The sequence below is a fragment of the Anomaloglossus baeobatrachus genome, chromosome 7 (assembly GCF_048569485.1).
Source record: "Anomaloglossus baeobatrachus isolate aAnoBae1 chromosome 7, aAnoBae1.hap1, whole genome shotgun sequence".
Taxonomy (NCBI): Eukaryota; Metazoa; Chordata; class Amphibia; order Anura; family Aromobatidae; genus Anomaloglossus; species Anomaloglossus baeobatrachus.
The window spans coordinates 246,119,068-246,251,567 of record NC_134359.1 but is presented as its reverse complement, the minus strand read 5'-3'; the positions used below and the strand labels follow the sequence as shown (position 1 = coordinate 246,251,567).

The following is a 132,500-nucleotide window of genomic DNA, read 5'->3' as shown; positions in this document are numbered from 1 at the left end:
CGAGTGCTGGTCCCAGAACCCGAGGCCACCTCTGGAGGTCCAGAACCTACAGCTCACCCCAGCAGGCTCTTTTAAGCCATCTATGTTGTATTTAATAAAGATGTAAAAAAAATGTTTTCAATATATTTACTCCCTCTTTCCTTTGTAGGTTATATGAATGAGAGGCAGAAAGAGCCTAGGCTACTCCTAGTGGTGGCTACACTCAGGAATAATATTTAAAGGGATTGTTCACTACTACGACAACATGTTCTGATTCCACGTTTCCCTCTGGTAAAATAAAAAAGCTTATACTCACCTCCGTTGCCGGCGCCTGTGTCGGGACTCGTGTTCTCGGTGCTCACATGACGTTGTGTCCAATCACCACCAACTTCTGTCTCCCCGCCTTTGGATGCAGGAGTAATGAACAGGAGTGAGTGGCAGCCGCAGCGGTCACTTCCTGTTGATTAACTCATTTGTACGAAGATGGGGAGACAGAAGCCGGCACTGATTGGGCTCGGAGCTTGCAATGTCATGTGAGCCCTGAGAATGCGAGTCCCGATACCAATGGAATGGTGCCAGCAGTGGAGGTAAGTATGGTGTCAGGCTACCACCAGGGGGAGCTGGAGCCCTGCAGGAAAAGACACTACGCAGAGCTGAATCAGCATGGGGGTGGACACACAGTGTGTGCTGGAGCACTGCCCTGCAGAGTCAGCCATAATACAGAGGCCACGGGGCGTGCGAGGGATGGTCAGGCAGGCCAGATCATACACAGTACGGTGAGAAAGAAGACTGGAGGAACGAGCAAAAGCGGGGTCGAGGTCAGGCCAAGGTCAGTACCAGAAGAAGCAACCGAGTTGGGAGGTAGGAGAAGGGGGAACGGCTGTGGGAGGGAAGGAGGTGGGACAGAACACAGACAGAGCACAGGGGAAGGACGGATCAGGAAACACTTACAGGGACCAGCAATCACAGGCAAAGCATTGCTAAGCTAATAGCCGGCACTGGATCACCAGAGATGACAGAATTTAAAGCATCCAGGCTCCGGAAGTGAGGCCCGAGAAAAGGCTTCGCCCCCCAGCCATGTGGACGGGGAGGTGGAACCATGACAGATGGGCTTTTTTTACTATCTCCAGGGGAAACGTGGAATCAGAAAGGGTTTCCTACTAGTGGACAGCCGGTTTCATTTTTTGACTACACAAGCCACAATTATTCAGCACAGAATATAAGACCTATATGAATAAATAAAAAAAAGCAAAATGGAGTGAAAGGTGGACGATGACTGATCGAGGCATCAAATGATGAACACAAGTGTAATATGGATCCAAAGAAATGATGTGTGCCACTAGAGGGGCCATGCATAGTCCATCTCTCTAGTGGAAAGTGGGGCTCCATTGATTGTGACTGTGCCCCGTAGGCATACAGAATCATTACAAAATCTTAACTATGGCAAACCTAAAGTAGTTTTCCACTCGGTTGAACAGCACAGCTTCATACTGTGGAGATCTGCAGCTCGACTAGTACTTAGCTGAATAGTAGAAACGGCCACTATGTGGGATATGGGGTGGTGATGTTCTGCTTAGTTCACATCCAGCCATAGCCAGAGCTGGTAACAGCTGATTGGTGGGAGTGCCCGGTGTCAGACCACCACAAATCTAATACTGATAACTTATTCTTAAAACAACCCCTCTATGCCAGTTCCTTACACCTATTGGTTAATGGGTCTCTGGTTACCTTGCTTAGGATGCTTTCTTGCTGTGTCGGGGTAAAATATGCCGCATGCTGGGAAAGTCCACTTTTTAGTGCCATAAAGAGATCCAGGGAATTCATCTCATAAAAGGAATCTGCACTGACTCCTGACACCAGTTCTCCCAGTTGACTTACATTTGAATATGTTAAAACCTGTATATATAAAATTAAAACAGATGATGAAAGAAGACGGATGTGCAGAAGACGGATGTGCAGAAGACGGATGTGCAGAAGAAGGATGTGCAGAAGACGGATGTGCAGAAGACGGATGTGCAGAAGAAGGATGTGCAGAAGACGGATGTGCAGAAGAAGGATGTGCAGAAGACGGATGTGCAGAAGAAGGATGTGCAGAAGAAGGATGTGCAGAAGACGGATGTGCAGAAGACGGATGTGCAGAAGAAGGATGTGCAGAAGACGGATGTGCAGAAGAAGGATGTGCAGAAGACGGATGTGCAGAAGACGGATGTGCAGAAGACGGATGTGCAGAAGACGGATGTGCAGAAGAAGGATGTGCAGAAGAAGGATGTGCAGAAGACGGATGTGCAGAAGACGGATGTGCAGAAGACGGATGTGCAGAAGACGGATGTGCAGAAGAAGGATGTGCAGAAGAAGGATGTGCAGAAGAAGGATGTGCAGAAGACGGATGTGCAGAAGAAGGATGTGCAAAAGAAGGATGTGCAGAAGAAGGATGTGCAGAAGACGGATCTGCAGAAGAAGGATGTGCAGAAGGCGAATGTGCAGAAAACGGATGTGCAGAAGACAGATGTGCAGAAGACGGATGTGCAGAAGACGGATGTGCAGAAGACGGATGTGCAGAAGACGGATGTGCAGAAGAAGGATGTGCAGAAGACGGATGTGCAGAAGACGGATGTGCAGAAGAAGGATGTGCAGAAGACGGATGTGCAGAAGACGGATGTGCAGAAGACGGATGTGCAGAAGACGGATGTGCAGAAGAAGGATGTGAAGAAGAAGAATGTGCAGAAGACGGATGTGCAGAAGACGGATGTGCAGAAGAAGGATGTGAAGAAGAAGAATGTGCAGAAGATGGATGTGCAGAAGACGGATGTGCAGAAGGCGGATGTGCAGAAGACGGATGTGCAGAAGACAGATGTGCAGAAGACGGATGTGCAGAAGAAGAATGTGCAGAAGACGGATGTGCAGAAGAAGGATGTGCAGAAGACGGATGTGCAGAAGACAGATGTGCAGAAGACGGATGTGCAGAAGAAGAATGTGCAGAAGACGGATGTGCAGAAGGATGTGCAGAAGAAGAATGTGCAGAAGACGGATGTGCAGAAGACGGATGTGCAGAAGAAGAATGTGCAGAAGACGGATGTGCAGAAGAAGGATGTGCAGAAGACGGATGTGCAGAAGACGGATGTGCAGAAGAAGGATGTGCAGAAGACGGATGTGCAGAAGAAGAATGTGCAGAAGACGGATGTGCAGAAGAAGAATGTGCAGAAGACGGATGTGCAGAAGACGGATGTGCAGAAGACGGATGTGCAGAAGACGGATGTGCAGAAGACGGATGTGCAGAAGACGGATGTGCAGAAGAAGAATGTGCAGAAGACGGATGTGCAGAAGAAGAATGTGCAGAAGACGGATGTGCAGAAGACGGATGTGCAGAAGACGGATGTGCAGAAGACAGATGTGCAGAAGACGGATGTGCAGAAGAAGAATGTGCAGAAGACGGATGTGCAGAAGAAGGATGTGCAGAAGGCGGATGTGCAGAAGAAGGATGTGCAGAAGACGGATGTGCAGAAGACGGATGTGCAGAAGGCGGATGTGCAGAAGACGGATGTGCAGAAGAAGGATGTGCAGAAGACGGATGTGCAGAAGAAGGATGTGCAGAAGAATGTGCAGAAGACGGATGTGCAGAAGACGGATGTGGAGAAGAAGGATGTGCAGAAGAAGAATGTGCAGAAGACGGATGTGCAGAAGACGGATGTGCAGAAGAAGAATGTGCAGAAGACGGATGTGCAGAAGAAGGATGTGCAGAAGACGGATGTGCAGAAGACGGATGTGCAGAAGAAGGATGTGCAGAAGACGGATGTGCAGAAGGCGGATGTGCAGAAGACGGATGTGCAGAAGAAGGATGTGCAGAAGACGGATGTGCAGAAGAAGGATGTGCAGAAGAAGAATGTGCAGAAGACGGATGTGCAGAAGACGGATGTGCAGAAGAAGGATGTGCAGAAGAAGAATGTGCAGAAGACGGATGTGCAGAAGAAGGATGTGCAGAAGAAAAATGTGCAGAAGACGGATGTGCAGAAGACGGATGTGCAGAAGACAGATGTGCAGAAGAAGAATGTGCAGAAGAAGAATGTGCAGAAGACGGATGTGCAGAAGGCGGATGTGCAGAAGAAGGATGTGCAGAAGAAGGATGTGCAGAAGAAGGATGTGCAGAAGAAGGATGTGCAGAAGACGGATGTGCAGAAGACGGATGTGCAGAAGGCGGATGTGCAGAAGAAGGATGTGCAGAAGAAGGATGTGCAGAAGACGGATGTGCAGAAGAAGGATGTGCAGAAGAAGGATGTGCAGAAGAAGGATGTGCAGAAGACGGATGTGCAGAAGAAGGATATGCAGAAGAAGGATGTGCAGAAGACGGATGTGCAGAAGACGGATGTGCAGAAGGCAGATGTGCAGAAGACGGATGTGCAGAAGACGGATGTGCAGAAGACGGATGTGCAGAAGACGGATGTGCAGAAGCAGAATGTGCAGAAGAAGGATGTGCAGAAGAAGGATGTGCAGAAGAAAAATGTGCAGAAGACGGATGTGCAGAAGACGGATGTGCAGAAGACGGATGTGCAGAAGACGGATGTGCAGAAGACGGATGTGCAGAAGACGGATGTGCAGAAGACGGATGTGCAGAAGAAGAATGTGCAGAAGAAGAATGTGCAGAAGAAGAATGTGCAGAAGAAGAATGTGCAGAAGAAGAATGTGCAGAAGACGGATGTGCAGAAGGCGAATGTGCAGAAGAAGGATGTGCAGAAGAAGGATGTGCAGAACACGGATGTGCAGAAGAAGGATGTGCAGAAGAAGGATGTGCAGAAGAAGGATGTGCAGAAGAAGGATATGCAGAAGAAGGATGTGCAGAAGACGGATGTGCAGAAAAAGGATGTGCAGAAGAAGGATGTGCAGAAGAAGGATGTGCAGAAGACGGATGTGCAGAAGGCGGATGTGCAGAATGCGGATGTGCAGAAGGCGGATGTGCAGAAGGCGGATGTGCAGAAGGCGGATGTGCAGAAGACGGATGTGCAGAAAACGGATGTGCAGAAGACGGATGTGCAGAAGGCGGATGTGCAGAAGACGGATGTGCAGAAGACGGATGTGCAGAAGACGGATGTGCAGAAGACGGATGTGCAGAAGCAGAATGTGCAGAAGAAGGATGTGCAGAAGACGGATGTGCAGAAGACGGATGTGCAGAAGACGGATGTGCAGAAGAAGGATGTGCAGAAGACGGATGTGCAGAAGACGGATGTGCAGAAGGCGGATGTGCAGAAGACGGATGTGCAGAAGACGGATGGGCAGAAGGCGGATGTGCAGAAGGCGGATGTGCAGAAGACGGATGTGCAGAAGACGGATGTGCAGAAGAAGGATGTGCAGAAGGCGGATGTGCAGCAAAAGGATGTGCAGAAGAAGGATGTGCAGAAGAAGGATGTGCAGAATGCGGATGTTCAGAAGACGGATGTGCAGAAGACGGATGTGCAGAAGACGGATGTGCAGAAGACGGATGTGCAGAAGACGGATGTGCAGAAGACGGATGTGCAGAAGACGGATGTGCAGAAGAAGGATGTGCAGAAGAAGGATGTGCAGAAGAAGGATGTGCAGAAGACGGATGTGCAGAAGGCGGATGTGCAGAAGGCGGATGTGCAGAAGGCGGATGTGCAGAAGGCGGATGTGCAGAAGGCGGATGTGCAGAAGACGGATGTGCAGAAGACCGATGTGCAGAAGAAGGATGTGCAGAAGAAGGATGTGCAGAAGACGGATGTGCAGAAGAAGGATGTGCAGAAGAAGAAAGTACAGAAGAAGAATTTGCAGAAGACAGATGTGCAGAAGACGGATGTGCAGAAGGCGGATGTGCAGAAGGCGGATGTGCAGAAGGCGGATGTGCAGAAGGCGGATGTGCAGAAGACGGATGTGCAGAAGACGGATGTGCAGAAGACGGATGTGCAGAAGACGGATGTGCAGAAGAAGGATGTGCAGAAGACGGATGTGCAGAAGGCGGATGTGCAGAAGACGGATGTGCAGAAGAAGGATGTGCAGAAGACGGATGTGCAGAAGACGGATGTGCAGAAGACGGATGTGCAGAAGACGGATGTGCAGAAGACGGATGTGCAGAAGACGGATGTGCAGAAGACGGATGTGCAGAAGAAGGATGTGCAGAAGACGGATGTGCAGAAGACGGATGTGCAGAAGACGGATGTGCAGAAGACGGATGTGCAGAAGACGGATGTGCAGAAGAAGGATGTGCAGAAGACGGATGTGCAGAAGAAGGATGTGCAGAAGACGGATGTGCAGAAGAAGAAAGTGCAGAAGACGGATGTGCAGAAGAAGAATTTGCAGAGGAAGCTTCAAGTAACACCCTTAATTACAATCTTTTATAATTATTATAACTTGGCAAATTCGAAGTTATTTGTCTATTTTGTATTGATGTTTCAAAATGTTGTGTTTATGTCATCTGTATTCTCTATTATTTCACACTAGGATGCTCATTACAAGGCATAGTAAAGCTCAGAGAGATGTAACGTGCACTCAACCGCAGCAGGAAAGCCTGTCTGGCCATACTGTAATGTCTTTCCACAATCGTATCACCTTCTCAGAGTGGAGAAACTTCTTTGTCAGGACTGTAATTTGGCTCCTGGTCCATCCTGAGACTTGCTGGAGTGTGAGGATGGCGTGCTGCACAGCTTCTGGAGATAAGGATTCAAGCTGCGATATGGTCAGGCCAACCACGGCGTCTGACAGAGAGCCCAGGCTTTCGTTCAGGGTCTGGTTTAGTACGGCTATTTGAAGGAACTGAGACTTCAACTGTAAAATAGAATTTTAGTTTAGAATATAAATTGATTTTAAGAAAAGATGAAATTAGGCAAAGTGATGATTGGGACAAGTATTTATTCTCTATTTGACATGTAGCAGGAAAGTCAGAAAAATCCTTAATGCACTTTATGCAGTCATTTCATGGCACAAACAACCTTTAACTGAATTGTCATCTTTTATCATCATTTTGTTTTTCTGATACAGAGCTCTAAATCCCACGCACAAAGATTACAAAGATAACATTCCAGTTATCTACAGCAGCCACTAGAGGGAGCCGAGAAGCTAACTGCATACTGTTAAAGCCCTTGAGCTCCCTCTAGTGGCTGCTGAAGATAACTAGCACTGTATGTCTGTGAATGGGATTTGAAGCTCTATATCAGAAATAAAGAACATTGTTTTTATTTCAATAAAGCTGCATTTACAAGACCAAAGCTTGCTGTCTGTGAATTGAATCATTCATTAAAAAACTATGATGGGATCTATCAAATTAAAGCTTTCACTCCAAGAATTAAAGCACCCCTTTAAAGGCACTGCATAGGCTCTTGGGTTGCACTCAGTGAGGAGTAGCTGCTGGTAGAGCTACTTGAAATATTCTGGGTAAGATCCAGAGAGGTGGGGACATTTGCAAATGGCATTGTGTTCTTTTAGCCAGTGTCAGGTCCACTGGGGGCCAAGAAGAAGAGGCATGAAGGCAAAAAATTATCAAACAGATCAGGGTCAAGTCCAACAAAGCTCCCAAGGAGTAACAAGCAGATATAGTGTTCAAAGCCATAATCCGGAGGATCAATCAGAATGCCACGACATAGGTACAGATGCTCAGCGTGCGGCGCAACACAAGGGTAACAAGGAGGATGGCATAGAAGGAAGGGCCTGGCGATAGGGAGAGGGGAGCAGGGACACCTCCTGCAACTCACCTGAGCCTGTACCCTGCACTCCCTAATGTCCCTATACAGGTCCTTTCCCTCGTCACCGTCACGTGCCCAGGCCCTCACTTGCCCAGAACTCACCCTAGCTAGTGATAAGGCCAGTAAGAGCACTAGTCTCACCACTGCAATAATCAACACAAGGTAAGGGAAACAGACAGGGGGAAATAAACACAAAATGGAAAACACTCTCAGCTCCTTCAATACATCTAAACACCACTGCTGCAATAGTCCTGACTCCTGAGCTTCTTCCAAAGACAGGCTCCTTCCAAAGTGGTCAGCAATAAAATGAGAATCTATAATTCTAATTAAACAACAAGCAGGATTCAGATTTCTTCAGTAAAGGTATCAATTGAATCTATATAAGACTATTATGGCCATGTCTTTACTGTGACATATATGACTATGTATTATGGAAACACTTCATTGTACTGCTACTACTTTACCAGTGCATTGTGGAATATGACTCTGTACAGATCTGTGTCTTGGCTTCCTTTAATAAGAGAAGCTATGTGTAAGATGGCTGACATGTAGTTGATGGGGGTATGCATCACAGAGGTGGTTATCCTCTGTGGTGTAAGCTGATGAGACTGGTGTATTTTCTTAGAAAACCCATACCAGAGTAGCTGTAAAATTCTCAGTGTACCTGTGACGCCCCTGGACTATCAGGTCGTCACAGGGTATTGCACAATCTGCCCTCCCGTGCAGTATCCACCTCCTTCTAGGTTTAAGGTCCCTAACTACATGGTGTTGCCTACATCAGCCAATTAAATCCTAGATACACCCTGCACCACACCCACCAAACGCACCAGTGGACGGCTTGAGTGGAATAGAGTCACCCACCTGTGGGGTTAGGGAGGGAAGGTGAGGAGTGAGTAGTCAGTTAAGAGTTGGAGTAGAGGTGTGAGGAAGGAACCCTCAAGCTGTGAGGAGCTTAGAGGAGGTCAGGAGCGCAGCTCCTGGAAAACTGTCTAGGTTGCAGACGATGGTCTGGGCCTAGAGGAGTTGGACCCCCCGGTCGCAGGGGATCCTGGCAAGGGGCACTGACCTGTCGAGGAGGACAGCGGGCGGCCTTGCACCATCACCAGGCTGGGACCAAGGCACGAAGGGGTACGTGGACCCTAGGACGAGGAGTAGCTTCAGGCAACCCGATAATTTACCCGTGGAGAACGGAGCCTTCAATATTTGTTCTCAACCGCTCCAAAATCGGGGTACTAGCGCAACGAGGGGGATAGGACTTTCCACTCAAAACCGTACAGAAAATCCCAAGCGTGAACCCTGAGAGCAAGCTCCCACACTTAGCTATAGTGCAGAGCGGGACACGGCAAGTTTCACACTACCAGGACCACCAAAGAAGTAAACTGAGTGCCAGGAGGCAGGTTACGGATCACCCAGCAACACCATTGAGGACGGGACCCAGACTAAGCTCCCCTCAGCGTCAGCGGTGTCCAGAACTTTGTTTTATCCAGTTGTCAGTATCAGCTTAATGGACTGAGTACGCAAGTGACCCCCTTGCATCCAATGGCACTCCCCCCCGAGTGCCGGGGTATCCCCCCTACCCGTGGAGGGTCACAACATCTGGCTACCCCACTCCATTATCCCCGGGTACTCCCAACCGCAGCGGTGGTACTCCTAATTACCACACACCACGAGTGGCGTCACGAACTCTATAATCCCCTGTAAATATCCCCCTTCATTTGAGCGGCCGCACGACCCCTGGGTCCGGAGACCCTCGAGCCACTGAGAACCCGGATCCGAGCAGCTCGGCTGCTGGCACGGGGGCGGCACATACCTCTTCTCCCTGCTGAGAGCTCACACTGCTCAGTACAAACTGCAGCTGTCAGCCAGGTTTGGGGGAGACTGAATACACTTGGACTCACATATACAATGTTCATTTTAATAAATCGATTTATACATTCCTCCTTACATGGATTTCCATGGTAAGTACACCAGCAACATCAGGTTAAGAGATCTATTTAGTAAAATATGCAGTTTCTAATGTGAATTTGAGAGACAGATTCGCTTTAAGTAAAACAAAGAGAAGAAACTGATGATACTGTGATGCCCTGGCCTATCAGGTCGTCACAGGGTGCCGTGCAATCTTCCTTTCTGCATGATACCCGCTCCTCCTTGGTTACGGGTCCTGTCCCTTTGGTGTTGCTAAGAACAGGTATACACAAATTCTGAGGAACACTCTGCACCACACCCATCAACCACCCATTGGGCGGCCTGAGGGGAATAGGGCCACCCAGATGGGGGGATGATAGAAGGAGGGCCAGAAGTGTCAGGAGAGAGAGAGGAGTAGAGAGAGAGAAATGCCAGCGAGCGGTGACAGGAAGGTCTCGCTGCGGAGCTGGGCTCCTGTACCCGTCCCAGGTGCCGGACGTTGGCCTGGCCTGGAAGGAGCTAAAACCCCAGTTGCAGGGGGATAGTGACAGGGGGCACGGTACTGCCACGGAGGACAGATCGGCGGCCTTGTACTAAAACCGGGCAGGGGCCAGGGCACGACGGGGTACGCGGACCCTAGACTGGGAAGTAGCTTCATGCAGCCCAGTAATTCACCTGACGAGGACGGAATCTTCATGAAGCGCTCTCCACCCGCTCCAAAATCGGGGTACTAGCGCGCTGAGAGGGATAGAACTTCCCAAAATTGTCCAGAAAATCCCAAGCGTTTACCCTGAGAGCAAGCTCACTCTGCTAGCCACGCAGGTGAGCGGGACCTGAGTAGTTTTAGGCGAAAGGGATCCACCAAGTGTAAACACAGTGCCAAGGGACAAGGCTTCAGACCAACCAGCAACGCCAAAAGGGCACGTACCCAACATGTTCAGACTAAGGCTGCAGGACGTTCAAGACTTTGGTTTACCCAGTGTCAGTATCTCTGGACTGTGTGAGTACGTGGTGCCCCTTTGCTCCCAACGGGTCCCCAGCCTGCCATCACCGAGCCCCGGAACATCTTCTCCTGCCCACGGAGGGGTTAACATCAGTAGCTGCCATTCCATCGCTCCCGGGTGCTCTCCTCTCCCCTAAACGCAGCAGCGGTGGTATCCCAATTTTTACCACGGACTGTGGGTGGTGTCACAAACACTATCCAATCCTTCCCTTTTCCCCCCTTTTATTTTCGAGAGTCCGCGCGACCCCCGCCTCGGGTCCGGAGACCCCTCGAGCCACGCGGGGCGGCACAATACTGTGTATTTATACACTTTTATCACCCTTATGTTGTCAATTCATTTTGGATTTGCCCACCTTTCGTACGTCCACTCGGAAGCCCCTCAGCTGGTTGCACTTAATCATCTGATGCAGTAAAGCTTTTGCCATCACAGGATCTAGCTCTTGTATATCATCATAGAAGCAGATGAGTAATCCCAGCCTAAAATGTACAGAGGAATAATGTGTTAATACAGCCATGATGTGCTCCGCTCCACAGTCTGCTCAGTGATGGACACACAGGAGGACAACATGGGACGGACTATTTAAAGGAGCTGCAAAAATAAATGGTCTCAACGTCAATTCTATTCTGAAACTCAGCCAAAAGGACTGTTTGTCAAGCCAGATGCAAGAGGACACCTGGCGAGGAGCACCACACAAAGGGAAAACCATGGAACGTAAGACCCTGGCAATAGGTAGAGAGAAGGGGGTCACCTCCTGACACTCACCTGAGTCTGATTCCTGCACTCCTTAATGTCCCTAGACAGGTCCTTCCCCCATGCGCCATCACGTGCCTAGGCCCTCGCTGGACCTGAACTCACCCTGACTACTGTGATGGCCAGCAAGACACTAGTCTCACTACTGCAATAAAACAACACGAGGAAGGTAAGACAAATGGGTGGGGAAAGACACTACAAATAGCACTCCTACGTTTCTCCAGCCGGAAACTTCACAGCTGCAACTGAAACGAACACCTCAGCAGGAAACTTTCGCAAAATACAAAACAGCTAATTTGACATTGAATTTCAAAGTAAGTATAACAGTATCTTCAGGTCTAAGAGATGTATAATAATGTAGGCAGTAAGTACAGTAACATCTGGTGACAGATCTGGTTAAATAATTATAGAAGTGCTGCGTATAAGTATGAATTAAGGCTCCTAAGCACAATACAAAATCTGTAACATCTCCGTAATCCAGGGGCCGACCTATCATTGGTGCAACCGCACAGGGGCCCAAAAGGTAAGGGGGCCACTACTACCTCCAATGTAAGTGGAATTGTTTATTTTCATGAGTTGTTGGGCTGAAAAGCGCCCATATATTGTTTTTGCACCGGGGCAGCTTCTGTCTGTGTCCGCCAGTGCCATAATCCATATTAAGGAATTTGTAACCTTAATCTCAAATGTGCCTAGGAACACTCAAAATCCACTAGAAACACCTTTTTATTTGCTTGGTTTTTTTTCAATAACATTTTACACGACAGTCCAGCAAATTATTGGTCTTTTGACTGATTTTCTTACCTATATAGAGTGGAAATGTTTCTCAAATCAAACCCAGATGAATTTATTAACTCCAGAAATGCTTTTGCTAGATCTTGTGTGATATCATATACCGTATCAAGTTGCTTTGTGGCATTGTCATAGCTTATAAATATTCGAATCTGAGGGCACAAGTAAAAATCCAGCAAAATATTATAACTACGGTATAACATTTTTGTAGTGCACTTAAAGGGACTCTGTCAGCAGGTTTCTGCAATATAATCTGAAGACAGCATGCTGCAAGAGTTAAAACAGAGAATTCAGCCCTGTATTTGTTATCTCACAGTCTTTTATTGTTTACCTGCTATGTTAGTTTAAGCCTCTTATCTTTATCATTAGTGGATCTCAGCAGCCTGATTCTGAGTTGTAGTCTGATTCCGCTCCCTTCTGTGATTAGCAGCTTCTGTCTATGAAATTGTATACTGAAAGCCTGGTGTGGGCAGGGACAGCTTTCCCAGCACTGCTACATACAAAATATTAAATCTTTCACTGTATCAGAATGGCTGCACACAGTAATCTAAGTGATACATCATTGAACTCAGGATCTCTGCCTACATTATGCTGCTCTCAGATGAGGTAGCAAAAACCTGCTGACAGATTCCCTTTAAAGAGAATTTACACCCGAATAGTAAAATCTTCCATAAAAAAAACAACAGTTACTGTCATTAAAGAGGTTTTCCACTGAACAAAGTTCATTTTAAAAATAAAATAAATAATAAAAAAGACAGAATTACTATAAAAAAATCTATAAACCAAAATCAGAAGTGACGTTTAATCTGACTCAACTCGCTGTTAAGGAATTCATGGAGTCAAGGAAAATAAGGCAGAATTTCCTAATTTAAAGTAGTTTTCTCACAAACAAAGTTAATTTTAACCAATAGATCTTATAATAATAATAATAATAATAATAATAATAATTTCCAAACCTGGATGTGTTTAAAAAATAATGTTCTTGTGCTGAAATAATCTTATATATGTGTCCCTGCCATGTACTGTTTAATGGCCATGTGTGACTGTACAGGGACATGGTCTGATCATACCACAGCTCCTGAGGCGGGGAGGACGTAATAAAGTATACAGAAATTACAGCTGGGATCATAGATGATTCTTTTTGTGAGGTAAAACATTTACATACCTGTTTTTAAAAATTGTTTTACCTCAAAGAAAGAACTATTTGTTATCCTGGGCTGTAATGTGTGTATACTTTCTTACTTCCTCCCCTGCCCAGGAAATGTGGTATGATTAGACCATGTCCCTATTCGGTCAGACACAGCCATTACACAGTACACAGCAGGGACACATATATAACATTATCTCAGCACAGGAATATTTTTTTTAAACACATCCAATTGTGGAGATCATTATTATTCCAAGATCTATTGATTAAAACGAACTTTGTTTCGGTGGCAACCCCCTTTAAATTAGGAAATTCTGCCTTATTTTTCTTAATTCCATCAATTCCTTAATAACAATGAGTAGAGTCAGAGTGGATGTTACTTCTGATTTTGCTTCACAGATTATTTTTATAGTAATTCTGTCTTTTTATTGTTTATATGTTAATAGAGTGTTGGCTACTGTTGGTTTTTATCCTGAAAAATTAAAAAAGTTGTCTAATTTAAAAACAAACAAACAATAGTTATAAAATGAAGAGAATTTGGAAATTCCGCCACCTAGCAAAAGAAGAGAACAACTACAGAGTGTTTCACTATGGAGGACCCAGCATTACATGGACAGCGCATCAATCTCAATGTTAGGTCCCCTTCACATGTTTGTGATAAAAACGCACTTTTTTCATGGTCCGTGTTGAAGGTGCACATGGCCATCAATGAGACGTGATTTTGGCACATGTATATTCTCTGTGTGCTATCCGTGACAGCACACAGAGATCAGGAACTTTTTACTCACCTGTTCCCGATTCTGCTGTCTCCGGCGCTGCTGCTGCTTCTAGGTCTGCAGTGCAGTGAATATTCATGAGCATAACGAGCGGGCCCGGAAGAAGCACTGAAGACAGCAAGACAGAAGACAGGGGAGTATATAAAATAATTTTATTTCAAAGACACGTGTTTTCTCTGGTACGTGTCACACAGATCACACCACTATGTGGTCCGTGTGACATCCGTGCTGCCGGAGAACACACGGACGCGTGTGCGCCACATGGACACACGTCCATAAGAACACAGGGATGTGATCTGCGTATGTCCGTGTCTCCGGTACGTATGAAAACGGACGTCATACATACCGGAAGCACGGACGTGTGAAGGAGGCCCAATACTTATCTGCCCTTGTGGTGGCGCTGAGGAAATTCATTGTTGGTTTTGCCACACAGCAATCACATGTTCAATAATAAAAATAATAACTGGTATGACAAAAATATAACTTACTTCATTGATACTAATTTTTCTGATTTCATCCAGTGGTAGATGCACCATGAAACGTCCTAAAATCCACAGGACTTCAGCGGTCACCCATGATATGGAAGAATTGGCCTCTGTGTACAGGTAATTCATATTTATTGAGTGCGTATGATGTAATGAAGTATTATAATGATGTTAGAAAAGGTAAAAGAATCACATAATTATCAGTATTTATTATAATAGCGCCATCTAATTTATATATACTGTATATATATATATATATATATATATAAATATATTTAGTTATCACGGATGTCTTTACTCCACTTTTCTGAGTCTTCAGGATAAATTGCACAATTTTTCAGACAGACATAAATTGTTAAGTAAAGTAAGTGGGGCTTCAGTGTTGCAGAAACTCATTTAAAAGGATTCTGTCAGCAGGTTTTTACTATTTAATCTGAGAAAAGCACAATTTTAATTTTGTTTTTAGCAATGTAACACTTACTAGGCTATGTGTTGTTGTTTCTGTAAAATTATTGTGTTATCGGCAGGAGATTATCACTAGAGGACTAGGTGTCTCCTGCCATGTCGTCCTCCTACTGTCACAAGGAGATTATTGCAGGAATCACTAACTTCCATGGTGGCGTCAGGATCTGTGGAAACTACAGATTCTGGCACTCTGCCTGCTAATTTCTCTGAGGTCTGTGATCAGTACAGGGAGAGGCTGGTGTCGATCCACAAGCTTAGGCAGGCTAGCAAGAGTTAATCTTTGCTGGTCTGATTGTTAGTCTCCTTTGATCACATGCTGTGGGGGAGCCAGTCATATTCGCTCCCCTCCTATATATGCTGGCTAGACTATTTCATTAATGCCAGCTAGGTATAGTCTACCTATACTGGTTTGGTGAGGTGTTGTGATCTAGACTTACTGGTTGATGTACATTATTGCTGTGAGCGGTTGTGGTGTTAACCCTAGTTGTCTTTTGTTGCTACTTTTCTGCTCTTGCTTTTCTCCTCAGTCTCTTACTGTTTGTTCCTGTGTGCTTGCAGTGTGTTTGAGTTTTGTTTTTTCCACTGTCTGTATTAATTTGTATTAATTGGTGTTACCATCACACTCCTGCACCTTTCTTCCTTTGGGGGGATATCAGATTAGACCTGGACAGGGTAATAGCCAGGAAAAGGACTCAGGCATCTCCACCATTAGGGGTAACCCTAATGTTAGGGATATCCTAGCGTCCCCTAGCATTATGGACAGCAGAGGCCTCTGTCCCACAGATTTGCAGCTTTTTGCCTATGCACAGTGTACACAGAAAGTTACCAATCAGTGGGGTGGGTGGGGCTATATAGTGCTCAGCATTCAGAGAACAGCTAGATCTGCAGAAGAGAAAACAGGGATTTTATCAAATCTGCACCAAGCAGACCAGTAAGTGTCACACCACTAAAATCAGGGTCTCAGCCCCTACATTATGCTGCTGTTTTAAGATTACATAGCAAAAACCTGGTGACAGATTTCCTTTAAGACATTTGCCCTGGCATATATCAGATTCGCCATATGACTTGCCCAATATGCAATGAAGGTGGACCAAGCAACTAGAAGTTCCCATAGAATATTTACCGCTGAATGTTTGGCAAGCGTTCCCTTAGCAGAAGTGTAATTTGTACTTCTTGGGACCCTATTCACATTACGTAACAGCTGCCTCAACCTTTCACAAATCATTTTTAATGTTGGCCTCTGGGAGCAGAGGGACAATTTGGGCCACCTAATGCCCGAATGTCAAGGAGTAACCCCAAATTCTACACCATCCAATAGCAAATGCATATAAGGTATCACCACTACTCATAGTCAGAAAAACGTAACGGTATACTTTGTATAGTGAGGCCAATAGGCTGACAAATTATTACACCCCTGTGGGCATGATAACATGACGTCCACCAGCCGGCATCATTGACAGCTCCTGGAAATCTTGTGCATGCATGCAGCTCATTTCAGCAGCGTCAGTGCACCTCTGAAGCAGGGTGTATACACACGCCCCGACTTCTAAGAGGCATACTGCGCATGATCGGAGAAATAGCGTCTGCATTTCTGATCATGGGATGCATACACCCAGCTTCAGAGGCACACTGACACTGCTGAAATGAGCTGCGCGCATGCGCAAGAATTGCAGGAGCTGAGATGATGCCGGCTCGTGAAAATCATGTTATCACGCCCACAGGGGCATAATAACATGGATGTAAGAAAAAGACTGATGCCACATCCTACCTTTCTAATATGAACGAGTGCAAACTGAACATGAAATATAGCAACAAAAAGGAGACAGTTGTACTCTAATCCAAAGAAAGGCATTAGTTTCACAGGGACCCAACAAAAAGAGTTGCCGTTGACTGTTGGGCTCACATAAAACTGGCCATTTTTGTGTGCTAAGTATCTCAATTTTTACATTTTTTTCATAGCAGTAATGCATGTCTATAGTCCCATATTCATTGTTACACATGTATAAGCACTGTAGAGTGCCGTTGTCTCCTTTTTGTTACTATGTTTCATGTTCAGTTTGCACCTGTTCACATTAGAAAGGTAGGATGTGCCATCAGTCTTTTTCTTAGATTACAGGGTCAAGCCTTCTGCTCTTTAGCGTTAGGTTATTTTAATTCTCCATTTGTAGGTTCCTGTCCACCCATAAATTGTAGGTTTTTAACCCAAAGAGAGGCATTAGAGTAGGCAGGAACCCAAGAAAAAGAGGTCACTTTGCCGTTGGCTGTTGGGCTCACATAAAACTGGCCATTTTTGTGTGCTAAGTATCTCAATTTTTACATGTTTTTCATAGCAGTAATGAATATCTATATTCCCATATTCATTGTTACACATATCTTAGCACTGTAGAGTGCCACTGTCTCCTTTGTGTTACTATGTTTCATATTCAGTTTGCACCTGTTCACATTAAAAAGGTAGGATGTGCCATCAGTCTTTTTATTAGATTATAGGGTCCAGCCTTCTCAAGCTCTTCAGCCTCAGGCAATTTTAATTCTCCATTTGCATTTTCCTGTCCACCCATAAATTGTAGGTTTTTTAACCCAAAGAGAGACACTAGTTTGTTAGGGACCCAACAAAAAGAGATCACCTTGCTTCTGGCTGTTGGGCTCACTGGCCATTTTTGTGTTCTAAGTATCTCAATTTTTACATGTTTTTATTAGCAGTAATGCATGTGTATATTCCCATATTCATTGTTACACATATCTTATCTTTTTGTTTCCTTTTTGCTAGGCCTCTGCCACACTTCCGCAAAAAACATGTGTGTGTCTCACGTTCCGTTTCTCGGGTCCGTGTTCCGTTTTTTATGTCCATTTCGCCGGTGCGTGTGACATCCGTGTGATGGCGTAAGCTCGCCGTGTGTGCGTGTGGAATGTCCGTGTATGCGTGAGATACGTACGTGTCATGTCCGTGTGCTATCCGTTTGAAATGATCAATTTTTGATTAAAAATGATGTAGAAAAAACATCATCATGAGATATTGGTGTGTCTAATTGGACCTTAGTGATCTGCAGGATTGGTAACAGGTGTAGGTGTTTTTTCGATTAAAAATGCACACGGACGGTACGTGTAGCACACGGACATGCTACGTGTCACGTACGTGCAGGCACAGACCTATTGACTTTAGCGGGTCCGTGTCTTCGTGATGCCGGAGAAAAACGGACATGTTGTATGTGAGGAAAAATGCACACACGTACAAACGACACGGACACACGTTCCGTGTAGTTTTACGTGTGTGTGCCTGTTACCATAGGGTAACATTGGTGTACGTGTCTCCGTGCTGCCGCTACGTGTAAAAACGTACCCCAAACACATACCGGCGGCACGGATGTGTGTTGGAGGCCTTAATAACATGGATGGAGGGCCGACTAGTCCGAGGATATAACGCCCCATCGACTAGTCAAAGGCTTAATTAGCATAAGGAAAATGTTTTTTTAAAACATTATATGAGGGTGGTTAGGCAGGGAATGTAGTCATACAAATGCGAATGCTGCTTGGTTGGAGGGCATGATTAACCCTACACATTCTCTTTAAAAAAAAATCTTCCATTTGTTATCATTTGGTTCCAAAAGTGGGACTAGACTTAATTGTGATTTTTTTTTTCTCCTTAAGGCAATTGGACTGTGCACAAAAAGACACCCAAAATCAACAAAAAGGCTGTCAAGTCTCAATTATGAAAGACTGAATCAGTGGATGGTCGCCCTATTGATTCCCACACTAAAAAGTTAATTTGTGTGAACAAACCCCAGACAGAAAGACAATCCTCTTCTTTATATGACCTTATGAACCCACATACTGGCACGCCTTGTATAGTCACACGTCTTATTACCAAGTATCAGGAAAAAAAGCTCAAATTAACAATTTAAAGAAAAAAAATCTACCCTTGAACAGGTGGATACGTCCCTCATTGTAATCTGATGTCCCCAATTCCTCCAGGTTATATATTGGACATTGTCAGGCGCACAGACGTGTCCTTAGATGCTCTTTCCTAACTCTGAGGTCGTCTGATTTTGGCTTCTTATTCGGAGGTGGCTATCGTATTACCGGCCATTGTGATGGCCATCGCAAGTGGTTGTGGAATACAAATGTTCTTGTCTGTGACACTAATCATGTAGTAGGACAACCAGGTAAATACCGTACTCACCACTGGACGCATAGGACTTTTGTAGAACTTGAGTCATCCAGTCGTATAGGGCTCTCCTGTCGTTGGCCTTTAGCTTATCATACAGGTTCCTAAATACGGATGAACTGCAAGAAGAATTACACAGAGGATCTTTTTCAATTACCATAAGATATTCAGTAGTAAGTTGCAAAGTATTTACAATATACAACAATATTTTCTGAATATAACTGTATCTGCCTAAATACAATTCCCTATGGCAAAGGATCCCACCATAGATTAGCAGCTTTTCTGACTATGCACAGCACACACAGGGTGTGGGTAGGGTTTAACAGGCCTCACTATTCTGAACATTACAGAGAAAACAAGGATTGTATCAAAATGATAGTTATAAGCGACACATTGCTGGAATCAGGGTCTCTTCCCCTACATTATGCTGCTTTCTGTCATGCGGTGTTCTGCTCTGCACTTGCTAGGTGTCATGCCAGTGTTGGACTCTGTTCACACTGCAGAGTCTGACAGGCACTCTGGTGTCTCTAAATTGTTCAGCCAGAGCCAGGCGTCGGCTGTTTCTTGTTCACAGCTAATCAGTCCAGCAGGAGTTAATTTATGTTTGCTTGTGAACTGCTGCTAGTAGCTCAGGTTGGTACTGACCACCCTTTGTAAGGTGCTGGATCCGGTTCCTCATCAAAGATTATAGCTCCAGAGTAGCTCCAGCAATTCCAGTCTTTAGTGTATGATCCAGTTTCTGGTGGTCAGTTGCATGATATCTTGTGTGGTGTGGAAATATCCCTGTTGTCAGTTTATTTCCTCCCTGTATCTTAATTCTTCCTGTGCCCGTGTAGTCTCTCCTCTGTGTCTGTTTGCAGTGTGTTTATGTTTTGGTTCTCCCCTGTGTGCATTGTTTGTGGGGTTTGTTAATTCGGTCCCAGCCCACCCAAGGGGTGTGGGAGGGGGGGTGTTAGACTAGAGTACGGACAGGAGTTAGGGTCATGCTAGCGGTCCAGACCTAGCCACTATAGGGTGTACCTCTGGGATAAGGGAAAGCACAGGGTCCCCAGTCTGAGGGCCAGTCTAGGTGCCCTTGATTACTTACTAATCACTCCTGTGACACTCTCAGATTACATACCAAAAACCTGGTGACAGATTCCCTTTAAGTACAGGGAGCCATTAAGCTCAATTCTCATTGACTGGTTTTCTCTGCAGAGCCACTGCAGGAGAAATGAAAAGTTACATTGCGCTCACTAAAATCAATAAGCCAATAGTCACTCGTAGCTCCCCTTATAAGCCATATGGAAAACACTAACTATGGAATTTCCCCATTTTTTGGTCAGCAATATTGTATGTATTAGAAGGGGTAAAAATGTGGACAACATTTTTATAGTCTCTTTGTGAAACTGCATAGGTACATAGTGGTAAGCTGCAGGTAAATAGCATTTAAAGCATGTCTGGCAGGCTTATTGGAGCAGCAGCTGAAGGAAGAAAATGAACATATATCCTCCCTGCAGCCACTTGCTTATAGTCATCAAATGTATGGCCACCTTTTTTTTTTTACAGATGTCCTCTGGATACCAAGCAGTATATTACAATACTGGGCCAGAACAGATGTTTTATATACATGTATTAAACTTACAGGTTTCTGAACGGCTCATCTGGAATCTCAGTTGGCAATCTGGAGATCACATTTGTTTCTAGGTAAGTTGCGCCATACAAACGTGTGACCAGACCCAGTATTTTCACACACTCGGATGAATACAGCGCTGGGAGGCATTTCTGGAGGGTGGCATTAAATAAACTGCGATTTCCAACTGGAGACTGGAAGATTTCATCCCTCATGGTCTCAAAGTCCACATCGATCCCGGCCATTTCCTTGGCAAAATGCATCAATAAAAAAAGAGAATCAATTAACGTCACAAAAACTCTGCCCAACGTTTGTCTCTGACTAAAAGCTTGGCTAGTGTCACAATGAGTTTTGCACTGACTTCGCTGACTGCCATGTTCAGATTACAGATTCTGACTCCGCCCGATGGTTTCCCTGGTGTCTGGGATCAACACAGGCAGACTCGGGCATCAACCTGCTGTGTGTTACTTCCTAAGCAACATAGCAAGAGTTAAACTCTAAACTCTACTGGTCTACTTGCTCCTTTGGTCATATGTTGTGGGAGGCCTATCACATTTGCTCCCCTCCTATTTATGCTGGTTGAAACCTTCCACCCATGCCAGCTATAGTTTATTCTATGTTGGTCTGTGAGGTGTGGTGTCCCAGACTTAAGCCCGCTTTACACGCTACAATATATCTTACAATGTGTCGGCGGGGTCACGTCGTAAGTGACGCACATCCGGCATCGTAAGGTACCTTGTACTGTGTAACAGCTACGTGCGATTGCGATTGAACGGTAAAACGTTCATCGCATACATGTCGTTCATTCCTCATGAATTGAACATCAGGTTGTTCATCGTACCCGGGGTAGCGCACATCGCAGTGTGTGACACCCCGGGAACGATGAACAGATCTTACCTGCGTCCTGCGGCTCCCGGCCAGAAATGCGGAAGGATGGAGGTGGGCGGGATGTTTATGTCCCGCTCATCTCCACCCCTCCGCTTCTATTGGCCGGCTGCCGCGTGACATCGATGTGACACCGAACGTCCCTCCCACTCCAGGAAGTGGACGTTCGCCGCCCACAGCGAGGTCGTATGGACGGGTAAGTACATGTGACGGGGGTTAATCGTTTGTGCGGCACATTCAACAAAATTGAACGTGCCACACATACGATGGGGGCGGGTACCGTATGCGAAATCGTAACATGTAAAGCAGGCTTTACTGTGAAAGTTGTGCTCTTTGCTTGGTGTGGTCGTGAAGTTTACCCTGTTGTTTTATAGCTTCCTTCCATGTTTTTCCTTCTGAATCTCTTATCATCTTTACCCTCGGTGTGCGTGCTGTGTGACACAGTTTTGGTTTTACCTTGTCTGTTTTTATCTGTGGGTTTCATCACACTCCTGTCCCGTCCCTCCCTTCCCTGGGGGTAGGTGGAGGGGAAACCAGATCAGGACTGGTCAGCAACAGGGCTAGGAAGGAGACTCAGACCTCTCCACCATCATGCGCACCCCTGAGATTAGGAATAGCATGAGGGACAATCCCATAGACATCGTTACATCTAGTTATTAAAAGTAATTTTCAGTTAGGAAATTTTGAGAGCACATCTAGCAACTTTTTGGAGGACCAAGCAAGTTCTTCTGTTGTGCTGTTTCACGAATATTGAACAGTGGCTGCGAAGTTCCTCTATAGATTATACCTTGTCACTTTGTGTCCCAGTATTTGTACTGTCTGTTATTAGTGTGTTATCAGGTCATAAGAAGGGATTTTGACAAGTGGAGAACCCCATTAAGGTTTATATTTACTTCTAACAATTTTTTTCTATGTACTTGAGAAATGTTAGAAGATGAAGATCCAAGAGCGCTGTGGCCTCTTGACTTATGATTGTCAGGGCCTTAGCTTATGGACCCCCAGTGTTATCCCCACCAGTGTTATCTCTGGTACAATGGATAATCCAATTGTCAAAAATTAATCAAATACATACGAAAATTATCCATTGGGCAAAGCAAACCGGATCTGGTTGGAGCACCAGAATACAAATAGATGTTTTTAATGGAATCTGTCAGTAGGATCAACCCTCCTAAGCCATCTAAATGAGATCATACTGATGGTAATGGAGAGTGGAATAAAATGAAACCTTGATATCTGTGATCTGATGTCTTATTCCATATTAATCCACGTTTCTCCTAATATGTAAATGAGCTGTTAAGATCTATGGGCAGTACATAGATCTCCCTGAAAATAAAAGTGGTTGTTACCAGTGTGAGACATGTAGATCAGAAGAGCAGACTGTCAGTCATTACATGTCTCACACTGGAAGTGCCTTCTTTTTAAAACAAGCTCTGGAGGGAAGATCTGTGTCTGGACCCATATCTTAAAAGTGCATTTACAGTCTGAAAAAAACCACCCTTTTTTCTGGAATGAGATGTAGGATCACAGATATCAAGTTCTCATTTTATTAATCTTCCCATAACCTACATGCCCATATAGACAGCTTAGGAGGGTTGATTCCACTGACAGATTCCCTTTAATGGGCCAAGAAAGCCAAGCAATAGACTCAATTTAGAGTTGAGTTTCCAACCAAGTAGTTGTCAGTAAAGGCCCCGTTACACGCAACGACGTATCTAACGATATATCGCCAGGGTCACAGATTCCGTGACGTCTATCCGGCATCGTTAGCGACGTCGTTGCATGTGACACCAATGAGCGAGTGTTAACAATGGAAAATACTCACCTTATCGTCCATCGTTGACACATCGTTCCCTTTCAAAAAATCATTGATTGTGGAGGATGCAGGTTGTTCGTCGTTCCTGCGGCAGCACACATCGCTACGTGTGACACCCCGGGAACGACAAACAACAGCTTACCTGCGGCCACCGGCAATGAGGAAGGAAGGAGGTGGGCGGGATGTTATGTCCCGCTCATCTCCGCCCCTCCGCTTCTATTGGGCGGCCACTTAGTGACACCGCTGTGACGCCGAACGAACCGCCCCCTTAGAAAGGAGGCAGTTCGCCGGCCACAGCGACGTCGCTAGGCAGGTAAGTCCGTGTGACGGCTGCTAACAATATTGTGCGCCACGGGCAGCGATTTGCCCGTGACGCACAAACGACGGGGGCGGGTACTCTCTCTAGCGATATCGCTGTGTGTAACGGGGCCTTTAGGTCTATTTCTTATGAGCTGATTCACAAATAACTTAATAGACTTTAATTATATTCTGTAATCATATCCATTACTATAAATAACCAATTTACTTACAAAACTTTCCTTTTTCCCAGTTAAAAGATATTCCATAGCTCTTGGAAATAAGTGATGACTGAGACGTTCTAATTCTGAAATCACAAGTTCTGGATCATTGCTAAGATCTGCCAGGTACCTTTTTACCGATACCTTTAAAAAGAAGATAAAAAAAGCCCATGTTGTACATATCTTGCATAGAACAGTATCACTATGTAAGAGTTAATTCACATTTGTGTATAAATCAGAAGAGTACTATCCTGCTATACAATGTTTTATCTGATAGCACTCGCTCCAATGTTATACTATGGGCCAGAGCCGATTTGGCATGGGGAAAAAATCGCCTTATACTGCGAGTGGCAGCATATATCGGATGGTGCGCACCCATACAAGTCTATGGGTGCGAGTGAAACACTTAGATGTCATCAGTACAGTCCAATATCCGCCGAGACAGGCAAGAAAGAAGATGGAGAAATTAATCTCTCCATCTTCGCCGCACCTGTGATCCGATTCTCATACTGTATAGAAGAGAATGGGATCAAAGTAAAATTAAATTTCGGCTCCCGCTCGCAGCAGATGACACTCGGGTCACACTTGCAGCAGATAAAACTCGGCTCATGCTTGCAGCAGATGACAGTCGTATCACGCTTACAGCAGATGACACTTGGTTCACGCTCGCAGCAGATGACACTTGGTTCACGCTCGCAGCAGATGACACTTGGCTCACGCTGGCAGCAGATGACACTTGGCTCACGCTGGCAGCAGATGACACTCGGCTCACGCTGGCAGCAGATGACACTTGGCTCACGCTGGCAGCAGATGACACTCGGCTCACGCTGGCAGCAGATGACACTCGGCTCACGCTGGCAGCAGATGACACTTGGCTCACGCTCGCAGCAGATGACACTTGGCTCACGCTGGCAGCAGATGACACTTGGCTCACGCTCACAGCAGATGACACTCGGCTCACGCTTGCAGCAGATGAGACTCGGCTCACGCTCGCAGCAGATCAGATGTGAAGCCCCGCCGGTGCTGTATCGGTGCATACCTTCAGGGACTCCACGTAGCTGGTGCTGGTCACAGGTAGGAAATCTTCGGTTTTGATCGTGACGCCACTCTCAGTATTGCGGTCAGTGGGGACCGCCACTGCAGGTTGAGGGTCGCCTGGGGCTGATGGTGTGTGCAGTTAGTTGGAATAGCCTCCTGAGAGTGAGGCAAGCCCCAGGGCCCGGTGTAGGTGCGTAGTACCACAAGGCGCAGAATAACTCCACACAGGCAGAATGTCTTTCAGGGTTTTTACTCACTTCAGGTGGCAGGGTGAGTAACCCGGGCGTAGCTGGGATGAACCAGGCGGGAACCAGGTGTCCTTCAGGCTGACTTTATGAGGGTGACTACTGACTCGCCTTCCTTAGCCCTTGGTGGTTTGGGGTGACCCCGACTTTTAGTCCCTATGGGGGTCGCCCAGGGAAGATGCTGCAGCCTCTCTCCCCCTTTTGTTTGCCGTTTGCTTGTTCCCCGGACCAGGCCACTCCAGCTTCTTGCCTCCTGTGACCTATGGGCCCTCACTGCGGTTACGTGGCTGCGGCTTTTGTGGTGTTATGGTGTGGGCTTTGAGAGCCCCACACCGGCAGGTTTAGCAGAAGAAAGCTGGATCTATCTTCGCTTCGGGATCTGCCGCCCGGTTGGGCCTGGTGCTCTCTAGCAGTCTCCTTACTTCCCACTCCGTGCTTTCTCTCTAGCTGAAGCTGGCTTTCAGGCAGCACTCCTAGTTGACCGTTCTCCCCCGTCAGTAGCCACTGCGCGGGCGCTGTTAGACAGCATCAACCCCACAGGTCTGCTCCTCACTGAGCCCTCTGGAGTTCTCCTCTAACTGACTCACTGCCCCTCCTCTCCTGTTCTTGCCTACGCCACCTAGCAACCAGATTCTCTTACCACACCCCTTGAGAGGAGATGGAGGCTTTTGGCCCCCTCCACTATTCCAGTGAAGGTCAAGGCTTTTCCCCCTCCTGGGATCCCCAGGGGTCCTCTCATGGGTACATGCGTGAGACCTGATCACTATGCGCCTGTGTACCACACCCCAGTCAGCCTTCTGGATTACCTGTATTGTACTGTCCCCAGCATGGGTGCAGTACTCAGTGGTGCCTGACCAGGTCAGGGGCGCCACATTCCCCCTTAGTTATCACCAGCACGTCCTCGGGCTGCAAGACAACATTTTAAAATGCATAAAACATTAAAACATGTAAAACATTTTTAAAAGCACCAGGTACCATACATCACCACCCTCCACCCACAAGTCCGTTAACCCACCCAAAACCCTTTCACGTTGGCCGCGACTTCAGCCACTTCTGGCAGGATGTAGAGGCGGCTTTCATGGTCTGGTGGTCTTCAGGGTATACCTGGCCTGGTGGATCCGCGCCTTCAGCCTCTTCTGGCAGGATGCAGAGGCGGCCTCCACAGTTGGTGCTGACCAGGTACCCTCTTTGTGGTGGTGAGCCAAGGCCCCATAAACAGGCGTGCTCTCTGGTTGCAGGTGAGCCAAGGCCCTATATACGGACGGGCTCCTCCTGGTTGCAGACGAGCCAAGCCCCTAAACAGGCTGACTCTGGTGGCGGTGGTGCCCTCTGGTGTAACTATTTACACTGCGAGAGTTTGTGGCTATAGCCAGTTCATAGCCTTAAGGTTTATGGTTTTCTCACAATAGTTTTTGTGGGCACATGCTTAAACGTGAACGTTGCAAAACAAAACTTTTCAAAACTTTAACTTCTGTACTTCTTTCTTTACTTTACTTTTACTCCTCTTTACCAGGGCTTGAGCCTGTATGGCTGCGGCACCTGCTGCTTTCTTGCTCTTTATCGTCGTCTGTGGTAGTTTCATCTGTAGGTTCTTTTTCTCTGCTTTGTCTTCCTTCTCTTTCTTTAGGACTTTGTGTTACGTCCAGGGCATACAATCCTCTTTCACCTTGGTGCATAGTAAACTGGACTGAATCTCCCATCTTTAGATTTCTGCCAGGGTGTCCTCTGGGCAGATTAGCTCTGACGTCTCTCCGATTGACAAATATCCCTTCTTTGATACCAGGTGCTACGATGAATCCGTATCCACTTCTCAGATTAAAATCCTCTACTACTCCTCTGAAAAGGGGTCCTCTGGCCTGGGCTTTGGACCTTCTCAGGGCTCGTTTTTCTTGCAAGTCTCTGGCGGTGACTTCTCTCTGCTCTGGAGATGACGGTGCAGGGGATAGTTGCGTTCTGTTGCGGTGTGTCTTACGGGCTGGATTCTGTAGGGTGCAGCTCACAAACTCCCAGGTAAGGCTTTTGGGCAGTTCTTCTTCTGCAGATGGTGTCAAGTCTTCCTCATCCCAGCGAGAATAGGGCAGCATCTCTGGCTCTGGGTATGGCTCTGGAGTCAGCCCCTCAACCTCCTGGCCTCCTCCCCCCCTTAGTTCTTCCTGGCACTCCTTGGGTAGCAGTGCTGGGGATGGACTTCTTTCTGTCGGCCCAGGTGGGGAACTCTTTGCCGTGGTTGCTGCAGGAGCTGTCGGGATACTCTTTGGGGTGTGCGGAGGGAGCATGTACCGCTCCACCATCTCCCGTGGGAACTTAGCTTCCAGGTCGGCTTTTAGCTGCCAGTATGCGGAGTCCTCACCTACCAGGGATTGCCTAGCAGGGACTTCCTGAACCTGGGGAGCCTTGTCTGCTCTGGCCTTGCAGGCCGGGGTAAATGGTACGTCAGCCTTGTCTTGGCGGGCCGCGCCTGGCATGGCGGCGGCCTGGTCTTGGCGGGCCGCGCCTGGCATGGCGGCGGCCTGGTCTTGGCGGGCCGCGCCCTGTATGGCGGCGGCCTGGTCTTGGCGGGCCGCGCCCTGTATGGCGGCGGCCTGGATCGGCGTCGCAGCTGCGATGGGGTCTGTGCAGGCTGGGCTGGGCATCGCTGCAGGGACCGGGTCTTGGTGGGCCGAGCAGGGCATCGCTGCGGCGGCCGGGGCTTGGCGGGCCGAGCAGGGCATCGCTGCGGCGGCCGGGTCTTGGCGGGCCGAGCAGGGCATCGCTGCGGCGGCCGGGTCTTGGCGGGCCGCACCTGGCGTGGCTGCGGCCTGGCTCAGCGTCGCCGCGCCGGGCGCCTCTTCAGGGACCGCGGGCGTGGCAGTAGGGGTCGGGGCACTTGCGCTAGCCGGGGCATCACTCGACTCACCCATCGTTGGCAGCATCGGGGTCTGAGTTGTCACCGCCCAATCTGGCACTCGGTGCGCGGCTCTCTCCTCGTAGGCCCGAACCGCCGCGGTCATCCATAGGAACTCCTCGCGTCCCTCTCTGATCAGCCTTCCGACCCTGGCTTCCAGTTGATCGCAGAACTCGGCGAGCTCCCGACACCACCAGGCAGCGGAGCCTGGCTCTGGGTCTCTGCACTCAGACGCCATTTTCATTAGCAAGCTGCTGGCTTCCCTTCTGCTCCGCCGTCTCCGGACGCTTCCGCTCTCTTTGCTGGCAAGCTCAGAACTCTGCAGGGGATCTCTGGGTAGCCACACCTCTTCGTGGGCGGTAACTTCTCCCAGCGCGGGCTGCTGTTGTTTTTCAGCGCGCTTTTCATGGTGGCAATATGGCGGCGCTTCCAATTTTTCAAGCGGACCGCCCAGGCACATGGTCACCTGTCTGAACAGGTCTAGTCCTTATCCTGTTCGTGACGCCAGATGTGAAGCCCCGCCGGTGCTGTATCGGTGCATACCTTCAGGGACTCCACGTAGCTGGTGCTGGTCACTGGTAGGAAATCTTCGGTTTTGATCGTGACGCCACTCTCAGTATTGCGGTCAGTGGGGACCGCCACTGCAGGTTGAGGGTCGCCTGGGGCTGATGGTGTGTGCAGTTAGTTGGAATAGCCTCCTGAGAGTGAGGCAAGCCCCAGGGCCCGGTGTAGGTGCGTAGTACCACAAGGCGCAGAATAACTCCACACAGGCAGAATGTCTTTCAGGGTTTTTACTCACTTCAGGTGGCAGGGTGAGTAACCCGGGCGTAGCTGGGATGAACCAGGCGGGAACCAGGTGTCCTTCAGGCTGACTTTATGAGGGTGACTACTGACTCGCCTTCCTTAGCCCTTGGTGGTTTGGGGTGACCCCGACTTTTAGTCCCTATGGGGGTCGCCCAGGGAAGATGCTGCAGCCTCTCTCCCCCTTTTGTTTGCCGTTTGCTTGTTCCCCGGACCAGGCCACTCCAGCTTCTTGCCTCCTGTGACCTATGGGCCCTCACTGCGGTTACGTGGCTGCGGCTTTTGTGGTGTTATGGTGTGGGCTTTGAGAGCCCCACACCGGCAGGTTTAGCAGAAGAAAGCTGGATCTATCTTCGCTTCGGGATCTGCCGCCCGGTTGGGCCTGGTGCTCTCTAGCAGTCTCCTTACTTCCCACTCCGTGCTTTCTCTCTAGCTGAAGCTGGCTTTCAGGCAGCACTCCTAGTTGACCGTTCTCCCCCGTCAGTAGCCACTGCGCGGGCGCTGTTAGACAGCATCAACCCCACAGGTCTGCTCCTCACTGAGCCCTCTGGAGTTCTCCTCTAACTGACTCACTGCCCCTCCTCTCCTGTTCTTGCCTACGCCACCTAGCAACCAGATTCTCTTACCACACCCCTTGAGAGGAGATGGAGGCTTTTGGCCCCCTCCACTATTCCAGTGAAGGTCAAGGCTTTTCCCCCTCCTGGGATCCCCAGGGGTCCTCTCATGGGTACATGCGTGAGACCTGATCACTATGCGCCTGTGTACCACACCCCAGTCAGCCTTCTGGATTACCTGTATTGTACTGTCCCCAGCATGGGTGCAGTACTCAGTGGTGCCTGACCAGGTCAGGGGCGCCACACACACTTGGCTCACGCTGGCAGCAGATGACACTTGGTTCACGCTTACAGCAGATGACACTTGGCTCACGCTCACAGCAGATGACACTTGGCTCACGCTCACAGCAGATGACACTTGGCTCACGCTCACAGCAGATGACACTTGGCTCACGCTCACAGCAGATGACACTCGGCTCACGCTCGCAGCAGATGACACTCGGCTCATGCTTGCAGCAGATGAGACTCGACTCACGCTCGCAGCAGATGACACTTGGCTCACGCTCGCAGCAGATGACACTTGGCTCACGCTCGCAGCAGATGACACTTGGCTCACGCTCGCAGCAGATGACACTTGGCTCACGCTCGCAGCAGACAACACTTGGCTCACGCTCGCAGCAGATGACACTTGGCTCACGCTTGCAGCAGATGACACTTGGCTCATGCTTGCAGCAGATGACACTTGGCTCATGCTCGCAGCAGATGACACTTGGCTCACGCTTGCAGCAGATGACACTCGGCTCACGCTCGCAGCAGATGACAGAAGATCACGTTCACAGCAGATGACACTCGTATCACGTTCACAGCAGATGACATTCGGCTCACGCTCGCAGCAGATGACAGACAGATCACATTCACAGCAGATGACACGCGGCTCACACTCGCAGCAGATGACACGCGGCTCACGCTCCAAGAAGACGACACTCGGCTCACGCTCCAAGAAGACGACACTCGGCTCACGCTCCAAGAAGACGACACTCGGCTCACGCTCCAAGAAGACGACACTCGGCTCACGCTCCAAGAAGATGACACTCGGCTCACGCTCCCAGCAGACGACACTCGGCTCACGCTCCAAGAAGACGACACTCGGCTCACGCTCGCAGTAGAATTTGAGCATACTATTACTATTGTCTTGCATCGATACTCTACGCTAATGTGTCCCTGGCCTTATTCTGTAAATCTAGTGTCTATAAGTTTTATGGATTTTTTTTTCCCCATAAATTACCTGGAGGCTGAATATATAAGAAGGACTTGGAGCAGACAGATAGTGCAGAATTTGCTCTTCTAAATCTGGACTCCATTTGTTCAAGCTACAAAATGAAGTGATATTAAATTGGTCAATATTGCTAAAATACGCTCTATAAATCCACCCTAGGGCCTCATTCACACATCAGTATTTTTGCATGAGGGCTCTTCTCCACTGGCGTTTTTTTTCTCCAAATTCAATCACTTGAAAAAACGGATTGCAATCTGTGTAATGATTTCCTATGAGGCTGTCTCCTTTTACCCGTCGTACGCAGATCACACGCAGGGCACACGCAGGATACTCGACTCACGTTTTGAGCCGTGTATCGCTGTGATTTTTTACACGCCAGTGGAGAAGAGCCCTAGGCTGGAAACACATCTATGCGAGTAAAATCGGTCTGACTGGGCTGAAAAAAACTCGGCTGATTTTAGTTCACGTTAGGTGCGAGTGCAACGCAAGTGCGATGCTTTTTCTGAATAAATGAATGATTTTACTAGCGTGTGTAATGCGTGTGTAATGTGTATTTTTTACTATGTCATCTGTCATTCAGCTCTGCTACATGGCCGCTGACAGCAGACACAGACAGCCATGCAGCAGAGCTAAATGACAGATGACAGCAGACACAGACAGCCATGCAGCAGAGCTGAATGGCAGATGACAGCAGACACAGACAGAGCCGCACTGTCAGAATGAACTCGGGTTAACTTCACCCGACTTCATTGTCATGCTGCGGCTCTGTCTGTGCAGCGTCCTGATTAGCGGTCACCTGTGAAGGGCTCACTGAGGTTACCCGCGGCCACCGCTGTATCCAGTGACAGCGGGTAACCTCAGTGACAGCTCAGCTGATCGTGATACTCACCTCAGTTGCTGCATGGAGCTGACAAGAGCGGCGGTGTCTTCTGCAGCTCCGGTCACCTTCATGCAGCAGAGCTGGAAGCGACGCTGGACCATCCTGGATTATGCCGGACATGGAGGGCTTTTTGGGGCTTATTAAATTGGTGAACCAGGGAATTTGTTAGTGTTTTTTATTTCTAGTAAAGGATTGTTCGGGTGTGTGTGTTTATTTACTGTAACTTAAAGATTAATCATGGAAGGTATCTCGTGGAGACGCCTGACATGATTAATCTAGGATTTAGTGGCAGCTATGGGCTGCCATTAACTCCTTATTACCCCGATTTGCCAACGCACCAGGGCAAATCGGGAAGAGCCGGGTACAGTCCCAGAACTGTCGCATCTAATGTATGCGGCAATTCTGGGCGGCTGCTGACTGATATTGTTAGGCTGGGGGGCTCCCCATAACGTGGAACTCCCCATCCTGAGAATACCAGCCTTCAGCCGTATGGCTTTATCTGGCTGCTATTAAAATTGGGGGGGAACCGCACGCCGTTTTTTTTAATTATTTAATTATTTATTTCACTGCACAGTATAGACACGCCCACCGGCTGCTGTTTGTTTGATTGTTTAATGAGCGGCCGGCTTTTTCAAAATAGTAAAAGCCGCCGGAGCAGTGTGAATGCCGTGCAGCGCCATGCCGGGGATCGGGGAACGGTGAGTAGGAGAGAGGAGGGGAAAATGACAGACAGACTGTGAGGTGAGAGAGGGACAGACAGACAGAGAGACTGACACAGAGAGAATAGAGACTGAGAGGGAGAGACTGACTGACAGAGAATAGTGATTGACAGACATTGGGAGACATCGCTCGTTTCCAGTGTTTTAGGAAACATGCGAGAAATGTATTTAGAAAATCGGATGTCACTAGGATGGTGTGAGTGCCGTCCCGTCACATCCGATTATTTACACGCTCCCATAGACTTGCATTGGAGAGACTCGCAGTAGAAACTCGCAAAAAAGCAGCATGCTGCGATTTTTTTCTCAGTCCGATTTGGACTGAGAAAAAAATTGAAAATGCGAGCTGAATCATGTGTCTGATTCCAATGCGAGATTTTCTCGCATTGCTCTACTGCGAGAAACTCGCAAGTGAGAAGCAGCCCTATGTTTGTATGCCAAAGCCTGTAGTGGAATTTACAGAGAAAAACTATACATGAAAGATTGACCCCTATTCTGTATTTTGAAGATGCTCCTGATTTTGGCAAATACTGATGAAATACTGATCAAAAATACCAATGTGTGAACGAGGGCTAATTTGCAGTAGCCCACCCAAGTGTCATAACATGTTACAATTCTTTTTCGATTTTGGATTGAAAATGTTGAGTTAACTTTACCTTTGAAACTCCATTATGTGTAGGAGACCTGGAAAAAAAAAGAATATCTTTACAATGTGAAAACTCCAGGTGGGAACCAGATATGGCTTTATGTAAAAATAATAGAAGCTTTGTATTTTTAAAAGGCAACCATACATTGATATTGGGTCATGGAATTTAATGGAGCATCGTATGGAGGGTGTAAGTGTAATCTGTTTCTAGCAGCAGAAGTGCCAAAATGGATTAAAGGAAGGGGTGATGGATCTTTGTTTTTTCGCCACTTCTTCACAGTTTGTCACATTGCATACAGGCATTATACAGATAGGTGAACTTGGACAATGGCCGAAACAATTATACCAGGAAGTAATGGAACGATCGTTCTTGCACCTATAGTGCTGGCAGAATGCTGATGATGATCAACTGACTATTGAAAAATAGTGGATGTTACATTACAGAGTAAGGCCTCATTCACATATCAATATTTCTCATCAGTATTTTATCAGTATTTGTATGCCAAAACCAGGAGTGTCTCCAAAACACAGAACAGGGCTTTTGATTATAGGTTTTCTCTGTAAGCTCCACTCCTGACTTTGAAATGCAAATACTGATGCAAAAATACTGACATTTAACCCTAGAACGCATACCTGGGGCCTCGCAGGGATGCTAGGTCACTTGTTTTCTATGGTTGATTTCTATGGTTGCACGTTAAATGAGGCCTAAGAAGTAACGGAAAGGATGTCCCAGCACATATAGTGCAGGCAGAATGCTGTCCACTAAAAGGGAGTGGATGGCAGGAACTTGAATGCTGGAAAATGGGTAAAAGAAAGTTTTTGCATCCAAGGTCCTGGCAAAATTCTGATGAATAGGAATAGCCCAATGGAAAAAATGTAGGGCAAGTTACCAAGCAAGAAGTAAGGGAAAGGATGTTTCTGCACATATAGTGCAGGCAGAATGCTGATGAAGAGTAACTGCATGCCAGAAAGTGGGTAAAAGAATGTGTTTTGCATCCAAGGTACTGGCTAATGTAGAGGGACTGCGCACGGGAAAAATGCATGGCAAGTTACCAAGCAAGAAGTGAGGGAAAGGATGCTCTAGAGCTCATAGTGCTGTCAGAATGCTGATGAAGAGAGACTGTAAAGAACTCGATGGCATTTTACATAGCATGAGAATCTGAATAGCTCTTGTACATGATAGACTGGATTGTGCATCAGAAGCAACTCTACCTTGTTGGGGGGAATGAGGGGAGCTACACTGGGTTTTTTGGGAATGGACAGACCCATATCACATGTGGCACTTATGCCTCGGCTGCAGACTGGGTGTGATGTTCTGCACTTATGAAAGTGAGAAGAATGTCTGATTATGTCTATAACGCTGCTAGATTGACATTACCATTGAAATAGTTTCCAGAAATCAATTCATTCTGCAAAATACACAAAAAAAACATAAAGTCACAACACAAAAGTGATCAACCATTAAAACAATGCCATAATCCATACTGACCAGTCCCATCATCAACGTTTCAGGTAAATCTGAAAAAAAGAGAAAAAAATAAGAAAAATGCAATGTTCTCAAAGAGGAGCAGATGTAATCATTTTGCTACTCTAGCTGATGCAGAGACAGAGGCGCTGATTCCAGCAATGTCTCACTTACTGGGCTGCTTAGTGTAGTTTTGATAAAATCACAGTTTTATCTAGCAGTTCTCTGAACGCTGAGCTCTGTATAACCCACCTACACCACTGATTTGCATATTTCTTACACTGTGCATAGGCAGAAAGCTGTCAATCAGTGGTGTGGGCGTGGTTGGACTATCTGGGAGCAGGTATACTAATCCTATACTGATAATCTTCTGAAAAAACTGTGATTTTATAAAAACTACAGCAAGCAGCCCAGTAAGTGACACATTGCTGGAATCAGGGTTTCTGCCCCAAATTAATTTGCTCTCAGATTAGGTAGAAAAAACTTGGAACACATTCCTGTCAAGCACCACTCCAGCAGTTTTATTTTATTGCAATGCTGGGTTAGTCCTTTAAATCTAAATCCCCTGCCTTTGGTCTTATATTCACCCAAGTGTTTGGTGATTTATGACCTGCTGGCAGCTCCAGTGTTTCATGGAGTGTGCCGGAGTTCACAACTCAATACAAGTCTATGAGAGCCTTGTTCTGGCTCTCACAGAGTTCCATTGAGAGCTTGTGATGTAACTTCTGACTTTACGTCCATTCAGAAATTACGGGCAAAAGATGTGAAAAGTATGAAACCTCTGAAGAGTGACTATAATGCTAGAGCAGGGAACTTAGATTTAAAGTACCACTTCTTTACTGAAAAAATATTGATGGAGTGGTGCTTTAAATCGAAGTCCCATGCCCTCAGTCTTATACTTACCCTGGTATTTGGGGATTTTTAACTTGACGGCAGCTCAATGGTTTCATGGAGCGCACTGGAGGTCACAAATCATTACAAGTCTATGAGAGCCTCGTCCTGGCTCTCATAGAGTTCCATTGCGCGCTTGTGAGGTAACTTCTGACTTCCGTCCATTCAGAAGTTATGAGCATAAAATGGAAAAAGTATGAAGCCTCTGGAGAGTGAGTATGTTAGGGCAGGGGACTTATATTTAAAGCAACACTCCGCTGAAAAAAAATGATGGCGTGGTCCCCTGCCCTGGGTCTTATACTCACCCTGGTGTCCTGGGATTTTTGACCTGCTGACAGCTCCAGTGTTTGATTGAGGCCGCCAGAGGTCACAGCTTAATAGAAGTCTATGAGAGCCAAGTTTTGGCTCTCATAGAGTTCCATTGAGCGCTTGTGACATAACTTTTGACTTCCATCCATTCAGAAGTTAGGAGCATAAAATAAAAAAGTATTGAACCTTTGAAAGAGAGTATAATGCTAGGGCTGGGGATTTACATTAAAAGCAACACTCCGCTGAAAAAGCCCCAAAATGCTGAAGTGGTGCTTTACATCTAAGTGCTCTGAACCCGGTCTTATACTCACCCTGGTCTTTGGGTATTTTTGACCTACCAGCAGCTCCAGTGTTTCATGGAAAGCATCGGAGGTCACAACTCAATGTAAGTCTATGAGAGCCTCTTCTTGGCTCTCATAGAGTTCCACTGAGCACTTATGATGTAACTTCTCTGACTTCCGTCCATTCAGAAGTTCCGAGCATAAAATGGAAAAAGTATGAAGCCTCTGGAGAGTGAGTATGTTAGGGCAGAGGACTTATATTTGAAGCAACACTCCTTCGCTGAAAAAAACCCCCAAAATGCTGCAGTGGTGCTTTAAATCTAAGTCCCCTAGACTCGATCTTATACTCACCCCGGTCTCATCCAGTGTTTCATGGAGGGAGCCAGAAGTGACAACTCAATACAAGTCTATGAGAGCCACAACCTGACTCTCATAGAGTTCTATTGAGCACTTGTGACCTAATATCTGACTTTACATCCATTCAGAAGTTACGCGCACAAAATGTGAAAAGTATGAAAATGCCAGAGTGAGTATATGGGCAGGGGACTTACATTTAAAGCGCCACTCAATTGCTAAACCCCCCCACCCTCTGTTAAAGTGGTGCTTTAAAAAGTACTGGTACAGTTAGGTCCAGAAATATTTGGACAGTGACACAATTTTCGCGAGTTGGGCTCTGCATGCCACCACATTGGATTTGAAATGAAACCTCTACAACAGAATTCAAGTGCAGATTGTAACGTTTAATTTGAAGGTTTGAACAAAAATATCTGATAGAAATTGTAGGAATTGTACACATTTCTTTACAAACACTCCACATTTTAGAAGGTCAAAAGTAATTGGACAAATAAACCAAACCCAAACAAAATATTTTTATTTTCAATATTTTGTTTGAGAATCCTTTGGAGGCAATCACTGCCTTAAGTCTGGAACCCATGGACATCACCAAACGCTGGGTTTCCTTCTTCTTAATGCTTTGCCAGGCCTTTACAGCCGCAGCCTTCAGGTCTTGCTTGTTTGTGGGTCTTTCCGTCTTAAGTCTGGATTTGAGCAAGTGAAATGCATGCTCAATTGGGTTAAGATCTGGTGATTGACTTGGCCATTGCAGAATGTTCCACTTTTTGCACTCATGAACTCCTGGGTAGCTTTGGCTGTACGCTTGGGGTCATTGTCCGATCAACTTTGCGGCATTTGGCTGAATCTGGGCTGAAAGTATATCCCTGTACACTTCAGAATTCATCCGGCTACTCCTGTCTGCTGTTATGTCATCAATAAACACAAGTGACCCAGTGCCATTGAAAGCCATGCATGCCCATGCCATCACGTTGCCTCCACCATGTTTTACAGAGGATGTGGTGTGCCTTGGATCATGTGCCGTTCCCTTTCTTCTCCAAACTTTTTTCTTCCCATCATTCTGGTACAGGTTGATCTTTGTCTCATCTGTCCATAGAATACTTTTCCAGAACTGAGCTGGCTTCATGAGGTGTTTTTCAGCAAATTTAACTCTGGCCTGTCTATTTTTGGAATTGATGAATGGTTTGCATCTAGATGTGAACCCTTTGTATTTACTTTCATGGAGTCTTCTCTTTACTGTTGACTTAGAGACAGATACACCTACTTCACTGAGAGTGTTCTGGACTTCAGTTGATGTTGTGAACGGGTTCTTCTTCACCAAAGAAAGTATGCAGGGATCATCCACCACTGTTGTCATCCGTGGACGCCCAGACCTTTTTGAGTTCCCAAGCTCACCAGTCAATTCCTTTTTTCTCAGAATGTACCCGACTGTTGATTTTGCTACTCCAAGCATGTCTGCTATCTCTCTGATGGATTTTTTCTTTTTTTTCAGCCTCAGGATGTTCTGCTTCACCTCAATTGAGAGTTCCTTAGACCGCATGTTGTCTGGTCACAGAAACAGCTTCCAAATGCAAAACCACACACCTGTAATCAACCCCAGACCTTTTAACTACTTCATTGATTACAGGTTAACGAGGGAGACACCTTCAGAGTTAATTGCAGCCCTTAGAGTCCCTTGTCCAATTACTTTTGGTCCCTTGAAAAAGAGGAGGCTATGCATTACAGAGCTATGATTCCTAAACCCTTTCTCCGATTTGGATGTGAAAACTCTCATATTGCAGCTGGGAGTGTGCACTTTCAGCCCATATTATATATATAATTGTATTTCTGAACATGTTTTTGTAAACAGCTAAAATAACAAAACTTGTGTCACTGTCCAAATATTTCTGGCCCTAACTGTATATATATTTCAATATTCTTACTATACCCATTGCCACTACACATAATTAGTGATTAAAACTTGTATTCAGGGACTGTGTCTGATACATCTTTCTTCTTTGTTACCATAGATACAAAACTCCTACATGAAAAATTCAATAAGCTATCAACCACAGATCTGGAAAAGCTGAACCCAATAGATAGCAAATTCTAACGGTACCTGAATTTGGAGAATTCTGTGCAGCCACAAAGCTCTCCTGACTGTAAATGAACATGATGAAGCCGAGCTGCCTTCCTATGAGCATGCTGCAAATACAAAGATCACTTTATGACGGTACGAAATGTGGAAACTGTCATAGAAAAAAAGATACATTGTGAAATAAATCCTCGCTGAATTTGAGACCTATTTGAAGTGGTTATAGGGAGACGATATCATAAAAAAGAAGCAAAAGATAACTAAAATAATATGTTCTCTGTCAGGACTGGAAGTGATCACATGTCATCCACCTCATCCACCGGTCACCGCTGCAGCCATTCACTGGTCCCATTGGTTAGGTGACTGATTGACGGGATCTCATCACTTTCATTCTCATTAGAGAGTATTAGAGTGGGGGGGAATTCTTCCTTCCTTCTCTTCCTTCTCTCCCTTCCTTCCCCTCCTTCCCTCCCTTCCTTTCCTCCCTTTCTTCCTTCCTTCCTTTCTTCCTTCCCTCCCTTCCTTTCCTCCCTTTCTTCCTTCCTTCCTTCCTTCCTTCCTTTCTTCCGTCCTTCCTTCCTTCCTTTCTTCTGTCCTTCCTTTCTTCCTTCCCTCCCTTCCTTCCCTTTCTTTCCTCCCTTCCCTCCCTTACTTTTCTCCCTTTCTTCCCTTCCTTTCCTCCCTTTCTAACTTCCCTCCCTTCCTTTCTTCCCTTCCTTCCCTTTCTTTCCTCCCTTCCCTTCCTCCTTTTCTTCCCTTCCTTTCCTCCCTTTCTTCCTTCCCTCCCTTCCTTCCCTCCCTTTCTTCCCTTCCTTTCCTCCCTTTCTTCCTTCCCTCCCTTCCTTTCCTCCCTTTCTTCCCTTCCTTTCCTCCCTTTCTTCCTTCCCTCCCTTCCTTTCCTCCCTTCCTTCCCTTTCTTTCCTCCCTTCCCTCCCTTCCTTTCCTCCCTTTCTTCCTTCCCTTCCTTCCTTCCCTTCCTTTCCTCCCTTTCTTCCTTCCCTTCCTTCCCTCCCTTCCTTTCCTCTCTTCCTTTCGTCCCTTTCTTCCCTTCCTTTCCTCCCTTTCTTCCTTCCTCCCCTCCTTCACTCCCTTCCCTCTTTTCCTTCACTCCCTTCCTTTCCTCCATTCCTTCCCCCCCTCCTTCCTTCCCTTTCCGTCCTTCCTTCTCTTCCTTCCCTCCCTTCCTTTTCTCCCTTCCTTCCTTCTCTTCCTTCCCACTATCCCTTCCTTGCCTCCCTTCTTTTCTTTCCTTCCCTTAACTTCCTTCCTTCCCTCCTTCCCTTCCTTCTATTCCCTTCCTACCTTCTTCCTTCCTTAATTTATTCCCTCCTTCCTTCTTTCCTTTCCTCCTTCCTTTCTTCCCTCCCTATAAAAAAACCTTTTAGTTTTCTGATTTGTAAAAAAATCATTGCCCCCTATTGCTGAGGTTTGTTTCTTTAAAAAACAATCTGTGCCTGACTTCTTCTCACCAGGTCCAGCTTGGAATCTCCCCCACTACTCCTAGTGCCTGTTACTGTCTGCAGCGGTGATGGCACATCGACAGCGCTGCAGCCAATAACTGAGCTCAGTGGCTCTGAGCAGCTCATGCCGTTACCTTGGGCAGATTTCCTGAACTCATATATTGGCTGCAGCGTGATGTGACGTCACCGCTGCAGACAACAACACACACCGAGATTAGTGCCGGAGACTCAGTGCTGGACCTGGGGAGGGGGAGTAAAGCATAGTTTGATTGTTTGTTTGTTTTTTTTAAGAACAAACTGCAGCTTTGGGACAAGGGAAACCCCCTTTAACGTTGGTAAGATGGTATTGTGATTTAAGGCATAAATAATAATAAAGAATGATCACTGTCACGAACCACCGGGGGGGTCACTCAGAAATCCCCCGCGCTGGCTACCAGTACGTCACAATCGGGGGGTAACAAGTGGGGGTCACCCCTCCTTTATACCTCCCGACCGACAGACAGAGCACGTGACGCGCTCTCTAGCGCCCCTCTTATAGTCAGGCCAATTATGGAATTGCCCGACAATAAGCAAGGAGGCCGCTATACTACTTATGCCGATTATTGAAGGGTCCCCGGTGAGAGTAGGGTATATATTCCCCCGACCTCCGCGGGCGGAATATATAAAACCTCCCCGAATCTCACTGGCCTCCCCACAATAATCCTTGGCACAACTCGCTGCCACCAACCGCTTCACGGTAACTATTAGCCGAACACACAGACGTGGGATTCAAGATCGAGATAACAGAACAGCCCAAGATTAATTATATAATTTAATCAGCCTAAAGCACACTAGAAACTACAATATATACAATAGGGAATCTACAGAATATACATATGTCAGAGTACAGTTACAATCAAAGCATGGGTTACAAACAGGCATACACAGTTCCAGCAGTTACCTTGTTGCGTCTGGCCACAGGGGGGCGCTGTAGACCAGGTTTCCAGGAACTCCCACAGATGTTTCCTACACGTGCCCCCAGCGAAAGAACGCTGGAAAATGGCCGAAGTAGGGTTATCAACCTGGGCAGATCCAGGTCCCCTCCTACCTTAGTGACCTCACAGGGAAGCACTGCCACTCCCCCTGCATGGATCAGAATTATCCAGCAAAGGGGATATTGGCCATAACTTTGCCTGGGAGCGTCGTAGGCGGACGCCAATGCTCTCATTGTGACAGTTATGAATTTAGCTACAGAACGAGGGGACTCATGACCTGTCTGCCAGTTCCCCATTGGCTGATATCACGCCTGGGGCATTTCCCAATGTCCTGCTCCCATAAAAAGGGTGTGCCGGCATCGTCCGCATGCAGAGACACCATTTTTATGGTTGCCATATTTATCGGAAATATGGCTTGCGAGATATGAACCATTTTTTACTGGAGTCGTTCTGTCTAGCTAGTTCCATAGCCTTGCTAATGAGATACAACTCTTGTTACAGGGTGACGGCAGGGAGTCATCCTGTGTCCATTGTTCCCACACCACCTCATTTCCATATCACAGGACATGGCCATGGAGGTGTGAGTGGAACACTGAGAACAAGAAGGGAGGGGGCACTGCCAGGGAGTGATGAGGGATCATGACTGGAGTCATAATTCATCTTCATATCCCGGGATTTGCCTCACACCTCCCCCCTTTTGAGGGCGCTAGGGGGCAGCACACTCCGGTGTTCCCCCGTGCGCCCGTCCGCGACCTCTCCTTGTCGGGACAGCCCGTCTGCGTTACCGTGGTCACGGCCCCTTTTGTGGCGAATGGTGAAGTTGTATTGCTGGAGCGCAAGGCTCCATCGCAACAATCGCCCATTCGTCCCAGAGACGGTGTGCAACCAGCTGAGGGGATTGTGGTCCGTCTCCACGATGAAGTGGCGCCCGTATAGATAGGGTTGCAGACGCTGCAGGGCCCACACTATGGCCAGGCACTCCTTCTCCATCGTGGAATAGGCAACTTCCCTTGGTAACAGCTTCCTGCTCAGGTACAAGACTGGGTGCTCTTGGCTCGCAGAGTCCACCTGGCTGAGCACCGCACCGAGGCCGAAGTCACTGGCGTCGGTCTGTACTACAAACGGTCGCGTGAAGTCGGCTGCCTGTAGCACGGGCGGGCTGGACAGGGCGTCCTTTAGGGCCCGGAAGGCTGTCTCGCAGTCCATTGTCCAATCGACTGCAGAGGGCAGCTTCTTCTTGGTGAGGTCCGTCAAGGGCTTTGCCAGGCTACTATAGCATGGAACAAACCTCCTATAGTACCCAGCGGTCCCCAAGAAGGACATTACCTGCTTCTTGGTCCTGGGGGTGGGCCAGGATGCGATGGCTTCCACTTTCTCAGGCTCGGGCTTCAGTGTTCTCCCACCTACCCGGTGACCGAGGTACTGGACCTCGCTCATGGCCAGCTGACACTTTCCCGGCTTGATGGTCAAACCTGCCCGGTGGATCCGCCTGAGCACCTGTGCTAGATGCTCTAGGTGGTCCTCCCAGGTGGGACTGAAGACGGCAATGTCATCCAGGTACGCGGCCGCGTACCCTTCAAGTCCCTTGAGCAGGGTGTTGACCATCCGCTGGAAAGTGGCAGGGGCATTCCTCATCCCGAATGGCATCACCGTGGACTCGTACAGTCCAAATGGGGTAATAAAGGCAGAGCGTTCCCTGGCCTTGCGAGTCAGGGGGATCTGCCAATATCCCCGGCTCAGATCCATGATGGTCAGGTACTGAGCCCCGGCCAACTGATCGAGCAGGTCATCGATGCGTGGCATTGGGTACGCATCGGCGACCGTGACAGCATTGAGCCCCCTGTAGTCCACGCAGAACCGAGTGGTTCGGTCCTTCTTAGGGACGAGGACTACAGGCGAGGCCCAAGCGCTGTTGGATGCCTGGATCACCCCCAGCTTCAGCATCTCGTCAATCTCCTGGCGCATGTGTTGCTGCACCTCCAGGGAGACCCGATATGCTGAACGCCGGATCGGGGGATGATCCCCAGTGTCCACGTGATGGACAGCCAAGTCAGTCCTTCCGGGCTGGTTGGTAAACAACCCCCGGAAGGGGAGGAGGGTGGCCCACAGCTGGGACCGTTGGTCCTCCAAGAGCTGGTGGCCAACCTCCACATCCTCCATGGATCCGCCTGCCCTAACCTGGGCTAGCATATCCAAGAGGGTTTCCGCTTCTCCCTCCTCGGGCAGGTTGCACACGGGGAGCGCACATGCCTCCCGCTCATGATGTGCCTTCATCATGTTCACATGGAAGGGCTTCCGCCTTCCACGGGCAGGGTCCAGGGTGACCAGGTACGTCACAGGGTTGAGCTGCTGGTACACGAGGTATGGGCCTTCCCAGGCTGCCTGAAGCTTGTCCTGTGGTACGGGGACCAGTACCCACACCTTTTGACCCACTTGGTAGGTCCTCTCACAAGCGTTCTGGTCGTACCAACGCTTCTGATCGGCCTGGGCTTGAGCCATATTGTCGCGTACCAGTTGCGTCAAGGCCTGCATTTTGTCCCGGAAGCGCATGACATACTCGATAACCGACACTCCAGGGGTGGCCAAATCCCCTTCCCAAGCCTCTTTCACCAGAGCCAGGGGGCCCCGCACACGTCGCCCGTACAGGAGCTCAAACGGTGAGAATCCTGTTGAGGCCTGTGGAACCTCCCGGTAAGCAAATAACAGGTGTGGGAGATACCGCTCCCAGTCACGCCCATGGGAGTCGACCAACATCTTAAGCATCTGCTTTAAGGTGCCATTGAACCGCTCGCACAGGCCATTAGTCTGTGGATGGTACGGGCTGGCCACCAGATGTCGCACCTGGACTTGCTTACAGAGGGCCTCCATCAGCTGGGACATGAATTGGGTCCCCCGGTCAGTGAGCATTTCCTGGGGAAAACCCACTCGGGAGAAAATCTCCAGCAATGCGGTGGCCACCTTGTCAGCCCGAATGGACGACAAGGCCACTGCTTCTGGGTACCGGGTGGCATAGTCCACTACCGTCAGTATGAAGCGTTTCCCGGAGCTGCTGGGGATGGCCAGCGGGCCGACCAGATCCACAGCCACCCTCCTGAAAGGCTCATCGATGATTGGCAGAGATACTAGTGGGGCTTTGGGGCGTGGCCCCGCCTTCCCCACTCTCTGACAGGTTTCACACGAACGGCAGTAGGCAGCCACATCGGCCCCCATTTTTGGCCAGTAGAAATGCTGGTTTAACCTGGCCTTGGTCTTAGCGATCCCTAGGTGTCCGGCCATCGGAATCTCATGTGCGATCCGCAACAACTCCGTCCGGAACGGATAGGGTACCACCAACTGTCGGTCCCTGGGCCACGCCTCCGGTGAACCCTGCTGGACCGTGGCCCGGTACAGCCGTCCTTGGTCCCAGACCACTCGCTCCGGGTCCGAGTCCGAGGGAGGCTGTGCCGCCTGCTCCTTAAGAGCTTTCAGGCTGTCGTCAGCTTCTAACGCTGCCTGAAACCCCTGACTAGATGTGGCCAGAATCGACGAGACTGTCACATCTTCGGTCAGTACCCCGGGACCTGTGTCCTGGCCTCCACCTGACTCGGCTGCCACTTGGTCAGAAGGGGAAGAGCTATCGGACCTCCGGGAGGCCCCTTGGCTTCCAGCACTCCCACTGCGGGTGACAGCGGCCACAGCCGCTGCGACCGTGGGTCGTGCCTGCTCCTCCTCCGTTCCTGACCAAGTCGCCGGTTCAGGCAGACCTACCTGGCTTCCTGACACCCCGGTTGTGGGGGAACCATGCACCGAGATCTTACCTGGGAGCACTTCCGCTCCTGGACCGGCCCCAATCTCACCTGCCTGTTCCCCTCCTGCAGCAACAGAACCCCGCTGTGAAATCTCTGGGGACCCCACATTTGCTGTGGTAGCCCCCACCCCACACACTGGTCCTCCCCCTGCAGCACCCTGCTCTCTGCTTATCCCTGCAGAGGGCAACAGATCCCAGCTCACAGGCTGGTTACTTGTAGAGGCATTGTCACACCTTTCTCTGACCCCCTCCCCTGTCACAGCTGCAGCTGAGTGTGTGTCTATGGTGTCTATGCAAGCAGAAATATCAGAGTTCACTCCCTCCTCCCTTACATCATTCATAGATAACACATCAACATTGTCCGGAGGCATGTCAGTACTGGCTGAAGGTTCAGCCCTTGGTTGGGGCCCAAACTGGGAGGTTATCTGCCCCAAATCTGTCCCAAGTAGCACGTTTGCAGGGATCCGATCAGTTACCCCCACCTCCCTCACCCCTCGCCCTGCGCCCCAGTCCACATAAATGTCAGCAACAGGCAGCGCCGGGTCAGTGCCTCCAATCCCGGAGACAGCGAGGGTTTTTCCAGGGATCAAGTCTTGGGGGGACACCATCTCAGGCCGCACCAGAGTCACCTCCGAGGCGCTGTCTCGCAGTCCTATGGTCACAGACCAGCCGACGGTGACAGGTTGGAAGCTGTCCAGGGACCTACCACCACCCCCACCCACACAATACACCTTGGGCGGCCCTTGGGACGGGGACGGAGCCGGGGCCTTGGGACGCTGAGGGCACATGGCCTTGAAGTGTCCAGGTAGGTTGCACTGGTGGCACCGTCTTGGTTCTGCCACGGGCCTGGAGAGGGGAGTTGAGGGGGACACCCCCTGCAGTCTAGGGGCAGGTGGGGCAGTCGCAGAATTCATCTTACCCCCTCTCCAGGTGCTGCTGGTGGCCGCTCTCCTGGCCTCAGGGGCCCGGTTGTTGGTGTAGTCATCGGCAAGGGCAGCTGTAGCCGTGGACCCCTTTGGCTTCTGGTCTCGGATGAACTGGCGGAGATCCTCAGGGCAGTTCCACAAGAGTTGCTCCGTGATGAACAAGTCCAGGATCTCCGGTCCGGTGGAAAGCTGCAGGCCTTGGGTCCAGTGGTCGGCAGCTCGGGCAAGTGCCCGCCGGTGGTCAGCCCAGGAGTCCTTTGGTCCCTTCTGTAGGCTCCGGAACTTCTTGCGGTAGGACTCTGGAGTGAGGTTGTACTGTTGGATCAGGGCCCGCTTGATGGTGTCGTAGCCCTGATCTGCCTCAGCAGGCAAGTCCCCAAGGATATCCAGGGCCTTACCCCTTAAACGGGGGGTCAGGTATTTGGCCCACTGGTCCTTGTCCAGATGGTGCTGCAAGCAAGTCCGTTCAAAAGCAGTCAAGAAAGAGTCCAAGTCTCCATCCTTCTCCAGCACTGGGAAGTCCTCAACACGGACCTTTGGAAGTTTGGTGTCTCGAAGGTCACATGTGGCTGATGAGGGCCGGAGCTGAGCTAGCTGCAGCTGGTAGTCACGGTCTGCCTGTCGCTCTCGCTCTTCACGCGCTGCCTGCCGCTCTCGCTCCGCAGCCTCACGCTCTGCGTGCCGCTCCGCAGCCTCAGCGTCACGCGCTGCCTGCCGCTCTGCCCTGCGCTCTGCCAGGAGTTCCTTGTAGCCCTTCTGGTCTCCAGCCTGGAGAAGGGCCATAGCCATTTGAAGAAGGCTATCCGAGCCTCCCAGGCTCGGTGGAATGGCACGTGGTGATCTGCGGCACGCTGCAGAGCTAGGCGATTCACTGTCCCTTTCAGAGCGGAGGGCTGGCATCTGGCTCGTTGAGGAACCTTGGGTGAGCTCCTCCTCATCTTGTCCAGCAGTGCCAGGTTGTGCAATGTCCTCGGCAGAACGGTTTTCTGGCGTCGAGCTCCTGGAGGACTCGTGGGCAACCTCCTCATTGCTGTCCACAGCACCGTCCTCCCTCTCTTCGGCTCCTGCCTTAGCATTGGCCAGTTGCATAGCTCTGCTCCTGGTGCCATCAGCCATTCTTGCAGACTTTTGGTCACTGACACAGAACTGACACCTGATGCCTCCACACACCTTACAGTATCTGCACTCTGACACTCTAGTGTTGAGCTAGTCTGAAGACCCCAGCAGCCACAGCTGCTGCAGGCAGTCTTTAGTGTCTGGGAGTATGGGTCTCACACTCACACACACTATTATCTCGATCCCACCGCTATGCCACCAATATGTCACGAACCACCGGGGGGGTCACTCAGAAATCCCCCGCGCTGGCTACCAGTACGTCACAATCGGGGGGTAACAAGTGGGGGTCACCCCTCCTTTATACCTCCCGACCGACAGACAGAGCACGTGACGCGCTCTCTAGCGCCCCTCTTATAGTCAGGCCAATTATGGAATTGCCCGACAATAAGCAAGGAGGCCGCTATACTACTTATGCCGATTATTGAAGGGTCCCCGGTGAGAGTAGGGTATATATTCCCCCGACCTCCGCGGGCGGAATATATAAAACCTCCCCGAATCTCACTGGCCTCCCCACAATAATCCTTGGCACAACTCGCTGCCACCAACCGCTTCACGGTAACTATTAGCCGAACACACAGACGTGGGATTCAAGATCGAGATAACAGAACAGCCCAAGATTAATTATATAATTTAATCAGCCTAAAGCACACTAGAAACTACAATATATACAATAGGGAATCTACAGAATATACATATGTCAGAGTACAGTTACAATCAAAGCATGGGTTACAAACAGGCATACACAGTTCCAGCAGTTACCTTGTTGCGTCTGGCCACAGGGGGGCGCTGTAGACCAGGTTTCCAGGAACTCCCACAGATGTTTCCTACACGTGCCCCCAGCGAAAGAACGCTGGAAAATGGCCGAAGTAGGGTTATCAACCTGGGCAGATCCAGGTCCCCTCCTACCTTAGTGACCTCACAGGGAAGCACTGCCACTCCCCCTGCATGGATCAGAATTATCCAGCAAAGGGGATATTGGCCATAACTTTGCCTGGGAGCGTCGTAGGCGGACGCCAATGCTCTCATTGTGACAGTTATGAATTTAGCTACAGAACGAGGGGACTCATGACCTGTCTGCCAGTTCCCCATTGGCTGATATCACGCCTGGGGCATTTCCCAATGTCCTGTTCCCATAAAAAGGGTGTGCCGGCATCGTCCGCATGCAGAGACACCATTTTTATGGTTGCCATATTTATCGGAAATATGGCTTGCGAGATATGAACCATTTTTTACTGGAGTCGTTCTGTCTAGCTAGTTCCATAGCCTTGCTAATGAGATACAACTCTTGTTACAGGGTGACGGCAGGGAGTCATCCTGTGTCCATTGTTCCCACACCACCTCATTTCCATATCACAGGACATGGCCATGGAGGTGTGAGTGGAACACTGAGAACAAGAAGGGAGGGGGCACTGCCAGGGAGTGATGAGGGATCATGACTGGAGTCATAATTCATCTTCATATCCCGGGATTTGCCTCACAATCACATTATATATATATATATATATATATTGTATATGAGGACATTTCTTTGTACGCAGTAAAACAAAAATCCAAAGTAAACTTTCTGACTGAGCGGTATCTGCAGCACCTGAATTATCTGAGAAATGCTCACAGATCTCCTTGTGTAGAGGAACATTTGGGAATACGCCGCTCCATGTGACACCTGAGGAAATAAAACCTCTGCAGCACGAACAGACTATTACAATATACCCACTGTACTTGCTGAATACCTCAGGACCTCTGCCAAATCTAGCTCCTTATACATGTTCCTTTTGGTTTTCCCCTACTGTACTCGTGTCCTTTGACAGCATGCACCCTTTAACTGCTGATCATATTCATTTTTTTTGTTTATGTTGGACTGAATTTACATATAGATTTATGCATATGCATAACTATAGGTTCTCTCAGGTGGCAGAACATATCTGGGGGCAACAACATGTCTGGGTGCAACAACTGCAGCGTTATAGTGGGAAACAGATTGGTGAAGAGGCTGAAACAAGAAGTCATTAGAAACACATCCAACAAAGCGCCATTTGCTGCCAATCATGTGCATTAGCAATAATTTGACCGAAGAATATGATAATTCCGGTCCCACCGGAGAGTTCAGAGTTTGAGCCACGGTGTTATGAATGTAAACATTCTAACGAAAAAAAGGAAGACCTACTCAAGGAGATGTTGCACCCACACCCAACTGGTCCCTATACAGACTAGAAAGACCCTAGCTGCACAGCTCAAATCACCACCTCAAACCTGACTCCCTAAAAGGCCGTCGAGGGGTTTCTTTTACCTCCTGAAGGACCAGAGGAAAGGACATGTAAGAGCACCCAAGGCCACTGTCTTTATTGAGCACCACTGTGTACGCAAATGTATGTTTGGCTGCCTATGTAAATTAATCATTAGAGACTAGAAAAATTGGATGATAATCCTTTTTTTATTTATAGACACAACTGTAAACACAAAAAAAAAGAAAAACTGCAAGTTGGAAAATAATATTTAAAGGGAATTTGTCACCTGATTGTTGCTACCTCATCTGACAGCAGCATGATGTAGGCAAAGAGGCCCTGATTTCAACAATGTATCGCTTTAATTTCAGTGTGCAGCTGTTCTGACACAGCGAAAGATTTGAGATTTTATATGTAGCAGAGCTCTCAGAGCTGTCCCCGCCCACACCAGGTTTTCAGTGTACATTTCCATAGACAGAAACAGCTAATCACTGAGGCGGGCGGAGTCGGATTACAACTCAGGGGCTGCTGAGACCCACTAATGATAAAGATAAGAAGCTTAAGCTAACATTACAGATAAACAGAAAAAGACTGTGAGATAAGAGATGCAGGGTTGAAATCTCTGTTTTAACTCTTGCAGCATGCTGTCTTCAGGTTACATGGTCAGACTCCCTTTAAATATACTGCTCAAAAAAATAAAGGGAACATTAAAATACCATTCTGTTGTTTAAGTGTTTCCTTTATTTTTTTGAGCTGTATATATATTAGTAGTATATGTCCACAATAAAATCCATAAAAATAACACACAAAATGACGATTATTCTCTAATTTTTTTTAATACTGATCCCATCCTTTACTTCGGTAATGTTGTCACTCATTTCAGTTTCCTATATATTTTTATTGGGTATTATTTTCTCATTTTTTTTCTTATTTTTTGCTTCTTATCATATAACCCAAACTCTATATTTTTCAATGCATTTATTTAGAAAAAAAAACAACCCTCTAATATAAAAAAAAATCCCGATCCTGATGAGTTCTGCCCTGTTGCTGATTTACTCCCCAGGTATTTGATCTATCCGTCACATCTTGCTTCTCACAGCCGGACAGATCTCTTTGAACATGACATCCATCCTACACGTTGACAGCACTTTGTTGTTCTTCCGCATCATTTCAAGGTCACATTCATTACCGCTCCCTCAGGAAGAGTTGGGAAGTTTTAAGGTATCATAAAAATGGAAGAGGATTGAAAGGATTATAAAAGCCGAAGCGCTGAACTGTCCCCATCATCCTGGGTAGCTGCTGTATGTTATTTTGATTGGGTAGTAACGAAAATCGATAGGTGTTTTGAGTCCTGGTACCAAAATGGTTAATAGTGCATTTTAATCAGTTTTATTATTTTATAAATCAGGGGCTATGGGGTGTGAAATCTTTTACTCCTGTGTATATCACAAAATTAAGGCGGCGTTACACGTGACAATATATCGTGCGATCGCACTCACCCCCATCGTTTGTGCGTCACGGGCAATTTATTGCCCGTGTTGCACAAAGTCGGTAACCCCCGTCACACGTACTTACCTCCCGAACGACCTCGCTGTGGGCGGCGAACATCCTCTTCCTGAAGGGGGAGGGACGTTCGGTGTCACAGCGACGTCACACAGCGGCCGCCCAATAGAAGCGGAGGGGAGGAGATGAGCGGGACGTAACATCCCGCCCACCTCTTTCCTTCCACATTGCCGGTGGGACGCAGGTAAGCTGCAGTTCGTCATTCCCGGGGTGTCACACGGAGCGATGTGTGCTGCCTCGGGAATGATGAACAACCGGCGCGCAGAAGGAGGAACGATTTTATGAAAATGAGCGACGTGTCAACGAGCAACGATAAGGTGAGTATTTTTGCTCGTTAACAGTCGCTCGTAGCTGTCACACGCTACGATATGTCAAACGATGCCGGATGTGCGTCATGGAATCCGAGACCCCGACGTCATATCGCCCGATATATCGTAGCGTGTAACACCCCCTTAGACAGATGAGAGGAAAGCTCAATAATATCCACATTGTTTTATGTACAGAAGACGGGACTCGGATGGAAGCATGACCAAGACCAAGGGAATATATTTGAATGTTTAGGAACCATCATACAGGTCATGGCGCACTTAAGAATAAAAGCCATGGTGGTAGTGGTAGCACAAAATTGTTGGCACCCATAACTAAATATTTGGTTGCCTACCCTTTGGAACAAATAACTGAAATCAATCGCTTCCTATAACCATACACAAGCTTCTTAAATCTCTAAACTGGAATTTTGGACTCTTCTTTATAAACTACTCCAGGTGTCTCATATTTGAAGGTGTCTTTAGATCCGGACTCATTGCTGCCACTTCAAAACTCTCCTGCGTTTTGTCTCCATCTATTTCTGGGGGCTTCTTGAAGTATGTTTGGAGTCATTGTCCTACTGGAAGACCCATGACCTAGGACACAAAGCCAGCTTTCTGACACTGGGCACTACGTTGTCACCGAAAATCCTTTGGTAATCTTCAGATTTCATGATGCCTTGCATACATTAAGGGCATCCAGTGCCAGAAGCAACAAAACAACCCAAAAACATCTTTGACGATCTTCCAACATATTTGACTGTAGGTACTGTGATCTTTACTTTGTAGGCCTCATTCAGTTTTCGGTAAACAGTAAAATGATGTTATTTACCAAAAAGCTCTATCTTGGTCTCATCTCTCCACAAGACACCTTCCCAGAAGTATTTTGGCTTACTCAAATACATTTTGGCAAACTGCAGTCTAGTTTTTTTTATGTCTCTGTGTCAGCAGTGTCTGCTCCATAGTGTTTAATTTCATTCAAATGTGGACAGATAGCGTGCACTGACACTGATGCATCCTGAGCCTACAGGACAGCTTGAATTTCTTTGGAACTTCATTGGGGCTGCTTAGCCAACTTCCAGACTATCCTGTGTTGCAACCTTTCATCAATTTTTGTCTGCCGTCCACATCCAGGGAGATTAGCTACAGTACCATGTGTTGTAAACTTCTTGATTATTGTAATGCTACCGCTGGGGGAGCCGGAACTCTGGCGATATGTAGTGCAGCTATGTGTGATATGGAACAAGCCCACTAGATGTCAATAACATCCACATATGGATGCAATGAGATAGTCATACAAGGTGAGGTCAGAGCCAGGAGGTAACGTAGTACAAGGGAGCATACGGAGTCAGAGTCAAGTGAGAGCCAAAGGTCAGAAGTCAGGAGGTGTTGTCAGAAGCCAGAGGAGAACAGAGCCGAAGTCAGGTAACAAGCCAAAGTCAGGGACCGGGAGAGCAAGTCAGTAGGTGGAGGGCACGGAGATAGAAAAACAAAACAGGGAGCAGGAGAGGGAGACAGGGAGGTCGGACAAGACGGGGAGGACAGGAGTACGGGAGACAAGGACTGGGTAGCGGGCAGGATCAGAGCAAACTCATAGGGACCAGAGGCACACACTACAGAGCAGGAACTATACGCCAAGGCGCCATCCTTAGGAACATGACACCAAGATAAGGCAGCGTGACCCCTGGAACAAGGCACGGAAGGATAAGCTCCTCCCACCGGACCCACACTGGAGAACACAGATGGCAGGACAAAGCACCTATGAAATCTCTGCAACAGCAGAGTCCTACATGAATTGTGACAATTACATTGCGCAGCATGGACAAAGGAACATCAAGATTTCTGGAAATTAACTTGTTAACATTGAGATTGTTGATATTTCTCAACAATTTTGGTTCTCAAATCCTCAGACAGTTCTCTTCTGCGCTTTCTTTCTCCAGGCTTCGTGTGGCACACACAAACACAGAAAGCAAAGATTGAATCAACTTCTCCCCTTTTTATCTGGGTTCAGGTGTGATTTTTATATTGCCCCCAACTGTTACTTGCCACAAGTGAGTTTGATTGAGCATGACATACTTGAAACAAAGTTGTTTACCCACAATTTTGGAAAGAAGCCAACTATTTGAGGGATTTTGTGGGAAATAATTAGGTTCAATATGCCTATTTTTCCTCGTGTTGTTCCAATACAAAGCAAATAAACGTCTATGACAAAACGTTTAATTGCAATAATTTTCTAGGAGCAATACTTGAGTTTTTGGAACAATTTTAAGGGTGCCAACACTTTCAGCCATGAAAACAAAAAAGTGTAAACAAATTACCCTTGCAATTCTAATACATCTTGTATCTGATTTATTTTTTGGTGCTCACCACTCATACATTTTTAAATTCAAATTTGCAATGGATGAATAATCAAAGATACAATGTAAATATACAGTGGAACCTTGGATTACGAGCATAATTGGTTCTGGGAGTGTGCTCTTAAACCAAGTTACTCTTATACCAAAGCAAATTTTCTCATAGGAAATAACTGAAACACAGACAATTCGTTCCACAACCCAAAAATATTTACTGTATTTATACAAAGTTATTACAGTAATACAAAATAACGTACTGTATTTATATAAAATTATTACAGTACACTAACAAAAAATTCTGTACAGTAAAAAACATATAAAACGAATTAAACTGCACATTAGCTTACAATAGAATTGTTGGTGTGCGGGAGGTACGATACAAGCAATGTGCTGCACTGGTTAGCCGAAAGAGAGTACAATACTATATTCACAAATGCAAATTGATAGACATGCTATATAGTATATACTGTACTGTGCAATGGTATACTGTATACAGTACAAATGTACAGAAAGTTACCTCCAGAGCGGGTCAGAGCGCGGTGAAAGGACAGAACCGGAAGTCTACACGGTGGGAATTTGCTCTTATTACAAAGCATTGCTCTTAAACAAAGTCACAAATTTTTGAAAAGCTTTGCTTGTCTTGCAAAACGCTCTCAAACAAAGTTACTCTAAATCCAAGATTCCACTGTAATTGAATCTAATATGTAACGAGACTGTTACTGTTCAATGGGAAGTTGTATGTATTCCCTAATAATTACATTAATACCTAAAGATGCCCAGCTGAAGGGCAAAACCTTGTTAGGCCAGCAGGTATATTTCTTGACCCCCTCCCACCTATCCACATGTATAATTGGTTCTAATGAGCCTTCGTGTGTTTTCAATGAGGATAGATGAATAAGTCTCTGCCAGACCGCCCTGCCGGTGACTTTTTGCCCTGAAGAACTAAAGGATCAGTTGATGAAACTCAACATTCTGAAACTCAACATTCCGAATCCTTTTTGGCCTGACAGATGTGGACGACCCTTCTCCTGTGTCACACTCACAACATTCCGAAACTCAACATTCCGAAACTCAACATTCTGAAACTCAACATTCCGAAACTCAACATTCCGAAACTCAACATTCCGAAACTCAACATTCCGAATCCTTTTGCCCTGACAGATGTGGCCGACCCTTCTCCTGTGTCACACTCACAGAGGTCCAGGTAGCGGAGACATATTCCTGCCATATCATTGATGTAATACATATTATTAGTGTCTTATAAACTATAATGGTATAAACAACCTAATAAAACGATGGCGATGTAAAAACACTGACCTTAGCTCGGAGATTTCCAGAACACAGAGAACAAACAAGCTGGAGATTGTAAAGCAGCAGAAAACTTCAGCTTTCTGTAATAAGGTCAGTGCCGTCAGCAGTGGGCTCGTAATATGGCCGGGGGAGTTATGCTCACAATACAAGCCCAGGTCTGATTACAGCCTGACCATGAAATCGATACCCAGCGCCCACAGAATCTCCCTGTTCTTCTTCGCAGTCTTGCATCTAGATCTTGATTTTTTTTTTTTAGAACGTGTTGGATCTTCACATCGTTATACAATGGACCTGTGAGTTTTCAACTACTGGGGTTTGTATTTCTTCGGGAAAATATTTTTAAGCTTTTTCACAAGTTTTACTTTTCCGCAACCCTCATCACTTGCTAAAATCTAATCCAATTCTTATTGCTTAAAAGAAGAGAATCGTCCGGGTGATTATATTTTCACATTGGATGAACCAGACAATCTTCCATTTTGGCAGATTTTAATCTAATGTGTGTGTGCAGCTTGTAGGTAGACTAAACCTGGCCATACACATAGGATGGCAGTCGCCTGGACGATGTTTAGGCAGATAGTTCGGCTGAGGAATGTCTCATTAGACTCCTTTGAACCCTCCAGTGTTCTTTATAAGAAAACCAGTGACTGACACATTGACCTGTAGCTTATCTCCAGGAGAACTATATGATTGTCAGCCCAAAAATGAACATATGCAATCAACATCTCCCCAGACCATCAGTCCTCCAGCGCCCCCATACTACACATTGGATGGTGGTCAGCTGGACAATATTTAGGCAGATACTTCGGCTGATGGACCTCTCAGTAGACTTGTCTGAGCCCTCCAGTGTTTTTTTTATAAGAAAACCAGTGAATGACATGTTGACTGGTAGCTTATCTCCAAGAGAACAATGTGATCGGCAGCCCGAAATCGGACACGCGCTATCAACATCTCCCCACACCATCAGTCCTCCAGCGCCCTCATACACATTAAACCATCAGCCAAACGCGTCGATAACAGTTGGTTCAGCCAACATTATTGTATAAGAGCCTTAAGTCTACTAACATGACATTAAGGTCACATCTAATAATGTCAGTTGGGTCAACAGGTGATCTAGGACTTACCGTGACCACGACATGTTGGGATTTCATGTTAACCAGCAGTTTTCCCTGCTGCAGATCTAGCACCACTCAGAATACTGATGTAAAGCTACCACTAGGGGGCGCTGGGACTCAGGTGGAGGAAGAACTCATGAGTGCAGGAAGACAGAGGTCCACTAGAGGTCGCTAACACAAGCGCAGGGATAGTCAGTCAGCCAAGGTCTGTGTCGGGATGGCAAGCCAAAGTCAAAGAACAAAACCCGAGGTCGGAGCCAGGGGATTAAGTAAGCAGAGGGGAGGGAGAGGAGGTCTGGACACGGAATGGGACCAAGGTCAGGAAAACAGGGAAGACAGACCGGGCAGGAGGGACGGAGGTAATGGAGAACAGGTACACACAGAAGAGGGAGTGGAGGTGAGGACACAGAATGGGACAGGTTCAGGTGGGCAGGGAGGTCAGACCGGGCAGGAGGGACGGAGGTCAGGCAGAACGGTACTGTTTAGTGGGACTTGATTAGAGTACACTCACAGGGACCAGTTCCACGCTGCAGAACAGGAACTATTCCTGGCGGTGTCCTAGAGGTAACAACACCAAGATATGGTGGCGTGACCTCCGGAATGAGGCACGAGCAAACAGGCCCCTCTCTTCAGATCTAACCTCGGAGACAACATACATGCTAAAATCATGACAGCTGAGCTGTGTATAACCACACAACAGATTGGCACCTTTTTGTGTACATTTTACATTGACTAAATGCTGTAAACCAGTGGTGGAGGAGGAGTTATACAGAGCAGGTGACCAGGAGGCACAAGACATCTAGTCCTGGAGTGATAATCTGCTGATAAAACAATGAGCTTATTTACAAAACAGCACTCAGCCCATTAAGTGATATATCACAGAAATCAGGGTCTCAGCCACTCATTATGCTGCTCTCAGATTGCCAAACAAAATCCTGCTGGCATATTGCCTTTAAGTACAGTTTTAGACTACTTCTGTGTCACCATGTGACTGTAGGATATTGAGGAACAGGGCGCTCCTAGACCTTAGGCTATCCTTAACCTGCGGATTACCCCTGATGGTGGAGATGCTGGAGTGTCGTACCTTACTATTCTCCTGACCAGAATTAAACTGTTCCCCTTCTCCCCAGGGGCGGGAGTGGGATGGCAACACAGATAAAGACAGGGGAAAAGAAAAACAAAACTCAGACACACTGCAAAGTCACAGGAACAAACAGTAAGAAACTAAGGTGAAAAGTAAGAGTAGTAAGGCAGCAACAAGGGTTAACACCACAACCACTCACAGCAACTAAGTACTACAACCACCAACAAGTCTTGATTACAACACCTCACCAGACCAGAATAGACATGCTATAGCTGGCATTAATGTGGTTGTGCAGCCAGCATATATAGGAGGGGAGTGAATGTGACTGGCTTAAAGGAGACTAACAAGCAACTCAGCGAAGATCTTAAACTAAATCTTGGATTGATTCACTTGTGGATTTCATAGCATCACACAGACAAAGTTTCCTTAACAGATGGTGATGTAGATTCTCATTCATCCACTGCAAGTCTCTTAATGAGACTTATGTGTCACAAACAATGTTTTTTTTACAGTCACAGCCATAATTATACCCAGCAAGCAGACACCATCCAGTCAGTAAAAGGCACTATTTTTCTTAATGGATTCGGATGCAGTAGTTGGAAACAACCAACGAACATTGATTTTCTTATTCTAGTAAACACTCTGCTTTTTAGAAGATAATAAGGCTGGAAACAACCTTTACGTAATTCGGAAGTGTCTATTATTTTTATCAAGGGTTCATTAGAAAGGAAAAAATAGGAAGTGAAACATTATTTCTAGCCTACAAAGGAAATTAAAAAAAAGAAATGTAGACCCACATGTATCAATATTAGTATAAATATTAATGGCACGCCATTGGTGAAAGGGAATCTGTCACCAGGTTTTTGTTACCTAATCTGAGAGCTGCATAATGTAGGGACAGAAACCCTGATTCCAGCGATGTGTCACTTATTGGGCTTCTTGCTGCAGTACTATGAAAATAAACCCTAGCATAACTTTCCAGGATTTTTGCAGATGCTCGAAATATAAGCCCTAGATACAGTTCATAAAAAGGTTGGTTGAAATACTGTCCAGGCAGCTATACATGTAAAAATGTAAAATCAATTAGCAATAAAATGCAACAGGATAGACCCTTCAATAAAGGCAAACAGACACCCCCAAAAGAATAGCACTCCAAGTAATGAGGGTTGGCAAGCCCTGCACACAACCCTTATTATTTTGGCCTGTAGGCGGCTATTTTTAGGCTAGGGGGGCCGCAATAATCATAGGATAGGCCTCCCCAGCCTGAGAATTACAGCCCCCAGCTGTCAGGCTGTATCGTGGCTGGGTATCGAAATTGGGGGGGGGGACACCGTACGCCTTTTTTTAAAGTTATTTAAGTAATTAAAAAAAAAAGTGAAAGTGAAGCTCTTACACACAACCTTTATTGTTTTGGGCTACTATTTTTAGGCTGGGAGGGCCCAAAAACCATAGGCCTTCCCAGCCTGAGAATACCAGCCCCCAGCTGTTGGTTTTTATCATGGCTGGGTTTCAAAATTGGAGGGGGGGACAGCAAGCTGTTTATTAAAATTATTGAAATAATTTTTTTAAGCATACTGCATGTGCTCCCTCTTATTTTGATACACAGACAAGATAAGCGAACAGCTGGGGTCTGCAGCCTGTACCCGTATGCTTTATCTGTGCTGGGTATCTTAATATGGGTAATCCTATGCCAATTTTTATATTTTTACACTAGAGACATGCACACAGCATGTGCGATTTCAAGCAGTCAGACACGTTGTCACACAAGCTGGGGGCGTGTCTGACTTCAAGGACTGCTGGTGGGCGGGGAAGCAGTGCATATGCATGAGGGTAATGAGCGGCCCCGGAAGTAGTGCTCCAGCCGCATGAAGACTAGTAAGTACAGTACAGCTAATCCCCCTAGTCCCTCTACCACCATTTGGAAGCTCCAGATTCTAGTCACCATAGACTTATATGGGAATTGGAGTCCAGGCAGATATCCTGGATCAATTCCAGGCCCAAACCGGGTTTTGTTTTTAAATCCAGTTGGACCTGCTGATCAAAGATATCTGCACTTTCGGCCATGACTGTATGTTTTGTGAAATACGGACATCTAAAGCCAGCCTTAAAGTGACAGTAACCACTACTTATTCATAATTTGTTGCTCTGTCTACTCTATTTGATCGGTGATTGTCTTTTTTTCCCATTGATAACCACATGTTTTACCCAAGTTACAATTTCACCACATTGGACTATGTTATTAGTCATAACTAACTATTGCAGCTCCTGGTGGTGAAGGGCGGCAAGTGTCCATTAGGAATAACTCCGTAAACTCAAAATGCAAATCGCTCGATCATTATTTCTATTTAACCCGTTTTATCTATTGTCAATCTCGTGTATATAATCCTAGTTCGCCATCTGCTGACCGTGCAGTGTACAGCGTTGATAGTTTGCTTTCCACCAAATAACACTAGGGCCGCGCTGGACAAAGGAACGTTGCAAGAACTCGAAACGCAGCAACGCAAGATCTGTTAGGAATGAGCTTTTGCCGGAATTATTAGGTTTTCTAAAGAAAATGATGCATTGTTGATAAAGAGAGTTGTATTCATTCTGACAATAGCTTTTCTATACTCATCAAGTCTTATATTAGAGGCAAAATCCCATTTCCTTCTATAGGTTATTGCAGAAAACCCCTCCACCTACCTCCCCGCAAACTAAAGGCTCCGTCACACTAAGCAACATCGCTAGCAACATCGCTGCTAACGAACAACTTTTGTGACGTTGCTAGCGATGTTGCTTAGTGTGACATCCAGCAACAACCTGGCCCCTGCTGTGAGGTCGTTGGTTGTTGCTGAATGTCCTGGGCCATTTTTTAGTTGTTGCTGTCCCGCTGTGAAGCACAGATCGCTGTGTGTGACAGCGAGACAGCAACAACTAAATGTGCAGGCAGCAGGAGCCGGCTTCTGCGGAGGCTGGTAACCAATGTAAACATCGGGTAACCAAGAAGCCCTGTCCTTGGTTACCCGATATTTACCTTTGTTACCAGCCTCCGCCGCTCTCACTGTCAGTGCCGGCTCCTGCTCTGTGCACATGTAGCTGCAGGACACATCAGGTTAATTAACCCGATGTGTGTTGTAGCTAGGAGAGCAGGGAGCCAGCGCTAAGCAGTGTGCGCTGCTCCCTGCTCTGTGCACATTTAGCTGCAGCACACATCGGGTAATTAACCCGATGTGTGCTGTAACTAGGAGAGCAGGGAGCCAGCGCTCAGTGTGCACTGCTCCCTGCTCTCTGCACGTGTAGCTCCGTGCGCTGGTAACCAAGGTAAATATCGGGTTGGTTTCCCGATATTTACCTTAGTTACCAAGCGCAGCATCTTCCACGCGGCGCTGGGGGCTGGTCACTGGTTGCTGGTGAGCTCACCAGCAACTCGTGTAGCGACGCTCCAGCGATCCCTGCCAGGTCAGGTTGCTGGTGGGATCGCTGGAGCGTCGCAGTGTGACATCTCACCAGCGACCTCCTAGCAACTTACCAGCGATCCCTATCGTTGTTGGGATCGCTGGTAAGTTGCTTAGTGTGACTGGACCTTAAGATACAAGCCCCAACATCTTCAGGAGCCCCACGTGGTTGTTGGACATATGTAGAATAGTATTTACAGTTAATCTCATCGATGTTGATCTTTGCAATGATCATTTTACGTATACTCATCAAAAAAAGTTATAAACGATAAAAAAGGAAGTTGCATTTTTACTTCCTGTTTGATGGTAGACCATACATTTTATATGATGAAATTTAATGTGATGCAATGCGCAGGCTGCATTTTCCCGTGTCTTTTGTTTTACAGTTTTCTACATTGTTCATAACGGCAAACCCTGAAGTCTCATTGCGGATTGTTAAGTCACTAATTACACTGCTGTGACTTTATGTTTGCTCCACCAAGAAGTCGTTCTCTTTTCCAGTGTGTCCCAGGACTTGAAAAGGGAGGGTGTTTGCTCATTTCCATGGAGCACAGTGATTGTGAATCTATTCTTCATAGTACTACCATGTTTTTCCAAAAATAAGACACTGTCTTATACTTTTTTTTGTCCCCCAAAAAAGCACTAGGGCTTATTTTTGGAGGAGGTCTTATTCTTGGAGAAACATGGTTGTGAGGGTAAGTTTACCCCCCCAAAAAAGCAGACCCCCCCACTTCCCAGGAGACTTGTACTTACCAGACCCGGACGTCTGCGTGGCTCCCAGGTCCTCCCTGTGATCTCCGGTGGGTGCTGCACGCCATCCTTCCCTGCTGCTGGCTGACACGCCGACAGACAGCAGATCACCGACACACAGCAGATCGCTGATCACACACAGCAGATCTCACACACACACCACATCCAGCGTTAAAGAATGCTTCTGGCCGCAGGGAATGATAGGAGGAAGTCACGTGTGTCCGCAGGTCCTATTGCAGCAGGTCCTTGCGCTCAACTGCACAGCCTCTCAGGATTCTGTCGGTGAGAAGAGATCGGTGTCGCTGGATGTGGTGAGTATGTATGCAATCCAAAGTGTGTGTGATCCGATGTTTGTGTAATCCGATGTTTGTGTGTGAGATCTGATTGTGTGTGTGCTATGATTGTGTATGCAATATGATTGTGTGTGCGATCCGATCTTTGTGTGTGCGATCTGATTGTGTGTGTGTGAAATTGGATGTGTGTGGGTGTCAGATCACTGCAGGTCCTCCCGCTCGTGTCTGGTGAGTGTGATTGCGGGATGCCCGCTGTCTATAATGAAGTGGCCTGCAGTATCTTTAACTTTTTTAGCTGCATGGACACTTCATTATTGAACCGTGACTAGGGCTTATTTTTGAGGGAGGGCTTATATTTAAGCCGTGCTCTGAAAATGCTGAAAATCCCTGCTAGGGCTTATTTTTGGGGGAGGTCTCATTTTTGGAAAAACATGGTAGTTGGAGAGGTCCTCGTAGCAGCCTCAAATCCAGGAACTTTGTGATGCTATTAGCAATATTGCCTTGTACCTAGATCTGATACATATTAAAAAAAAAAAACTTGACCTCACCCATTAATGCCCGTCTCTAACCAGAAAGGCTATGTGAAATGCAACCCGAGCCTGCCTCCTGCTTGTAAAAGCGAACAAACGGTGAGAAACCTATCACAAGAAGGAGGCAGAGGAGAGAGGTTGAGATTGCATTACTTAGAATACACTGAGACTTTGGATTTAGGAGACAGCAGATCTATGTCTATATCTATCGCTGCTTCCGTTACACAGGAGTCAAATTAGAGCAAGTACAACTTGACGAGACTTTCATGTAAAAAGAGAAAAGATCAAGTGGCACTCACCATCCATTATATTCAATCCTTTTTTCATTCACGCTAAAAGTTCAAGCAGGGGCAGGAACGCAGGTGGCGTACGGACATTCGTTTCACGTGACTAGCACGCTTCAACAGGTCCACACTTGCGGTAGTCAAGCAAAATGGCTGTGTTTCAATATGCCGCCTGCGTTCCTGCCCCTGCTTGAACTTTTAATGCAAACAAAGGATTGAATTTTTTGGATGGTGAGTGCCACTTGAGCTTTGCTCTTTTCACATGAAGGATTCTTTACTAATTCCACAAGTGTTGCACCACTTTCTTCCTCATCTTGCCATAGGGTTTCTCGACCTACAATATGGTAGAGCCGACATTTTTTGTCTGTTTTTGGACTTTTCAAATTGATGAAACTGCCACATATTCGATGTCAACAATAGACAGCTGCTTTCAAATGCTAATGCATGCAAACCATGAATATAAGTATAAAGATATGCATTACTGTTTAAGGAAATCTAAGAAACAAAATTGAGATATTTAGCATACAAAAATGGCCATTTCTATAACTGCCCAATGGCCACGTCAAGGTAATCTATTACGGGGAACCTACACTGAACTGAAGCCTCTCTCTAGGTTAAAAACCTCCTGTGTATGGGCAAGTAGGAACCTGCTTTAAAGAATAAAGTCACCTGTGGCTTATGGGGGGAGGGCTGCACAGTTAGAAGGCATGACCAAAAAAATCTAGATAAAACGGCACTCCCAAACTTAGATTTTTTTTTTTTAAGCAGTAATGCCTGTTTATTTTCTTACATTCTTGGTTCCCCATAATGAGATTGCCTTGATGTGGCTAGTGAACAGATATTTAGCATACAAAAATAGACATTTTTATATCTGCCCAGTGGCCACGTCAAGGTAATATCATATTACAGGCAAACCATAAATGTAAGCATATAGACATGCATTACTGCTTAAGGAAATCTAAGTTTGGGAGTGCCGTCAGTCTTTTTGTATAGATTATGAAGTCATGTCTTCTGTGCACCCCTCCCCCTCATTAGCCACAGGTAACTATTCTCTATAGCAGGTTCCTACTTGCCCATACACATGAAGGTTTTTAACCCAGAGAGGTTTCAGTTCAGTGTAGGTTCCCCGTAATATGAGATTGCCTTGATGTGGCGACTGGGCAGATATAGAAATGGCCATTTTTCTATGCTAAATATCTCAATTGTTTTCTTAAAATTTTCTTAAGTAGTAATGCATGCCTATATTCTTACATTCATGGTTTACATGCTTTAGCATTTCAGAGTGCAACTGTCTCTTTTCCCATTATATGTCAAGTTCAAGTTATGCACCTGTTCACACTGCAAGTTTAGGAGTACCGCCAGTCTTTTTGCCTCCTATTCAAAGCTGGAAAATGTAGGCTGCAGATTAAACTGCATCTGGAAAACCACATAAAAGGAGTTGGAAGGAAACAAGATGGCAACTACAAAAAGGGCACATCAGATTGAATAGGTATACACAGATTTACACAAAGGGGGCAACTCCTTTCATATTCATAGCTATAAAAATGAATATAAAATGCAAGAAAAATGCTGCTACCGCTTTCCTATTACCTCTGAGTTATGTGGATTGGTCACTTATCTGATGGTTTACCTAGAAGTGATGTCGGATGACAACACCATAAAAAAGGAGTCAAGTAAATATAAAAGTACTTGTAAAGTTATCCATTGTAGCAGTAGGGTCCTGGTAAGTTGTATATCTGAGGGGTCAAACATGACTCCTTGTACAGTACATCACAAAGCCAATTGTTGTATTGGGTTAAAGGATTATTCATTCCACAGACGTTCATGGCAATAGATGTGGGTCCCATCTCTGACCGCCACCAAAATTGGGTCTGGACTCATGGACTGCTTGATGCGTTAGCTGCTGGATCCAGGTGGGAGTGAGGGCAAGCACTAAACAGTTTCCGTAACTCCCATAGTAAAGAATGGTGAAAGCCTCACAGCTACCAATCTATTCACTCTTTACCTGCATGTGACGGGATGGGGATCAGAAACACTTGTTTTGATGATAGATGCGAGTCCCACCATTGGGATACACCTCTAATCATACATTAATAACATCCTATGGATATACCAGAAGTGTCTAAGGAAAACCCCTTTTAATCATGCTGCCTCTGGATTGGGCAAGGTAGATAATTTTTAATACTTAATCTGAGAGCAGTATGATGTAGGCCAAAGACCCGGATTCCAGTGATGTGTCACTTACTGGTTTGCTTTCTGTTTTGATAAAATCACAGTTTTAATCAACAGCCGATTATCACTAGACTAGAGAAGTAGTAAACCTGCTGCCAGGTAGTCCTCAATATTCATGTGTATAACCCCGCCCCCACCAGTAATTAGCATCTTTCTGCCTATGCACAGTGTATACAGAACCATACCAATTAGTGATGTGGTTATACAGAGTTCAACATTCAGAGAACTGATAGATGCTGCTGGCTAGTCCTCAATATTCATTGTGTATTACACCCAACTCCACCACTTATTAGCAGCTTTCTGCCTTTGCACAGTGTACACAGAAACATGCCAATCAGTGGGGAGGGTGGGATTATACAGAGCTCAGCATTCAGAGAACTGATAGATGCTGCAGGGTAGTCCTCAATATTCATGTGTATTACACCCAACTACACCACTGATTAGCAGCTTTCTGCCTTTGCACAGTGTACACAGAAAGTTGCCAATAAGAGGTGTGGGTGAAGTTATACAGAGCTGTGCATTCAGAGAAATGATAAATGCTGCTGGGTAGTCCTCAGTACTCATGTGTATAACCCCGACCTCACCACTGATTAGCAGCTTTCTGCCTTTGCACAGTGTACACAGAAAGCTGCCAATCAGTGGTATGGGTAGAGTTATACAGAGCTCAGCATTTTGAAAACTGGTAGACCTGCAGCAGATAAAACCGTGATTTTATCAAAACTGCAGCAAGCAGTCCAGTAAGTGATACATCACCGGAATCAGGGTCTCTGTCTCTACCTTAAGCTGCTCCAATGGGGGAGAGCAAAAAGCTAACCCAGATCCAACACTTTCCAAGAACTAGTACGGATTGTAAATGATCACCCCGAACCAAATTCTCCTGATATTGGTGTAACTGGGCTCAGCCATCTATATATGATTATTAGGGATGATCGAATACGTCAAATATTTGGCTTTTCCGAGTAGGTCGCCGCTTTGCGAATATTCACTGCGCAATGTAAGTCTATGGGAAGCCCGAATAGGTCCGAATAGTTGTTATTCGGGTTTCTCATAGACTTACAATCCGCATTGAATATTCGCGAATAGTCGAATAGCGGCGACCTAATCGCGAAGCCGAACATTTGAGGTATTCGATCATCCCTAGTGATTATCCCTCTTCTGTTGCAAACAGTAAAAATAAGAGAGCGGCACAAACAATGGTCTTTGGACGTTTTATTGACATGATTAAAAAACATGTGCTTTTGGCTCGTCGGTCACACAGTTCTCACGCGGAAGCGTCTGACACATCCAGTTCTATGTTTTATTGCGAGAGTTGATTTTTTTTTCGTATAAGACATTGATTTTTCTCACAAGAAACAACGTAAAACAATATTTTATTGATGCAGCGAACGGTTGTTCTTTCACATAAAAATATGTTCACTTTTGCTGGAAAAAGGTAGCACAGTTGAGTCAATTAAAAAAAGATTCCTATCGGAGATTCTGTACATGTACAAACACAGACACTCACATGTATAGTATATATATACGGCATATAAACACGGCCCTGGAGGAGGTACAATTAGATTTTGGCCTTGAGGGGTTGTTGGATTTGCCTTGGGCAATCTTCTCTTCTGGTCCACGTAGGATAAGGACACTGGAGCTCCTACACCGGCCGGAGAACGAAAACCGCATCGTCCAAAACGTAATAGTCATTGTACATGTCACCTTCACATAAATAGGGGAGTCTGGTGAACGCCTCCACAACAAACCCTGCTTCCTGGAAGACGGCAGCCAGGCTGTTCACTTGTTCCTCCCAGACGCTTCCGCTTACTGCCATGGCTTCCGATGGCTTCTCCCATTTGCCTCCTATTAGTAAACAGGATAGTAAAGATTAGTATTTGGAGCCAGATAAATCTGCTTCAACGTATTAGAATTTCTGACATCAGACGTCTAAAAGTGAATACATACGGTCACTGGATAGGAGATCACTTCCTGATTTGGGGGGTATCTAGCCGCTGGGACCCCCACCCAACACAGATAGTGGATAACCTTTTATGCTTCATGATGTGAGCAGAAATGTAAGGTATGAGCATCTTATACTCACCCTCCCTCCAATCCCCTGCAGCATGGCATCCTCATCTCATGCAGTCAGATGATCAGCGTGTGAGCGCTGCACTCTCACACTGATGAGCTGACTGCATCAGATGAGATTCGTGCGCTCTCACACGCTGATCAGCTGACTGCATGAGATGAGATCAGTGCGCTCTCACACGCTGATCAGCTGACTGCATGAGATGAGATCAGTGCGCTCTCACACGCTGATCAGCTGACTGCATGAGATGAGATCGGTGCGCTCTCACACGCTGATCAGCTGACTGCATGCGAGGAGATCGGTGCGCTCTCACACGCTGATCAGCTGACTGCATGAGATGAGATGGGTGCGCTCTCACACGCTGATCAGCTGACTGCATGAGATGAGATTCGTGCGCTCTCACACGCTGATCAGCTGACTGCATGAGATGAGATCGGTGCGCTCTCACACGCTGATCAGCTGACTGCATGAGATGAGATCAGTGCGCTCTCACGCTGATCAGCTGACTGCATGAGATGAGATCAGTGCGCTCTCACACGCTGATCAGCTGACTGCATGAGAGGAGATCGGTGCGCTCTCACATGCTGATCAGCTCACTGCATGAGATGAGATCGGTGCGCTCTCACACGCTGATCAGCTGACTTCATGAGAGGAGGATGCCGCATTGCGGCAGATCGGAGGGAGAATGAGTATAAGGCTGTGTGCCTACGTTGCGTAATTACATGCTTTTACGCTGCGTTCTGCACTGCAGCATAAAAGCATGCGTCCTGGGTCCCCAGCACAATCTATGTAGTTTGTGCAAATTCCATCCGCACATTGCGTTTTAGAACGCAGCGTTTTGCATGCTGCCAAAACGCTGTGTTCTAAGAAGCAACAGGTCACTTCTTTTGTGCGTTCTGGATGCTTGCTCCACTCTGTCTATGGGAGAGGCAGCGTCCAGAGCGCACAAATTCTGCATGAATTCTGCAGTCAACAAACTTTCAGAATGCAGCTTTTCAGCTGCATTATGAAATGCACATGCAGTGACTGTATAGATTATATATATAAATATATATATATATATATATATATATATATATATATATATATATATATATATATATATATATATATATATATATATGTATATGTATATATATATATATATATATATATATATATATATATATGTATATATATGTATATATATGTATATATATGTATATATATGTATATATATATATATATATATATATATATATATATATATATATATATATATATATATATATAGCAGGAACAGCGTACACCAAACGCCACCCACAACCAAGTAGCGGGAATTGTATACAGGAATATCTGTGCAGCGTATTTGGGTATATTTGGGCGGAATCCTTTATTTTTTCACTGCGCATGCTCTTTTTTTTAAAAAAATAAAAATCACAGAAACTTTGTTTAGTCTCTCGGTGGCCGAACGATCAGCTGAACGCCCGGCAGCCGGCTTTTGAGAGCACTCAGTTGATCGCCCGGCAGCCGGCTTTTGAGAGCGATCAGCTGATCACCCGGCAGCCGGGTGATCAGCTGATTGTTCACAATAGTCTGCGGCCAGTAAAACGCATCCTTTACACAACGCAATGCAGCGGATGCCGTTCAACGCAAGTGTGAAACTAGCCTAACAGTGATTCCAGTGGTGATAGGAGCACTTGGAGCAGTGACCCCTAAAAGTTGGAAAAATGGCTGCAACAGATTCCAGGAGCAACATCTGAGCTCTCTGAAAGTGCAGTGCTGGGAACAACTAAGATCCTGCGCAGAACCCTTAGGGTATGTGCGCACGTGTGCGTATTACATGCAGTTACGCTGCGTTCTGCACCGCAGCGTAACTGCATGCGTCCTGCGTCCCCTGCACAATCTATGGAGATTGTGCAGGGGCCGTGCGCACGTGGCATGTTAGAACGCAGCGATTCGGCTGCTTGCCGAATCGCTGCGTTCTAAGAAGTGACATGTCACTTCTTTCGTGCGTTCTGCATGCTGTCTATAGGGAGAGGCAGCATGCAGAGCGCACGAATCTGCCGGCACCATGCGCTTCACAACGCAGCTTTTCAGCTGCGCTCTGAAGCGCACATTTTCGGTGCGGTGCAGAGCGCACACGTGCGCACATAGCCTAAAACTCCCAGGCCTCTGGTAGAGGACCCGAGAATGAGGAAGGACAAATAACCACCCACAGGGGGTGAGAAGGTAGTTAGTTTTTTATATAATATATACAGCGGAGGGGGGAGGCTCCTGCTGCAGCAAGTTGTCTTATCGCCACACAGAGGACAAGGAGGTGAACTAAGGAACATAGCTGAACTTCATGGAGAAACGATTTTATTTTTATTTTGATTTTTTTAATTCTAACATAAGTCAAAATAGTTTTTTGTACATTTTTTGTGTTTTGTGAAAACTCCAAAAACAGTGTGGGAAAAAAGGCTAATGGGAAGGACATCAAGAAGAATCAGGAAGTGACCCAACAGCTACAGGAGGTCTTAGACAAGGATTGCCATCAATGTTCAGTTCCCCTTTTAGAAGGAATATACTGAGACAAGAAATGGACAGAAGCAACTTGGCAGGATGTGTTTTTCTTCAGTTCATCCTTACATATTGTCATTGTGGTAAGTACCAGAAATACTGCGATTATCTGGTTATATACTAGTCAGAAGGATGTAAAAGAAACCTGTCTGTGCGATTAAACATTATAGATAGACGTACGAGAAAGCAGGGACTGCAGGATCAGCACTATGTATAGTTTCACAACGGAGTAGATGTGTATGTATGTATGTATCTATGTGTGTGTGTGTATGTAAGTATCTATGTGTGTGTATGTAAGTATGTATGTATGTGTGTAAACCCCGGGTTTACAGATATTGACCAATAAAAAAAAAACAAAAAACACCCCGCTTACTTACTGTCTGGATTTGTGAGGTAATACATTGGCTGTTTTGACAGTTAACTTGGATATTTATCAGGTGAACTATAGCAACCAATCACAACTCTGCTATTTCGCTACAGATGTAATAGGACATTCTTAGTATAATAAGCTTATGTGTCAGTTAATGATTTCAGTGGTGAGAGGGCTAGTGGGAGAGACACAGAGGGAGTGGGTAAGGGAGATAGAGGGAGAGAGAGAGGGGAAGGGGAGAGAGAATGGAGAGAGGGAAGGGGAGAGAGCGAGAGCGAAAATGGAGAGAGCGAAAATGGAGAGAGCGAGAGCGAAAATGGAGAGTGCGAGAGCGAAAATGGAGAGAGCGAAAATGGAGAGAGCGAAAATGGAGAGAGCGAAAATGGAGAGAGCGAAAATGGAGAGAGCGAAAATGGAGAGAGCGAAAATGGAGAGAGCGAAAATGGAGAGAGCGAAAATGGAGAGAGCGAGAGAATGGAGAGAGCGAGAGAATGGAGAGAGCGAGAGAATGGAGAGAGCGAGAGAATGGAGAGAGCGAGAGAATGGAGAGAGCGAGAGAATGGAGAGAGCGAGAGAATGGAGAGAGCGAGAGAATGGAGAGAGAGAGAGGATGGAGAGAGAGAGAGAGAATGGAGAGAGAGAGAGAGAATGGAGAGAGAGAGAGAATGGAGAGAGAGAGAGAGAGGATGGAGAGAGAGAGAGGATGGAGAGAGAGAGAGAGAATGGAGAGAGAGAGAGAGAATGGAGAGAGAGAGAGAATGGAGAGAGAGAGAGAGAGGATGGAGAGAGAGAGAGGATGGAGAGAGAGAGGATGGAGAGAGAGAGGATGGAGAGAGAGAGAGGAGGAGAGAGAGAGAGGATGGAGAGAGAGAGAGGATGGAGAGAGAGAGAGGATGGAGAGAGAGAGAGGATGGAGAGAGAGAGAGAATGGAGAGAGAGAGAGAATGGAGAGAGAGAGAGAGAGAGAGAATGGAGAGAGAGAGAGAATGGAGAGAGAGAGAGAGAGAGGATGGAGAGAGAGAGAGAGAATGGAGAGAGAGAGAGAATGGAGAGAGAGAAAGAGAGAGAGAATGGAGTGAGAGAGAAAATGGATAGTGGGATAGAGAGACAGACTTAGTTACTATCCCAGGCAACGCCGGGTACTACAGCTAATATGCATGCATGTATATATATTCACACAAACACACACACTGCTCAAAAAAATAAAGGGAACACTTGAACAACAAAATGGTATTTTAGTGTTTCCTTTATTGCTTTTCGCAGTACATCTAAAAACCACACAAGCATGGCTGGGACTTGTAGTTTTACAACAGCTGGAGAGTAAGACGCTGGATATTACTAATCTTGTTGTTATAGGATAGATGAGTTCACATTGATGTACAGACTGGGGCACTGCTATGTGATGGGCAGGATAGAGGACCCCAGGAGATGAGGGGCACTAAATTAATAATAATGCATTATGGTCTAGGAGACTAATTTTGTTTTTTTTTCCAAGCCCAGACAAAAAAAAAAAACAACAAAAACGTTTATGCTGTAGTGTACCTAGAGCAGCGTTTGAGGGCATGGTGCATGATGCATATCTACAAACACCTGGACAGGCCTCCGGTATCATACCACCCCATACCACAGGTCCTGTACTGGGCACAATACAATCTGCACATAGAGGTTCTTTCATCCAGTGGGCTCCTATCTGTGGCTCTCCAGAGGAACTTCCAAAAATAAAAAACCTTGACTTATTCCCTGACAACCACAAGCGGTGATGGCTTGCTGGGAACCGGTCAAGTTGAAGATAGTAGCTGATCCGTAGGCAGGATGGCAGAGCAGGAGGAGGCCATCACACACACATACATTTTTGGGAAAACGTTTCAGTAAACCTTGAATTTTATTCATTGATCCCTGGTGTCAGTATGTATAGGAGTGCAGTGGGTGGTCCCACTCCGTGATTGACAGTCTTCCATCTATGATGGCATGCAGAGATAGCTGTCAATCACGGAGTAGGGCCGCCCACTGGACTCCTATACATACAATCAATAGGGAATTCAATGAAAATACAAGTTATAATGACTCCGTTCCCATAAAGCTTTATATCATTGTCCTCCATACCATGTTGCCTGCATGTACAACCGGACAGATTGTCTTTAAGGAGTTTCATAAAAGCTGAGGAGCCACCGATTGAAGACTGAAGGTTTCAATCATTTCTCCATTTCAGCAATTTCAAGAAATAATGTTACGGTTAGAAAATACATCGGGCTCATATCAGCTTTCCAGTGCCACAGAAAGAACTCTCTAAGCAGGATTTCAGAGACACTTCTTGTTTCTGAAAAGAGAAAATAAGATCTGAAGCTCTTCCTCAATAATAGGGAACAGAAATCATACTGGACGTTATTTTTTGGCTTTAGATGGAAAGTCGAGGAGCTAAAGACACTGTGGCTTCAATACCAGTTTGTGTCCTGTAAACCATACCAACAACGGCAGTGTGTGTGTGTGTATGTATGTATGCGTGTGTGTGTGTGTGTATGTATGTATATATATATATATATATATATATATGTATGGATATAAGGTGTCTGGATCAGTCTTGTATGTATGTATATATATATATATATATATATATATATATATATATATATATATATATATATATATATATATATATATATATACATACATATATACACACACACACACACACACACACACACACAAAGGATATAAGGTGTCTGGATCGGTCTTGCCTTTTCACACACACACACACACACACACACACACACACACACACATATATATATTATATATATAAATAATATAAGGTGTCTGGATCAGTCTTGCCTTTATATTTTCCTATTGTAACTACACGTGGTATAACCTGCAGTGTGTTACGCCCCAAGTGTCCACAATTGTACAGGGCTGTTAGGCCATGTTCAGACCCAAATTATTGACGGGTTCAAGTTAGAACAGTTTTTCCAATACAGAAATCAGTTCAGGGATTGCTCTTTCGTGGAGTGATTTTCAGAGCAGTTTTTATTTTATTTATTTTTTCAAGTATTTTTGGTAAGAGTTTTTGAAGAGTTATATTCCTGGATCATGCTTGCATCCTGTTTGACAACCTCATATTTAGAAAAGATTGAAAAAAGGACTCCAAACCTGATGAGGTAAACTAACCCCCCCCCCCTAATATATGAACGGTAAAGTGGATCATGATTGAAATGAATGGAAGAAACTTTCAAGCATTTTACCATGGGTTAAAAATGGGCAGCTTTTGCTTTTATTTTATTCCTCTGGAGTTTTTTTTTTTTTTTTAAATCAGTCATACGGTTCCTTAGATTTTTGCCTTTTTATTTAGTTGTTTTACAGTCTTTACCAAGTGGGCGGAGTTCACAGGATCCTCGGGGGCGGGTCTTTAGGCTGCTCAGTGGGAGACACGCTTACTTGTAAAAGACTAAAAGACCATAAAAATCAGCACTGAAACAGCCTCATATGTCACATTTTTAAAAAAAAAAAAAAAAATGGAATATTGAAGGGAACATTGAGAATAAAACAAAAGAAAAAACTGACCATTTTTCACCTGGTGACAGGTCCTCTAAGTGAGGTTTTTTTAAGTGGATCCCCAAAAAACAAAAAAACCTCCTCAATAAAATCTGTCTGAGCACATTCTTAGGCTTGGCATTGGAGAGATCCTTCTGGGATATAATTATGTCTCCTCAGGTGTAGAGGTGACAATGCTACTAAGAGCTCTGCTGGTCTGGAGGAGGGGAGCATTTATGTATTGGGTGGTTACATGAGACAGGCATTTTGTACATGCCGTATTTAGTAGGCCTGTAGCTACTGCTGTATGTGCAGTATGTGTGTACCGGGAGGCCAGAGGAGGACATATTAGGCCAATTTAGGAAACCTGTCCTTGCTACCCATAGCAACCAATTACAGAGCAGCTTTCATTTTACCAAAGCCTTTTAAGAAATGAAAGGGGATCTGTGATTGGTTGCTATGGGAAACAAAGACAGTTGCTATGGGAAACAAAGACAGTTTTTATAAGTGAGGCCCGATTGCTAACAGTGAAAGTATTTAACCCCTTAACGTCCGTGGGCAGTAAAATTACATCCTAAACCCCCTAGGGGTAATCCCCGCCTGCTGCTGCGAGCAGCCGGTGGAGATCCCCGCACATGTCAGCTGATTTGAACAGCTGACATATGTGCCTCGCAGGGTGGAGTAGATCCGTGATCCACCCGGGCCTGTTAACCCTTTAGATAGCACTGTGAAAATGTGACAGGACGATTTAAAGCGCCGGCGCAGTAAAAATACACTCACCCGCCGCCACCGGAAGACATGTGATCACATGGAGCCAATGGTTGCCATGTTAGCACAGGGTTGAGTGATGACTCCTGTAAGCTCACATGAGTCACTCCCTGTAACAGGCAACAGAGTAGTGCTTATTACAAGAGACGAGTATTTCTGCTGATCAGAGCTATGTACCTGTGATCAACAGTAATGAATGAGTGATCAGATTGCTGATTCTTATAGTCCCCTAAGGGGACTAAGAAAATAAATAAAAAGTTATAAAAAAAAATAAAAAATACCTAAAAGTTGAAATCGCCCCCCTTTCGCCCCATTGAAAATGTATTAAAGGGTTAAAAAAATTAAAAAAATACACACACGTTTGGTGTTGCAGAGTTCAGAAATCCCCGATCTATCAAAATATAAAATCAATTAATCTGATCGGTAAACGATGTAGTGGCAAAAAAATTACAAATAGCAAAATTACGTTTTTTTTGGTCGCCATAAACTGTGAAAAACGCAATAACAGGCGATCAAAACGTAGCATCTGCACAAAAATGGTACCGTTAAAAACGTCAGCTTGAGACGCAAAAAATAAATGATCACTGAGTCCCATATCACTAAAAATGAGAACACTACGGGTCGCGGAAAATGGCGCAAAGAGAGCGCCACTTGGAACAAACTTCTGATTTTTTTTTCTTTAACACCTTAAATAAAAGTAAACCAATTCATGTTTGGTGTCTACAAACCCGTACCGACCTGAGGCGTCACACCCACACATCAGTTTTACCATATCGTGAACACGGTGAATAAAATATCCCAAAAACAATCATTCACTTGCACTTTGTTTTTGCCATTTTTCCGCATTTGGAATTTTTTTGCTGCTTTACAGAACACTATATGGTAAAACTTATTGTTTCATTTAAAAGTACAACTCGTCCCGCAAAAAACAAGCCCTCATATTGACGGAAAAATAAAGAAGTTTAAGGCTCTCGGAAGAAGGCGAGCAAAAAAAAAAAAAAAAAAAAAACAAAACAAAAAGAACACAAAATGAAAAACTGAAAGGGTGAAAGGGTTAATAGAGCTTAGACCCTTACTTTACATGGGAATATGCAGTAAACCGCTGATCTGTCTGACTGGACGCTATAAATATAGAATGCTGACATATTGCCGTATTCCCAAGATGCTAGGGAAATTACCAGAATGAGTAAACTTGTGGTGTGAAGTCACATATCTGCTGACCCGACACCGGCACATGAATGAGCGGTAAATAGAGCAAATCCCTAACCTCTCCTTGAAAACACGCAGTAATACTGGATGACCAAGGATACACTTTTTCTCCAGTCGAAAAGGTTTTCCATTGGTTTGGAACCAACCATTATGACGACACCATGGTCACTTTAGGCTACTTTCACACTTGCATTGTGCGGCATCCGTTGCAATCCGCCGCCTTAAGGAATTACGGTAACCGTTGCAGGAAGCCGTTTATTCCTCATAAGCTTCTATTAAGGGCGGATTGCAACGGATGGTCTTGCATTGCATCTGCCCCGCGGCGCATCAGTTGTTTTGTCGGTGACAGTCAGTGACAGTCGGGTGGAAGGAATGCCGAATGTAGCGTTTTTTGTTGTTGCTGTAAAAAAAAAAAAACAAAAAAAAAACGCACGCCGCAGGATTCCGTCGAGGATCTGATAAGAGGCATAATGAAGGTCTATGGTGCTGGATTCCGTCACCATGCATTTGGCGATGGATTCCAGTGCAGGATTCTGTCAAGTTCTACTGAGCATGCTCAGCACGTCCAGCAGAGTGTTCTAATTCGTTTAAAAGCATTCCTGGTCTCCCTCTCTCTCTGTCGGTCTCTCCCTCTCACCCCCTCTTACTCACTGATCATCGGCGCGGCGCTGCAAAGCTCTCACACTGCTCTGGCAGCTTTTTCTCTTTTGAAAATGCCGGCTGCTCATTATTCCATTTCGTAATCACTGCTTCCCCCGCCCACCGGCGCCTATGATTGGTTGCAGTCAGACATGCCCCCACACTGAGTGACAGCTCTCTCAATGCAACCAATCACAGCCGCTGGTGGGCGGGTCTATATCGTGCAATAAAATAAATAGTTTAAAAAAAAAAACGACGTGCGGTCCCCCCTGATTTTAATACCAGCCAAGGTAAAGCCACATGGCTGAAGGCTGGTATTCTCAGGATAGGGAGCCCCACGTTATGGGAAGCCCCCCAGCCTAACAATATCAGCCAGCCCAGAATTGCTGCATCCATTAGATGCAACAGTCTCGGTACTCTATCCAGCTCATGCCGAATTTCCCTGGTGCAATGGTAATTGGGGTAATAAGGAGTTAATGGCAGCCCATAGCTGCCGCTAAGTCCTAGGTTAATCATGGCAGGCGTCTATGAGACACCCACAATGATTAACCTGTAAGTGAAAGTAAATAAACACATACACCCGAAAAAATAATTTGGAATAAAAGACAAAAAAAACATCCTCTTTCACCACTTTGTAAATTCCCAAACACCCCTCCAGGTCCGGTGTAATCCTCACGAGGTCCCACGAAGCTTTCAGCTCTGCCACATGAAGCTGACAGGAGTGGCAGTAGAACACCGCCCCTCGCTGTGAGCTCCACGCAGCAACTGAAGTGAATCGCGCTATCAGCGGGGACGTCACTGAGGTAGTGCCGAGGTGTGTGCGGTGATGATGGGTGCGGTAGTGCCGGTGTATGTGCGGTGATGATGGGTGCGGTAGTGCCGGGGTGTGTGTGGTGATGATGGGGCGGTAGTGCCAGGGTGTGTGCGGTGATGATGGGGGCGGTAGTGTCTGCGTGTGCAGTGATGATGGGGGCTCTCTCTCTCGGCTAAAGAAAACTAACGCAACGTGTTATTTCCCAGGAATCCGTTGCCTTTATTATCACTCTTTACAACACATCCGTCACATGCGTCACACAACACATTGTGACGGATGCCAAACGTGTGAAAATTAGCCTTAGGGTGACACACAAATGAATCCCCAATAAAAAGCAATAAGACTCCAGGTAATGGTGTTCTGTCCTCTAGGTGTGAGGAGCTGTACGGTGAAGGTGGACCAGAAGGAGTTTTCGGAAGTATTACTAGAACAGAAAACGGTCAACGTATCATGCGAGTATAAAGCCAGCAACTGTCCAGGGAAAGAGAAGATCTTCTGGTTCCGATATCTTGAGTCTAAGCATGAACAACTAAACCCAGATGACGGAAAACAGTTCAAAGTCAAGAATACCAATGGGAAAAGCGTGCTGACCATTGAGGACATAGCCACTAAGGACAGCGGGATATATATTTGTGGCTTAGTATTTCCTGATTCTTCAGACCCCAATTCAAAGGTCGCAGGACGAGGAACAACACTAATAATACGAGGTAGGACAAGAAACTTACTGACCTTAGGGTGCATTTATACTGCTCGATTATCAGGATCGAGTGTTACTATAAATTGTCACTCTTGATAGCCTATGTAGGCGTACAGATTATCATTCAACTGACAAACTAGCTCAACGTTTGTTCGTCGGGTGAAATTATCATTCCCGGCAGCACATCCACCTGTGTAATCAGGAAATGTGCTGCCGAGAACAATAATAACCTATGCATCGGAAGCACGGTCGACCTGTCTAAGCAGGCCATTAAATGACGTCTTCTATGTAGCAGACTGTTTAACAGACACAGATTGGCTGGTTTAAATGCACCCTTACTGATATTCTGGACTATAAGATGCAAGAATAAGGAGCCGATTCATTAGTGTATTTTCTTCTTTCTTTGTATAGTTTTTGGTGTTATACGCTCCATAGGTCACTTGCAATCAGCATTAGGGAAAAAAAAAATTCGCTCGATGCGCCACTTCTGGGGCGGCTGTGGGCTGCTATTTTTAGGCTGGTGAGGGTCAAATAACCATGGGCCTTCCCATCCTGATAATACCAGCCCCCAGCTGTCTGCTTTACCTTGGTAGATCAAAACTAGGAGGATTTTTTTTTTTAACTATTTATTTATTCCCTATCCACATTTGGTTACGGGGCAATTGTCTTAACCTTACCCCCATTTTGCAGCCCCCTAGTCCTTACTACATCCATTATACAGCACAAAATTTGGATCTCCATTGACTTGTATGGGGTTTGGGGTGAAGTACGAGTAACCAAACGTTCAACTGCAGTTCAGCCGAACCTGGGAAACCCCAAACATCCACAGGTCCACTCATCCCTAGTGCCTAATTCTTCTTTTAATTAGCACTTTTTTTATAGTCACTTTTTTATATGGTTGTTTGCTTCCTTATAGTCCTGGAATGATCTTTCATATGACCTTGATTATAATCTCTGCTGTTATCTGGCAAATGATGTACAAGGAATAATATCAAAAAGTAATAAATTTCAGAAATAAGTCCAGTAATAGCTTTGTAGTTAGTCCTGTTGAGCCGGGGCCCATCATTGACCCATGTAAGGTTGGTAGCCACAGTGAATTTTTCGAGGCTTTGTCTCCCTGGCTCTTGGAACCCCGTTTCAATGGCACATCAGTAGCAGAGACAAGTTTGTATCCACCCCACACCGGCCACATATGCAGTATTAAAGGGAACCTGTCACCAGATTTGGTGACTATAAAGCTGTGGCCACCACCAGTGGGCTCTTGTATACGGTATTCTAACATGCTGTATATAACAGCCCAGGCCGCTGTGTAGAACGTAAAAATTACTTTATAATACTCACCTAAATGGTCGGTGCAGTGCAGACTGGTCAGATGGGCGTCTCCGTTCTCCAGGCGCGGCGCCTCCTCTTTCGGCCATCTTTGTCCTCCTTATGAAGCCTGGGTGCATGAGGCATCCTACGTCATGCACACTAGCCGGCATGGAGGTCCTGCCCAAGCGCACTACAATACTTTGATCTGCCCTACTCAGGACAGATCAAAGTGCGCCTGCGCAGGACCTCAAAGCTGTGTGCATGACGTAGGATACCTCATGCACCCAGGCTTCATAAGAAGGAGGACAAAGATGGCCGAAAGAGGAGGCGCCGGTACCGAAGAACCAAGACTCCCATCTGACCAGTCTGCACTGCACCGACCATTTAGGTGAGTATTATAAAGTAATTTTTACGTTCTACACAGTGGCCTGGGCTCTTATATACAGTATGTTAGAATGCTGTATATAAGTACCCACTGGTGGTGGCCGCAGCTTAGGCCGCTTTCACACATCAGTTTTTTGCCATCAGACACAATCCGGCAAAAACATGAAAAAAACTGATCCGGCGTCTGTTGCTGCCGGATCCGTTTTTCCCTCGTAGACTTTCATTAGCGCCGGATGGCCTTCCGTTTCATCCGTTTTTTGCCGCATCCGGCAAAATTTACTTGTCCGGCGGCTGGATGAAATATTGAAGTGAACGTTTTTGTGTCCGGCAAAAAAAAACCGGATCGTGCCGGATCCAGCGCCGTACGGTGTGTTTTATAATGGAAGCCTATAGACGCCGGATTCGGCGTAATGCGGCAAAACACCGATCCGGCCGCCGGATCCGTTTTTTTGAGCTGAGCATGCTCAGAATCAAACCGGATCTGTCAAAAAACTGAAGGAACTAATGGAAAAAAACTAATGCAACTGATCCGTTTTTTCGCCGGATCCGTCGCATTAGTTTTTTCGCCGGATCGTGCCTGATGCCAAAAAACTGATGTGTGAAAGCAGCCATATAGGCCCCAAATCTGGTAACAGGTTCCCTTTAAAGCTTTGTGTATAATCTCTTGGTGCACAGGGAAGTCCAGGAGCTTTGAAGTGTGAGGATTTTGGGTCTAAGCAGGGAACCAGCTGATGTCTTGTAGGGTCACAGGAATGCACAGAGTTGCACAATACTTGTGATCGTAACTGGTCGTAATATACTATAACTATTTGCAATCTTTGAAAGTATTGAGAAATACACACAGCTGTGGGAAAAGAAGATCAGACAAGAAAAAAAAAACTTCGAGGGAAGTATGTAAACATCATACGATGCTACTCAGGTGAGCATGACTTTTACTGGACAGTCACTGCGATCAGTCTGACTATGGACTCGCAGGGGTGCGCCAGAGAGGAAACAAATGAGAAAATCAACTGGAGGTAGTAAAATATAGGACTTTCTAATATGGAGTTATGGTGTCCCGCTGTAGCTGGTCCCGGCCTCTGCTGAGGCACAGGCGATCAAGTACTAACACATAACGGAGCGTGTCAGCGAGCTACCAGCACAGGGAGTGAGGGGCCGGCCGACAGCACATTACAACAGCGCAGCCTGCCTCCTCCTAGGATCAGGAACACCAGGGGCAAATCAATGGAGATTGCAAAGCTTACTATTCCTAGATATTTGTTTCCCCTAAAAATCCTTTTCAGATCCCATAATCAGTATCTCTCCTCCACTGCAGAGAAACCGGACACGGCGATTACCCCAACCAATACGGCTCTAATAGTCCTGTGTACACTGACCGCCATGTACTGTATCGCTGTGTTCTCTTACTACTCCTTTAAGGTGAGTCCTAAATACATATAAATATACACATATAAAGCTGAGTGTGTGTGTGTGTGTGTGTGTGTGTGAGAGAGTGTGAGTGTGAGTGAGAGTGAGAGTGTGTGTGTGTGTGTGTGTGTGTGTGTGTGTGTGTGTGTGTGTGTGTGTGTGTGTGTGTGTGTGTGTGTGTGTGTGTGTGTGTGTGTGTGTCCCCACTAATGGAATCCGCATTGTCGCATTTAGAAATCACAACATTTTGCACAGAGACCTCGTTTGACTCATGGACCCTCGTAGACTATGTTTTGAGGGGAAATTTTGATGCTGCGCTTTACAGTTATTTGCCCCAAAAAACACTTACTGTTTAAGATGTGTGAAGTAATACATTAGCTGTTTTGACAGCCTGGATATTAACCCCTTAGTGACGGAGCTAATTTTCACCTTAATGACCAGACCAAATTTTGCAATTCTGACCAGTGTCACTTCATGAGGTTATAACTCTGGAACGCTTCAACGGATCCCGGTGATTCTGAGATTGTTTTTTCGTCACATATTGGACTTCATGTTAGTACCAAATTTAGGACAATATTTTTTGCGTTTATTGAAGAAAAAAATTGAATATTGGCAAAAATTTTGAAAATTTAGCAATTTTCAACTTTTGAATTTTTATACCGTTAAACCAGAGATTTCTGTGACACAAAATAGTTAATAAATAACATTTCCCACATGTCTACTTTACATCAGCACAATTTTGGAAACAAAATTTTTTTTTGTTAGGAAGTTAGAGGGGTTCAAAGTTTATCAGCGATTTCTCATTTTTACATCAAAATTTACAAAACCATTTTTTTAGGGACCACATCACATTTGAAGTGACTTCAATAGGCCTAGATGACAGAAAATACCCAAAAGTGACACCATTATAAAAACTGCACCCCCCAAAGTACTCAAAACCACATTCAAGAAGTTTATTAACCCTTCAGGTGCTTCACATGAACAAAAGCAATGTAGAATGAAAAAAAGCAAAAATTAAATTTTACCTAAAAATGTTGCTCTAACCCAAATTTATTCACTTTTAGAAGAACTAACACAACAAAATGGACCCCAAAACTTGTTCCCCACTTTCTTATGAGTGCGCCGATACCCCACATGTGGTCAGAAACCTCTGTTTGGACAAATGGGAGGGCTCGGAACAGAAGGAGCAATATTTGAATTTTGGAAAGCAAATTTGGCTGAAATAGATTGCGAGCACCATGTTGCATTTACAGGTCCGCTAAGGTACCTAAACAGAAGAAACCCCTCACAAGTGATACCATTTTGGAAACTAGACCCCTCAAGGCTTCTATCTAGGGGTATAGTGAGCATTTTAGATCCACAGGTACTTCACAGATTTTGTTAACGTTACGTTGTCATATTGAAAATTTTAATAATTTTCTCAAAAATGTTGCTTTAGCATCAATTTTCTCACTTTTTCAAGAGGTAATTCCAAAAATTTGACCTCAAGGTTTGTTAACCACTTTTTTATGAGCGCGGTGATACCTCACATGTGGTCTGAAACCTTTGTTTGGACAAATGGGAGGGCTTGGAACGAAAGGAGCAATATTTGAATTTTGGAAAGGAAATTTGGCTGAAAAAGATTGCGGGCACCATGTCACATTTGGAGGACCCCTAAGGTACCTAAACAGCAGAAACCCCGCACAAGTGACCCCATTTTGGAAACTAGGCCCCTCAAGGAATTTATCTAGATGTTTGGTGAGTACCCTGAACCCCCAGGTGCTTCACAGAATTTTATAACGTTGAGCCATGAAAAAAAAAAAAAGAAAAAATTTACCACAAAATTGTTATTTCAACCAGGTAGCTTTTTTTTTTACAAGAGTAAAAGGAAAAAATTCAGCATAACATTTATTGTGCAATTTCTCCTGAGTTTGGCGATACCTTATATGTGGTGGAAATCAACTGTTTGGGCGCATGGCAGGGCTCGGAAGGGAAGGAGTGCCATTTGACTGCAAAATTGGCTGGAATCAATAGCGGACGCCAGGTTGCATTTGGAGAGCCCCTGAGGTGCCTAAACAGTGGAGGTCCCCCACAAGTGACTCCATTCTGGAAACAAGACACCTCAAGGCTTTTATCTAGGTGTATAGTGAGCAGTATGAATCCACGAATACTTCACAGAATTTGATAAGCTTAGGTTGCCATATTGAAAATTTTCATTTTTTTCACAAAAATGTTGCTTCAGCATCAAATTTCTCACTTTTTCAAGAGACAACAACAAACCGTGGACCCAACAGGTTGTTATCCAATGTCTTATGAGCACAGGGATACCCCACATGTGGCCAAAAACCTCTGTTTGGATAAATGGGAGGGCTTGGAATGGAAGCAGCACCATTTGAATTCTGGAAAAGTTGAAATAAATTGCGGGCACCATGTCACATTTGCAGGGCCCCTTGGGTACCTATACATTAGAAACCCCCACAAGTGACCCCATTTTGGAAACTGGATTTTATTCAGGAGTATAATAAGCATTTTGAATCCACAGGTACTTCACAAAAATGTTGCTGTAGCAACCAATGTCTCACTTTTAGGCTATGTGGCCATGAGCCAGCGACACGGCGTCTAGTACACAGTGTCAGCCTCCTGCAGAGATGTGAGTGTTGTGCACGGGAGAACGCAGCTGCCCATGCCCACGATTTGGGTTCAGGCCGCTGTGGAGCTCTATGCTACCTGCAGAGAACACTCATCTCCGCAGCATAAATTGACATGCTGAGGCTCGGGAAGCTGCGCCACAGGTCAGTTTATGTGGCGGACAAAAGAAGCACATTGCGCAAGCACATTGGGCATGGGATTTCTAAAAATCCTTCCACTGTGCTTCTACTGCACAATGCAGCGTTATGGACGCAGGGAAAACACTCTGCGCCCAAAACGCTGCAAATCCCGATTGTGGGCGCACAGCCTAAAATGCTACAATGGATGAATGGATACATGTCAAACATATATAACGTCCCACCCCCTGCATATTCTAAGCTGGCGCCCTTTAGTGCCTTTCATGTGGCACTAAAGGGTGCCTAGCCTTGTATTTAGCCCCCCAAAAAAATAATAATTAAAATAAACGACGTGGGGTCCCCCCCATTTTTGATAGCCAGCTAGGGTAAAGCAGACAGCTGTAGCCTGCAAACCACAGCTGACAGCTTCACCTTGTCTGGTGATCAATTTGGAGGGCTCCCCAGGCGTTTTTTTTAAAAAAAAAAAAAAAACGTGGGGTCCCCCCCAAATTAGATCACCAGCCAAGGTGAAGCGGACAGCTGGGGTCTGGTATTCTCAGGGTGGGAAGAGCCATGGTTATTGGACTCTTCCCAGCCTAAAAATAGCAGGCCGTAGCCGCCCCAGAAGTGGCGCATCCATTAGATGCGCCAATCCTGGCGCTTCGCCCCAGCTCATCCCGCGCCCTGGTGCGGTGGCAGACGGGGTAATATATGGGGTTGATACCAGCTGTAATGTCACCTGGCATCAAGCCCTGGGGTTAGTGATGTCACGGCATCTAAACAGATACCCGACATCACTAACCCAGTCAAGTAATAGACAAAAAAAAAAAGACAAAAAAAAATTTATTTGAAAAAAAAACTCCCCGAAACATTCCTCTTTCCCCAATTTATTGAAAATAAAGAAATTACGGTCGCTGTAATCCGCTGTAATCCGTGAGGTCCCACGCCGACTCTGGATCTTCTAGAATATGGGGGGCACGTTCAGGGAACGTATCCCCCATTTTCTGGAAGAGCAAGCTCTCCATGAGCAGTGTGGGTGCAGTAATCTGAGAATACTGCACTCACACTGCCCCGGTCCAACTTAGGGCAGAGTGACCTGCAGTAACCTCATTCCAGAATATGAGGGGCACGTTCACAGAACGTACCCCCCATTTTCTGGAACAGCAGTCTCTCCATGTGAGGACCACACTCCTCACATGGAGAGACTGCTGATTACTGCACTCACTCTCCCCCGGTCCACAGTGGAGCAGCCTGTGCATCAGCGACGTCAGCGTCCCTGCAAGACTGACGTCGCTGATGCACAGGCTGCTCCACTGTGGACCGGGGGAGGAATCCAGCTGACAGCCGCTGTCTGCGCATGCGCCGTCAGCATTCAAGAAGGAGGCGGCGTGATCGCGGGACGGATCACCAGACAGGTAACGTATGACCGGGGGCTCGGGGGCTGGGGGGCTGGGGGGGGGTGATGGGGGGTGACCTAGTGGGACCTGGGGGGACCTGGGGACACCTTTCTGCCGCATGTGACGTGTCACATGCGGCAGAAAGAGCAGAATGAATGCGGGGGAGGGGGGGTGGCTCTGGAGACCCGGAGGGGGCTCCGGTGACCAGAGGGCTCCGGTGGACCGGAGGAGGGGTCAGGGGGAGGACATTTCCCTCCGATCTGAAATGTTTGATCATTTCAGATCGGAGGGAAATGAATGCAGAGCCGGCGGCGGCAGTTTTCAGCGCGCGTCGGCGCCATCTTGCACGCTCCGGAGGGAGGCTCTGAGGAACCGGAGGGGGCTCCAGGGACCAAAGAGCTCCGGTGTACCGGAGGAGAGGTCAGGAGGGGGACATTTCCCTCCGATCTGAAATGTTTGATCATTTCAGATCGGAGGGAAATGAATGCAGAGGCGGCGGGAGTTTTCAGCGCGCGTCGGCGCCATCTTGGATTTTCCGGAGGGGGGGGGGGGTTGGATGGATTTCTCCGGTACCGGGGGCTTTGGGGGCACTAAGGGCTCACATTTATTTCTCATCTGACATGTTTGATCACGTCAGATGAGAAATAAATAAATTTTACCAGCCATTTTTTTTTTTTTTATGTTGTCGCCGGTATACGGTGTATACCGGCGATCGCATTAACGGGGTGCATACAAAACACCCCGATTCATAATCTGGGGGGTCTCAGCTACCCCCGGTAGCTGAAACCCCCGAGATTTTTCGTCACTGGGGGGCGCTACAGGGTTTTTCCGGCCTGACGTCTCAAGACGTCGGAACAGAATAAGTACCCTGTTTTTCCGACGTCTTGAGACGTTAGGCCGTCGCTATGGGGTTAAGAAGGTGGCTTATAGCAACCGATCATAGCTCTGCTTCTATTTTGCTACAGGTCAATGATAGGAGCTCTATTTGGTTGCTATAGGCAACGGAGGACATTCTTAGCATAAGATAGCTTACGTGTCATCTGATATGATCTTAGTGGCGAGAGGAAGAATGGGAGAGAGGGCGAGTGGGAGAGAGGGCGAGTGGGAGAGAGGGCGAGTGGGAGAGAGGGCGAGTGGGAGAGAGGGCGAGTGGGAGAGAGGGCGAGTGGGAGAGAGGGCGAGTGGGAGCGAAGGAGGAGAGTGGGAGAGGAGAGAGATGTAGTTGTTAACCCAGGCAACAAGAGGTACTACAGCGTGTATATATATTTATTAATTAAATTAGAACACACACACATACAGGTATATTATATGTATGATACCATGTGTGTGTTATATACATATATACATATTATACACAAACGCATATACATGTATGTGTGTGTTTATAATAAATTAAACCATACATGTATATACACACACACACACACACACACACACGCATATAATTGTATGATTATAATCACATACACACATACGGTAAATGTGTGCGTGTGTGTATAATATATACTTTTTTTAGATTCCATTTTTCAATATATATTATATATTAAAACACACACATACAGTATATCATACATATTTATCATAATACAATTAACACATACACGACATAGTTGCTTGTCATTTAGACACTGTCCCTAATGTAATACAGTAAGGAACTTGCATTTAGAAACAGACAGCAGTTTAAAGCATGGGGGAGCAGCAGATTTCCCACTAAGGACACTGGCGCAGACTACCTCATCCCATTAGACAGACTTAATGTGGTCACTGATTATAATGGTGACTAAATAGAGAAGAGCTGCCAACCACTGACTAAAATAAAGAGAAGTAGGCATCAGCCTATGAGATTAATATAGTATATAACACCAAGACAGGAAGATCTAATAAAGGATATTCCTGTAAATTTAAAGCCACAGCAGCTAAAGTTGTGCTGAGCCAAGAGCTGGTGCGGAGTCGCTGTGGTGCTCCAAGAGGGTCTCTGCGCCCGGACCGCCCCATCAATATAAGCTTATGCAATGTCAAAAAATTGGGATATTAATACTCTAGTCAAACCTTCAATGTAAAGTGATTGTATGTGTTAGAAAATCATGGCTGCTTTCTTTCAGAGATGGCGCCACCGTGGTGTATAGGCCACGATTGGTACTGCATGTCGGCCTCACACAAGTGAGCTGCGATAATTAACAAGCAACTCAACCGCTAAGCATTTTCCTTATTCATTTGCTTGTACAATACTCTGTTTTTAAGACAAATTAACCAATTTTTTTTTTTTAATTTTACAGTCAAAATGGAGAATTTGCAAATTGATCCGAAGCAAGCGTGTCTTCACAACGAAAAGCAACGTAAGTGATGTCACTTCTATCTCTGCTTTAAGTCGTAATAATATACTGTGATCTATAATATATCCCTACCTTCTTACAGAGAACTTACAAGACAAGAAGTGTTTTTCAGGCCATTGCTGCGGAATACCAGAAGAGATATCATCGGAAAAGCAGCAAACAAGTAGGTCGGATCAATGACCCCCCATAAATCCAACATAGGAGAGCCTAATAATCACTAAGCACCAAACATAGGAGCTTCCTCAAAAGGACAATACACGGGACAGCTTGGGATCGCAAGTAGTTCTGTGAGGTAAAACAATTTTTTTAAAAAGAGAAAGGGAAATGTTTAACCTCACAAAAAAAAATATATAAAAAAAAGTCATCTATGATCTGGTGCTGTGATGTCTGTATACTTTTTTGGTTCCTCCCTTGCCCAGGAGCTGTGGTATGATCAGACCATGTCCCTGAACGGTCAGACACGGCCATTACACACTACATAGCAGGGACACATATGTAAGATTATCTCAGCACAGGGACATCTTTTTTTAAACATCCAATTGTGGAAATTATTATTATACTAAGATCTATTGATTAAAATCAAGTTTTTTAGTGAGAAAAACCCCTTTAAGCTTGGTAATACCTGCAGACAATCTTGTTTTTGGTGGCTATTATGGTGGACAATAGTGTGTGAGCCACCGTCATAGCAGGAGTGCAGATAAATACTGTATGGATAATTACAGGTGGCCGTAGCAGTGGGCTGACCGCAGGCCGAGCTCTATGGCCACTGTAGGCCATGTTCACATGCAGCTTTTTTTTATGCAAAAAGCTGCGTTTTATAGCACCAGCACACGCTATGGGATTCAGAAATTTCATGCTCACACTTTTTACTTTTTTTCCCTCACTGAATTGGAGAGCTGCAGCGATTTCAAAATCCTCAGCCTACCAATTCTTTCAGCAGTTTTTCACTCATAGAAAGTGATGAATAAAATTAACTTTATTAATCATGTACTATGGACAAAACACATGTAATCCACACCAAAAAAAAAAAACCCCAGCTAAAATATGCCAGAAACCCCCCCCCACGCAATAAAACCTGGGTATGGAACGTAGCGTTTTGTTTTGTTTTTTTACTTCCAAGAGACCTGGTTTTGGCTGAAGAAAAAAAAACCCCGCTAGAAAAACGCTGCGTCTGAACATAGCTTTACACAGGCTTTTTTTTTTAAACGCTAAATATATCTATTGCCCATCTATGGGATAAATATATGAGGAGTCATGGTCCAGTGACTAAGAGCTCCCATATACATGACAAAGGTGTCTCGATTCAGTTTGAACTCGGCTGTGCAGCGTAGTATTTGTCACCTGGTCCCATGGTCGGTGTTTCCCTGTGCTTGGCCGGTGGTAGGAGCATATACTTCCATGCCTCATTATCAGGATGTCTCCTCCATCGGTGCGGTGCCAGTTATAGTCCTGCTCTGCAGTGTGCACACCAGGTCCCTGTAAGTTCTCTTGATTCTGTCCACTACCTTGTCCGACCTCCCTGACGTCCGTCCTCCCTGTTAAGTCCAACTTCCCTGACTCCTGTTCCCTCCATCTTCTCTTACCTTCCAGTTTTCTTCTCCTGTTCTCTCTTTCCCTACTCCCTTGTACTGCGTGACCTCCCGGCTCTGACCCTGCTTGTACGACTTCTCTGAGTAATCAATTTGTGATTACTCCTGTGACACCTTGTGGATCAATTGTCCTGTTAGGCCTTTTTCACACATCGTTTTTTTGCTATCAAACACAATGCGGCTTGTGCCTGATGCGACGGATCCGTTGCAGACTGTGGCGAGCGAGAGAAGAGAGAAGAGAAAGGAGAGAGAGAGAGAAAAAAAGAGAAAGGAGAGAGAGAGAGAAAAAAAGAAAGGAGAGAGAGAAAAAAAGAAAGGAGAGAGAGAGAAAAAAAGAGAAAGGAGAGAGAGAGAAAAAAAGAGAAAAGAGGGAAGGGAGAGGAAGGAAGAAAGAGAGGAAGGAAGAAAGAAAGAGAGGAAGGAAGGAAGAAAGAGGGCGGAAGGAAGAAAGAGGGAGGAAGGAAGAAAGAGGGAGGAAGGAAGAAAGAGGGAGGAAGGAAGAAATTGGGAGGAAGGAAGAAAGAGGGAGGAAGGAAGAAAGAGGGAGGAAGGAAGAAAGAGGGAGGAAGGAAGAAAGAAAGAGGGAGGAAGGAAGAAAGAAAGAGGGAGGAAGGAAGAAAGAAAGAGGGAGGAAGGAAGAAAGAAAGAGGGAGGAAGGAAGAAAGAAAGAGGGAGGAAGGAAGAAAGAAAGAGGGAGGAAGGAAGAAAGAAAGAGGGAGGAAGGAAGAAAGAAAGAGGGAGGAAGGAAGAAAGAAAGAGGGAGGAAGGAAGAAAGAAAGAGGGAGGAAGGAAGAAAGAAAGAGGGAGGAAGGAAGAAAGAAAGAGGGAGGAAGGAAGAAAGAAAGAGGGAGGAAGGAAGAAAGAAAGAGGGAGGAAGGAAGAAAGAAAGAGGGAGGAAGGAAGAAAGAAAGAGGGAGGAAGGAAGAAAGAAAGAGGGAGGAAGGAAGAAAGAAAGAGGGAGGAAGGAAGAAAGAAAGAGGGAGGAAGGAAGAAAGAAAGAGGGAGGAAGGAAGAAAGAAAGAGGGAGGAAGGAAGAAAGAAAGAGGGAGGAAGGAAGAAAGAAAGAGGGAGGAAGGAAGAAAGAAAGAGGGAGGAAGGAAGAAAGAAAGAGGGAGGAAGGAAGAGAGGGAGGAAGGAAGTGAGGGAGGAAGGAAGTGAGGGAGGAAGGAAGTGAGGGAGGAAGGAAGGAAGTGAGGGAGGAAGGGAGAGAGGGAGGAAGGGAGAGAGGGAGGAAGGAAGAGAGGAAGAGAGAAAAAGAGAAAAAGAAAAAAAGAGAAAAAGAGAGAGACTTTGTGACCAGAAGTGAATTTACACACTGTGTGGGCATGCCCAGAAACAAAAAACGGATCCGTGGCCTGATTCCATCATTTGATGTATGACGACAGATCCGGCGCCCTTAGGCTCCCATTGTTAAAAAAAGACGGACTGCGCTGGATCCGTCGCCTTCCGTTTTTTCGCCGGTCCCAAAACACGTTACATTCGACGTTGCTTCCGGCGGCTGCACAGACAATTTTAGCCGGATCCGTCGTACGACGGATGAAACGTGAGGCCATGTGTTGCAATCCGGCGCTAATACAAGTCTATGAGAAATAAACGGATCAGGCGCCGGATCCGTTTTTTTCCTAATTTGCCGGGTTGCGCCTGATGGCAAAAAACTGATGTGTGAAAGAGGCCTTACACACACCAGTGTTCCGACTCCCCCTAGTGGTGATTTTATAAAAGGGGCTCCCAAATTCCCTTTAAAGGAGTAGAAGTGTGAATTCATGGCCACCGTTCCATTCCATTGATGTCCCACAGCAAAAGGAGCTAATGTACCACCAATAGTTTTCTCCTAATCCAAATATCCTACTCTTTTCTTAACAGAACCAGGTCATAGAGGACGACAGAATCTACCAGAATACACAGGATTTGCACTGAACTAGATCCTCGGAAGCAGAAAGCTGGAATGTATTGTCCAAAAGTTGTGATGAAAAGGCGGGAAATATGTAAAAAGATATTAAAATATTTTATTAATAAAATCTCAAAAAAACACTTGGTGCCCAGTTACTGCAATACTCTGCTGAATGGACAGGAATCAGTACATAGTGATGAATGATCCAATGTGCTGATGCCAAGAACAGATCGTGGAAAAAGGGAAATGTGAGAAAATTCATCGGTGCCAGAGACTCTGTTCATGAAGAAGAATTGTGTGGAATCAGACGGTTCTGATTATATGTCGGGTTCACTGGGCGCATTTGGTGTCGGTAGTGTGACAGATCCAGCAATTTTTGCTTTTCTGCTCCTTTGACAAAACAGAAAACCAGAAATGACAGCTGACATCCCATCGGAGACACGAGCCACATAAGATTTTTCACAACATGGAGCATGATATATTACCCATCACCGGCATATCACGGTTGACAGATAGTCCTGTGGTGTCCGGCTGTAGAAGGTCGCAGTGTTTGGATACACAAACTACTCCCTGACATTCTATTCTTCCTGCTGTGGTGTAATGGTATCATATGTATATTCTCTGCTTGGAGTTAATCCCTTTCTTTTTAGGACCCTGCGGATTTCCTCACCATTCAGTTGTTAATAATCATCACTTCCCCTTTTGTCCTTAAATACCCACATTTCCCCTTGGTATTTGGTGGAGATAGAGTTATATTTCTATAGAGGCCTTGGATCCAAGCAGTCGGCTTGTGTTCATCTGAACAAACATTGTTACTGTTCCTCTCTCTGAATCTTCTTGGAGATAACTTATTTGTTCATATTCCGCCATTTGTCTTCTTTAGAATTTAGTGGGGATGACAGAGAGCTCATCCCATCAGTTCTCTACATACAGCCCAGTTCAGTGTCAGCCAGGGCTAGGTATCCTGTACGGCGCATAGGTGGTTAACCTATCTAGGGTGGTGAAGGACCCCAGGGACCAGTAGTAGGTTTGGTCAGGGGTCACCATCTCCCCCTTTCCTAGACACAGCTTTTCCCTTCCCTGTTGCCATTCGTGTGTTACTTCCCCATACCTAGTGTTGACATCACCCTTGGAAATAACAGAGACCGCACAATACTGACGAGACCACCCGACCATTACACATGCACACGGGTAAGGCTTATATAGGGCGCCCGTCCTCAGTGTGTACTAAGTACCTTATCCTATTTACATGTACTACTATTAATTCATTTACCGTATTTTTCGCTTTATAAGACGCACCTGATTATAAGACCAGATTTGGTGAAGGAAAAGAGATTTTTTTTTTTTTTTAATAAATAGGGTCCGTCTTATAATGCCAGTGTCCGTCTAACAAATCATATAGGGTATATGTCCCTCATAGCCCCCCATCCTAAAATTAGCCCCCTTAATCTGGATATGGCCCCCTTATATTGAAAATAGCCCCCTTGTGCTGGCACATGTCCCCCAGTGATGCCACATGTCCCCTATTGCTGGCACACGGCCCCTGTGGCTAGCACACGGCCCCCTGTGGCTGGCACACGGCCCCCTATTGCTGCCCATGGCCCCGTGGCTGGCACACAGCCCCCTATTGCTGCCCATGGCCCCGTGGCTGGCACACGGCCCCCTGTTGCTGCCCATGGCCCCGTGGCTGGCACACGGCCCCCTGTTGCTGTCCATGGCCCCGTGGCTGGCACACGGCCCCCTGTTGCTGTCCATGGCCCCGTGGCTGGCACACGGCCCCCTGTTGCTGTCCATGGCCCCGTGGCTGATACACAGCCCCTGTTGCTGCCGATGGCCCCCTGTGGCTGGCACATGGCCCCCTATTGCTGCCCATCGCCCCCTGTGGCTGGCACACGGCCTCTATTGCTGCCCATGGCCCCCTGTGGCTGGCACACGGCCCCCTATTGCTGCCCATGGCTCCCTGTGGATGGAACACATCACCCTGTGTTTGATATGGCCCCCATGCTGCTGCTTATAGTAAAATAAACTCTTTCCTTACCTTCTCCAGCACTGTCCTCCCTCGAGTCTCCCTTTGTGCTGCTGAGTTCCTGCACTTCCTGGTTCTCGGTGCCGGTCATGTGATCGGCACAGCAGAGTGACATCTCTGCGTGCATGATCATAGCAGCAAGAGGGAGATCGGGGAGACACGCTGGAAGAGGTAAGTTAATAATAATAATAATTATTAAGAGTTTTTTTATTTTACTATGGGCAGCATCATGGGGGCCATATCTAACACAGGGGGGCATGTGCCATCAAAGGGGAGCACAGGTACATATAATATGCGCCGCTCCCCCAGCCCGTCACTGCGGTGCGGTTTCAGCACCAAGGTGATGGACAGCGGCAGTGCATATTATAAGTGCGGGAGTAGATCTCCCGCTGCAGCCTTCACAAGCTCACCAGCCTCCCTCAGCCTCCAGCACCGCTCCAGAGCTGCCCCCACCTGCCCTGGACCCTGCAGTATATAATCCGTATATTCAGATTATAAGACGCACCCCCTACTTTCTCCCAAAATTTGGGGGAACAAGAGTGCGTCTTGTAAAGCGAAAAATGCGGTACTTACTGCAGGGTATTTGCTCATTTTGTTTTTTATCTGAGGTTCTGTCTTATAAATGCACATGGTTAACCCCCTTCACGCCATGGCCATTTTCCGCTTTTTGTTTTTTACCCAAGAGCCATATTTTATTTATTTTTCCATCAATATCGCCGTATGAGAGCTTGTTTTTAGTGAGATGAGTACTTTTCAATGTCACCATTCATTAAACCATAGTGGTATACTGTAAAACGGTGAACAAAAAAAATTGCAAGTGCAGTGAAATTAAAAAAAAAAAAAAAACCTGCAATTCCACCATTTTATTTTTTTTTATGTTTTTATTTACCACGTTCACTATAATGGTAAAATTGACCTGGCCGTATAATTGCCCCGGTCAGTACGAGTTTGTAGATACCAAACCTGTACAGCTTTATTGTTTGATTTTTTTTTTCACCACTTAAAAAAAAAAAAAAGTTTGTAAAAAGAAGGGAATTTTGTTACTTACCGTAAATTCCTTTTCTTCTAGCTCCTATTGGGAGACCCAGACGATTGGGTGTATAGCTACTGCCTCCGGAGGCCACACAAAGCATTACACTAAAAAGTGTAAGGCCCCTCCCCTTCTGGCTATACACCCCCAGTGGGATCACTGGCTCACCAGTTTTAGTGCAAAAGCAAGAAGGAGGAAAGCCAATAACTGGTTTAAACAAATTCACTCCGAAGTAACATCGGAGAACTGAAAACCATTTAACATGAACAACATGTGTACCCGAAAACAACCAAAAATCCCGAAGGACAACAGGGCGGGTGCTGGGTCTCCCAATAGGAGCTAGAAGAAAAGGAATTTACGGTAAGTAACAAAATTCCCTTCTTCTTCGGCGCTCCATTGGGAGACCCAGACGATTGGGACGTCCAAAAGCTGTCCCTGGGTGGGTAAAGAAATACCTCATGTTAGAGCTGCAAGACAGCCTTTCCCTACGGGGAGGCAACTGCCGCCTGCAGGACTCTTCTACCTAGGCTGGCGTCCGCCGAAGCATAGGTATGCACCTGATAATGTTTGGTGAAAGTGTGCAGACTCGACCAGGTAGCTGCCTGGCACACCTGTTGAGCCGTAGCCTGGTGCCGTAATGCCCAGGACGCATCCACGGCTCTGGTAGAATGGGCCTTCAGCCCTGATGGAACCGGAAGCCCAGTAGAACGGTAGGCTTCAAGGATTGGTTCCTTGATCCATTGAGCCAGGGTGGATGTTGCAGCCTGCGATCCCTTGCGCTGACCAGTGACAAGGACAAAGAGTGCATCCGAGCGGCGCAGGAGCGCCGTGCGGGAATGTAGATTCTGGGTGCTCTACACCAGATCCAACAACGCAAAGCCATTACATATCGATGAAATGGATAAAAGGAAGGTAAGGAGATATCCTGATTGTGATAAAAAGGGAATACCACCTTAGGGAGAAACTCTGGGATCGGACGCAGCTCTACCTTATCTTGGTGAACACCAGGAAGGGAGCTTTGGATGACCGCGCTGCTAGTTCGGACACTCTCCGAAAAGACGTGACCGCTACCAGAAAGGCCACTTTCTGTGAAAGTCGAGAAAGTGAAAACATCCCTCAGAGGCTCGAAGGGCAGCTCCTAGAGAGCAATTAATACCCTGTGCAGATCCCATGGGTCTGACGGCCTCTTGTACGGAGGGACAATGTGATAACCCCCCTGCAGGAACGTGCGTACCTGAGGAAGTCGTGCTAGGCGCTTCTGAAAGAATACCGACAGCGCTGCGACTTGTCCTTTAAGGGAGCCGAGCGACAAACCTTTTCCCAATCCAGATGCAGGAAGGGGGGAAAAAGGAGACAATGCAAATGGCCAGGGAGACACTCCCTAAGCAGAGCACCAAGATAAGAATAACTTCCACGTCTTGTGGTAGATTTTGGCAGACGTCGGCTTCCTAGCCCGTCTCATGGTGACAATGACGTCTTGAGATAATCCTGAAGACGCTAGGATCTCGGACTCGATGGCCGCACAGGCCGGATCAGGGCCGTAGAATTCAGTGGAAAGAACGGCCCTTGGGACAGTAAGTCTGGCCGGTCTGAGAGTGCCCACGGTTGGCCGACCGTGAGATGCCACAGATCCGGGACCACGACCTCCTCGGTCAGTCTGGGACGACGAGGATGGCGCGGCGGCAAGCGGAGCTGAGCTTGCGTAGCACTCTGGGCAACAGTGCCAGAGTAGAAAACACATAGGGTAGCTGGAACTGCGACCAATCCTGAACTAGGGCGCCTGCCGCCAGAGCTCTTTGCTCGTGAGACCGCGCCATGAAAATCGGGACCTTGTTGTTGTGCCGAGACGCCATTAGGTCGACGTCCGGCATCTCCCAGCGGCTACAGATTTCCTGACACCATACTGGGTGCAGAGGCCATTCCCCTGCGTCCATGCCCAGGCGACTGAGGAAGTCTGCTTCCCAATTTTCTACGCCCGGGATGTGAACTGCGGATATGGTGGATGCTCTGTCCCCCACCCACATCAGAATCCGCCGGATTGCCTGGTAGGCTTGGCGATGCGTGTTCCGCCTTGGTGGGCGATGTCTGCCACCGCTGTGGAATTGTCCGACTGAATTCGGATCTGTTTTCCTTCCAGCCACTGCTGGAAGGCTTGCAGGGCAAGATGCACTGCCCAGATTTCCAGAACATTGATCTGAAGGATGGACTCCTCTGAAGAGAGTCCTTGACCGTCTGAGAAGGGAAACGTTCCTTTCTAGGGACGTCGACTCCCCAACCCATTGGCAAAGCATGTCCCATTGAAGTGGACGCAGATGAAACTGCGCGAAAGTGACTGCCTCTGCATGAGGCGTCTTAAGGGGTGTGACTGGCCTTGAAGGAGAGACTGCACCCCCGACTGTAGTGAACGCTGCTTGTCCAGCGGAAGCTTCACTATCGCTGAGGGAGTGTGAAACTCCGTGCCTAGATATGTCAGCGATTGGGTCGGTGCCCGATGTAACCTTGAAAAGTTGATGATCCACCCGAAACTCTGGAGAGTCTCCAGCGCCACGTTCAGGCTGTGTCGGGATGCCTCTTGAGAGGGTGCCTTGACAAGTGGATCGTCCAGTAAGGATCACAGAGTGACCCTGAGAGTGCAGGACTGCTCCCACTGCTGCCCTGAACTTGGTGAAAACCCGTAGGGCTGTCGCCAGACCGAAGGGCAGGGCTACGCACTGAAGATGCTCGTCTTCAATAACGAAACGTAGCAAACGCTGGTGCTCTGGAGCAATCGGCACGTGGAGATAAGCATCCTGATGTCTATTGATGCTAGGAAATCTCCTTGAGACATTGAGGCAATGACGGAGCGGAGGGTTACATCCGGAACCGCCTGGCTTTCACGTGCTTGGTGAGCAGTTTTAGGTCCAGAACGGAACGGAAAAAGCCACCCTTTTTTGGCACCCCAATAAGATTGGAGGAAAAAAACGTGTCTTGTTCCTGAAGAGGAACAGGGATTACCACTCCTTCTGCCTGCAGAAGAGCATCGGCTCGGTGGGGGGGGGGGGGGGGGGGGGGAGTTCTGAAGAGTCGAGCCGGAGGACGAGAACAGAGCTCTATCCTGTACACGTGAGACACAATGTCTCTCACCCACCGGTCTGTGACCTGTGGCAGCTAAATGTACCCAGAAGCGGGAGATTCTGCCACCAACCGCGGATGCGGAGAGAGAGAGCTGAAATACATGAGGAGATCGCCTTGGTAGCGGTTCCTCCTGCTGCCTTCCTTGGGCGTGAATGAGCCCGGCCGGAATCTGAGCCCCTCTGAGCCTTTTGAGTCCTTTTAGACGAGGACCATTGGGACTTGCCCGAGCCTGGGAAGGACCAACCTCGACTGTCCCCCCAGGACAGTATTACTAGGGTAAGTCGCAATGCAGACATTGCGAGGTTAAGGACACCACCTGCGGCACAGATGTACATGTGCTCAAGAGCAGCTGCGCAAGACCAGCTGAAATAGGTTAGAGTGCCCATACGGCTGCGAATGCCGGAGCAACCGACACGCTGATAGCTACACAGACAGATTTCAACCAGAGGTCTATCTGTCTGTCAATGGCATCTTTAAGTGAATTCCCATCTCCACTGCAACTATGGATCTAGCCGCAAGCCTGGAGATTGGGGGATCCACCTTTGGACCCTGGGTCCAGTGCTTTACCACGTCAGGGTAAAGGGATAACGTGCATCCTTAATACGTTTGGAGAAAACGTTTATCTGGTAAGCGTGGTGTTTCTGAACTGCGTCTCTGAAGTCAGCGTGGCCAGAAAAAGTACTCAATCTATGCATGAGATACTGAAAAAGGATTTCTCCTGCTGTGAAGCTGACTCCTCCACTGGGGGAGCTGAGGGAGAAATATGCAACATTCCATTGATGGACGCTATAAGATCATTCACTATGGCGTCACCATCCGGTGTATCCGGATTGAGAGCGGTGTCAGGACCAAAGCCCTGATCAGCTACGTCTGCCTCATCATACAGAGAGTCGTCCTGCTGGGACCTTGACCAGTGATGAAGCCAAGTGCCGCACCCAGCGAGCTAGCTTAGGCTGTCTGGGACTGCCGTCCGTGTCAGAGCCTTCACCCTGGAATGCCTGGGACCCCCCCGGAGCACTGAGTGCGTTCCAAATGAGGGTGGCCAGGGAGCATTAATCAAGATTGCCCATGGCCTGTCTGGACTGCAAAGTCTCCATCCCATGACAATCTCCGTCCCTGTCCCTGGACAGGGTTCACAGGTGGTTCCTTTGGCCACCTCTAGTAGAGACCCCGGCTGACCAAGTGCTACAGGGGAGCATTGCACACAATGGGGGTCAGTGGAACCTGCCGGTGGAACAGTATCACATGCAGGAAAAGCAGCATAGAAAGCCTGTGTTGCTTTTTTGCTGCTGTATTCTAGTCATCTATGCAATGTATAGCATACAAGCATAAACACTTCAGCACATGCAATACAAGCAGCATAGAAAGCCTGTGCCTTGGCACCCTTGCTTTTTTGCTGCTGTTGTCCAGCCATCTAGGAGAATATAGCCCAGAGTAGCGACCGTACAGTGCAATGTATAGCATACAAGCATAAGTACAAATGAACACTTCAGCCATGCAATACAAGCAGCCTAGAAAACCTGTGCCTTAGCACCCTTGCGTTTTTGCTGCTGTTATCTCGCCATCTAGAAGGGCATATAGCCAAAGATAGCGACCTACAGTGCAGTGTATAGCATACAAGCATAGAATACAAATGGACACTTCGGTATTTAGTGGGGTCAGCACTTCAGGTGCTGCTTACCGCCCGCCTATAACGCGGGTGTGTGGTCGCCAGAGCCCTGTGTTGTTGCCCAGAGCATGTCTCCGTTCCCCAGCTCGGACTGCGTGCAGGAATGGCTGCCGGCGTCCTTCTCCAGCTCGTGTGACGAGGGGCGGGCCGTGGGCGTGCCCCAGACAAGAGCGGGAAACTGGCGTCCCACTGTGTCCAGTGAAGGGGGCTGGAGAATGCAAAGCAGACTCCAGCCCTCGGCGCTGACTGTCTGTACAGCGTCCCGCCTCTCCCCTGACTGGCAGGGCTGGAGGCGGGAACGAAACGAAAACTAGGCCGCAAAGCCGGGGACTCGAGTAATAAGCGCGGCCGTCCATGTGCACGGCCAGCGCGGAAGTCCCCGGCGCACCACAAGTCCCAGCCGCGCCATAATGTCAAAAACACCCAGCAACGGCCGGCGCGGCAGTTCCCAATACATAAAGTCACTCAGCAAAGCTGTAGTGAATAATAGCACGAGCGCTCCGCGCTGTTGCCCCCGGCGCACTAACACTCCCAGCAATGCTGGTGTGTGTGTGCGCGCTTGCCCGGGGACACAGAGTACCTTAATGTAGCAGGGCCTGTCCCTGACGATACTCAGCTCCATATCCAGCAGGTTCCCTGGGTCTGTGGATGGAGCCCGGTCTCAGTGCCTGGAGACCGGTAAGATCCCACTTCGCCCAGAGCCCTGAGGGGGGATGGGGAAGGAAAACAGCATGTGGGCTCCAGCCTCCGTACCCGCAATGGGTACCTCAACCTTACAAACCGCAAGTGGGGAGAGAAGGGAGCATGCTGGGGACCCCATATGGGCCCACTTTTCTTCCATCCGACATAGTCAGCAGCTGCTGCTGACTAAACAGTGGAGCTATGCGTGGATGTCTGACCTCCTTCGCACAAAGCAGAAAACTGGTGAGCCAGTGATCCCACGGGGGGTGTATAGCCAGAAGGGGAGGGGCCTTACACTTTTTAGTGTAATGCTTTGTGTGGCCTCCGGAGGCAGTAGCTATACACCCAATCGTCTGGGTCTCCCAATGGAGCGCCGAAGAAAAATAATTTTTGCATTTGTCGCCATTTTCAGAGACCCGTAACGTTTTTATTTTCCAGGATCTGGGGCTGTGTGAGGCTTATTTTTGTGCCCTGAGCTGACTTTTTTACTGATACCATTTCGGCGTAGATACGATTTTTTGCTTGTTTGTGGTGTACTGAGGAAGGCATCAGCATCGGCTCTGTCCAATAAAATGATGATCTATGAATGTCAGCGCTCAACCGGCATTTACAGGACGAGCTCTCATGTCAAACACTGAGGTCATCAGCAGATCTCCGACTGTCCTGACAATCCATCGATGTCCAGTGATCACGTCACAGGTACGCTGATGGGAGTGGGGAATGACTCGCTCCCCGCCAGAGCATGTTGAAGGGAACCTGTCACCACTTTTTCGGAGTAGAAGCTGCGGCCACCACCAGTGGGCTCTTATATACATCATTCTAACATACTGTAAATAAGAGCCCAGGCCGCTGTGTAGAACATAAAAAACACTTTATAATACTCACCTAGAACGTCGCTCCGGTGCAGACTGGTCAGATGGGTGGCGCCGTTCTCCAGGACCGGCACCGCCCCTTTCGGCCATCTTGGTCTTCCTTATTCTGAAGCCGCGGTGCATGACGTGTCTTCATCATACACACGCGCTGGCATTGAGTTCCTGCGCAGGCGCACTTTGATCTGCCCTGCCCTGCTATAATGTCGGGCAGCCACCTGATCACCTGTGTGGGTGTCCTTAATATGCTGTAAGCCAGATACTGAGGAAGACCATTATCTGTGTGACTGGTGCCCTATACAAGCCTTATCCGTGTGCATTTGTGATACGAGGAGACTGCCCTCTCTATGAATGATAGCTATGTGAGCGATTGTCTCATCCATATTTTGCACCTTTTGCGCTGCCTCTTATCATAGGGGTCTTCAGCATCCTGCAGGGCATTTAATATTGTGTACTAGTAAATAAAGCTGATTTTTTTTTCTCTGATTTTTTTTAATTTTATGTCTTTTTCAGAAAGTTGCTTTGGGTCTCATGTAAAAAGTGAGGATCCCCTGAAAAGGCCTGTGAAGCAGGTGCCAGAGAATGAATGGAGAGAAGGCCGAGCATGTGCACTTCCTTCTCCGATCACGGCCATGTGCACAGACATCTCTCCATTCATTTTCTACCTGGATGCAGTCATCAGTAGGTCGGGGGTGGGCACCATTCTCCACAGAAATGGGATATACGCAAATAAGGCGTTAAATACAGACCAACCAATATTTCCCTCTCGCCTTATTGGGGGGACACAGGAACATGGGTTTCGATCTTACAGCACCTACCGACTTTCCATGACCCTCCCTCGAGGAACCAGGACAAAGCTACCTCGGACATCCAGAATGACCCTGCTCCCCAGGCTCAGGATACGGTCCCTACTAGGATCCAGAAGAAACGGGTCTACACATGTGGCCCATCCACATCCCATATTGACTCTGCATCCGATTCTGCGTCAAGAGTCGGCCTACAAGGATATGTCTCCAGAGTCGGACTCCGACCTGGAACTGGACGCGGAGCAGAAGTCCAATATCCGGGAGATATTCGGGATAATAATCCCGAATTTACCGCCATTCTGGTCAAGCAAAGGGCTCACCCAAAAATACGATTTGCTGGCAAGCGACGTTTCGCCCTTCTCTATCTGTTCTCTCTGGTTCCTCGATGGAGGCTCATGGAAATCCGGTAGGTGCTGTAAGACCGAAACACATGGTCCTGTGTACTCCATTGAAGGCTCAGAGAAAAAGATTTTACGGTGAGTACACAAAAATCTTCCTATACTCCATTGGTTTTCGCTGCAGTTTTACTGCACTTGTTGCGATCTTAACAGAATGAAAACATAGCCGGTTATTGGGCTACTCACCGTTTTCTACGTAAGGGTGAAATGGCAGGACTAAGGCCAATATGACCCGACCTCTTGTTGGCTCAAGGACACTTCTCATTTCCTTCAGTAAGGTCACGGGCTGGTGGCAGCGATCAAGGAGGTTTAAGCAGCTAATGACGTCGTACTGGAAGCCAGTGCTTTGCCATTCATCAATATTAAGTACTCTAAAAATAAGAATAGATATTCAGTATAAGTGGTACAAAAAAAACCCCAAAAACCTTTCAAGCACAGGGGGAATTCCTGCAGGTTAACGACAGACCTGCACATTTAAAGAGACATTACAACTGATTTCTGATATGTGCATGTCTGTTCTATACTGTTTGTCCTCTTGTATAGAACGATAGCACATTAAGCTGGTGTCACACACAGCGACAACGGCGTCGCTGCTACATCACCATTTTCTGTGACGTAGCGGCGATGTCCCATCGCTGTCGCTGTGTGTGACATCCAGCAACGAGCTGGCCCCTGATGTGAGGTCGCCGCTCGATGATGAATGTCCTGCTTCATTTTTTGCTCGTTGCTCTTCCGCTGTGACGCACAGATCGCTGTGTGTGACAGCGAGAGAGCGACGAACTGAAGCAAGCAGGGAGCAGGCTTCTGGCAGCCTGCGGTAAGCTGTAACCAAGGTAAACATCGGGGAACCAAGGGAAGCCCTTTCCTTGGTTACCCGATATTTACCTTCGTTACCAGCGTCCGCCGCTCTCACGCTGCCTGTGCCGGCTCCCTGCACTCCAGAGTACACATGGGGTTAATAAGCAAGGGTTTGCTTATTAACCCGATGTGTACTCTGGCGTGCAGGGAGCCAGCGCTAAGCGGTGTGTGCTGGTAACCAATGTAAATATCGGGTAACCAAGCCCTTGGTTACCTGATATTTACCTTAGTTACCAAGCTTCCACGCGTCGCTGCTGGCTGGGGGCTGCCTGTTTGACAGCTCACCAGTGACCATGTAACGACGCAGCAGCGATCCTGATAAGGTCAGGTCGCCCGTCGTGATCGCTGCTGCGTCGCTATGTGTGAACCCAGCTTAAGTTGGAAGATCAAGATAAAACTAAAGGGGGATGGTGCTCAGCTGAGACCCCTCATTCTAGCACTGGATGTAAAATAGGAGTAACCCGTGTGCTGGTAAATGCCCCAAAGATCCCAACCATTCATTTCTTTATAGTTGTGGGGAAAACATACCGGTACTTTTTCTTCTGAAGTTGCCATATCATGGTCTGGGACATCTCTGTGACGTAGATCTCCTCAAAGTGCGGGCTCATGACCTTTGTCACTTCACCGTCTCCAGCACCTAGATCCAATAGTCTGTGAGATTTCCAATCAGGCCCAATCTTGAGAAGTCTCTGGAACTGTTCCGGTGAAAAGACAAACATTGACCCCCTGCCAAGGAGCCTACGGACAAAGGGAGAAAACGACAGGCACATGGTTACCACTTCACTTCAAGACAAGTCTGCTACACGGAGAGTTTTACAAACTTTGCCGACTGTCATGGCGCCAGCGGTATCTGCTCAGATTACTAATTTCGACACTCCGCCTAATAACTTCTCTGGTGCCTCTGACCAATGAAGGCAGACTCAGGCATCGACCTGCAGAGTGGTCGTTCATATGCAGGCTAGAAAGAGTTAATCTCTCCTAGTCTGCTTGTTAGTCTAATTTGATCACATGTTGTGGGGGAGCCAATCACATCTGCTCCCCCTTATGCTGGCTAGATCCTTCCTTCTATGCCAGCTATAGTTTATCTTAGCTGGTCAGGTGAGGTGTTGTGATCTAATCTATCTGGTGATTGTGGTACTTAATGCTGAGTGCGGTTGTGGAGTTTTCCCTTGTTGCCTTCCTGCTCTTCCTTCTCTCCTGAGTCTCTCATCGTCTATTCCTGTGTGTGTAGTGTGTCAGAGTTTTGGTTTTTCCTTGTCTGTCTTTCGTTCTCACTTCTGCCCCTTTCTTCCCATGGTATGAGTGGGGAAACAGATTACATCTGGTCAGGAGCATAGCCAGGCACGAGACTCGGGCATCTCCACCATCAGGAGTAACCCTGAGGTTATGGATAGCCTAGGGTCCCTTAGCATGAGGGACAGCATAGGAGCCCCTGTCCCTTGTTCTCCTACAGTCACATAGTAATAACGTCGTAGTCATACTACTGTCCATGTGATCCTAGATCACGGTCATGACCTGTCAAATAGTGATCTATATTACCCTTATTGGATCTTTCTATGGCAGCTGCTTCTTTTTTTCCAGAAACCAAAAAAAGGCATTTAATTGTGCATTGATTTTGGTATGGAGAAAAGTGAGTTTTAAGGGTCAGTTATATTGCCAGTAACTAGCATGGATGGACATTACACAATTTACCAATACACAATTGAAAGGTTTTTGTACATATAGTCGCTTGTATGATTGACTGTTTCCCCCACCCTTATTAAGTTTCCATATACAGTGGAACCTCACTTAACGAGTAACCCGCTTAACGAGAATTTCGCTTAACAAGCAAAGCTTTCTGTAAATTTGTAACTCTGTTTACAAGAAAGCCTTGCTGTACGAGCAAAATACTCACCGCACACACTTCCGGTTCCGTACTTTAACCGCACTCTGACCCGCACTTGCAGTCCACACACACACACACACACACACACACACACACACACACACACACACACACACACACACAGTATTATGCTCACCTTACCTTCCGTTCCATCGCCGGTCTCATGCTTCTTGTAGTCCGCCGGTACATCGCGACGAGGGAGTAATCCTCGCGGTGAACTACAAGTGCCAGGAGGCCGGCGATAGAACGGAAGGTAAGGTGAGCATAATGTGTATCTTCTGTTCCATCGCCGGCCTCCTGGGTCCTGTAGTTCGCCGCTCCAGGATGTGTATCGCCAACCATGGCGACGAGGCAGGAACTTTGGCTGTCACCGCTACTCAAAGGCAGCGCGCTGACCAATCAGAGGCTCCTGCCTTTGACATCAGCACTTTGGCATCGGAAGTTCCTGCCTCGTCGCAATGGTTACCAGATACACAGCCCGTACCGGAGAACAGCAAGTCCCAGGAGGCCGGCGATGGAACGGAAGGTAAGGTGAGCATAATATGTACGTGTGTGGAATGGCACAATAGGGGACCAGGATGGGACATTTAACAAGTTGTGGAGCAAATTGTCTGCATTGCAATGATTTCCTATGGGAAATCTTGCTTTGCTGAACGAGTAACTTGGTTTACAAGCACAGTCCCAGAACGGATTGCTCTCGTTAAGCAAGGTACCACTGTATCTGTCCCCTTTCAAGATTTGGTGGGGTCCTAGGATGTGCTGACGACATTTACATCAGGTACAAATTGCAAATGGAGATAATTGTAGTGAACAGTGATTGTGACTGGTTGGTTGTATGCACAGAGTACGGCCATTACTGCCTCCTCTAAAGGGCCGATTGGACACAATACTACTCACCCATTGATGGAGGTTCTGGACATAAACATGCTGAAGACAGAGGACATGAAGGAGTGGTAAAGCTGTATAGACAACCAGCCGGACTTCTCGATGCTCCGGTTCAGGAACGTCTGTGTTCCCTGATCCAGGAAACTCTGGACAAATATCGGCTGAAGTTCTTCACTTAATTTCTCTTTATCACATAAATACCACTATGGGAAGGAATGGGAGACGTTAAAGGGTCACAAGATATTACATTTCCCTTTACAGCCTTTGAAATTAGGGAACAAATGTACTCTACTGCCTAATTCCTGGCTGATACAAAGATTAAAGGGACTGTCCAGTTTGGAAAACCCTTGTTGATAATTACTACTGGGGAATTCTATTTAATAAAAGGGGCCCTGATCAGAATGGTCATCAATCAGCCATAGAGCAGAGCGGTTACAGAAGGGATGAGTTTATGGCTGGGGTAGGGACCGTGGGTTCAGGACCAGCCAAGTGCTCACGATAGGCACATAAGACGCTGTTCAGTTGGGACAGTAGATCAGGTGCTGGTCAAAAAAATCCCAGTGCATAGTCACATGTCCAAATCCAGTCTACAAATGTAGAAGGGAAAGTGTGTATGAAAGGCCCCGACACAGCCCCCCCCCCCCGACACAGCCCCCCCCCCCGACACAGCCCCCCCCCCCGACACAGCCCCCCCCCCCGACACAGCCCCCCCCCGACACAGCCCCCCCCCGACACAGGCCCCCGACACAGGCCCCCCCCCGACACAGGCCCCCCCCGACACAGCCCCCCCCCCGACACAGGCCTCCCCGACACAGGCCCACCCCCCCCCCCCGACACAGGCCCACCCCCCCCCCGACACAGGCCCACCCCCCCCGACACCCCCTCTGACACAGGCACCCCCCCCCCCCGACACAGGCCACGGCTTTGTCTATATCAAGACATGTACTATCCCTACTGTAAGCAAATCTAACAGTTTCAAAAATAACAGTAAGATCAAACATTATCACTAGCAATATATATTTTATAATGGATGTGTTTGATGCATGTCACAATCACAGTCTTAAAGGGAATCTGTCAGCAGGTTTTTGCTTCCCCCATCTGAGGGCAGCATAATATAGAGAGAGAGACCCCGATTCCAGCGATGTGTCACTTACTGAGCTGTGTGCTGCCATTTTAATAAAATCAATGTTTTTTTGCTGCAGATCTAGCAGTTATTCAGAGCTCATGAATAGGCTGGACTACCTGCAGCACGCCAAGTAGTCCTGTAATGATAATGTCCTGCTGATTAATCAGTGATTTTATCAAAACTACACTAAGCAGCCGAGTAAGTGACACATCACTGAAATCAGGATCTCTGCCCCTATGTCATGCTGCTCTCAGATTAGGTGGCTAAGACATGGTGACAGTATTAACTCTTTAAAGGGAATCTATCTCCAAGATCCTATCCCAATATGTAGTAGGTGTAATAATAATAATAATAATATTAGCAAATACCTCCAATTAGAAATGTAGGATAGTTCTCCTGATATAGCAATGTCTCTTACCTCATGTGCAGGGTATTGCAGCTTAGGTATCCATGGTTATGACCGTTCATATAGTAACAGTTAGTTGTTTGTTGTTGTAGCCATGGATACCGATGCTGCAATGCCCCGCACATGAGGTAACCGACATGGCTAGATCAGGAGAACTATACTACATTTCTAATTGGAGGTATTTGCTAATATTTTTATTATTACATCTACTACATATTGGGATAGGTTCTTGGAGATGGGAATAACCCTTTTAAATTCATGTAGTGCATGTGGGTGCATGGAGCGCTGACCCTTTACACAAAACAGGTGCCGACTGTGCTATACTGGCAGCACCTGTATCAGGCAGCAGCAATCAGAGCTAACTCAGTTTGCTGCTGTTTAACTTTTTAAAATTTTGCTGGCAGTTTCTGACAGTAGCATCTTAGACCAGTTTCACACATCCGGCTTTTCTTCAGTTTGTCGGATCCGGCGCGCTCCCGTACAGTGTATACAGTACCATGGCTGCGCGATAAGCTCCGGTCACGTGCTGTCATGTGACTGGAGCCTGTTACCAGGAAGTTGCAGCCCAGCCATTGTACTGTATACACTGTACAGGAGCGCACTGGATCCGACAAACTGAAGAAAAGCCGGATGTGTGAAACTGGCCTAAGCGGCACAATCCAGCACCCATCGCCCCCTGTGAAGTGATTGCAGGGTGCTGAAAGGCTGGCGCTGCTACACGCCCCCGTCACCACCATCTTTGTGACAGAGGAATGTGATTTGTACTAAATAATGCATTTCTTCATTACATACTACAAGCGATCACAGGTTGAAGTTCCGTTTTAGACTACAAAAAAAAAAAAATAAGATTAGGGGAAATAATGTAAATGGCTCCTATTTTTCCAGTTTTAAAATAAAACAAAAAAAAAAACCTTACTCTGTATTGTATGGAGATGGGACTAACCCTTTTCTAATGACAACCGGAAGCTACAGTGTAACTGCCATTAATAAAGTGCAATATACCCAAACTTGGAAATGCAGTGCATAAAAACTATCCAATATTAAAACCAGCACAAATAGCCATCACCTGTAATATAATACATACGATCACAACATAGTCTAATATATAAAGGTGTGTGTGTGTGTGTGTGCTCTAAAGTAATCTACACCGTCACATTTACAATCACGAAATTTTGCACAAACGTCTCATGTGACTCAGAGAACGTCAGACTATATTTTGACTGGGAAATGTAACCCTGCGCTTTACAGTTACTCTCCAAAAAATCTGCCTCCATTAAAGTCAATGGAGCTGTGAGCTATAGGTTATAAATAGGAGCTGTGAGTGGTTGCTATAGGAACAAAATAAATTGGAAGTATAAGAAGCTTATGTGTGAGGTAATAAGATGTCGGTGGAGAGACAGCGAGAGATAAACAGAAAGACAGACAGGGAAAGAGCAAGAGCCAGGGCCAGGGAAAGAGCAAGAGCCAGAGCCAGGGAAAGAGCCAGAGCCAGGGAAAGAGCCAGAGCCAGGGAAAGAGACAGAGCCAGGGAAAGAGACAGAGCCAGGGAAAGAGACAGAGCCAGGGAAAGAGACAGAGCCAGGGAAAGAGACAGAGCCAGGGAAAGAGACAGAGCCAGGGAAAGAGACAGAGCCAGGGAAAGAGACAGAGCCAGGGAAAGAGACAGAGCCAGGGAAAGAGACAGAGCCAGGGAAAGAGACAGAGCCAGGGAAAGAGACAGAGCCACAGACAGTCAAAGAGATAGACAAACAAAAACGAGGAAAAAGAGACAAAAACGGGGAGAGACATACAAACAGAGACAGACACAGAAATAGACAGCGTGACGGATACAGAGACAGATAGAGTTATACACACAGACATGGATAGAGACCAATACACACATGGATAGAAAGACACACAGAGACAGACAGGGAAAGAGACAGACAGAGAGACAGACACACACAGACAGAAACTGGGAGAGAGACCGTTACTATCCCGGGCAACGCCGGGTACTACAGCTAGTATTTTATATATCTAATGCACGGCAGAAAGGCAGCATAGAAAATTAAGTCACTTACACAGCCGAGCTCTTAGGAGGGACAAGACACCGCAAACGTACAATATCATGGTATCAGCTAATCACGAAAATGTGCGCAAAAAGAATAAATGAGAAAAGGGCAGACAGTAAGGCTATGTGCCCACGCTACAGGATTTATCGCGGATTTGACGCGGATTTTGACGCGGATTTAGCGCGGATTTGCCGAAAATCTGCAGCACAGCTACTCCCCAGCCATTTCAATGGCATTTTGGAAATGCTGTGCCCATGCTGCGGATTTTGCCGCGGATTTTGATGCGGAACAAACTGCAGCATGTCAATTGTTTGGTGCAGTTTTGGTGCGGATTTTCTGTTTTGAATGGGGGAAAAAAAAAAAATGAAATCCGCATCAAAATCCGCGGCAAATCCGCGGTAAATCCGCGGTAAATCCGCGGCAAATCCGCGGGTGCGGATTTGCCGCGAAAGTTGCGCATTTTCAGGCAAAAAAATCCGCATGGACATTCTAGCGTGGGCACATAGCCTTAAGGCACACCATTTTTCTTGTTGGATTTACCCAGAACATATTTCATATTTATAATTAACGTATATAAATAAAATTGTATTATTAATAAATAATTTTGTTATCAAATACAATATATTAAACATAAATAAAAGAATGAATACATGAAAGAGAAGCCGAGCTCGTATAAGGAATGCTAATCAGAATCTGGCTGGAGGTGATGAGCAGAGCAGGGCTGAGCGGCTTTCATGCCCCTTGTGGCCTGACGGTGAGAAGTGCATGCCCGTGATGAGCAGACGGCGCCGCGCTGCCAGACAATGAGCAGAAGGAAGTCGCACAATATCCTGGTGAACAATGACAATCACACGTCACCGCTGCCGGCTGATGTCTGGTGCCTCCTGCGTGCCATCACACCGGCTTCACCGCTGCACAAACCAGGCCTGGAGCGTAATTGCTTATAATAGATATGTGGCCGGGATTGTAGAGGCAGACAAAGCCGGGGATGTAGCACGAGACGTGACAGAACAGGTGACACACGAGCGCCAGTTATGGATCCTGTACAAGTGATTGCACAAAAGGCCAAACAAGTGACCGTCGTGTCCTGAAACCCCTTTAATCTCTAGTACAAATTAACATGGGTTCACATTAACCCCACAATACCGGACTAGGGTCCAGTGCAATATTAAAATAAAACCGTGCCACGTTTACGCCGTCACCTTTGGGGCTTGTTCACACTTTGCGCTTTTAATATATTTTTTTCAGTGCATTTAATTCAAGCGCTTACAGTGATATTAATGTGATTTATAAAATTTAATTCACAATGTGCTTTTTTTTTTCTTGCATTTTTTTGGGTTTTTTTTTTTTTGCACATTTTTTTATTTTTTAACACGAAGTCCCAGAGAGGGGTCATTTAACATTTCTACCTTTGGAACCCAGAGACGGGTCGAATGACCTGTAGGATTTTAGCTAACATCCTATAATCACCGTCTTTTGTTCTGTAATTAAGGCCATTACTGTCGCACCGCAGAAGGTTGTTGTTTTCCAACCTCCTGTGGTGCGACAGTAATGGCCTTAATTACAGTTTGGACTAAGGGTCAATTGACCCTCTTTCGGGACTTCAGGGGGGAGCTCGAAATTTCTGGGACTTCTAGTGTTAAATGTCGCCTGTCAATTCTTTCAGGTCGTGTTGCTTTAGCAATGATTTCCCAAAAGGCGCAACAGCCTTTACAAGTTTACCACATTTCAGGAAAAAAAAAACCCCAAAAAAACAAAAACGCATTGGGAATAGTGTGAACGAGGCTGCATCGGCTTTGCAGTTTTTCACCATGCATGCTCCACGTAAAAGTGTGCAAAAAAATGGACAAAAAACCCGCACATTATTATGTTTGGGGTTTTCTGGTCATAGTTTGCATTTTTGCATCCAAAAATCTAGGTGTGAATATACCCTTACTGCTTCATCTGGATTAAAGGGGTCCTTCCTGCCAAAAATATGGCCGGCATATCCATACGATCCACCACAGGACCTGATTGATGGGGGTCTGTTCACTGGGACCCACAATAAGGCTACTTTCACACTTGCGTTGAACGGCATCCGTAGCATTGCGTTGTGTGACGGATTCAACGGATCGTACAAAATACCGCAATCCGTTATAGATTTTTTTTCTTGACTTTACACATCTGGGCATGCGCAATTGTGTAAAGACGGATGCGTTAACGGAATCCGCCACCATAGGCGTCCATTATAAAAACAACGGACGCCGATGGAATTCTATAAAAACAAAAAATTTCTGCAGGTTGCGTTTTTTGACACTCCGCCAAGCACAGAAAAACGCTACATGCAGCGTTCCATCTGCCAGGCGGATGCAACGCAGCGTCGGCTGACGGATGCAATGCAAGGCCATCCGTTGCTATCCGTAGCTAATAGAAGTCTATGAGGAAGAAAACTGTTTCCTGCAATGGTTACCGTAATTCCTCAAGGCGGCGGATAGCAACGGAAGTGTGAAAGTGCCCTAATGGAGGGGATTTGGTGCTAAGAATAGAGGCTCCTCTCTTTTGTCCCTAGAAACAGCGCCCCACCTGGTCGGAGGTACGAAAAAGAAATTAAAGGGATAGAGCCACCGAATTTGGATTTGGTGGGATCCCATTCAGCCAGACCCCCCAATCCAATACTAATAAATCAGATTATAAATCCCCCCCTAAATGTAATACTACAGTATAGCCAGCAGCAGCCCTGGCCCATAGCTGGAGGGGCCCCCTCACCTGTGCACACACCTGGTGACTCACTTCCCAGTAAGGGGCCTGGTTTGGGCTCAGCATGTTCATATACAGGGATCTACTCAGGTGACTCCTCAGGTACCGGCTGCTCCACATCTTCTTCACCGCGGCCAGGCAGAGCACGTATGTGAGTACCCAGCCGATGAACAGTTTCATCTGAGCAGCTTCGGCCGATGTCCTCCGGAACCGAGCCGGTCCATGGCCCACATCGGCCCGAAGAGGCGAGAGATGGGTGGGAGGAGAGCAACCGTGCTGAGAAGGAGGGGTAAGTCAGGCTGGAGAAGGGCGGAACCTTAGTCACAGGCTCGGTTTCCACCCGGACGTTTTCCAGGTGATCACACAACATAGAGACGGCAGAGGGCGCTCTCAGCGCCGCGTAGGGACCCGCTGTACTACCGAAGCCCTCCTCTATGGTAAGAGCTAGTACGAGTGATGACGTAGCAGTCACGTGCTGTTTCGTTCAGCTTTGTCCCTTTTTTCATGCTCTGGTTTAATAAAGTTTGATAAAACAATTTAAAATTTGGATTAGATATAACATTCCAAGCAAAAAAGCTCAAAAGCATTAATGACTCCTCTTAGTTGCAAAATTATGAGGCCATTAATATTAAATATGAAAACCGTATAGTTTACAGGCACCTGACCAAAACCTCTTGTACCCATACACTTAAAGGGGTATTCCCATCCCCAATTATTACAAATAATATTAACAAACCCCTCCAGTTGGAAATGTAGTATAGTTCTCCTGATTAGTTTTTGTCTTACCTCAAGTGCAGGGCATTGCAGCAGCTTTGGTGTCCATGGTTATGACCACAAACAACTGACTAGCCGTCACTATACAGCTATGTGCGCACGCTGCGTTTTTTAGGGTATGTGCCCATGTTGCGTTCTGTGCAGTGTGGAAAAGAACGCACCCTCTGGCAGACTGGACAAATGTAAACACTGCGATTGTAAAAAAAAATAAAAAAAAATAAAAAAAAATTGCATCCAAAAAGCATGCATTTTGGATGCATTTTTGACAGTGCGTTCCTCCGGCAATTCAGCTCTGCTACATGCCCGCTGACAGCAGACACAGATAGAACCGCACGATGAGAATGAACTCAGATGAACTTCACCCGACCTCATTGTCATCCCCCGGCTCGGTCTGTGTGTGGCGTCCTGATTACCGGTCACCCGTGAAGGACTCGCCGGTGACCGCTAATCCCCTGAGTGACTGAAGTGAGCAGCGCGATCAGCGGCGCCGTCACTCAGGTTACCTGCAGTCACAGCTGGAGTCCTCCACCTGAGAGCGGTGGCCGCTGAGTGACGTCATCACTTCAGTTGCTGTGTGGAGCTGACAGAGAGCGGTCATGGTCTGTGGCCGCTCCTGTCAGCTTCACGTAGCAGAGCTGAATGCGTCGCGGGACCTCGCGTGGATTACGTCGACCTGGAGAGGTATTTGGGGATTAATACAGGGGTGAAAGAGGGTGTTTTTTTGTCTTTTATTCCTAAAAAAGGATTTTTTTTTTTGGGTGTATGTGTTTATTTTCTTTAACTTACAGGTTAATCATGGAAGGCATCTGGGGGAGACACCTGCCATGATTAACCTAGGACTTAGTGGCAGCTATGGGCTGTCATTAACTCCTTATTACCCCGATTGCCACCGCACCAGGGCAATTCGGGATGAGCCGGGTAGAGTCCCAGGACTGTCTTATCTAATGGATGCGTTTTTCCCCGTTTTTGTACTCAAAACTGCATGCAGTTCCTTCCCCAGCAAAGCCTATGACATTTCATTTTTGTTGTCCGCACAGTGCAGTTTTGTTTGGCTGCATTTTTGAGCTAAAAAAAAAAAAAAAAAAAAGGAACATGTCAATTCTTTTCTGCATTTTTTCCACCCATGCAATCCATTGGAAAAACACAGCAAAACACAGTGAACAAAAACACAGCAAAACAGTGTTTTTACCGCTGCGTTTTTGCCGCGGGTGCATTTTTGTGTTTTTTTGCGTCCAAAAACGCTGCATCTTTGTGGTTACAAAAAAAGGGCAACATGCGCACATAGCCTATGAGTGCCCTAGACACAGGCAGACATGGGTGTAACCCTTTGGTGGAGGTACTTTGGCTGCCATGTTAGGGGTAATCTTTAAAGGGGTATTTCCATCGCCAAGATCCTATCCTGATATTTAATAGGTGTGATAATAATAATAATAATATTAGCATATACCTCTAATTAGAAATGTAGTTCTCCTGATATAGCCATGTCCCTTACCTCATGTGCAGGACATTGCAGCAGCTTCGGTATCCATGGTTACCTCCACTCATATAATGACAGGTAGTTGCTCAAGATTGCAACCACGGATACCTAAGCTGCAATGCCCTGCACATGAGGTAAGCGACATTAATTATTATTTATTATTATAATAACTATACTACATTTCTAATTGGAGGTATTTGATAATATTATTATTACTACACCTACCGTGTTTCCCCGAAAATAAGACCTAGCCGCGGTCCAATAATGAAGTGTCCATGCAGCGGTAAAAAAGTTAAAGATACTGCAGGACATTTCATTATAGACAGCGGACACCTCCAAAAGAAAAAAGAGCGAAGACCAGACTCACCAGACGCCGAACGGGAGCAGGGGAGCGCATCAAGGTCCTGTAGCGGAACACACACACACACACACACACACACACACACACAAACACACATCAGATCACATATACACACACGAGAACACGCACGCGCACAATCACACTACAAATCGCATAAACACACTCACCACATCCAGCGATATCGCTTGCTTCTCGGTGGCGTAAGGACCTTCGACGCTGTGCAGTGAGCTTCCAGGACCTGCAGGAGGATCACATGGCCAGAAGTAAGTGGTATCACTGGATGTGGTGAGTGTGCACCGCGCGCGATTGTACCGATATGTGCGATTTCGTAAGGGTGTGTTCTGATGTGCGAGTGTCGGCCAGACGCAGGGGAGGACGGCGTGCAGCACGGCTGCCTGGAGCGCCCACCAGAGATCACAGGGAGGAATGATGTGGAATCTGATGTATGTGCGTGTGTCTATATGAGTATGAGTGAGTGTGAGCTGATGTATGTGAGTGTCAGACAGACGTAGGGGAGGACGGCATGCAGCACACCTGCTGGGAGATTACAGGGAGATCTGGGAGCCACACAGACGCCCGGAGCTGGTAAGTATGACGCTCCTGAGAAGGGGGGGGGCTGCTTTTTGTGGGCGGTAAACTTACCCCCAACCATGTCTCCTCGAGATTAAGACACACCCTGAAAATAAGACCTAGTGCTTTTTTGGGGGCAAAAAAAATATAAGACACTCTTATTTTTGAGGAAACCTGGTACTACATATTGGTATATGATCTTGGATATGGAAATAACACTTTAGGGATTATACCTAGCATGCAGCCAAAATACCTCTACCAATGCGTTATACACATGTCTGCCTGCATCTAGACACAGACTGCCCACAAATATAGATGAGTACACCTGCCGCAGTGCTATTGGTGCAACTCCCATAGAATGAATGGAAGTTACACACTGCAGGCATACCTCCCATTCATTTCTACAGGAGTCATGCAAACAATAGCACAGCTGCCAATGGTGGCCGTTTCTGTAACCTTTTGGTGGCTGGGACCTAGAAGCCAACATGATGGGTATAGAAATTAATAACCCTTTAATATCTGCATCAGTCACCCAAATATTAAAAATAAAAAAGTTCACGCCTTATAAGTGGTAGCAAATCGCCCTCATTAAAAATAAGTGTGCTTAGACTGCGCACTAAATAATCAAGTAATATGATGTCTGTAAGGAGCACACATTATATACAGACATAAAGGGAGTCCTGGAGCATCCAGAAGTCTCCTAGAAGATGGAGGCAGCCAAGAAGACATCACAAATCTACTGCGAGTTGGCTAAACCTCCACAATACAGCTCTTCTAGAAAGAAAAAAAAAAAAGTCTCTGGTGCCCGACTAGGGAAGGCTCGCTGAGGGCATGTGGCGCCCCTGAGGCTTCAGTCGCCACAGGGTACTGCAGCTTATTTAAGTTGCAGTATTCATCTCGGGTAAGGAGGGGGTCAATCACCAGTGTTTCCACATTTTATCTTGCATACAGCTTAGGAGCCTTCTCACTGGGGACTGGACTAGGGTAGGTGGGGGGGGGGGTGTTGCATCACGAAGCATGGTACTTTCCTGGTCACTAGGACAACCACCTGGGTGGCGGGCACCACTTGGGATAGAAGTAGGAGCAACCTTCACATGATCCTCAGTCAAGTCAAGCCGGGACTCCAGTTCTGGCGACACGACACCACTCTTCTTTCATGGGGCCTGAGGCTTGGAGCGGGACACTCAGCCCGGGTTCCTCACTCCTGGAGGGAGCAATTCTTAGCCACCGGTATTTTGAAAGTGCCCTTTCTATCTCTGACTGAACCGGGATTGGCTGGAGCCCATCACGGCGGTGACCGGTACTTCCCGGGCAATCTAATGAACTGTGAGTAAGCCACCTGGAACAGCAGAGACTGTCAGCCTTTTCATTGCCGGCGCCAATGGCCATTCCTCTCCCTCATCCTCCTCCCCGGGGCCCGCTCCACCTGTGGGGAGCAGAAACCATCTTTACTGCTACTACCATCCGCCCCGGAGGACAGAGACAGCAGCGGCGGGTAATCCCTGGCTGCGTACCGCAGGTGGCATCACAAAATCATCCCATCAATCCCCATCTCCCCTCTCCGTGGACACCCCGGGGTCACGAAACTGAGCAGGCCACCAGTGACATCCTCCCCCCCGCCCCCCCCCCCGACCCTTCACCGGCCCAGCGACGAGTAACCCGTCAGACCCCGTGGGGTGCTCCACCCACGTCTCCAGATTTGCCAACCATCCAGAAAATTGCGTAAAAATAATGCACTTTTTTGCCCTGTCCACAATTTTTTTTTTGCTGAAAAAAACCTACACAATTTTGACTGTAATTGTAATTTTACATTGAAACGACTTGTGCACATGTTCAAGTTCGCGGTGATTTTTTAATGTTGCAGAATTTCTTCACCTATTACGTAAATTGCAATACTTGTGTTTTGGACGCTGCATTTTTTTTTGTCTGTTTTTGGTATGTTAAATTTCAAATAAAGTTGCTTCGTTTTTGATACTTCCTGTTATTTGGCTTTGACAAAACGTTATTGATCTACTTGGGTGCTGATTACACAGTGGAAATGTAGCGCCCCTGAATACATCAGGGTGCTACAGGGAACTGCATCCTGTCCCCCAGGGTGCAGGGCCTACCCCCCCATGGTTCCAGGTACCCATCAAAAGTGTCACTGACATCCGCACTACAAATCCCAAAACAGACCTCACACCAGGGCTGGACAGACACACCCAGTGGGTTGGTCAAGTTAGCGCACGGCCGCCCACCTAGGGGTCAGGCAGACTGGTGGGAGGGGAGACAAGGAGTTCAGAGTTAGCCCTCAGAGTGAGGAGCAGGGAAGTTGGAGCTCCCAGGGAGGTGACAGGGTTGGGTTGCAGACGGTGGTCCGGGACCACAGGAGTCAGGGACTGGTATTAGGAAACACTGGACAGGAGTGTAATAGACGCAGTCTAGGAGGACTGTTGGCACCAGAAAGCCCAGTCACCTTACTGGTACCGAGCACGGCGGGGTACAGGACCCTAGATCAGGGAAGAGCTTTAAGCGCCTTAGTAATTCACCTGTGGAGGATAGTCTCTTTATGAACTTTCCCCAAAAGCTCAGAGATCGAAGGCATCAGCACAACGCGGGGTATAGGCTTCTCCAAAGCACACAACCCACTAAAATGCCAAGTGCCAGCCACCAAGAGCACAGCTGCCATACACGCAGGTAGCGGGGCCCCGAAAGCTTCAAGACGAGGGGCCACAACAGTCAAATAATTTGTGCACAGAGGCAGGGCTCCGGCCTTACCAAGTGACACTGGTGGGAGCGGGACCTGGACGGGCTCCCCCATAGAGACTACGGTGCCTGGAGACTTTGGTTTACCATCTGTGTGAGTGTCTGCTTATGCCACCTGATCCAGCATCACGATTACCGTAGTGAGAAATCTGACCGCTGCACCCTGCTTCCCAAGGCCAAGCCACCCGTTCACCAAATCCCCACTATCCAGGGCCTTCCCTACCTGCAGAGGGACTCGCATCAGGCTGCCCCAGTACTCCTTTCGGCAGCGGCAGTACTCCCCTTTACCACAACCCGCAGGTGGCGTCACGAACATTCATCCCCTGTAAATATCCCCTTACATTTGAAGTGGCCGCAAGCCCCCGGATCTGGAGACCCTCGAGCCAAAGCAAACCCGGATCCGAGCAGTTCGACTGCTGCTGGGGCGGCACAGAAACGCACTACAACACTTGTGTGTTTTATACCTGTGGATTTTCCACATCTAATGCAAGTCTAAGGGCTCGCTCACACCACCATATAACTCGCCCAAGTGCTATGTGATGTTTTATCAGATAGCCCTTGGCCCAATTGTAGCACCCAGTGATATGGTGTTCCAGGTAGTCTACGCCCTGAGGAGGTCATGATGGTGGCTGTTACTCGGTTCCGTGCCCTGTGCCCTTCTTATAATGGGGGATATTTACAGGGGATTTGTGAATAGAGTTTATTTGTGACGCCACTTGCGGTGTTGCGGCCAAGTATAGGGAGCCGCCGCTGCAGAATGTCCTCACTGGGGGTGATGTTATGAGCAGCTACTGTAGTATGGTAGTCCCTCCGCAAGTAGAGTATTGCCCCAGCGGGTGTATGGTGCAGTGGACGTCGGAAGAAGGAGTCCAGACAGGTATTCAGTGCAACTGGTTTACTCACTTTTTGGGTGTTAACTGGTTGCCCGAGGCCGGCTGGTTTCTTCTCCAGGTCCCCTTTGTCCCAGTGCCAGTCTGGTTCTGTGGTACCTTCTTCCCCTGCACCAGTCTCTGGTAAGAGGGTCCCCGTGGTATGGAACACTGGGGGTCCCCGGTCTGTGGTTTGTCCACCTCTGTCCGTCTGACGGTAGTGTGAACCCTGTGGGGATGGAGTCTCTGGTCCTGTCCCCGGCTCTCTCTTTGCGACTGAGTCTTCGGATTCTTTAGGGTCAGCAAGGTCCTTGATGGTCCACTTTGCTGTGCAGGTGTTAACAGGTCGGCTTGAAGCTCTTTCCTGTCCTAGGGTCCTGTATCCCGTTGGTGCGGAGTTCCAGGAGTACTCCACCAGCAATCACCTCTCCTGGGTACCAGGTCACCGTTAACCCGAGTCAGGATGCTCCTCAATCACACCCTCCACCCTCACTAGACTTAAGGCCGCTTTACACGCAACGACATCGCTAACGCGATGTCATTGGGGTCACGGAATTCGTGACGCACATCCAGCCTAGTTAGCGACGTCGTTGCGTGTGACACGTACGAGCGACCGCTAACGAGCAAAAATACTCACCTTATCATCGTTGCTCGTTGACACGCTGTCCAGTTACCAAATAGCGTTGCTGCTACAGGTACGATGTTGTTCGTCGTTCCTGAGGCAGCACACATCGCTATGTGTGACACCGCAGGAACGAGGAACCTCACCTTACCTGCGGCCGCCCGCGATGAGGAAGGAAGGTGGTGGGCGGGATGTTACGTCCCGCTCATCTCAGCCCCTCCGCTTCTATTGGGCGGCCGCTTAGTGATGTCGTTGTGACGCTGAACGAACCGCCCCCTTAGAAAGGAGGCGGTTCGCCGGTCACAGTGACGTTGCTAGGCAGGTAAGTAGTGTAACGGGTCTGAGCGATGTTGTGCGCCACGGGCAGCGATTTGCCTGTGACGTACAACCGATGGGGGCAGGTACGCAGGCTAGCAATCTCGCTAGTGAGATCGCAGTGGGTAAAGCAGCGTTTAGACTGACTGACTACTCTCCACAGTCTGCCACTGCCACCTGGTCAACTAGCGGACTGGAGTGGCTCCACCTCTAGGCGGCCATCCATTGGTCCCACCCTAGCTGGGTACCATTGTATGGGGAATTTGTTGCAGAAAACTGGAATTACCTGGGTTCTTGGTGTTACCGTCACTGCACTGGGGTTCTGGGTCCCTAAGGGGGTAGGCCCTGCATCCTGGTGAAGATGCAGAACCTTGTAGCACCCTGAAGTGTTCTGGGACACTGCACAATGTTAGTGAATGCGGCAGAGCTGATAGGCATTTATTTCTCATCCCAATTTGGCATGAGAAAAAAAAAAAAAAAAAAAGAGTCTATGGGTGCGTGAGAAAGATCAGACTGCACTCGGATGACATCTGAGTGCAGTGTGATATAAGCAGAGACAATGAATAATCATGGAGGCGATTCACAGAAATACAAAAATAAACTGGATACTTCACTGCTGGTAATAGCAAATCTGAGTGAAAAAAGGTAAAGAAAAAAACCAGCAAAGGATAAAAGCACACCACCTCAAATATTTAAAAAATTAGAAAATTTTATTAACAATACACGACAGAGAGACAATGGAGACGATCAAGCGATTCATCATTCCGTCTTCTCCACATCTGTGATCTGATTCTCACATGTGAGAGAATCAGATCACAATAAACAACCCTGGGGCTCACGCTCGCAGCAGACTACTCTCTGGGGGGCGCACGCTCGCGGCAGACGACCCTCTGGGGGGCTCACGCTTGCGGCAGACGACCCTCTGGGGGGCTCACGCTCGCGGCAGACGACCCTCTGGGGGGCTCACGCTCGCGGCAGACGACCCTCTGGGGGGCTCACGCTCGCGGCAGACGACCCTCTGGGGGGGCTCACGCTCGCGGCAGACGACCCTCTGGGGGGCTCACGCTCGCGGCAGACGACCCTCTGGGGGGCTCACGCTCGCGGCAGACGACCCTCTGGGGGGCTCACTCATGTCAGTATTCACACAGCAGTTTCTGCTATTTCATGTATTCCCCTTACATAGTCACTGGTGTGCATACCTTATCTCCCCATAGTGATTTTTTTTTAGGTTTTTGCACCCAGTTCAGACATAGAATGGAGTTCCAAACGTTATTCCTTAATGTTAGTAGTTTTTCGTTTGTGAACCCTCCCCACACACACCTATTGCCAATCCACATCGTATATATAGCCTGGGTCTCAGCTTCCCATACACGGTAAGTTTTTTAACTGCATGAGAGGACACACACAAGCTAGGGACCCCAACGTAGAGAAATACTTTGGCGTAGTGTTGGGGCTCTATTGCATTGATCAATTCAGTAGCTAAATTTCTCTTTATTCATATATTCATGGCAGTAATGCAGGTTCCATTTTTCACATTTCATCCTTACATATAGCTATTGAATTTTTCATGTCAGTATTCACACAGCAGTTTCTGCTATTTCATGTATTCCCCTTACATAGTCACTGGTGTGCATACCTTATCTCCCCATAGTGATGTTTTTTTAGGTTTTTGCACCCAGTTCAGACATAGAATGGAGTTCCAAACGTTATTTCTTATTTATTTCTTCATAAGTTAAGTGAAAAAAGAAAAAAAAAAAAAATTTGCACAAATGGTCACTCTAAACTTTAAGTATAGCTGAATAGTTAAAATGTTCTTTTTCATATTAGAATATTTAAATTTTAATATAAAAAAAATATAAAAAATTATTATACAGCCCATTCAGACATGTATTTTGAAAGCAAGTACACCAGCCTCATGGGGCATAAGGTGTGTGTATGTGTGTATATTATATATATATATATATATATATATATATATATATATATATATATATATATATATATATAATGTGTATATATGTATATGTGTGTGTGTGTGTGTGTGTCCGCTAAAGGAATCCGCACTGTCGCATTTACAATCACGAAATTTTGCACAGACTCCCCATGTGACCCAGGGAGCGTCATAGACTATGTTTTGACAGAAACATTTAACCCCGTGCTTTACAGTTAGTCTCTAAAATCCTGCCGCCATTAAACTGAATGGAGGTGGGAGCTATAGGGTATTAATAGCAACTGTCAGTCAGTGGTTGCTATAGGACCAAAATAAACTGTTAGTTGAAGCTTATTCGTGAGGTTATATGATGTTGGTGGAGAGATGGATAGAGAGAGACAAACAGACAGAGACAGCCCGGGCAAAGAGACAGACAAAGACAGCTGGGGAAAGAGACAGCCGGGGAAAGAGACAGCCCGGGAAAGAGACAGCCCGGGAAAGAGACAGCCCGGGAAAGAGACAGCCCGGGAAAGAGACAGCCCGGGAAAGAGACAGCCCGGGAAAGAGACAGCCCGGGAAAGAGACAGCCCGGGAAAGAGACAGCCCGGGAAAGAGACAGCCCGGGAAAGAGACAGCCCGGGAAAGAGACAGCCCTGGAAAGAGACAGCCCGGGAAAGAGACAGACATACTGATACAAATACAGACAGAGACATAAGACACAGACAGACAAGGAAAGAGACAGACAGACAAGGAAAGAGACAGACAGACAAGGAAAGAGACAGACAGACAGAGACTGGGAGAAAGACATACAGTTACTATCCCGGGCAACGCCCGGGTACTACAGCTGGTCTAATATATAAAGCTGTGTGTGTGTGTGTGTGTCCAGGATTGGTATCTGCACCATCGCAGCTACAGTCACAAAATTTTGAGAACACTTCCCAATAAAAGAGCCATATGGTGTGCACGCTGTCGGTATGTGTGTGTACCGGCAGGGTGCATGCACTACTCACAGAATATACAAAAACAGGGAGATACAACGAGTATATATGCAATAAATTTTATTGATATGAATAAGACGTACGCAAGACAGCAATGGACAATAAAAACAACTACCAACAAATCAAGGGGGGCATAAGGTATTGTGTGTAAAAAATTATCATTGGTTGTCACTACTAGCCGTGGAAGATATGGGACCAATCAATTAATGGGAGTAACCAGGCAAGGGAGGACAGAAGGACATGATAACATAACTGGACTTAGTCTACCAAAATCTGTCACTGATAGCCGTGGGAAAGGTAAGGCCAGATAGAAAGTATATAAGTACAACACAGAACAGAAGGGTGTAATAACACCGTGGTACTCAGTCCGTGTGTATCTGTCTCTGGTAGCCGTGGAAAAAGTAAGGCCTATCAAATAGAAAGTGTATAGACACAACACAGGACAGAAGGATATAATAATACAATGGGACTCCGTCCGTATGTGTGTCACTGGTAGCCGTGGGGAAGGTAAGGCCAAAAAAAATGTATAGGCACAGCACAGGACAGAAGGGTATAATAATACAATGGGGCTCAGTCCGTATGTGTCTGTCTCTGGTAGCCGTGGGAAAGGTAAGGCCAATCTAATAAAGAGTGTATAGGCACAGCACAGGACAGAAAGATATAATACTACAATGGGACTCAGTCCGTATGGGTCTGTCTCTGGTAGCCGTGGGAAAGGTAAGGCCAATCTGGACTATATTAAAAGGACCCAAAGTACAAGGATGCAATACAGCAGGAGTACCCCGGTCAATTTAGACAGTACAAAGAATTTTTTTGGCAATAAAGTGCAAGTGCATACAACTATACCGGGGTCCCGAAGGACTCATACATATGAAAAACAGAGGTCATATAAAATACAGTAGAGTTATTGCAAGGACAACACCTAATACATAATCAATACAAAATGCACATACCCAAAAAGAGCAGGATCACCACCAACGCGCGTTTCGCAAAGGTATTGTTGCTTTCTCAAGGAGGAAACCCTCCAAACCTCTCCAAAAAACATGCCTCCATTAAAGTAAATGGAGCCTGGAACTACAGGTTATTAGTAGGAGCGGTGATTGGTTGCTATGGGAACAAAAGACATTCATAGTATAAGAAGCTTATGTGTGAGGTAATAAGATGTTGGTGGGGAGATGGATAGAGAGAGACAGACAGACAGAGAGACAGACCTGGAAAGAGACAGACAGAGAGACGGGGAAAGACAGACTGAGCACATTACTTGGCCAATTTAGTTAAATCTGTGTGGAATATTTGTGGTGTTGAAATATATGTTGTGAAATGCTTCTATTAGCTTAGTATTTGACTTTTAATAATTACATTTATATCTATTTGTTTTGTGGTTTTTGTGTGCAAAATAATTTTTTGTTAATACATTCTATTTTGTTAACAACAGTTATTAACCCGGGCGAAGCCGGGCAGTACAGCTAGTAATGTATATAATTTGTAATGTGAATCCTGGCGAAAAAATTCTCTACTGCCTTCTACCATGGCCAAGTTTCCATTTTGCCTCCCCTTCTTTCAAGTTGGAGCCATAACTTTTTTTTTTTATTCCCTCAATAAGAGCAATTTTACACTTAAAAAAAAACAACAAAAAAAAACCAAAACCTACATTTACTTTATGGATGAAATAATTTTAGATTTTGATAGGTCCTGCTTTGACAGATGTAGCAATACAGAGTAAGCTTATTTTTAATTTTTTTTTTTTTTTTTTCATTTTAGAACTGGAAAAATGGGAGCCATTTACATTGTTTCCCCTAATTGTTATATTTTATTTTTTTACTTCACATTACATTTTTTTTTTTTTTTTTAAGTCTGATCGCTTGCAGTATGTAATGAAGAAATGCATTATTTAGTACAAATCACATTCCTCTATTTTACAAAGATGGTGGTAAAGGGGGCTTGTACCAGCGCCAGCCTTTCAGCACCCTGCAATCACTTTGCAGGGGGCGATGGGTGCTGGATTGTGCTGCAAGATGCTATTGTCAGAAACTGCAAAATTTTAAAAAGTTAAACAGCAGCAAACTGAGTTAGCTCTGATTACTGCTGTCTCGCAGGTGCTGTCAGTATAGCACAGTTGGCACCTGCTTTGTGTGAAGGGTCAGCGCTCCATGCACCTACATGCACTACATGAATTTAAAAGGGTTATTCCCATCTCCAAGAACCTATCCCAATATGTAGTAGATGTAATAATAAAAATATTAGCAAATAACTCCAATTAGAAATGTAATATAGTTCTCCTGATTAGCCATGTCTCTTACCTCATGTGCAGGGTATTGCAGCATAGATATCCATGGTTATAACCGCAAGCAACTAACTGTCACTATATGAGTGGATGTAACCATGGATATCTAAGCTGCAATGCCCTGCACATGAGTTAAGATATTGCTAATCAGGAGAACTATACTACATTTCTAATTGGAGGTATTTGCGAATATTATTATTACTCCTACTATATATTGGGATAGGTTCTTAGAAATGGGATTAAGCCTTTAACTTCATGTAGTGCATGGAGCAGATTCAGGCTCTGACACTTCACACAAGGCAGGTGACGACTGTGCTATACTGACAGCACCTACTACATATTGGGATAGGATCTTGGAAATGGGATTAACCCTTTAACTTCATGTAGTGCATGGAGCAGATTCAGGCTCTGACACTTCACACAAGGCAGGTGACGACTGTGCTGTACTGTCAGCACCTACTACATATTGGGATAGGATCTTGGAAATGGGATTAACCCTTTAAGGCAATCTGTTAGCAGGACAGACAGCAACTGATGAGTGACCCCCATTAGTCCTATTAACTGCCACAAACTGAAGCCACAAAAAAAAAAAACAACAATGCACAAAGTTTGATTTTTAACAATGTTTTAATTCAAAAACCAGTGAAAATTCGTCAAACTTTTCCTGGTAAACGGAATGATACAAATGATTTTATTTTTCTACACATAAAAACACATCGCCCATCACAAGACACCGAAATAAACAAAAGCTAACATTGACACCATTTAAAGGGTTTCTCCTCACTACAGAACTAGGGGACACAGGGTGCTGATAAGTAAAATAACCTCAAAACGTACCCTCCGGGACCGCCCCGTGTTTTGTGCAGGTTTCATTATATAAACTGTGTCTTTTGACCACTGCAGACAATAAGTGGCTGCTGATTGGCTGCAGCATTCATAGTTTTCTCTGCGCAAAACAGTAATTTCTTCTGCTGGGTCAAAAATGTGATTGCTGCAGCCAATCAGCCTTCGACTATTGGCTGCAGTCAGGCGTCATGTGACATCATATAGGTAGTGAGACCAGCAGGTGACACAGGGATGAGAGTTGGAGCTGGTCCAGGAGGTAAGTATAGAGGGTTTTTTTTTTTTTTCTACGAGCACAATGGGGCTATTGATAAGGGTTTGTCCAATAATATACAATCCCTTAGGCTAGGAAGTAAATGGTTACAATCCCACCTACAGCAAATGTGATGGTTAATAGGTAAAATGCATCCTTTAAAGGGAATCTGTCACAAGGTTTTTTGCTACCCTCAATGTAGGGACAGAGACCCTGATTCCAGCGATGTGTCACTTACTGAGCTGTGTGCTGACATTTTGATAAAATCAATGTTTTCTCTGCTGCAGATCTAGCAGTTATACAGAGCTCATGAATGTGCTGGACTAATTGCAGCACACCAAGTAGTCCTGTAATGATAATCTCATGCTAATTAATCAGCGTTTTTTATCAAAACTACACTAAGTAGCCCAGTAAGTGACACATCGCTGGAATCAGGATCTCTGCCCCTATGTTATGCTGCTGTCAGATGGCAGATTCCCTTTAACACCCAACTTTTGATTATCACGATAATTTACTGTGGACACTAACTCACAATAATGTCTCAAAATCTTCCCCCGATACTATAATATAGCACTTGTATAATTTGTAATTTTTCTGCAAGATTATATAATGAAAAAATATAAATGGAAGTAATTAAAATTCAGCCTGATTCCCGAAAGGTAATACATTTTTTTTTCCAATTTACCTATAGAATATGGTGTTGGTGCTTCTAGTTTAAGGGCTCAGACTCTAAGAGAATACTGTATTTTTAAGCATTTTTTTGAGAACGATGAATTGGGTTATTCCTATGAAAACTTAAAGCAGTTTCCTCTTTTAGAAGTTTTTCCTATAAGCTTTTTTATCAGGGTTTTTTTTTTTTTTTTTATGGGTTTTACTCACCCTCCCCAGGTCCAGTACTAGATCTCCGCCACTGTTCTTGCTGGTAGTATGGCAGATATATGATTCCAGTAAGGCAGACTATATTTCCCATGATGCCACTCGCTTTGCAGGGGGGGGGGCAGAGTCTCCCCACATTGTTGTTGCTCCTATAATATCTTTTGCTGAATGAGAGGACATACAGAGGGACAGGGAGGGTGGAGCTAGAGGTGGCGCAGAGCTGTCAGGAGGGATTTGATTGGTGGAGATGTCATCCTGTAGCTCACAGGAAGCTAGAGACTGACTTCCTGTCTGCACATTAGTGCATGTACTTGGCTGGTTGTCACAGTACGAAGAACTTCACATTTATTCCATTTATGACTACCATAGTAAACTTATGTATGGATCGTTCATTATATACAATATGAAGAAAAGCCAAGACTTCCCAGAGACGTTTAATATATATTAAAAAAAAAAAAAAAATATCTTCTTCCCCTTGATCCTCTAGGTCAGTGTTTCACAGCTCAGAAATTGTATAGAATCTAGTGCAATAAACCCAGTAATGCATAATATTAATGGAAACTCTATTTAGGCAGAATATGACTAGTGTCTACAGTGCTTCTAATCTGGACTTAGACCCATACAAGAAAGTGCTCCAAGAATAAGCTGCCTGTGAATATTAGATATGCAAGTCATTTACAGTATGGCGGAGTATGCTACACTAAGAGAGCAGTCTCTTCATAGACAGCCCCTTTAAATTGGAGAGCAGTCGTTGAGACCAGCTGATTAATGTGGGTATATGGATGGCCCAAGCGAGGGCAGCAGCTGATCAGTGCCTCTGATTGATAAGAGTCCCCAATGACGTACTAAAGACCCCTTTAATGTCAAAGCCCCCCATCAGTAGAATTAAATTCCTAAAAAAAAGGAAAAAAAAAAAGAAAAAGATACTATAAATCTTTACATTATATATATATATATATATATATATATATATATATATATATATATATATATATATATATATATATATATATATATATAAAATAATAATAGTAAAATATAAAAATTGATAGTATATAGTATAATTATATATATATTATACTATCAATTTTTATATTTTACTATTATATATCATACATACATACATACATACATACATACATACATACAGGGCCGTATTTGCCACTAGGCACCCGTGGTCCCGTGCCTAGGGCGGCACGTTGCGGGGGGGCGGCACTTTCTGGCAGCAAAGAAAAAAAAATATATAAATTTTTTTTTTTTTTTTTTTTTTACATCTCCGCCCCCCGTCCCTCCCTCCGTTACACTCGGCTGTGTTCCGGGGTGGGGGGGGGTTGGGGGGAGTTGGGAGGGAGGAGAGGCGCACTTCTGCTGTCTATTTAAATACATGGCAGGCGCCAGGCATAGTGAGCTGACTAACCCCGGAAGTTCCATGGCCTGCACTTCCGGGGTCAGAGGCGCGCGGGCGCGACAATCAGCTCACTGCCACGTGCTGCAGCGTCCAATGCTGCAGATGACACACGCCGCGGAGGAGGACACGACTGGAGCAAGCCAGAAGAGGAGCCAGCCAGAGCAGGGCGGCGGGCACCGGAGCAGGTAAGGCAGAGCCTAGAATGTATGGGCACCTTACAGGTTAGTTGATGATCGTGGCGAATTGCGATGCCTCTTTTTGTCCACTGTAATCATGCAAGGGGAGGCTGGGGGGAGAGAGGCTGAGGCTGGGAAGAGAGGGAGGCTGGGAAGAGAGAGAGGCTGGGAAGAGAGAGAGGCTGGGGGGAGGCTGGGAAGAGAGAGAGAGGCTGGGAAGAGAGAGGCTGAGGGGAGGCTGGGAAGAGAGAGAGAGGCTGAGGCTGGGGGGAGGCTGGGAAGAGAGAGAGGCTGGGGGGAGGCTGGGAAGAGAGAGAGGCTGGGGGGAGGCTGGGAAGAGAGAGAGAGGCTGAGGCTGGGGGGAGGCTGGGAAGAGAGAGAGGCTGGGAAGAGAGAGGCTGAGGCTGGGGGGAGTCTGGGAAGAGAGAGAGAGGCTGAGGCTGGGAAGAGAGAGAGGCTGAGGCTGGGAAGAGAGAGAGGATGAGGCTGGGAAGAGAGGCTGAGGCTGGGGGGAGAGAGGCTGAGGCTGGGGGGGGAGGCTGGGGGGAGAGAGAGAGGCTAAGGCTGGGGGGAGAGAGAGGCTGGGGGGAGAGAGAGGCTGAAGCTGGGGAGGAGGCTGGGAGAAGAGAGGCTGATTCTGGGGGAGGCTGGGAGGGGGAGGCTGATGCTGAGGGAGGAGGGAGGCTGATTCTGGGGGAGGCTGATGCTGGGGGAGGCTGGGAGGAGGGAGGCTGAGGCTGGGGGAGGCTGGGAGGAAGGAGGCTGAGGCTGGGGGAGGCTGGGAAGAGAGAGGCTGAGGCTGGGAAGAGAGGCTGAGGCTGGGGGGAGAGAGGCGGAGGCTGGGGGGAGAGAGGCGGAGGCTGGGGGGAGAGAGAGAGGCTAAGGCTGGGGGGGGAGGCTGGGGGGAGAGAGAGAGGCTAAAGCTGGGGGGGAGGCTGGGGGGAGAGAGAGGCTGGGGGGAGAGAGAGGCTGAAGCTGGGGGGGAGGCTGGGAGAAGAGAGGCTGATTCTGGGGGAGGCTGATGCTGAGGGAGGCTGATGCTGAGGGAGGAGGGAGGCTGATGCTGGGGGAGGCTGGGAGGAGGAAGGCTGATGCTGGGGGAGGCTAGGAGGAGGGAGGCTGATGCTGGGGGAGGCTGGGAGGAGGGAGGCTGATGCTTGGGGAGGTTGGGAGGAGGGAGGCTGATGCTTGGGGAGGTTGGGAGGAGGGAGGCTGAGAGGAGGGAGGCTGAGGCTGGGGGAGGCTGGGAGGAGGGAGGCTGAGGCTGGGAGGAGGGAGGCTGAGGCTGGGAGGAGGGAGGCTGAGGCTGGGGGAGGCTGGGAGGGGGAAGGTGAGGCTTGGAGGAGGGAGGCTGATGCTGAGGGAGGCTGGGAGGAGGGAGGCTGATGCTGGGGGAGGCTGGGAGGAGGGAGGCTGATGCTGGGGGAGGCTGGGAGGGGGAGGCTTGGAGGAGGGAGGCTGATGCTGAGGGAGGCTGATGCTGAGGGAGGCTGATGCTGGGGGAGGCTGGGAAGAGGGTGGCTGATGCTGGGGGAGGCTGGGAAGAGGGTGGCTGATGCTGGGGGAGGCTGGGAAGAGGGAGTCTGATGCTAGGGGAGTCTGGGAGGAGGGAGGCTGATACTGGGGGAAGCTGGGAGCAGGGAGGCTGATGCTGGGAGGAGAGAGGCTGATGCTGGGGGAGGCTGGGAGGGGGAGGCTTATGCTCAGGGAGGCTGATGCTGGGGGAGGCTGGGAGCAGGGAGGCTGATGCTGGGGGAGGCTGGGAGCAGGGAGGCTGATGCTGGGGGAAGCTGGGAGCAGGGAGGCTGATGCTGGGGGAAGCTGGGAGCAGGGAGGCTGATGCTGGAGGAGGCTCATGCTGGGGGAGGCTGGGAGGAGAGAGGCTGATGCTGGAGGAGGCTTATGCTGGGGGAGGCTGGGAGGAGAGAGGCTGATGCTGGGGTAAGCTGGGAGCAGGGAGGCTGATGCTGAGGGAGGCTGGGGGGAGAGAGGCTGATGCTGGGGGAGGCTGGGGGGAGAGAGGCTGATGCAGGGGGAGAGGCTGCTGCTGGAGGCGGGGGGAGAGAGGCTGCTGCTGGGGGAATGGGAGAGAAGGGCCAATGCTATAGACAGAGGACAAGGGTTGAGGGATAGAGCAATGACAATATCGATGGGGGGGGGAGTGTAAGGACTCAGAATAAGAGGGGGGCAGCATTGGGAGCTCATTATGGAAAAGGGGCAGCATGTGTGGGCTCAGTATGGAGTGGAACAATGTAGGGGGAGTCAATATCAAGAGTGGGGTAGTGTGTGTGTGGGTCTCAGCATAAGCGCTAGTGTGGTGGTCTTAGTATGATGAGTGGGGCAGCATGGAGGTGTCATTATGGAAAAGAGGAAGGCAGCATTAGGAGCTCATGGAGAGGGGCAGCATGCATGGGACACTGAGGAGGGGGCAGCATGCACGGGACACTGTGAGGAGGGGGCAGCATGCACGGTACATTGTGAGGAGGGGGCAGCATGCACGGGACACTGTGAGGAGGGGGCAGCATGCATGGGACACTGTGAGGAGGGGGCAGCATGCATGGGACACTGTGAGGAGGGGGCAGCATGCATGGGACACTGAGGAGGGGGCAGCATGCATGGGACACTGTGAGGAGGGGGCAGCATGCATGGGACACTGTGAGGAGGGGGCAGCATGCATGGGACACTGTGAGGAGGGGGGCAGCATGCATGGGACACTGAGGAGGGGGCAGCATGCACGGGACACTGTGAGGAGGGGGCAGCATGCACGGGACACTGTGAGGAGGGGGCAGCATGCACGGGACATTGTGAGGAGGGGGCAGCATGCACGGGACACTGTGAGGAGGCGGCAGCATGCACGGGACACTGAGGAGGGGGGCAGCATGCACGGGACACTGTGAGGAGGGGGGCAGCATGCACGGTACATTGTGAGGAGGGGGGCAGCATGCACGGGACACTGTGAGGAGGGGGCAGCATGCATGGGACACTGTGAGGAGGGGGCAGCATGCATGGGACACTGTGAGGAGGGGGCAGCATGCATGGGACACTGTGAGGAGGGGGCAGCATGCATGGGACACTGTGAGGAGGGGGCAGCATGCATGGGACACTGAGGAGGGGGGCAGCATGCATGGGACACTGAGGAGGGGGCAGCATGCATGGGACACTGTGAGGAGGGGGCAGCATGCATGGGACACTGTGAGGAGGGGGCAGCATGCACGGGACACTGTGAGGAGGGGGCAGCATGCACGGGACACTGTGAGGAGGGGGCAGCATGCACGGGACACTGTGAGGAGGGGGCAGCATGCACGGGACACTGTGAGGAGGGGGCAGCATGCATGGGACATTGTGAGGAGGGGGCAGCATGCACGGGACACTGTGAGGAGGGGGGCAGCATGCATGGGACACTGTGAGGAGGAGGGGCAGCATGCATGGGGACACTGTGAGGAGGGGGCAGCATGCATAAGACATTGTGAGGAGGGGGCAGCATGCATGGGACATTGTGAGGAGGGGGGCAGCATGCATGGGACACTGAGGAGGGGGCAGCATGCATGGGACACTGTGAGGAGGGGGCAGCATGCATGGGACACTGTGAGGAGGGGGCAGCATACATGGGACACTGAGGAGGGGGCAGCATGCATGGGACACTGAGGAGGGGGCAGTATGCATGGGACATTGTGAGGAGGGGGCAGCATGCATGGGACATTTGTGAGGAGGGGGCAGCATGCATGGGACATTGTGAGGAGGGGGCAGCATGCATAAGACACTGTCAGGAGGGGGCAGCATGCATGGGACACTGTCAGGAGGGGGCAGCATGCATGGGACACTGTGAGGAGGGGGCAGCATGCATGGGAGATTGTGAGGAAGGGGGCAGCATGATGTGAGGACAATGTGCAGATCATATTTCATAATTGAGGAAGGTGTGGTGGGTATAATTTATAAGGGAGGGCAGTGTGTAGTTTATTAGGGGCAGTGTGACAGTCGCAGTATATAAGTGGGGACGGTGTGGTGGGAATATTTTATACCCATGCTATGTTTTGATGTGCCTGTGGTGATCCCCATTGGGGGGGGGGGGGGTTGGTGCCCTTCGTTTCTCATTGATACTTTTTAGGCTATGTGCGCACTGGGGAAATGAAATTTCCTTGCGTAAATTCCGCATGCTCTCAAAGATTACCGCACCCGCGGTAAAATACCGTGGGGAAACCGCACCCGAAAACCGTTTGCTGCGGTTTTACCGCGGTATTGTTCGCGGTATTGCCGCGGTTTTGCCGCGTGCGGGTTGGGCTGTGCTTTATTGCATTCAATGCAATAAAGCACATTGAAGAAAAAAAAAAAAAATACATTTAATTCTGATAGTAGATAGACAGAAGAATAGATAGAGGGATAGATAGATAGACAGACAGAGGGATAGATAGAGGGATAGATAGAGGGACAGATCGCTGCATTTCCCACGGTCGGCAGTGAGTTCACATTACCGGCCGTGGGAACTGACACGGTAATTACCTCTGCTGTCTGCTGCTTTCATTCAGCGCTGTGTCTGTGACAGTCGCGGCTGGATGTAAGCAGCGCAGGACCTGTGGATTACGCCGGAGCTTTGGTGCGGGATGGGTTAATAAAAGGGTGAATGAGGGCTTGTTTGTTTTATTTAAAATAAAGGATTTTTCGGTGTGTTTATTCACTTTACTTACGGGTTGATCATGTCAGCTGTCACATAGATGCTGCCATGATCAAGCCTGGAGTTAATGGCGGTGATCCACCACCATTAACCCCTTGTATTACCTTGCTGCCACTGCTACACGGCAGCAAGAAGAGCCGGGGACACGCCGGTGCTGCCGCATAATGCATGCGACAGTGCCGGGGCAGCTGCGGCTGATATTCTCAGCTGTGGGAGTGAGGCGGAGGACATTAACACCCTGCCCCTCTCCCTCCCCAGCCTGAGAATACCGGGCCGCCGCTGTGTGCTTACCTCGGCTGGATGGTGAATATGCAGCGGAGCCCACGTTCTTTTTTTTCTATATTTCCGTTTTCTTTCTATGTGTCCTGTGTCTATGTGTTCTGTGTCTGTGATGTCTGTGTGTGTGATGTGTGTTTGTGTTTACTCTCTGCTCCGCTTCCTCTTCCTGTAATGACATCACTTCCCTGCAAAACCGCAGACAAGCGATGTACATTACCGGAGGTAAACCGCGAAATACCGCAGGGAATAACGCAGGAAAACGCAGTGAACCGCACAGAATTTGCTGCCTGCGTTATTCCCTGCGGGATTTCATGATTAACATTGGAGTCAATGGAGTGAAATCCCGCAGCGATGTGCGGAAAAGAAGTGACATGCACTTGTTTTTGCTGCGGGATTCCCGCAGCAAAACATGCAGCTTTCAAATTCCGCCCAGTGCGCACAGGATTTTTTTTCTCCATAGGATTTGCTGGTGATTCACTGCAGAGATGTTATGAACATTTTTCTGCAGCGAAACATGCAGCAAATCCGCGGAAAATCCGGTAAGTGCGCACAGGGCCTAAAAGTGTTTTACAGAGTAGATCTGCCTTAAACAGATGTCGTGTGCGAAAACTCAGTTTTACATTGTCACAAAGGGGCGCGACCACTTAAAGTGCCTAGGGCAGCACGAAGGCAAAATACAGCCCTGCATATATATATATATATATATA

At 47.1% G+C, this 132,500-nt stretch overlaps 3 protein-coding genes across 4 annotated transcripts in view; 1 reads left to right on the top strand and 2 right to left on the bottom strand.

Moving 5' to 3' along the window:
* Positions 1-33,036, bottom strand: part of OTOA (otoancorin) — an 82,001-nt gene extending 48,965 nt beyond the window's left edge. Inside the window, exons 1-10 of the mRNA XM_075319148.1 lie at positions 33,023-33,036; positions 30,780-30,864; positions 23,985-24,116; positions 20,769-21,004; positions 19,160-19,263; positions 14,521-14,627; positions 12,122-12,261; positions 10,923-11,046; positions 6,532-6,747; positions 1,708-1,875 (exon numbers count right to left, since the gene is read on the bottom strand). Coding sequence (XP_075175263.1) covers positions 1,708-1,875; positions 6,532-6,747; positions 10,923-11,046; positions 12,122-12,261; positions 14,521-14,627; positions 19,160-19,263; positions 20,769-21,004; positions 23,985-24,116; positions 30,780-30,864; positions 33,023-33,036 — 1,326 coding nt within the window. The remainder of the gene's footprint in view (positions 1-1,707; positions 1,876-6,531; positions 6,748-10,922; positions 11,047-12,121; positions 12,262-14,520; positions 14,628-19,159; positions 19,264-20,768; positions 21,005-23,984; positions 24,117-30,779; positions 30,865-33,022) is intronic.
* A 21,227-nt stretch (positions 33,037-54,263) lies between these two features.
* On the top strand, positions 54,264-89,891 carry IGSF6 (immunoglobulin superfamily member 6). The gene is made up of 8 exons (XM_075319147.1): positions 54,264-54,294; positions 54,658-54,694; positions 68,617-68,812; positions 76,426-76,761; positions 79,762-79,865; positions 86,271-86,330; positions 86,410-86,490; positions 89,780-89,891. The coding sequence occupies exons 3-8, from the start codon at positions 68,707-68,709 to the stop codon at positions 89,831-89,833; spliced, it is 741 nt and encodes a 246-aa protein (XP_075175262.1). The 5' UTR covers positions 54,264-54,294; positions 54,658-54,694; positions 68,617-68,706; the 3' UTR covers positions 89,834-89,891.
* METTL9 (methyltransferase 9, His-X-His N1(pi)-histidine) lies at positions 65,313-110,664 on the bottom strand. Of its 2 annotated transcripts, none has more exons than XM_075319145.1 (5): positions 110,354-110,664; positions 104,041-104,231; positions 101,787-101,996; positions 100,587-100,771; positions 65,313-65,962 (listed from the first exon to the last, which is right to left on the bottom strand). In XM_075319145.1, the coding sequence occupies exons 1-5, from the start codon at positions 110,522-110,524 to the stop codon at positions 65,760-65,762; spliced, it is 960 nt and encodes a 319-aa protein (XP_075175260.1). In that variant the 5' UTR covers positions 110,525-110,664; the 3' UTR covers positions 65,313-65,759. The 2 variants fall into 2 exon arrangements, with proteins under 2 accessions (XP_075175260.1, XP_075175261.1); XM_075319146.1 differs by having other exon boundaries at positions 110,366-110,664.
* Between the last annotated feature and the right edge of the window lie 21,836 nt (positions 110,665-132,500).

Bases quoted from the DNA above. Each gene is read 5' to 3' on its own strand.
- IGSF6 (XM_075319147.1), top strand. From the start codon at position 68,707: ATGTTCAGTTCCCCTTTTAGAAGGAATATACTGAGACAAGAAATGGAC. The intron at 76,762-79,761 runs GTAGGACAAGAA...CCTCCACTGCAG, and splicing joins AACAACACTAATAATACGAG to AGAAACCGGACACGGCGATT. The intron at 86,331-86,409 runs GTAAGTGATGTC...ACCTTCTTACAG, and splicing joins TCTTCACAACGAAAAGCAAC to AGAACTTACAAGACAAGAAG.
- METTL9 (XM_075319145.1), bottom strand. From the start codon at position 110,524: ATGAAACTGTTCATCGGCTGGGTACTCACATACGTGCTCTGCCTGGCC. The intron at 104,232-110,353 runs GTGAGGGGGCCC...TCCTTCCCATAG, and splicing joins GTCACCAGGTGTGTGCACAG to TGGTATTTATGTGATAAAGA. The intron at 100,772-101,786 runs GTATGTTTTCCC...TCTTATTTTTAG, and splicing joins CTTCAGAAGAAAAAGTACCG to AGTACTTAATATTGATGAAT.